Source organism: Neospora caninum, chromosome VIIa, assembly GCF_000208865.1.
Source record: "Neospora caninum Liverpool complete genome, chromosome VIIa".
Taxonomy (NCBI): domain Eukaryota; phylum Apicomplexa; class Conoidasida; order Eucoccidiorida; family Sarcocystidae; genus Neospora; species Neospora caninum.
The window spans coordinates 3802388-3940786 of NC_018393.1; the positions used below are offsets into that span (position 1 = coordinate 3802388).

Here is a 138399-nt window from a genome sequence, read left to right on the forward strand (position 1 = left end):
AAAAAGGGCCGGTAGTAGTAAGGGAACGTCACTGCAGCGCAGCAGCCACAACATAGCCGCAAACACGTCTGACAGTTTGAGGCCGGCACCAACTCGTAGCATCAAATATCGCCCAAACAAGAAACTGTATTTATCATGGAATGTCCCAAAACCATACCCAAAGACGATACGGCCGAAGAGGAGTCGACAATCCCTGTAATTCTCATGAATGCAACGGTGAACAGCGCGCTCTGCAAAGCATTGCTGCTTTCAAGCGACAGGGCTGATCACTAGTGAGGCATTTTTTCATAAAACAGTCTTGCTCTCCGTGCTTCACGAAATCTGCAATTATCTGGAACAAGCAGAGCTCACAGCTGCTATCGAGGACCATGAGCCAGTACAAGACCCTCAGACATGATATAACAACATGCTTCTACGGCCACTGTGAGATGATGCCGCTCGGTAAAGATATGCTCACCGGGCTGCGGACTACACTCGATTTAGCGAATCAATGAGGGAGTAGCGCGACAGGAGTGAATTTGTTGAAGTAGATTGCCATACCTGACATGCCTCCGCATCCGTACCGACAGTAAGCGTCCATGAAGCTTGAGGGTGGCCCTATAGGCGCCGGTGGCGGCCCGTTAGGGAGCATGGCAGGTGCGAATCCTGTTTGCTTAGGCTTTCCGAAGAGGCCTCCAGGTTTTGGCTCCAGTCGCCTCACACCTAAAAACTGGAGCGCTCCTTCCTCTTCTGAGGGTCCGCTTAGTTGCTCGCTCTCCTCTTGCGACGGCTGTGGAACACCAACTTTGACCAACGCTTTCATAATGGTACCATTTGAGTTATATAACACGGCGCGTTCGTCTCCGACGACAAAGGTGGACCCTCCGGCCAAGAAAATTGTCGTGGCTCCCATATTCTCCGGGCTATGTGAATTCAAATCGGCTCCAGAGCGTGAAATACCGGTAACCTGCAAAACCATCTCCGTCGTGTTTCGGCTAGAGTCCTCTCCCCACCGCAGCGCCAAAGTTCCCATGTTTTGGATCGCAAAAAGGGGTATGGTGTTAATATCCCAGATTGACACAAATGGATGAGGGCCAGTTTCGAGAGGTGTGAAAGCAGAGGGGGACTGAGGTGAAAGAACTTCTCCTTCACTTTCATAACCAGTCGAATTTAATAATTCTGACGAACGAGTGGAATCTCCATTCCGCACGAATCCGGAATTCTGGGCAGTCGTCCACTGGAAGCCAAGGAATGGAGATTGATAAACACCTGATCGCAAGTAGTCACAGGATGCAAAGGACACGAACTTGAGTCATCCAACGAGTGATGCCAGTTAACATCAATTAACAAAATGTGACACTATACGGCAGAGCTGGTCACTGGGCGCAACACGCCCTTGTGACCCACAAGCTTAGCTTCTACCGGCGCGCTGCAACGAATGAGAGATGGAAGAAATACACTACATATGCTTCATTATTAGGTTCTCTTGTATACTCTGTATGCTGAGCTCCAACAATAAACTACACTGCATCATCTGTGGCTGTTGCAAGAGCAACCAGCGCAGCGAGAAGTGTGGTGACGGTAGGGTGGAGCGCGTCACATTCAGCAGCGCAAGACACCGCTCGTTCCGTTGGCCTCCCAACTTCGGAAACACCTGACTCACAGCTCCAGATGGCGCAAGCAGTTAAGCAGCAGAAGCAGAGACTGGACAGAACGACGCAGGCGAGCATGGTAACCAGCAGCTTGGAGTTACTCTGTTCACTGTTTGCCTACAAACATAAAAGCACAAAGTCATCGTGAAACGATAAAAGAAAGAGCTACCGGAAGCCAGATATGCACGCCTTAACTTCAACTGAGAGGAGGCGCACAAGCCACAAATATCAGTGTCGGCAACGTTACAACAGGACGTTTTGTTGTTTCGGCAGTACCGCAAAAATGGTGCACTTGAGTGTTGGCACGCCGTTTTCTATATACCCGAAAGCTTCAGACCCCCAACGGTACAGCTGCACGAGAAAACGCTGCCCGTATGTATACCTGAATTTCCAGCTCATGGCCAGCGGGGGCCTCCAAGGGAAGACATCCCGGTGGGGAGGTACTACAACCCAGGGAATTGTGGGCTTCTCGGAGACAGACAGACTTCATCATGCCGTCCTCCGTCCGCACAGTCGAATCCGCCGGTTTCATAACTATTGGCATTCGAAGGAAAATACAGGTGGGACGAGAGGATGGACAAGTGTCAGTCTGTCGAAAGCCAAGGGTTGAGATGAAAAGTGGCGATCCCTGCCGCATCTACGTCCGAGCAGGAGCTCTTCGTGGATAAAGGTAAAAATCGAAGGAGAAATTCATGCACTGACCAGAGCAACTTCACACAGCGGCAGTCCCGTAGTGGCGCGCCGACCTTGACCAGCAACGAGCAATCTCAGCCGAGGAGCTTGGACGCGCTGACCGAGTCACGAAACTCTTTAGAACGCGGAACGTTTTCCTGTACACACATGAATGCTCCTTCTGCTACATAACGGCTAGGTGATAGGTAACCGAGACTGTTCTGGCCCGTGTCAAAAATTCACAGTTTTCTCATGTTGTTCTAAGCTTCACCACAGTCGGCAGAGAGCGCCTCAAGTCTGTCTCGATCCACCCCGGCTCTTGTATTGCCGCTGACTAGTCAGCCGACCTGACATTCCCTTGTGTGTATCTGGTTGCATCAGTTCGCACGCTTTTGTCGAATCACTCTGCCGACTCAGCTTCCATACTACTAGGCATGCATGCTTCCCTGTGTGGGCATATTCCGTCATGGTCGAAACGCAAAATGAATTGCGTTGTAATGTTTGTCTACGATGAAGGCAAACGCAGCCTCAGGCGAACAACGCCCCAATAGTTCCAGAGGCGACCGTGTATCTCCTAATCTTTAAAGCGTGGACCTGCTGTGGAAAAAGAAATATGCTGTCCAGGGGTTATATCAGTGTGGCGACGTTCGTTAAAAACCGAACTGCTCGTGAACAGGAAAGCTGAACCTAATACACGGGCGCCCGATATGTGTTCCTCTCTTCTGGCTGCAGCATTTACCACGTGAGGACAACAAAATATCTTACAGGATTCAGGGAAAAGCTTGTGACTCTTTACTTTTTGCACGACGCCACTTTTGCTCACCGTACGAATTCGGTACCCCCACCCGTTAGTTATGTTTGCTTGGAAGCTGAAGTCAAACAAACGTCGAATCAAACCGGTCGGCGGTGCTCAAGGGGCAGGTGACCTGATGTAGGAGGCAATGGTGAATGTTGATTGTGTTCGTCTTGTGACAAAAACAACAAGACTTGCTCTACCTGTGTGCAGTTATTACAACGCTGATCGTCTGTTCGGTAGTCTCCTTCCAGCGGCTAGTGTTTAAAGTATGACTAGTACTGTCTTCTATTATGGGCGCCTTTAAATGGTAGTGCTCCAACAGGTCCGCCGGCATCAAACTGGAAAACCACTGACGGGGAAGACACGTCTCACGCGCCGTTAAAATACTTGGAAGTATATCTGGCTTCCTCACGTGGTTTCTCCCGTCGTCGCCCTCAGAGGAAAAGACTTGCATCCTATGGATGCGTCCTTCAACCATTTACTAAGTTTTTAGCAGTTCAATACAGGGGTGTGCTGACTGGACGATTAGGTCAACCACAGCGTCCAACTGTGCGGGTTTTATTCACTCGCAGTCTATTGGCCTACAGCGTTCCCTGCCAAATGTCAGTCTTTAACGGCATCGTTTCGGTCATATAGCGGCGACCCCACTGCAACCGCTCCAACCACCGGAATTTTGACACGCAGACGTGCCATCGAATCTGTAGAAGCCATTTGTTTTAGGGTAGAACGCAACATCCGGTGCAGTGTTGTCGACACCCTATAGTTGTAAACGGGCGTGCACGCCATCTGACACACTTACTTCTCATCACTGTGCAGGTGGTTTTGATGAGACTTGTTTCAACCAACAGGTTTACAAATCGTCTGTTGCCATTTTTGCTCCGTTGTCACCAGTGATGTGTAGAAGGGGTTACTGCCTCGGTGCTGAAAGGTTTGTAACAGTTTGCAGGCTCAGTTCGGCGTTCAGCCGAAGTTCGAGCAAAACGAACGGCCTCAAATTAGGAGACCAAAGCTCTAAGTATTTTATCCTTTGTGCTTTGAAGCTGCCTTGTCCTTCGTCGTTTTCTTCGGTGTTGAAAAAACCGTAGTGTCAGCTTCAAATGACCTACAGGCCCCCAACTGGGGGGCCGCTGTCTGTGGGGCCAGTGTCCTGCGTTTTCCAGCGGCAACGGGGCTTTCTAACGCATGCGTTTAGTCTTCATGAGGTTAAAGAATGTGTCGTGACAGCACGAACCGTAATGACCTCTCGAACGTGCGGCGTACGGTTCCGCCTGCAGAATCGGACAACAATAGATAGGGCAAAACTCAATCAGGCCGCTGACACACGCCTGCCGCCTTGCGGCCTTAGGCCTCAGCCTGATAAATGTTCATGTGAGCGGGAGTTGTTCTTTTGGAGCATTTCGTTTTCCAGCTACTGTATCGGTCTTCCGGAAGACCTATGTGGCATTGGCCAGTGTGTATAACCTCGATTCAGCAGCCCGCCCCCCGTCCACCAACGATTGAGTTGTCTGGGGGTGGCGAGCTTGCCATATGTGAAACAGAAATGCTACTGTTTGCAAAGGCACTTAAAGGCTGCCCAGGAATATTCCAAAAGCGTTTTGGACACAAGTCTAGCCTTCAAAACGCTTCCCTGAATCCGTTTCCAAGGAGTTCTCCCACTACTTAAAACCGGGTAAACCCATACGTCTGTCACCATGCCGCCAGCACTTGCGCTAGAGGAGCAGTATGAAGACCTCCTCAAGCGATTCCAGATTATGGGTAAGTCGGCCATGCTCTGAGAAGCGGTGCGTCGTTTTTTCCTACAGAGCCGTAGGTCAGTCTGTGCTCATAGAAAATCCTGATGTGTTCGCGGTTATATGCCTGTCTCCCCCATGAACCTGGATGAGCGTCAGCAGCTGACCCAGAGTTTAAAGTTTCACCGATGATTCTATTTACACTTGCCCTTAGCCTATCGCCCTAACCCGCAGAATCCAAAATAGATGAAGCCCCTCTGGGATTGGGGCCAAAATGTGGCGTTGCGCCTCCTTTTCTTGTCGTTTAGAAGTACAAAAGATAGGAAACGGAACGCCGCTTGCGAGGTCATCTAGGGAAACAGCAGCACAGAGCATGCATACCAACGTAGTACAGTGTGTCTGAAAAGTATCGGCTGAACGGGAAACTGCACCCAGCGAGCTCGGCAGTTCATAAACACTGCGACGCTGGATCGTGTAGCTTGTGCAGTTATGGCTGGAAAAGGTGGGAGTTCTGTTTTTATGTTCCCTGCAATGACTTTCCACACAAAGCGGCTTTTCATCGCAATGAGTGTACCACCTCTGAGGCCACATGTTACTGAAGGTAGCAAGAGTAAGTGGAGTAGAAGCGGGCCGTGCATCTGGTTTTCGTGGAAGTTCAGGTGGCACAAAAGGGATCTCTCGTCTCAGCGGTTTTCCCCAAGCCATGGAGAATTTCTGTCACGCATATGATCTACTGTTGGTCGATTGCCTCCGCGCTCTCATTTCTTTGTTCCACCGTCACTTTCGTTGTCTCGCTATAAAGATTATATACATACCTGATGTACATTCGCTTGACACTAGTTCCTGTTTGTCGCACTTCTTCTATCGTACTCGTGAGTGTACCCCTTTTTCCCTGGCTGATCAGACGCTGAGAGGAAAACGACGTATGAGGCAGCGCACCACGCAATCAGATACAACCAGGGTCTTATGAAGCAGCTGAAAGACCAGAACCTTCAGATCAGGAATCAGCTTAAAGTGCTGAAAAAGAATAAAATCCTGACAGCGCCGGAACACTTGCAAAAAAAGGTACGCAGAGACTTCAGTTCCCCCATGGTGACCGCAGCACATAGAGTAGCCTCAGTTCACAAAAGCCATCAAAATATTCGAGTCAAGTTGTGACAATTCTGCTACCAGAATCTGACCAGCTGAGCAGCTGTCGTCTGTGTTTGAGCTGTGATACAAGCACAAGACACTAGGGTGTGTATCGAATTCGACTGCAGGGTTTATGCTTCTCTCATGTGGCATAGCGACGAATTCGATCTTCTGCATCTGCGTAGACGACGTTTGAGCTTCCGGCATGTCTAATGACCCGGAGATATGGCAGAGCAAAACCACTGGTCGGACTTAGTTTATCGCGGTTGTAGTGCTGATGGCTTTTGTATGGTCTTATTTGCAGATGGACGAAGTTTCGAAACTGCGCCTCCAGCTCGACCAAATGAAAAACCACAACGTGGGACAACGGCGGACTCTGGCCTCTTTGCAGGACAAGCTGCGAGGTAATCAAACAAGGACCAGGCTAACTAAAGATAGGTTATATTGTCCATTCTTATGTTTGAGATACTGTGAGGGTATGCCGTATGCGGCGCAGCGCATCCTCGGTGGAAAACAGCATCATTTATTCCTGGAGCATGTGTATTCCTGGTCAGCTAGCAGAAACCTATGGCATGTCTTGATCCGCAAGCATATGAACAAAACAGACGCAAGCACAGGTGGAAGCAACACGCGTGATTCTGCTTGTGGAATCGGCATCAGCTATTGCAAGCGTGGCAAACGAACCTAGACCTGAGCCGGCCAAAGCGGATGCTCTCTCGTGCTTCCGGTTCGATGCATGACATATGAATTGAGGAGCCCCTGGTTCATTATTTCCAGAGGCGGACCGTTGCATGCCGGATCTGGCCCCGACAGTGTAGCATTGTTTGTATTTTTTGCTTGCGTGGTCACCCCTACGGATGCATTAAACGGAGCACAGCACACCCAGCACCCAGCACGGGCCAACGCGGAAAACCTGCTGGTCCTACAATAAAGGATCCGCCGAACTTCAAGAAGGGAAACATTGCAGACAGCCAGACGGCGTTCCGAAGAGTCCGAAACTGTTTTACCCCCCCCCCCCCCTTGCATTACAAGCAACTGTTGGCTGCTTCCTTGCTTCTGTCTTTCCATAGAACTCGAGATCGCCGCTGAGCGTCCAAATACAGAGGCATCTCCTGAACTGAAGCAAATCCGGGTTATCGAGAACCGTTTGGATCAGGTGATACTTTCGGCCCGCGTCTCGTATGAAGCAAAAGCACGAGCGAACTGGGTTCTCGGTTTCAATTTCCCTTCAACCGTTTCCTCTACATTCGTTGCCCTCTGACACCTAGGCTTTCCCCGTGACGCGAACTCCCAACCTCGTGTGTAATTTCTGCGTGTGGGAGGCTTTGCTGTTGGCGTTATTATTCCTCTCCCAGGAGATCATGCAAGCATCCAGGAAAAGCAGGTGGCCGCCATTACATTAGGGACACTTCCCTTTTGCGCAGCGGTGTGGCTGGGGTTAGAAACGAATTGCTTGTGTACAGAATTTCTTGACGCATGCCATGTATGCTTCGTTTGCTTCAGGCGATGATCAAACTGAATGAGGCGCAGTCCATCAGGTCGACGTACGAGCAGATAGTCACGCGACTCAAGGACGAGCGTCTGGGCCTCGATCAACACCTTGCTCAGCTCGAAAAGACATTGAAGGTATGGGTGATACAAGCGATTAAGTTGAAACAGAACGTCTCTGGCAAAAAGGTGAGGTGCCTGGTGCTTGAGAAGCACGTGACAGAAAACACAGGAACCGGGAGAACGTGGCGTGGCTGTCTTTTCCGTGAAAGAGCAATGTTAGTACTAACTCACATACGCACTGGAAGAGCTTCCGACGGTGTGGCAATGAAGGAACGTGTGTGACGCAAGCGAATGGAGAAATTGGGGATTGACCACCAATGCAATGGATGCTTCCTGTGTTTGTTTGCCGTCACATTACTCCTCGTTCAAGAGAAATAGAAACATCCCCCCGGCCTCCGCACACATTTCGTTCGATATCTGTCATTGTGCGCTGCGGCACAGGAGAAAGACAACGATTACGAGGAACTCCTCGCTCTGTCGCATGATGCCACCCACGCGAGTGAGCTCGCACAGGTCAGTGACCTTTTCTCCCGTAAGGCCTCTAATGGCGTGAGAACCCGCCGCCCATGCAGACGCATCCCCAGAGCCAGTCTGATCCGATGCAGGATACCACTCCCGGATGCACAGATTTTCTCCCGTGTTTTCTTTCAATTCCGGCCATCAGGCTGAGTTGCACAGGGTCTCCCAGGCTATTGAGCAAGAGAGAGCGAACAGGGAACAAGAAGTGGAAGAGAAGAGAGCTCTGGTGCAGGCATGTGTGACAGCAAACCAAAAGTAAGAAAGCGTCCAGTTTAGTTCCCATATTGATGTCTTATTGTCCTTCAGTTTCACGGAAGGCATATAGCCGTTTAATATTTCTTCTTCCCCGTTTTGTAGAGCCACCTTCCCGCAAGAGACGCCTTTGCCCAAAATGACCAGTATATCCCGCTTCCAATTAAATATCCTTCGTTACACCTGTAACTTGTCTTTGAAAATATGCCGTCTCTAAGGTTTGCACTTCCTATCTCTTAATTGAGATGCGCGATTTTTTAGGGGTTCTGCGGATGGACCGTCGTGCTCGACGGGAATTCTCTCCGGCTTCAGTACAGTAGGCAGGCGTCCATTAGTCCGAATCATGTGCTCATGTGACCTATCCGTCTTCCAAAAGGCTTTCACGTTGTGTCATGTTGACTGAGATTCTCGTGGAATGCCTCTGACACAACATGCTGTATCGTAGGACAGAACGCTACGCGAAAAAGCTCTGCACTCTGCCCGTGTGTTTGCTGACGTGTGATGCAGGATAGCCGAAGAAGCTGTTACGACGAAACAGAAGGTCGAAGAAGATCGGATGAAGAGTAAGAGGAAATGAAACAACCGGATCCTCCTTAATTCTATAGCAGTGCTTTCACTGTACGCATCGATTCCTTGTGATTCATGTGCATTGTTTCTTATTTACGTCGCTCGGGGCCCGTGTGGAAAAGCGCTGTTACGTGGGTAGACCACAGTACTCTTCTCTGCCAGCAGATGGATGGCACACTGCAAACGAAGTGATCCACCATGCGCCTTGAAGCTCCACCTTCTGCGAAGAGTTCTTTCTCGCCCTCGAAAGTCCATCTCGATCTTCCTGGTGTGCTGACAATCACCTCGGAGCCAGTGAAGGTTACCCGTTACTTGTTTTTACACTGCCCATCGCCGCAAATTATAAATGGATCGATATTGCATTCAGGCAACCTTTCGGGAGAGAGAAATGCCTTTTGCCGTTTGACGTGGTACTGGAGCGTTGAAGGATCCATCGTGAATATGCAGATTCTAGGCGACTGACAATTGTTGTCTTCCTGATAAGCCATGGCTCAGGTGCACGAGTCGAACCCCACTGAGGGGGACGGCTGCCCAACGCTCGAGGATTACGAGAACGTTTTTCGCCGAATCAAGCAAGCAACGGGCGTTTCGGATGTCAACGAAGTGATCCAGAAGTTTCTGATGCAGGAAGAAACAAGAGAAAATTTGGTGTCTCTAGCCAAAGAAGTGAGCACATCTGGGTTTCTTGCAGCTGACCGATGCCATGCGATCGTCACCACCCTCGAACCACGACTCCAGCATCCTGCAGAATATCCAAATCAACTCCATGAGAATGTTTCGGCACGGCTTCTAATCTGTGCTGTCTTTCTGCCACAGACCACCACATTCTCCCGACCAAAATAATTATCTGTCTTGTTTTCCTGTCTTTCAGCATCAGGAGAAGATTCAGGCGCTACAGGAGAAGCGAATACGGACGCAGGCAGTAGTGAGGAATTCTAGCAGTGGATCTATCTCTAGGAGCCACCATAGGTCCTCCTCTTATTCAGTTGACAGATCTGCTTACGCGGAAATGCAACGCTTCCATTACCACGCCCCGTCCATGTACCAAACCCATAGCTGTTTCCATTCCAGCACAGGAACGCTGCCAAGGGTACACCGTGTTGCCGATGAACTCCGCTTGGGTAACGAAATCCTCTAAAACTATCGCTGCCGTCCCTTGCGGCAGGCAGCGGACCCGTCGGGGAAAGGGAATGGCTAACGAGTTGGCTATGAATCATTTCAACTGTAAGGAGAGTGGCTAATCGACGCTTTTCCAGTAAACCGACCTGCGCTCTTCTTGTGTGCATGTGTTTATGAGACGAGAGAGGGCGTAAGAGCTCCTGTGCTTGTCGGTGACCCGAGACACCTGACACGTTGAAGTCAAAGGACATCCGTAAATAAAAAAAAGCCTGCTACGACAAAGAAGATTAAAACGAAACGCCAAAGATAACTGTGAACCTGAAAGGTTGCTATCCCGCTTGTGGCCGTCAGCTGGAGGAGATGAAGCTTTCATCAGTTACAAAACAAAGCAAGTGGCCCGTCGTGGATGACTTGGAGATCTCCGCTTCTCAAGCAAATGCCAGGCATGAGAGAGCTCGCTCGAAGTACGAGAAGAATTGTCAGCTGCTTGTGGAACTTCAAGCCGGCGTGGAGCATCTTTATGAGAAACTGATGTCCACCACACAGACCAATGTGAGTCTTCTCCGGCATGAAACTCTCCGACATTATATGAAACGGCAGTTCTTTCTTTCACTCCCCGTACCTTCTGTACCCCCCAATGTCCTCCCTTTCACACCATGAAGTTCCGGCGCAAAGGCCTTTAAACAAAAGGGAAAACTCTTACCGTATTCTGCTCAAGGCCACACGGGGTTCCCAGCCAAAGTGGCGCATCTATGGGCAAATCTTCCCAATTTGTTGAGCAGTCGGGAATGCAGCACACAGCCCTGCGGATGGCAGACAGAGAGAGTCAATCTGGCAACAGTTGGAGAGCTCACTGGACGAAACGTCTAGCCATATGAGTGAATCCAAATGCCAATGCGCCGTGGGTGAAAAACCGTTTTTCTCCGGGGATGTTTCTGTCTCTTGCAGCCTCAACTCCGTCGCGAGGCGTCAGCAGTTCAGCCGAGCGTAGAGTGGATGGTGCAAGCCTCGCTCCAGAAGCTAGATTATCTCGTTAAACGGACAAAAGAAGTGAGTCTAGTGAAGACGTCCCATCTGTATCATAGAACTGGGGGAGGCAAAACCCTGTGAAGCCGGGAACAGGTGTCGATGCTCGTGGAAGGTAATTTGTGCAAGCAGGCACAAGAGGGAATTGGGGGTCAGTGGCGGTTCACGTACAACACAGCGCCATAACGATGAAATCACGTAACGTCAGAGTTGTTGAGTCGAAGAGGACGATAATCGCGCGGTGTCAGACTTGACATTCCAGAGAGGAAAAGATCCCACATTCCCATAATGTACACTAGATACCCGGTTACATTGCCCCATTGCCGGGAAACCGCCCACATGTTGTCCACTTCATTTCACTTACCCTCTTAATCGGCCCGTTTTCTCTGTTTTTCCTCCTGTTCTCCCATATCGGCTAGACACGCCCCTACGTGGTTCTTCAATAAACATCCCGACGTTGTACGAACTGTCGAGAGTATGCGAATTTACTCGCCACCGTAAAAATACGATATAGCATGGTTATGCCGAAGATTGAGAACTGAGGAGACACGCGTACGTTTGAAGCGAGTGCACCTGTCGGATGGACAGCGAAGAGTGCTGTTCGCCGCGTTTTCGGCGCCTTACCACTCTGCCGTTGATAATTTGCACTTGTGTTACCCGCACACAACATAGTTGCGTGTTTCCGCGTGGTTTTACCGTTCGTCATTAGGGTTTGAAGCGAGAACAGCAGCGTCTGCAAGAAGAGACAGAGAAACAGGCGGAGCAAGCGGCGGATCACGCTCGACAGGTCGACAGCCTTCTGTCTCCTGGACCAGTGCCGCTGGAGAAATCCAGCGCATGTCACGAGCCCGAAGCAACTCCTGGAAACGACGACCGCTCTCCTTCGGACTCCAGCATCCCCCAGATGGCTGAAGATGCTTGTGTCTGCCCGGTCTTCGATTATCTGCCACCGGCCTCTCCAGGCAGAGAAACTGGACTCGCGCGTAAGCGTACCATGGAGGAATCTGAGAAGTTCGAGTCCCCCTCGGAAACTCAGAGAGAGGCAAACGGCCAGTCGACAGTCCTCGCACACATCTCAGAAGTGCCCAGCTCTTCCGATGTCTCGTCTGGGCACGTAGCCGACTCCCCAGAGAGGTTCGACGGTCAGCAGACCAATGAGGCACAAAATGGATTGCGCGACGAGATGGGAGGCACCACAGAGGAGATCCAACGAGACGTAAATACAAGCGCCTTCGCTCCGTCCTTCCCCATCCGGGAAGAAGACGAAGGCAAACTGCTGTCGGACAAAGAAACTCTTGGAGACACGGAGTGGCAAGAACTTTCGGCAAAGCACGAAGACTGCAGCGAGCTCGAGGCCAGCACAGAAAAAGAGAACACCAGGGGTGACCGTGAGGACTTGCAGCGCAGAGATGACTCCTTTCGGCCGCATGGTGAAACCGGTATACAATCGGACCATGAAAGGGACAACTGGTGTCTGGGACACACTCCCGCTCCCGACCGAGCATCTCCGGTTCCAGCGGGTTTTGCCTTCTTCCCCTCCGAAGAAGCAGGCGCGATGCAACAGCCCAGCAGAGTCGAAAATCATGCAGCCCAACACACGTTTGAGCCTCGGCTGAACGAGGCACGGCCAGTCACAGATGGTGGCAAAATTGACGGGATTGAGAACGGTTCTGAAGAGGAGGCAATTGCAGGCGAGCACAACAGAGTGGCAGAAGAGCGGACCGAACCCGGTAGGCTTCCTGCGGAAGGGGTGCCCACAGAGGAAGTGCCAAGCCAAAGCAATGTCTCTTCAACGCCACCGGAAGAGAAGTGCGCAGAGGCACCTCGAGGTCCCGCGACACCTGAAAGCGACGACCCCCTCGGCTCAGAAACACCCTCTGGTCCACAAGGATCTGAAATCAACGTCGCCGAAGGGGACGACGGCGAAGCACTCGGTGCGTGTGTACCAGAGCAACCCGAACCAAATGGAGTAGGGGTGGCGGTCGTGTCTCCAGCTGAGCAAAGCCTCGCTCCCGAGTTACCTTCTGCTCAAACGGCGCAGTTGACGGCACGTGAAGCCGAGATGGTAGAGTCGCCATTAGGCGTTACGCTCGCCGTTGAACCCGCACGGAACCGAGAATCAGAGGGTAGGGACGCAGGCCATGCAGCTCGCGAAAGCGACAGCGACTCCGGAGGCTCCCCAGAGCCGCACCCGCAAGGGACAGGAAGGGCAGCTGAAGATGTCTGCAAGGAGGAACGTGCAGAAACCCACAGCATTCCGACGGGTGCCTCGCTGTCCCGCTTGTCCCGTCCTGCATTTTCGTCAAGCGATCCAGGCGCAGATGACCAGGATTCCTCTCAGCCGAAAGACCTGGGGCTCGATCTCGATTCACGCGCGAAACCCGCAGAACAGGAGAGCGCCGCTGACCTTGCTCTCGAGAGGTCAGACCGAACGCCCGAAAGTCGTGCAGGAAGGGCTGTCCCTGCCGAAGACACGCAGCTGGGCCCCTCCAACTCCGATCAACAGACGCCTGAGCCAGTTGGGAGCAGTGCAGAAAAGACTGTGCAGGAGCAGTCTTCACAGGAAAACGTCGGAGAGCCGGAAGAAACGTTGGCGTCTCTGCCTTTACAAGAGGCGCCCGAGACGGGATCGTCATCGCCTCCGAGAGCGACAGCCAGGCCAGTTGACGGAGAAGCAGCCGACGATGACGGGCGAGCAGTGCGTATCGCAGTGTCTCTCTGCGTTGCTTCCAGTTCAAAAGGAGCAGTAGGCGAGGGCGGGAACCACTGCGGCGACGAGGAGATAGACGCCGGCGAATCAGGACATCGAGCTGAGCACGTGCATTCTACTGTTAAGGCGGCCCTGGCGGAATCGACGGGCCAGGGCCCACCCTCTGGAGGTTCCGGTGATCCTACGTTCGGTGAAGCGCCCGGCAACTTGGATTCCCAAAGTGGCGGCGTGCTGGATGCTGAAGCGCAGCAGTTGAGCGCCACTTCGGGGCCCATAACTTTGTCTGCTGAAGTAGGGGGAGCACACGGAAACACTGAGAAATGTGGCGGAGACGGCAAGGTAGAAGGCCTTGATGAGGGCTGTTCAGGCTCACTGCCAGGCGAGAACGGTAGTTTGGAAACGCCTGAGGCAGACCGAGATCCGGCCACAGGGGGAAGTCCTGAACGAACTGCAGATGTAGACGCCACTGTCGAGCCGCAGGACTTGCTGCACAACAGACAAGCGAATGATCCGGGATCAACCGAATCAGAGGCTGTAGACGTAGTGTCGGAGGCCTCGGCTGAAACTTGTTGAATGAGTTTTGAGGAACGGGAGTGGCAGAAAAAGGGTCTACATACCTCTAAGTCCGGCGCCTCTAGTTCGGTGGTGTCGCCAGGACAGCGGTAGTGCACTCGGAGATTTCTGCAAGAAGCTGTTACCTCAGCGAAAGCTGGTGCCCAGGTTCCACACATGCTCCCTTATTCATCCAAGCCTGCCGCACAAGTCTGCGACACGAATAATGTCTCCTCAAAATTCGGAACCACGCACTGAACGAGCGCTGGGCTTGTTGGATATGACGCTTACCCCGAAGCCATATAGTTGTTGAAAAAGACGGAAGCATGGGGTGGCTGAACCTCACAATGTGGTTTCTAAGAGACGTCATGGTACACAGTGTGCGCGCCAAACGTTATGGTTACGAGAGTAAAATACGGCGAAGGTCCCAAATCGAGGTAGAACACAGCAGTTTCTTTGGAAGGAATTCTTCACGTGCAAATATTATTTTTTGACTGGCCCAGTATTCGAACGAGGAGAACAGGATTGCCATGGGCATGTTGGTCGCAAAGTAACTGAAATTATCCTACCTTTCGACGCGAATGGTGCTTCGGGGTTCTGACACATCATTCACAACTCGAGAGGCACTTCCCAAAACCACAGCTTCGTAATCTCAATGGTTCGCGATAGAACCGTAACACAGTGACATTTACACAGTTCAACCCGGTTTTATTTAACTCAGTTAATTGGTGTTAGGTCTCGTCACGGGTCACACGTCTCAATGACAGCGTGCCCCTTCGAAAACAGGTTGAAGGATTTGACACAGTTTCTTAGTCCTCTATGACGAAAAAAGGCAAAGTAGTCAAGGGACCCTACACGACTGGCAGGGAGTTCTTCTAGCGGCCGGGAAGATCACCCAGCTGAACAGTTAAGGCACTAATGCCATCCCTTTCGTATTACGGAATATTCCACGAGCCTCCCGAGAACCGTCGTGGAAGCATGGCCTAAACAGAACAATGAGCTTTGCTACACGAGACGGCGCGACGCAAACAGCTGTTACAAGCAGGATGTGAGTACTTGCCTTGGATCCCCGTCACCAAACGTGCAGTGACGCTTTAAATGGTGGCAAGTGTGACATCGTGCCTTGCAAAATTAGCATTCGCCTCGCCAGAGAAGAATTGCGACGACTCAACTCCTTGAAATACTGTTGCGCTCTCTTTCAGCACGCCCAGTAGTGTTGGATACCAGTTCTACAAGCTGTGTCGGTTGCGCCGAGGCTGAAAGTTACCGCGTCGTTTCATTTCTCCTCTAAACGCGTTTCTTCTCGCTGGTGATCGCCGCATTCTAACTCAACCGGGTAGCCTTCACAGGCGCGTCTGTATAGCGACCAGACTACATATATGGCGGGAAAGGATATTGCAGGGAACATCCCGTTGCACGCAGAGATCCTGCCACGAAAGCTTGCTTCTGACGGGTGCCTGCATCCTCCTCTCGTGAAGGGCGAGTGAAACCAACAATGACTTCTAGAATCCAGCGGGGTCGCCGCCCTCCGAGTCTGGGAAAAGTTCAGAGACACTCCGGTCGCACTTGACAGACTCGCCCCCAGCCTTCACTACAGATGCGCCATGGCGTCAGATAGCGCTATTCACAGCGTGAACAAAAGACCAAAAATCCCGACTACTTCAAGGCCGTGTTTCTAAAACCCAACCTGTTTTGGTTTTTCTGAGAAAGAGCAATTAGAAAATGCACCGCTTCACCCGTCAGCGCCGTCTCCCGGGCGTGTCTCCTCCCAGGGCACCTTTTCGCACACGCTGTGCAGACTGCATGTGCGTTTGACCGCCCGAAAATCCGAGCCATTCACGATATGATCTGAGAGGCCAGCTCGTGTTTGTTTTCGAGGGTGATCTGCGCGACTTTTCTGGTCATACACCGAGGTCCCGTCTTCTCATAGAGTCGCATCAAAAGCGTCCTCTCGTACGCAAGCCGCTTTGCCCCCGCGCAAGGTCGCTTGCAAGACGTGTGAGGGAGAGAAATGGGCTTTCTCATTCTCTGGGATGTTGAGGCAGGAAACCAGCAAAAAGCGCCGACATCTCCGACTGTTTTTGTCTCAAGAGTTTTCCCGAGCTTTCCGTTCTGTGTCCTCCGTCGACAATCCCCCCACTGCTCGGAGGACCGGCCTCGTTCCTCCTCTCGACTCAACCGTGCCTGTGCCTCCGTGTTTTCTACCCGCCGCAGTACGATTCCATGCAATTCTCTTTTTACACAGTGGATCTGCCTCGCCTCTTCCACAGCATTGTCTTTTCCGTTTCCTGTCTTCGTCTCGGACCGGGCCGCCGCAGGCTTCTGCCGTGACGATGCTACTGCCCTCCAGCGAGAACAAGGTCCACAGCTGCTGCACGTGAACACCGCACCTGTTTGTTCGCTTGCTAGCATGAGTCTCCCCATCGAAGTGTGAACCGCAACACATGTCTACGTGGAAAAGAGCCCATGGCAAAGTCCGTGGTTGCCGGTCTCCCATCGCGCCCCTGGGGCCAGCGTCGTCGCATGGCACTCCACCGCGGTGCTGGTGGCGCCACCATTGGGAGATTCCTTTTGGATGTAGACAGGCGCTGTCCCTTCTGCGAGTCCCTTCTTGCGGTCTGTGCCTCTTCCCGCATGCTCTTTGCTTGTTCTCCCCTCCACAGTGCACCTGTATCTGCCCACGTCTCTTCTCACGGGTCTGAAGGAATTCCCGTTCTCACCGAGCAAAGGGCCGTCCCAGACACACGTACCTATCCTGGTCCAATCGGAAATCGCCCCACGCAGAGGCGCACGACTTTCCCTTCTCGCGCTCCGCCCACTTTGCTCCCTGGACCCAGCCCGGGGCGTCCTGCAGACTTCCCAATGCAAACGCGTGGTTCTTTCGGCGCAGCTTCTCGATCGCCCGCTCCTCCCAGAAGCTGTTTCGAGGGGCTCACGGGGACCGCTCCTGCAACTCCCGCTCGCCCCCCCTTCTCCTTTTCTGGATTCCAAATTCGCTCCAAATGCGACGTCGCTGCGTTGCCGCCCTGGAAGCGATGGCTGCCGAAACACCGAGCCCGTTTGGGCCACATGGCTGCCACAGAGGGGAGCGAAGGGGGGGAATCCTCGGCCACTGTCGCGCCGGCGGCGGACATTCGGGGACTTCTTCTTCTTGCAAATGCTTCTCTCGTTCACAGGATTCAAAGCCTTCAGCGCAGCGGCCAGCTGCATCTCCGGAGATTGCCGGAGGTCCAGGCGCAACTCGAGGGGGGAAGGAAAAAGCACGCGGCGGGACCAGCACGGAACCTCGCGCCCCTCCAAGAGAGCTTGAAAGACGGCGACGGCACTGGCTGGGCGGCGCCTGACGAGCGACCGAGACAGCGCCTGACTCGCCGGAGCGGAGAGGTTCGAGGAGGCAACACACCGACGGTCACGAAGACTGAGGCGAGGTATCTTCACGAGACCGACGAGAGGGAAGCGTCTGCAGACGGACAGGCAGAAGGCGTAGTTCCCCACTCGTTAACTTCGTCTCCTGCGCCTACTTCTGCGTCGCCCTCTCCTTCTCCTTTCTTTGTAGTCCTTCGTCCAGGCAGGCCGGGTGGTGCCGAGACGCGCCACTCGCCGGTCCTCTTGCCAAACTTCCGTTCCCTTCTACAAGCTGCCTGCGTTCCAGCTTCTCTTTCGTCTCCCTCTGAGTCTCCACGGTATCCCTCGGCTGCGGGAGCAGTTCTCGTTGCGGGGCACTTGGCGGAGTATATCACAGAGGTTGTCCCCTTTCTTCCGGAGCTGGCGGCGTCGAGTAGGTCTTCTGTCAGTGACGATGAAGAAGGGGCTGTCGCCGCAAGTGTCCTGCGGGCGCTGTTGATTCAAGCGTCTGCCTTCCTCGGCCACTCGCCGTCGAGCTTCCACGCGCTGTCGGTCCTCATGGCCTTTTCCGCGCTCAGTCCGGCCCTCCCCTTTGAGTGTCAGCAAATGCCGTACCTTCTGGAGCAGGCACGGCATCAAAAACAACTACGAAAGCTCCAACCCGTCATCTCCCACCCGTCGGCGAAACGCCTGTTCGCCGAGCTCCTCCGCATTTGCTGCGACGCAAGACAGTCGGACCAAGTCGCCGCTCCTGCGGGCCCGGAGCGAGACGGAGAAGAGGCCGAAACGAACCGTCTGGCGCCTCCACAGCCCAACCAGAGCGGTCTCGCTCGGACGCTTTCGGCTTCTGAAGCCTTTTCCGTGTCGCCGGAGGCTCTGCGCCTTCCTCCGATAGACGACTCTGCCGTTCTTCCGCTGCTCGAGGCCTACTGGCGCTTGGAACTCCGCCGGCCTGATATCCTCACATCGCTCTTGAACTGTGTGGCTTTCGAACACCTTTGGATCGACGAGAGACAACTCGTGCGTCTCTGTTCGTGCCTCGCTTTCTACGAACGCCCGGGTCTTGATGCGGCGGTCGCTCTGGCGGCTCACCGGAACAAGACTCGTGAGGCGAGTCTGCGTGGCCCGCTGGGGAAAGCTGAGCGTGACGCCGTGTCCAGCGCGGCGGCTCTCAAAGGGGACACCACACTCTATGGAAACTTGGACGGAACGCAAGAGCAGCTGAGGGGCTACCTTGCCGCAGCAGTTCTTCGAATATTCGATTTGGCGGGGGTTCGGTTAGCGGAACGCTTCTCTTTCTTTTCGGACGATGATATCGGGGACCTCTGTCGAGCTCTGGTGCGGCTGAAGCGCAATCACGACAAGCTGCGTGAGCGTCAAGCGCGTCAGGGACCGGGGGATGGACGCGCGTTGCTCCAGCGAGAAAACGGAAAAGAAAGCGGGAAGCAGGAGCACGGCAGAGGAAACCGCAGAGACTCGTGGGACGCCGGTCGCAGACAAGCAAGCAAGGCCGGCCCTGTCGCGCATCTGCACGACTCCCCGTGCCTCCCGCAGTTGGAACCCTTCACAGTGTATTTCAACGTCTGGAAGAGGCCCCTGGGGATGGCGCTCCAACGCTGCCTGCCTTTGACACTCCACGACTTTCGTTACTGGAATCTGATTGATGTGGGGGAGATGCTCGCCGAGTTCCAGACTCGCGAAAAGGACTGCGTTGGAGGCGGACTAGCAAGCTGTGAGCGATCCGACATCGCTCTGGCCGCCGGGTCCCAGTCGGGAGACTTGCCGGAAGTGCCGGGGCGGTTCGGCTACGTCGCTGCGGCGTACCCGGAGGAGTTTCGAGAGCCGCAAGGAGAAATGGAGAGTGAAGACCTCGCTCAGCGAATCGCGAGCGAGGTTTGGAAGTTCTCCATCATGATGCGCTTCGGATACACTGGAAAGGCTTTGATGGTGAGCACCACCGACATGAGTGGTACCGAATGGTGGCCGTGAAATCCGTTATCGCCGCCAGTCCGAACGGGACGCGTCGAGTGGTTAGAGAAGGCAGTTTCGCAGCCACGGATTGGATGATACTTGGCCACAGAGCTCCTTTTCTGCGCGTTGGTGCGTCGTGGGCGAACCGCTCTCCCTGTAGCACTCCGTACGACTACCCGGGAGCTCGCCTCTGTTTGCCTATCTGCTTTTTGAAGGTGGGAAGCAGGCGGGAACTGCCTTGGTTTCCCAGTGTCCGCGTAGACCTTGCGAAGCTCTCAGTTCAGCTGGCAAGAGGAGCAGAGCTCCTCCAGGGGGGCTACGTCTCGGCGGTCATGTGTCGGAGGTGCGTCTCTTTAACGCATGTGTGCGCCTTCTCGTGCAGTAGGGTTGCAGCTGATTCTGTGTCTCTGGAACGTGCCTGGCAGGTTCTGCATAAGCTGGACGTTGGCGATCCCCGTACGCAAAAGAGTCTTCTGCGCCATGTGACGAAACTCTTCGGTTTCAGTTGGGCGGGGAACTTCTTTGCAGAACTCACTGTGGCAGCAGCAACTGCGGCCTATAAGGGTAAGGATACGAGGTTGATAACCGACGAGCAGAGGCGAGGACTCCCTCCTGGCATGCGGCCTTTCGACATGTCAGCGCCAGTGCAACTCGAGGCGCTGACGCCTCGATTAAACCGCCGCTGCGCCCAAAAGGCCGCGCGGGAACTCAGATCCGCCCCACGGGTGTAACACGCACAGCATACCGTCAACCCCAAACCGGGCTGGCCGGGGCTCGCTCGCTCTGGCAGTCCCAGATGTGCCATCCGTGGAGAGTTGGTCGCCATGTGTTTCTTCCTGGTGCGCTGCGCAAACGACCGCGTATGAACGAACTGCACGTGATCGTGACAGAGAGTGCCGTGACGTTTCGGAATGGCCACGCAACCCAGATGGAATGGGTGCCTCGGCATTTGTGCGCGGATTCTCCTTTGCCGCAGCTGGGCTTCCCGTGGAGCGTCAGAAGAAAGGAGTCCACGTTGCAGGTTGGCGGCTCTACAACAACCTGGCGCTTTACCTTCTCCGGCCGATAGGCGTCGCTGACGCGCCGCTCATGGAGAGTCACTTAAATTCTGCAGGAGACGATGTTAGTGGCGAGCCGATTAGCGCAGCGGCGGAGGCCGAGGAAGAGGTTGTGGAGGAGAGCGAAGCCGATGCCTTGAATTTGGAAGACGAGGAAGAAGCTCAAGGAAGTACGCGGAACGGAGTCTCGGTCGGGGCGCGGTATGAATCACGACCCGGCGCTCCCGCGAGAAGAAAGCGGCGGATGCGACGGCTCATCGACACAGTGTCCTCCCCGCTCCTCTGCTGTGAGATTGCCGCAGCGTTTGCGCGCCTTGGCGTGACGCAAGCATCCTTGCTGCATGCAATCGTGGAAAGAGCCGAGATAGAAGGACGCGGATGGATGCATCTGCAGCATCTTATTTCCCTAGCGCGGTAGGATTACCGGGGAAAGAATGGGAAAGACGCTATGCACTCTCCGGGATGCAGTTGCCACATGTGAAACCTTGAGAGCTACGCCAGTGAAACATGCTTCACGGGCATTAAGCGATTTTTGCAGATAGGCGTTTTATCATAGGCACATGGAACCGTGTAGCCCTAAACGGTGTGAAGAGAAATCTGCCCTCCTGGCTCTGCATGAGTGGGGGGGGAAACGAATCGTTTAACGATCACGTAGTCAGGAGTCGAGGACGGTCGAGCTTTGCGTGTCCGTGGGTTTCAGTATAAAGCTGCGGGGGGGGGGGGGGCTGTCGCACGGTGCGCGCTGCAAGTCGCTCGCTGAGTAAGGACGCGATTCACGTTTCGCCGGCTTCTCAGTAGAAATGGGCGACACTTCGGGTTGAATCGAAGCTCGGGCACATATAGGGCTGCTCACTGCCGGAGACACCGTGTGGAAAAGGAAGTTGAATTCATTTGCTGTTCCGGGTATACCTCAAAGGTTGGTTCCCACCCCGAGACGTGAACGTGGACCCTTCTCCTCACTGTGCCGTACCTGTTATTTGCCTGTTTCAGAGACATGCAGGAGGTGTCCGTACACTCAGAACGTCTGCTGGCTATGCTGCTGGACGCAGAGCGCCAAAAGGTCGAGCTACCCACTTGCAGTCCGGCGGCTCTGGCTCTCCTGCCTCTTCTCCTTGGCCGCATTCGCGGATGCCGACCAGTCCACATGCCAACTCTGTTGCGTCTGCATAAGCTTCTCCTGGACGAAACGTAAGTTCTGACAGACACCCGTTGCGTGCTAACGTGAGCTATCCCTGCTGGGCTGTAGCGGCTACACGGCCGTGTGTGCATCCTTGGGTATGTGCGCGGTTCAGTTGGGTCGCTGGAGGAGACGCATTGCATCAAGCAGAGCTGTACTCGAGAGTTTACGCAGAGCGGTGGAGGGTTGGGTCGGCCGGCGAGGCCTGACGAAGGGTCTACGAGGTTGTGCGGCTGGTCCTCGGCAACTACGGAGAAACTGTGGAGCTATTCTTCATGTTGTGGTAAATGGTGAACCCGAATACGTACGGGGTGGAGCAGGGACGACGTTACAGCGAGAAGCATTGGAGTGTGACATCACGTCCCCCGTCTCCGCAGATACCTCACATCGGCCTCTAACCACGCTGTTCATTGCAGCAGGCTGCACTTTTGTCGAAGGCTCCTTCCGTGTGTCCACAAAAGAAATACAGTATCTACGGTGTTCTATATTCTCCCGAGTCCCTTTTCTTCCCTTTGTCATGTCGTTTCTGACAGCAATCCTTTGCAGACGGCGCCTGACTTCTTCAGTGACAAGGATGTCGATTGGCACAAAACACTACAGGCGGCGGCTCAGTACATCGCTGCGGGCGACCGTGCGAACAGACCTAGTGAGGAGAGACCAGAAGAACGGGACCTCGGAGAGAACAAAGCGGTGGATTGCGAGGGTTCGCCTCCGCCCCAAACGGCCCTTCGGTCGCCGGCTGAGGTGCGTGGCGGTTTGAGTTCTTCAACACATGACTCGCGCACCGCCTGCTCCGGCTCTTCCTATGTGTCAGCCTGCTTTGTTTCTGCCGTGTCGCCTCTTCCGGCGCATTTTTCGGGTGAGAGCAAAACGGTTTTTGTACAGGGGGAAAAAGATGGAACAGCGGCAGCGGCGGAAGCTACCCGTGCAGCGCGTCGGAGGAATAACGTGGAAGCCTTGGTGGCAGATCCTATGTCGACAGTGGAGGAGAGAACAGGGGACGGAGGCAGTTGTCACGGTCGCCTGTCACCAAGAACTCTCTCGGAGCGTGGCAGGAGCGCACACGCGTCTCCCGATGCACGAACTTCGACAGCAGGTGTCTACGCGACCGCAAAGCAACACGAGAGGTGGAACATCTGCGCAGACGGTTCCATTCATTCTTCTGCATCGTTGTTTGAAACGGCTTCGATGCACAGCCCTCCCCCTGACTCTCACACAGAGCACGTCGACCCAGCAGCTGCGACGTCAGTGAAACACAGCGGAGACTCGAGAACGGCAGAGGCCACTCAGCTTCCGGAAGAAGGCAGACGACAGCTGACGCCGTCCGTTCTTCGTTTGGCTTTATTCTCCGTAGACGATCTGGTCGTGCTGTTGCGAGGACTGGAGCTTGCGCGATGCTGCAGCAGACCGTTGGCCACCCAGGCGCTGCGCGTTCTGGAGCGGAGAAAATCGGAAGTCACCGCCGGGCATCTTCCTGCTCTTCTCAGCGGCCTTGCCACCGTAGGCGGAGGTGGGGAGCATCCCCTTTTGGCGGCGCGAGGTCGTCCAGAGTCGGTTTCTATGGAGCAGGGCGCAAAGTCCAGACCTGAACTCGACGCAGGGAGAAGCCAGGGGTCGACACCTGCGTCCAGCATTCTGGAAGATCTTATCGAAACGGTAAGTGCACGCGGCGATCGGCCGGTTGGGTTCCGCCTGGCACCTGTCGCAATTGTCTGTGTCGTGTTTAGGTTCTCATGGGCCAGTAGCACCGCATGCCGTCTACAGCTCACACAGGCGAACGTCCGGATGACGAGGGGGGGGCTTTCATCCCGTGAAGTTCGCAGTTTTTACGTGTGGTCTGAAGCTGTGAGTAGCCGAGAATGGGCGTTATGGGAAAGGGACGCACTAGGAGGTCTCGGGTTGCAGTTTTGCACCGTGCACTGAATATCTGAAGTTGCATCTCGCCACGCCCCGGCACAAACGACTAGGCATCACAGTCTGGCCACGCCAGAAAGGGTCACGTCTCGTGCACGGAACCAGTTGTCCAGCAATCCGAACAGATATGGCGCTGGATGCCGAAGGCTTCACACTCATGTTTTCTGTTCTTTGCGGTCCCTTGCCTCTGGTCGAAGCACATTGGAGCTCTGAGCGACGAAGAGATCCCAACTTGCATCTGGGCAGCGTATGCTCTGGGCATCCCTGCGATTTCGTCTTCGCTCCGAAATGGAGTTGACGAACACAGGGTTAGCGCTGCGTCCAGCAGCAATGGTGAACACCGAGTGGACGCGGAGCGCCGACCTCGCGCGGGTGCGCTTGTGAAGCTTGTTCGTCGATTCCTCGGAGCATCGTTAAATGCGTCAGGCCCCCTCTTGCACTTGCTTCAGGTAAGGACAGTCCAAAGTGGCGGCTGGTCCCTCTATTCGAATCCTCAGAGCCCAAGACGCGTGGGTGGACGTTTCTGCAACTGTTTTGTATATTCCCTATGGATGTGAGGGTAAGGCGGAAGGCGCTGTTGAGGATGTTAAGTTCCTCTTGTCGTGGTGTGCGTCTGTACGGTTGGGCTGTGTGCTACGTGTTGTGTCTTTTCACCAGGTGGTGGGCGTGTGCTTTCGCCTAGATGCATTAAGGAACCCACATCTGCAGCAGCCGGAAGAACTTGGGCGTTTCGCCGAGCTTGTTGAGGGGAGTCCAATGATTCTGTCAGCAGGGAATCTAAGCGGTGCGAGTTCGTGTACAAGTTTTTCCGCGAGATATCTTGTGGCTCGGTCCGCACTCGCAAGTGCTGGGAGCCGCGAGATCGATGGGCGTCCAATAAGCGAACAGTTCCATGGGGCTGGTATACCAGGAGCGGCCGGTGGAGGGCGCAGACAAGGTGACGATGCAGGAGACTCCGCTGAGTCCTCCGCCACTTCTCTATCCGAGGCTACAAGGCTGCGAGCCCTAGCAACCCGAAAAGCGGCGACGGCGGCTCTAGAGGAAAAAGGAGTAAGCGGGTTTTTTCCTGAATACGACATTCATAGAATCTTTGGGGGACTTTTGCTCGTGGCTCTGCGTGCCTTCGCGTGATATGAAGGAGCGCCTAACTTTGAACAATTTTTGGTTCGTATTGTGTTTTATGTTCAGCTCGTATGCACCCACGATCTGCCTGTCTTCCCCTTCACCGTGGATATGGCGTTTAATCGGCCCCTTCTTCGCAGTGGAGCGCGAAACGCTGGAGACAATCAAAGGATCGAGAGGGAAGGAGTCACATTTGGTGGGGCACCGCGGTGGACACGGGACATGGTCAACTGCGAAGCCCACACGCACCCTCAGGAATCCCGAGCCGACGTGCGAGAAAATGGGAATCTCGCGTATCTCGCAAGACCACCAACTCGAAAAGAGGGAGACAGTGAATTCGAAGCCCCTGCACTTTTCACGGCGCCTTTTCCTAGATCGGCGCTCTCGCCTCCCAAACCAGTTTGGTCCCACACCTGGCGAGTCCCAGATGCAGGGTTTCAAGCACCCAGTGCAGCGACAGGACGGGCCGAGCATGTGTACCCCTGGTCTCCGACACGGGGATCCCCGGAGATTTGCTCAGGCAGTCGAGAATCCCCATTGGGGGCCGACATGGGCGATGTGAGCTCTGTCGCTGTTTTTGTCGTTGGCAGCCGTAGGTCACTTTGTCTCATTGATTTAAACCTCCTCCCGGCCGGTCAGATTGAAAGAGAAGTCCCTCCCCCACATGATGGCTCAAACACAAAGCCTCCTCAATATTGCCAAGGAGAGGACGCCTCGTTCACGCGCTGGGAACTTGATTTAGGCAACCAGTCAGCAGAGAGAGACGCTGTACTGCCAGCAACTCGTTCGGGGGTGGGATCACGCGAGCAGACGCTGGTGGAGAGCGAAGGAAAGGCGGTGACCAAGGAACTTAACAAACGAGTGACATTCGTTTCGAAGAGCGAACTGGAGCATTCAGGTTGGCGATTTGGGCCATATGAGCAGCTTCGGTAAGTTGGTCGACAAAGAAATGAAGTTCACGGGATAGTGGCTTATATGATGCCAGCGCTGCATGGGCACTGTGAGCGTAGAGCACGAGAAGCATGTACCAGCATTGGACTTGTAACCAGGGTCCCCCACATTCACATGTCCAGTCAGAGCGCCTCAACTCTATAAGGTTCTTGCTGGGAGGAGGGAGGGTCTGCGAGCTGTTCAGATTGTACACAGACGGACGGAGTGTCGCCCCAGCGTCACTGTGTAGTGCCGACGCTCTATTACCGCTTCTCCTAATTGGAGTCTGTGTTGACGGCTTCATGTCCCGTGGGACGTGCGGCAGGTTTTTTCTCGGAACTCCTCAACAACGTCCTAATGGGAACTCAGAGCCACTGTCCTTTTTGTCAAGTCACCCGTGCGGAACTAAACGTCTTTTGTTTCTTGTTAACTTGTCATCACTCCTGCTTCGGCATGTCGTATCGCTGGTGTGTACCCTTTTCTTTTCTGCAGCGACCGTGTTTTGAAGGACCTAGGCTGGCAGGTTTTCTATGTGTCTGCCGGATAGGAAGGGCGGTCGAACTTTCTGTCGCGCATCCTCGAAGCACCATAAATTAAGGTACCCCTTCCTGACGTACGCTTACGTCTCAGGTGGCAATCATTTAGTGATATAAGAGAAAGGAAAAACTGGCCGCACACTAGGAGCTGTCAGGGGAATCAAAGAGAGGGCTGTCAGGGGGAACAGTTTCCCTTCGGCGTCATATGTCTCTGCATCGGACGACTCTGTTCCAGCATGCTGAAAGCCCCACTAGGTTCTTTTGTTCCCCAATCATGGCCCTGTTCCAGAAGCGGGCGCCAAAGGCGTGTTTGCTGTCATGTGACCGGCGATTCGTTGTTGCGAGCAGCAAATGCCATGTTGAGTGATCTTCGTCCTGTACAAGCAGAACGTTCACGGGTTTCTACTACTTTGACGCAGGTGTTCCAGTGCTAGTTTGTGCTGTCGGAAGCGGTTGTTCTTTTGGATAGTCAACTTCGCTTCTTGCTGGCCTCAAATCGTGGGGAATGGATGCCTCAAGTGCATCCACGAGCAGAGCTCGGTTTGCCGTGTCCTTTCGTTGTCAGACAGGACACGCAGTGTAACAGATGGATGCAAAGGTTTACGTCTGATCCCTTCGCGATCAGGTTTACGACGGGCCCTTTGGTTGCCTACCGTTGTCCAGTTTGTTTTCACAACTTGCCACCGAAAGAGTTCTACGAAAACGGGTGCTCTGTCTGATACGGATGATCCTTGAGGTAACGAAGGCAGCATACGATTCCATATCGGCTGAGATTCAAGGAGGGACGAACATAGCATGATGGCAAAGAATTACCGGGCACATGGAACGTTTTTTTGAGAATACCGGTGAGAGAGTTTTAGTGGATATCGCTATGGACCGGAAGCCTCGTATACAATGTTCGGCACTGCATCATCACAGTAGACACGCTGTGACATTTCTGTGGGAACACCACGCCACCAGCATACTTACATATGTGGAGGAATGTGCTCGGTTTTCATCTCAGATTCGGAGATGGTGGCCGCCTCATGTTACGAGGATCATGCGCACACCGAGAGCACAGAGCAAAACAGTCAACGCCACGAGTTGCAAAGCTTTAGTCTTCTACATGGCATGTCGGTGCCGACCCGCACTCTTGTTTTTTTCAGCCGCACAGGAGGTTGCTGTCAGACCAGTGGGAATCTTGGTAAACACTGTGTGTGGATGTCTACATCCGCGCGGCATTGCCGTCTTGCATTTTCTGCCCAGTCATGGGAGAATAAAATCCCCTCCCTTTTCAGTCGAATTGTCGTCCATCCCAACCAGCTAACTTCTGCACGAACTGGGAGCGGATCTGTGGCCAACAAAGGCTAGTAAGCTGCTGCCTTCAGTCGAGTCAGGGTGGTCATGGTGGGCCACTTGTGACCTGAGCGGGCCCGCCCGGGATAGGCGAGCCACTTGGTTTGGACTTAGCCTGAACAGCGCAATGCATTGCGGGAAGGTTCTGAATGCCCGTGTTTTTCTTCCTGGTTTGTGTAGCCTCCATGAGGCGGTCCCACACTGCAGAGACTGTGCGGTGGAAATGGAGCGATTGTTGGAGCAGCAGACATCTACCAAACAAATGTTCAAACAATCCCGGATAGCAAGGATTTACGTTAAAGTGGAAGGCTCGTCCTACGAAGAAGCTGACTCGACGTGAGGTAGATGGTTCCGTAGAGGGGCATCTGTTACAATATTTGTTTCCTTCCGTTTGCGAAGTGACGTCGCATTTACACAAGGACTCTCGTCCGTGATACCGCAGTCACACAACAGCAGTATCCTTGCTGTGATACAGGTCGCTCAGCTGCTTCCCCGAGCCGTCATCGATCGGGTTGCACTTGTGAACGCCGTCGTGCCAGTCAAACAGAAAGTGCTTCTGGTCCACTGAGAAAGTGTATTGCCGGCGACAGGTCGTCCCAGTGGTACATATATGAGTGAAGGTTTGCTGCCTGCATCTTCAAGGCCACCAAAAATAGCCAGATTGCTGTTTTCTTCCTGTCCCTTGACACATGCCCCACCTTCGGTCGAGCAGGTGTCGGGTGAGCGGCGGGTTTGCGTAGAGCCTCATCAAGCTGTTGATATGCGCTGCGCTGAATCATCTTGGCAGTGGAGAAAAGGGAAGGACATGCCAGCAAGGAAACCAGATTCGAGAACGCGGAGCTGCGGGTTCAGCTGCAGTCTCTCTGATTAACTTGGCTCTGTAGTCTGGACATGGCACTTCGGGTGAAACACATCCCTCACTGTCGAAGCAGCCCCAGAAAGCAGAGAGGCGAGCGGAGAGTTACTTGCGTGTTCTGCAATCGCTGTATCAGTTCCATTTCTTCTTTCTCTAACTTTGCAACAAGAGCCTCCGTCCGCGCTCTGATCATCTCTTCTTGCGCGACCCGTGCCTCATAGTTTTCCTGAGTTTTTTGCATTTTCCTGAGCTACACAGAAGCATCCAGCGATACGGGCGTAGATTGTTTCCGTCATGAGTTTTGCGACGCCTTCTTGGTCGCGCGGCACGTCCTGGTGGGCGTTCTATGTGTCGTGTTCTAGGTTGCCTGGTTGCGCGCCTGAGATGGCGAGATCCGAGATCATGTAGTTGCCGTTCAATGCTCGTATTCCAGTACCCAACCGTGCACTGCTCCACTGGGACACCCCGCCTGTCATTCCATCGATTTCCGTTCTGCTTTTTGAAGTGCAGCGTGCAATAATTTGTAATGTTTCACACCGCCTGTGGCAGGGGTCCAGTGTCGCTCCCCCCCCCTTTTCCAAGTTGCGCGCCCTTCCCTATGCAGCCACAGGTGGGCTAATCTCAGGAATGCTTATCTCCCTTGCAATGCCTACTTGTTCTTCCTCGCGCTTTTTCCTGACCTCCTCCTGTTGACGCCGGATTGCCACTGATCTCTCGTGATTGTAACACCTCTCTTTGCTGTCTCTCAACCGCCGCTCCTCTGCTGCTTTAGCTTGCAATTGCTTTGCCCGTCTAGCATCGTCTCTGCAAATGACGTCACCCGTGTCCTGGACTCACTTTATCACCGGCCCACAATCGTAACACGTCATGAGATGCTACATCATCACGTTAGTCCACAAGCTTCTGACGGTGCCCAACTCAAATGCGTTCTTCCCTTTTCAATGACCGTGTGCTCACTTGCGTTGTTGCTCAGTTCTATGTCGCGCATTATCTCGCTTTTGTTGAGCCTGTTCGCGAAGAAGCAGGTTTTGAGTCTGTGCCTCTTTCATTCGTCTTACGCGCTCCCTTATCATCTGGCATGTCCAAAGCACATACACATGAAATGGTTCGGGACGGGTTTGCTGTGAGGAGCCCCATGAGCTGCACGTCATTCTTGGTGAGCGATAAGTCGCTATTGCCACTCCCTCCACAGTAGACGTCAGGTTCCAACTTCACTGTAACTCACAACCTTTTGGACGGAAATCACTATCCTAGATCTCCAACACTATTCACGTCCCTGTCCAAGGAGGAAACAGAAGGGCCCGTGGGCCTTTAGTGTCCAAGTTCTACTCATGGCATTTGTACCAATTTTAGAGTGGAATACGGCAGCATGTAAGTTTACCAGCATTTATTCTCGCCCTGCGGCCGACAGTCAGTCTCAATCTGCTCGTGTTCCACGTTTCAGCCGATGCCCATGGATCCCGTCCTTCAACGACTGGAACATTCAGAGGGATCCTTGTATCGCGCAAACAGCAGTATCTTTCCCTCGCTTCCGGTTGACAGCTACTGCTTTACCTCATCCCGTCCCTCCTGCCGCAGCTCCTGACGCTGTTTGATTTCCTGGAGCTCCTGAGCCTTCCGGCGCGTCTCCTCGATCTTCTTCCATGCTCTCGCTTCCTCTTGCTGTGACCACATTCGCGTCATAGGCCGCTGTCTCAGATATCGATAGTCCTCGAAGACCGGCACGCGGTTATGACCCATTCCGATGCGTCTATCAGAGCTGTCGCAAACTGATAGGTCACTGTGTAAGGTAGGCTACCCGGTATGAATTAATGATGACAGCTTTTTGTTGTCGTAGCGCACTACATAGGGAGTCATTTTTCGTGGAAGGCACCTCTGGGATGAGGTGGCACAGGAGGAGGAAAGGGCTCCGATGAAACGGTTAGAGAGTCTTTCCGTTAGATTCGCAATAGAAGCCTATCATTCATCTGTTGCTGCGGTTGATTGTATTGTATGAACTTATTTATAGGGCGTGATTTGTGACGTCCTGGTCGCTTTGCTGCCGCCTGTGATGCAGGCTATACCGATGCACAATATGCGGCCATGTTCACCTGGTTGGTAATCGCTATCTTGGTTCATACCAGCACTCTATATTTAAATGAATAAAATATTTGCAGCAACTTCTTCCCCTCTGGTTGACCGAACTGTCACCCAGAGCATTCGATATTATCGCAGTAACTCTACTAGTCGGATTTCTTCCGTCATGCAGTTGTTGACGGCTATTGGAACGCTGTCGTTTTTGCGGACCTAAGCGTCTCGCTATAGCTACTACCTTGTTCTACGGGTGGTTCGATTCTTGAGCAACGCTCGATGTGCCACCCAACCCCCTTTAACAATGTGGCTTCTCCTTTGGCACGATAGTAATCATGCGTCGCATCACGTGAATGCTGTCGGTCCATTAAGGAGGCCGTAAAGGCCAATCGTTACCTTAAGCAGAGCGATGCGGTTCGCGAGCAATTGGGCATCAAGCTCTGCCTGCTTTCTTGAGTCCTTTGCTGCGGCAAGGCTCAGTTTTACCGCCTCTGCCATCATTGAGGAAGGCGTCTACGAAGATAGAAGGGACCACCTTCGTGTTTCTCTTCAGTCCTTTCCTGTCCGGGGGCTACACACACATGCAATCGGATAACCACCCGTGAAGCTAATTGGCCAACGAAGGGAAACAGGCTGAAGACCCATTTGACGTGATCGGTGCGGATACATCAGGCAAGCGCTGTTTAAACCCCAAAGGTTTTTTTTGCAAGTTGGCGAGAGAAAACGAGCAGAAAATGCGGCTCAACAGAACCCACAGTGGAGCAGACACCGCATCTGTGTAATACTTTCAGTGCCAGCCCATTTGAAGCAACTGCTTTAACTTGCATTACGGATAATAACCACGGAGCCCATTTGAAGCAACTGCTTTAACTTGCATTACGGACAATAACCACGGGTAAGCAATGCACAATACTAAAATCCTGTGCAGAGCAGTATGAGACCGGTATTTCGGCTCCGGTGGGCTGGCTTCAGCACCGGCCTTTTGCTGCATCGTTTCGTGAGTCAGTCAGTTCGGAGGGAGTTTCTTTCAAGCAATGTCTCCTGGAGCAATAGCCTCCACAAGCTTCCGTCGTGCACAGATATCGATGGACAACAAAAATAGAGGCCCCGAAAGCAGAAACACCTCTTCCTGAGACGGCATATTGTCTCTTCCACACTTTTTGTTCCATCCCATAGTAGTCTGTGAAGTATGGTGACTTGTGTGGAGGACTCCAGGGCGATCATTCAATATATATGCTGTCAATCAGCTAAATAGTGGCGCTCCATCGATTCCATCGACGACTACGGGGCAGTCAGCTTTCGTCCAGTTCCGAAAGAGGAAGCTACATGGCCTTTGTCCCAGCGGGAGAACGTCAGTGAGTCTTCCTATGGCTTGTTCCGCCTGCATTGTTCTCAAGGTATAGGACAAATGGCACAAAACGCACCTCCTCCTTTTGAAGTTAAAGAGGGGTCGGCACGACACTTACTCGCGCACTACGAGCCTCAAAGAAGAAAACACAGTTGAGGCAGGTACAGGTTGACGACGCCCTCCTGTTACAACCGTTCGCGCTGAGTGGATTTAAAGCGAAGGCCGTTGAATATTGTGCAGTGTGACCCCTCAACGTCGCACCCGAAGAGAGATCAAACTGAAAGACGACCATCTACGATCGCTGGCCGGGAATCAGGCCATTTCGCAAATGGCGTGGTTTCTCGGAGGAGCCTGGTGAGGAACGTTGATATTCGCTCGAGGAAACCGGCAACAGTATCCAGCAGTGGCTACACGACTGAGTATCCAGAGACGAGGATGGCATATGTGATTCTGCAAAATCACGTTGGTTGATTTTTACGCTAACCTATGAAACACACGGTGGACTGGACTAAGTGGAGAGACGTGAGGCCTCCTCCGTACAGATACAACACATACGAGAGGTCGCCCGTTTGTGAGCATCATGTTGCAGTTTTGCTTTCTCGAATCACAGTTGCTTAGCCTGGAAACCTCGCAATGCCTGCAGCTGCAGCCCCGAGGTCCTTTACATGTTGGCTCAACAGCCCCGCTGGTGCTTGCCATCCCCACACGCTACCATGTGGGGCCAGCCGAAGATGGAGCAGCTTCGCCACTACTGCCTGTCCAGTTATTTAAAGTACTTCCAGCAATATAAGTGGCTCAGCGAGCCGATGCCACAACAGTCTCCTATGCCAGGAAACGGAATAGTTGAGCAAACGTAGTTGGAGAGAACCGCCTTTCTGCGGGCTGTCGCGTGACAACACACGAACCAGATGACACTTAAAGCCGAAATCTGAAGTTTCCGTATATGTAAAACCTTGCCTAGGGGAATTCGAGGTCGAATTGCCGTCCCAAATGACCCAAAAAAAATCAGGACGAAAACAAATTACCCTCTACTACCTGGGCAGAGACTCCACCACACGTAGGTGCAGAGGTGGTCACATACATACGAGCTGGGTGCTCCGTCAGAGCCCACTTCACTGCGGTGCGGTGCCATCAACGACCCCACATCTACACGCTGTGGAGAATGTGTTTGTTTTCAGCGTCAAAAAACACGCAACGCCAGATGAGAGGGCGTCACATTCCAGTTTCAGTTCTGAAGACTCATATTGTAAAGCAGCTAGTCAACCACTCAACCCAAGGATACACGAAAACAATAAAACATCAGGGAGTTGACCACAGTTTGTCATGCCGCATGCGCACAAATGCATAGGATAGTGCTTCAGGGGACACTATGAGACCTCTAAGTGCACCCACTCGCAAATGCATCGAATGCAGATACCATATCTTGAGTCTAGTTCACAACCTGTCTACGGCTTCTTCCGGTACACGGGACTTCTAAAGCCTTCAGCGGAAAAAGATCTGAATGTGAGTTTTGAGTTCACAACCTGTCTACGGCTTCTTCCGGTACACGGGACTTCTAAAGCCTTCAGCGGAAAAAGATCTGAATGTGAGTTTTGACGTAAATGTCTCACTGCTGCGTAGGCATTCCACAAGCAAGTGCCGCATCGGCTTCACTGTGGTGTGCATGGCGACGAATTGACTGCTTCGTAGCATCTTTTGGACAAAGCATGCAGATGCAGGTTTAATGCCAAACCAATCAAGGGCAATGCAACAAGAAAGAAAAAGTTCCCTTTCGGAGCGCCGCAGAAAGCTCTGTTGTCCTGTCTATGGAGAAGTATTCGTCGCCTGAAGAGACATGGCAAAATGATATCCTCCAGGGGGGTCACTGACACAACAGACTAGCTTGACTGCACACTGGCCTGCTGCATCCTCTGTCGGGCGTGTGATATTTTGTGTTGCAACCTACTGCCCCTCACACCCCGCCAATGTGATTTACACTGTACGCTCATGAATTATGAAGACAGTGGAATCTCACCTTTCTGATCTGAAGTGCCTTCTTTCATCATTCGAGTCTTTAGTTTGTAATCGGGTAGGTATCCCACGAAGGTACTGATGTTCATGGCTACCTTCCTCACTTTGGCGTGCACCACCATTGCCTTTGCTACGTCGACAACTGTTTCTCGCGTGATTTTGTAGCTTTCAAGTTGACTCCGCAGCGTCCCACGTGTTCTCGTATGAGCGAATGCGCCTATGTAATATTTCACAAAGACCATCAGCGTACAGAGTCGAAATTCACAGCTGTGTCTGTGTGTCGCGAAAACTCACACGTCTCACTGCCTAGCCAAGGAACTGTAAGGCAATCCAATACATTTGTCATGTGTAGGAACGGCAGATATTCATTTGTTAATCTGTCCCGGAAAAAGTAGGTTCCTTTGGTTGCTTGTGCAATGGACATGGAAGACAGATCTCAGGGTCAAGCATGAGTTGTTCGCATTCACACACCGATAGTGCCAGATCTTAGAAGGCCCTTCATTCGGCGGACAGAAAAACGAAAAGCGTGTGACACCTTGGTCGGCTGTGGTAGTGATCATCCTCTGCCGGCAATGTCGGCGAGCGACAGAGTTGATCGCTTTCGTTCTCACCTTGAGTACCCGCGATGATGGAGTCTCCAGGATATGCAAAGAACACATTGACATCTGGAACTGCACTGATTACATCACTTTGACGTGCCCCCCCGCCTTCTTCTTTCTTGAATTCCTGAGACAGATTAACGCATGAGGGCTCCAACACACAGTCTTTTCAACAAGCATCGGAAAATTTACCATGGTGCACCTCACGTTCTGAAATCCGTGCCGGCGGAGGCCTCACATTGTCGGCTCCGTCAATATCCGAGTTAATTGTCTTTTGTTCGGCTTCTTTTACCCTATCGCTAATCGTGCAATGTGGGTGGCCGTTGTGCTCACGGCTGTGGCAACAAGGGTCATCACAATCTCCTGCAGGGCTACTAAAGGCACCGTGCCCGTGTGACGTAGCAAAATGGCGGGTAGAAACAGCGGCAGTTGGCTTCTATTAATTCATCTGCATTGCAGTGGTATCGTCAATCCAAACTTGACTTTCTGATGGCAGAGCGGTGGGCAGGGCACGCCCTGATTACAATTTCTATGAGCGTCAATGGCCTAAACTTACGTAACTGCCGAACGCCCGCGTGACCGGGATACCGTCCCCTAACACCATCTCGCCATTAACCAAAGAGAATGTACCTCCCGCCGACTGCACTCGCGCTCTTTCGAATTTGGACTCGGCAGTGTGAGGATACGTCATGGGATAGATGCGTTTGCCAGACTTAATGAAAGCGCGCCCATGCCCTGCATGAACGTAACGGAGAACATCGAATTGTCACACCGTGTAATGCAACTCACTCGCCGTTTACGTTCAGGCATGTCAACGTGTTTTGCGGATCTATAGTACGGAAGCATGCGTGATTTATCCCTGTTTCGGTATAGTCAGAGACATCACGCAGAGACTACGGGCGGATCATTTTTGCTCTAACCTCTCTAGAAATCGAGAAAAGCCACATTTCTCGAAGAGCCGGAAAGTTCATTCTCCTCATACCCTCAAAGGGTTTCAATAAGCCTCCCTCTACTCGATCGTCGCGGGCAATCAAGGCACAAGCGAATTGGCAGCTCCATGTCAGTCGCTCGCACAGATCATCTGTATGGAGAACACTGCCTTACCCAGGCTAACAACGTGTATGAGATAGATGCCCCTCTGCGCTTCAGGGTCGCGCTTGAAATTTACTTTTACCGATGACAGCAATGGACCTCCTTCAGCCTCTGCCACCGTGATAAACTCTAGCGCGCCCTGCGGGATTATTTGCCTCCCGGCTGCCTCGACCACACCTGGGTTTTTTTGATATTCAATAAAAAGTAATAGAGCTTCAGGCGAACACAAGCAATACAACAGACATGAAAACGGGGAGATATCACGTATCCGGATTGGGATCAATTCAAGAGTTGAACCACTTCCCGATCCCTCCCATGTAGAGCAGGCTGGCACAGAGGAGCGCATGAGCCTTAGCACTTGCCTCGCAAATTCGCAGTTGTCAGGGAAATTGAATCGCCTCACGCGCAGCGGCACAGAAAATCCTCCGTACCAAGGACCTACACCTGAGGACTGACCTGACGATCCGCCGGACACATCTGCAGCTCTCAAGTCTCTATCCATTCTCGCGAATTGCGTCGAAATCTCATCTGCATTGACGTCTCTGATATCGTCTGATCATTTCAACGCCAGTACATAGAAACATCACATCCACTGCACGAAGTCCTGTGTCTGACGGACTCTCCCGGCCGCTTTCTCAACGTGATTCAGAAAGTATCAAAAGTTGGTTAGCGCTGCGATGGGGAGGGTGCACCCCCAACCCTAACAAACCTTCAACTCACTCAGATAGGTCGCCAAATGCTCCGCGAGCCACTTAGCAACATCGCTTCCTTGGTATCCGTCGAACAAAGCATGGAAACGAGTTTGTGGTCGCCCACGAAGCATTCCTTCGACAACCAACATCTGACAAAGAGCACGTACCAATGCATGACAAAGACAACCTCACTAGTGAGATTTCTAGCTCTGGTATTCCTTGTGAAGACGTCCAGTCGACTGGAAAACACTACAATGGCTAATGATCCGAGAATGGTGCCCTTGCTAAACTTGCATGTCCTCCTCACGTATCTATCGCAAACTGCCCTGGCCGTATTTGCTGAGTACTCAAGGACACTTGTCAGCATCTGCACGCCAGCTTATTCACCCACATCTTCGCTGTGGGGGCTCCCTTCGGTCGGTCTTTTGTTGCGGGAAGTGGCGCCTGCACATATTGCGCGCCCTTCCTCGATGCAAAGATGACGAATGAATTCTCCGCTTGTGTCCACGGCCATGAACTCATTCATCTGGGGATTATCAGATGGTGGGATGAAAACGGGACTGGTATCTGCATATTTCGCCTTTTTTACACCGAAAAGGCCCTGAAAGAAACACAGTAGCCTTGTTTCGAAGCGTTGAAAGAAATCACGGATCACCCGCATAGAGACGATCGTAGCCTCGTCCTCGCTTCCGGCCTGTCACAAGAAAAGTTCCCTCATGGCACACTGCCTGGTAGCAAAGCGACGTTTAAAATGAGAGAAAGGAGAAACCGCGTGTGCACAGCAGAACAGTCACCCTGCCATCCGCTTCCGATGTAATTTGCGTAAATTATTGCTTACTTCTGTACTCCCCTATAGACACAACGCAAACAAAAGTTCGGAACCATCGCAAATTATGCTAGTCGTAAGCTCGGGTAAACGAACTACACACAGAATTCCTCCCTCTGCTGCCTCGTTCGGTTTGCGTGATATTTCTGGCACAGCCACTAGCAGTTCGAATTCTGATCTAGAAACGGTGATGTAAAGCGTAGCAGCAAACGTGAGCCGAGCGGTAGGGGAAGCCAGCGGAGCTCGTCGAACAGCTGATAAGCGCTCGTTACACTCACTGTTCTTGCACTCTTCGAAGAGAAGCGGACAGAGACGGAAGTAACACAGCAGCACTTGAGCGGAACATTCGGATTTTAGAACGCCGGACACCCCAGGACCAGCGATTGGTGAACAACACTGAGTTTGTCCTAACCAGGAACTGATCGGACCGTGAGTTTATGTTCGCGGGCGCGATCACGGAAGCATCGACTGTTCTGCCCTGCGATTGTGTAAACATGTGTTACGTGGAGACTGGCTGGCTTCAACAAACATAGAGTATATTGACAACGGCATTGCGGCGTTGCTCAAGAAGCAGTGGAATATTTCTGTAGCTAGAAACGCTGCGATTCTTCATCCGCTGAGTTGCCCTCGAGTCTAACGATGCAGGATCCGCCACAAACTCCAGGACTGTGGAGACATCGTGATGCCCTGCTGCTGTGCGTCCGACGAAAGCAAGGTATAGGGAGGGCATCACGTCGTCGATACATATGCCACTATCTCCTATATCTTACTCTCTGATACAATTGACAGCAGATTGGCACGCAACGGCAAACCGATAGATAGCGGCGTTGCCTTGACGGGGTGACTGTACACTAGAAGAGAGGTTGAAATGCCCCCCAAAAGATGGAAACTCCGATCGGTTGTCGCCAATCTGACCTTCTTTCTCTCCTGTGGAGTGACACAGACAAAAACAAACAAGCAAGTGAGACATGTACGTAAGACGACAGGTTAGCCGTTTTCAAGCAACTCGGCTCAGAGAACGCCTCTCATGCTTGCCTACATAGGAAACACACGCCGCCACCGCTTCCCTGTGAAAATGAACTTACCAGCAACGTCCTGGCTTCAGAAAGAAGCAATGAGAAGACCAGAAGAAAGGCTGACGCCAAAACCGTTACGGGAGCCATGCTACCGGAAGCTGTTACACTGACAAATCACTAGTTCACGAAGGGGAGATGTATTGGCTGGTTCCCAACAACGCAGGCACTCACGAAAAAATCCAGAGAATGTAACATAACAGAGAGTGCTCATGTGCTCTCGGTTGCGTTCATACGCAATCAAAATCGCAACGGATGTGGCTAGCCAAAGAGTATCTTGCACACCAAAACAGAAACAGTGCATTGTCTTCGCTCTCCGCTGGCATCTTTGGCTGGTCTTTGTTGTGTCAGTTTGCGTCCGGAGCCCATTAATTGTATTTTACTGCAAGTAAACACAAACAAACTTGCTTCAAAGCGGAGACAAACTAATCATGCCTACGCCTGCCAGGTTGGTGGCCAGCGGAGACACGCGACACGCAGGAGATCTTGCCGACGCCAACTGATAACGTGGCAAAGCGACGCAGACACTGATGTACGCAGATATTTCAGCCGCAGTCAAGGGAGACACGTGATCAAAAAACTTTGCAGAGCAGTGCAGGCGAACACCTGGTCACAAAAGTGGTATGGACGCAACCTTCAAAATGCACATATTCACGTGCTTCTTCCTTGTTGTACGCGGCCATCCACACCTTATGAAGACACGAGGAAGACAACAGGGAGACATCCCGCTAGCCGTCAGCTCCGTGCGTCGGGTGAAGGCATTCGATTTGCTCGGCAGGCGGGGGAAAATGTTCCCCCAAACATTCGCTCTTGTCTCCATGGTATCGGAGTCTCATTGAGGTTAAACACCAGTGGGCCAACATCGAAGGGCAGACTGCTGATAGCGTTCTGCTGCGGTTATTGGAGGAAACCCGCTGTACTTGCCAAGACGCACCACCGGCAACAACTCACTTTCAACAGTCGGACTCTGTATGAAGTTCTAAACATCTGTGCTAGCATATTCCATCCTTGCCTGTGGCTTCACATATCCTGAAAGAAACATTTTTAATAGCTGTACCAAGAGCAAACAAATCCGCCAGTGAACCTCATCATACACCTCAGTCAGTCCAACGCTGCAGCCAGCGTGCCAAAGGATTCTCACAACTAGAACAACGAGAGAAATACTCTTCCCACAAGTGGACTGCAGCCGTCTAGCCGAACACTCAGTTCTTACAACCAGGGGGGCCTTGTACGCTTTTGAAAATTTCCTTCGTTATCGACTGCTGTCATTCAGCGGGCCACATCACGAGCTCAACGTGTTTTCCTTAGAAGCATAAATACGGCCGTACCGGTGTTTGTGTAGTACGGAAAAAGGAACGAAGGCCGTCAAAAATGCCCATTTTTAGACAGCGTCGTATTCACAAATGTGTCCGGGTTAGCGTGGTGTATTAGGACGCAACACATTCTGAATGGTTGTTTCCTTAGCAGAATCATGTACCACCCCTTCGACTCCGAAATCTGCTGATGACATTTGTGTTTCTGGTCCCACATTAAGCCACAAGGATCAATCAGAAAGCAGAAACAGCAGACCTCCGTACGTACAGGCAAGGTTCGATATTTCTGCTATGTGTTTCCACGTGACGGCTTGGCTGCAGCACCGAATGTCGGCGTAGGTTCTACTGCCATTCACCGAATCTGCGTATGTTTCTGGAACGACAAGAATTGCATGAGATACAGAGACGGTCTCTGGATAACACAAGGGGAGTGCCGCTGTGGACTCTGACTGGCTACCCGGGCTCCTCTTATTAGAGACGAAGAGGAAAGAATTGCAAGCTGTCGTGTAAACAGGGACTGACCCATGAGGTAAGTACTGTTGTCGGGAATCCTGCCGCCCCAAGGGAACGAGCGTGCTTCACGAACTATCTGAAAGGTATTTCGGACGAGTCGTCTTTGGTCCACACGAGATTGGGCGTTGTTTGTCTTGTCGAATTAATATTTGAAAGCAGATGCGCCCATTTGCTGCTGCAATTTCCTTGCGGTAGCTGCACGTCAAGGCGATTCACATCGTAACGTGGCCCTCATCAGACACGGGTCTGCAATGTCTTAATTCTGTTGTCCGAGGTTACTACGGTCCCTTTCTCTTGTTGGGGCGGGAAGGCTTCCCGACGGCGCAAATTGGAAGCAACTCGATCTGTCTAAAATAACGACGACAGCGCAGTACGCGCATTTCTGATGGTTCTGCCCGTGGAATTGTGCGACTTGGTTTTTACAAACGGCTGTCTATGCTTACCACATGCCCGGCCACGCCGAACCCGCAGCTTGAGAAGGAGAGAACCGGGCGCAACCATCAGTACGCGTGCTGGAAGTGTATACCATTAGGCTAGAGACGGTGGCAGCCGCACGAAAAGGGCATCTGCGCGTTTTGGCAAACTCTGCGGCCTAAAGACAAGCAGCCCGGCATTCGAGGTGTATTGGCACGGCTTCGGGGGGCGGCGGGCCGCTCGCAGCGCGTAGCTGTTGCCTGCGTTGTGTAACGACTTACCTATAGCTCTCAACAGCGTTCACGGTGGATCACGCTGCTCACGAAAAATTTCGTCTTTTTGTCTTCCTTGTTTCTGCACGACTTCTTCCAAAGAAGTACAGAGCATCACGATTCACAGTCTCTGTCTGATGTACCCCACCGTCCGCAACCGCGTGGTGGCGGCTGTTTAAGACTCTCACCGGGCCAGCCATTGCCGCTTGCTGGTCGCGCGCGTGTCCTCACAGATTTTCACGTGCTTGTGCTTTTTCGTTGGCGTGGTGAACATTGTTCGTTCGACGGAATGCATCTCGTCAGAAAACGAAAGCATTCGTTGTGCATTTAGCTTCCGTATCTGCTGTCTTTCCTATTCTGTGAATCAATTCCAAAGTTCTCTGCGGCCGCCGTTCCCGCCCTTCCCGCGATTCTAGAGATTCTCCGGCAGGACATCGTCTTTACTAGCAACTTTCGCGGTCCTATCTATGTATCCGCGGCTTCTCTATCGTTTTCCCTCCAGGTTTTATCTCTGCTTTGCCTTCTCTCGGTTGGAAGAGATAGTTTGTTTTTCGATATCTCTCCCTCATCCGAGGGTCAAGAAGCGTGCCCGTTTATCAGATAGCCCTGCCTGCTTTGTCGCGGGCAGCTAAATCCATCCAGGGACACTTGGGAGTTCGGACGTTGAACGATCCTTTTTTTTCATCTGCACGACGGACCTGAAGAAAAGAAGACAACCCATAGCATTTAGAGCCCCCCCCCCCCGTCCATGTGGTGCTGGATTCTTTGCTGCTGATTTCCAAGTTGTCTCTTCGAAGCCCAAAATGTCCCGTCAGGGTAGCCTGGCGGATCAGGAGAAGAAACGGTTGTCCTCAATGGAGGCTTACTGGAATGGGTCTGCGGGTGCTCCATTGCAGCTGCAACGGGGCGATGCGTTCGGCTATATTCCTAGCCGCCGAATCGTAGCTCACATAAACGGTCTTCCTGGCAATAGTGCATCCTCGCCTGGAACCTTTGTTGCAGCCCAACAAGAAACAGAGCAGAGAGCGCCATCCTGGCCCAATCCCTCTTCAACGAAGACTGCGTCCCGTGCAGACTCGCACCCCGAAATGGCTGAATCATCTCCATCGGAGACACAGAATTCGGCGGGTCAATCGCCGGGGCCACAGAGTCAGCTTGGCCACCCGCCCCAGCTAAACTCTGGCACCAGTGCAGTCAGCCAAGACCATACAAACGTGCCTTTTGCCTCGACGCCGACATTTCCAGGAAACTCACGCTCTGCTTCCACTGTCTCGGACCATTTCCAAGCGACGTCCAGTTTTGAGGGATCGCGAATTCCTTCCTTGTCCGGACACAGCATCGCGTCTCGCGTAGAACAACCGGCGGCTCCAGGGAAACAGAGACAGCAGCATCTGGGTCGTTCCCCGTCAGGCTTTAACACGGAGGATTCCAAGAAAAATTCGGAGCACAACGGTTTCCCTGATCGCCGGGCGAGTGGAACCGGGGATTTCGGTAGCCCTGGAGACGAGTCTGCAGCGTGGATGAACACATCGGGGAAGGCCAAGCGCGCGTCGGCAGATTGTGGACTTGAGTCAAACCTGGACTCGCAGGGAACTCTCCAAACAGATGGTTCCTCTCAGCATGTGCGTCCAGAAGTGAGTGGACGAGGTTCCCGCAAGGTAAGGAAATCACGTTTCGCACAACGTTTTGGTTGCGAGGCCTCGCCGCGTATTGCTTACTCCTGTCCTATCGTACCCGCCGCAATAGATATGACGGTGCCTGTTTGGTCAACGCTCTCTCTTGTGATCAACAGGAGCCTTGCCGCATTTTTGGTACGGCAGCGAATCTGACCGACTCCTCAGTAGCCCTCTGGCGCTCTAGTTTTTAAAGGAAAAACACGTTTCAGCCTGGATGCTGTTCCACAGTCCGAAGCCTTCGATGTTTCCTGCTCGCTCGTATACGTGCATGCCCTGAACTTGGCAGCCAGAAAAACGCTGCTGGGTGTTCTGTCTAGAGACTCAGCTTGTCCTGTGGAACGATGGTGGCAGGCTACTTGCGGAAGGAGTCGGTAAGGGAAGGAAGGGTACCGGAAACCGTTGTGAGGTGAACTGTTTCCACTACCAGGGAATGCGTATGTGTTTGCGTTCGCAGCCTACGTGCTTCGACTTGCTGTACAACGACGCCCTCGTGAGGCGAGCTCGAAAGCAAAGAGAGGAGGAGGCTCTCCGGTCCAAGTACGGCTCAGAATCCCGAAGGCGGCGAAAAAAACTCAGCTTCCTCGCACCAAATACAATGTAGCGATCGGTTGCGGCATAGAGGGAATTCCCCGTAAACGGCCAGCGCCCATGCGTCAAGTGATCAACTCTGATCTGCCGACTCGCGGCATCTGATTACTTTGAAAATTCAGGAGCAACGGCAACTGCTCCGCCCGCCTTTTTCGCAGAGTAGACGACGGAACCACATGCGTAGTCCAGCGTCGGAGAAAGGGCTTTAGGGCGTCGCTTGCACAGGACCAGTCCATTTTCTCTCCTGTCCAGACACATGATTTTTTCATCTCTGTTCTTCTGTGTCGGTGACAGACCTCGAAGCGGACAAAAGCAGACTCCCCAACAGTGGGAACAGCGATGGAGCCTGGTATGTTGGTTTCTCTGCACGGACGCTCCACCCCCGTTTCGGCAAGGCGTGTGGCAATACACCTGCCTTCTTGCCCACGCGTGTTGCCACGACGTAGATCCCCCCTCGTTGTTTGCGCGCACGTGCGCTTGTGTACTGGCTCCTTGCTCCCGTTCCTTCCCTTTTGAGTGTGCACCTTCTCGTTTTACAAAGGAGGGATTTCTTCCGTTTCCAACTGCGGTTCGCGTCGTAGACTGCTTGTTTTCGGAACACCTGTGCGGTCTCTCTTTTTCTCAGATGGTGAAGAGGCATCAAGAAAAAATCCAGACAAACGAGAACCTGAAGCGGAAGCTGGACATCAGGTGCGTTTTGAAGGACCACCACGTTTCCTAGCGTCGACCTGGTTCTTCGGTGGGCTGGGCAGCAGAGAGAACTATTGAAATTTCACTGGAGGGCGGGAAAAGCGTCGTTTTGCGCGAGGCGCTGACGCCTGGAATGCGTTATGGAACAAAAACTGGTTTTCAGGCACCCTTGTGTCGCTTCTTTCGTCTTATTTTTCTGTTCGACAGCAAGCTCGAGGACGAAAGACGAGAATGTACTTTCAAGCCGGTTACATGGAGCTCCCGGAAACCCCTCGCGCAACAGAAAGCTTGCCTCATCAAGATGAAACAACTCGCCGACAAACAAAGAGGTGAGGCAGAAATTCTGGTGCGTTTCGTGCCCCGGCGGCGACTGTGCAGATGTACGGACCCAAAGATTAGGTTCCTATACAGCGAACATGTTGCGCGACTCACTCGTGTATGGCTTAGGGTGTATGGTGCCAGAGTGCACGTAAGTACATACTCTTTTCAGTACTGCCTATATGCGCTTGGATCTGGATTTCTCTCTCCGTGGATTAGCGTTGTTTTCTTCACTTTTTAACCGTATTCCTGATATTGCCAAGTGATGCGAATAACGTAGAGAGGTAGAAGAGAAGAGAGAGGACTCCTGCCATCCCCAAGCGGCGAAGAGATAATTTACAGCCCCCACTCAGTCATGTCTTTCACGGGTCGTGGCCTCTTTTGTCAAACTCTGCTGTTTCTTGTGTTACCCTGCGTTGCTGTCTGTCGGCAGATCTGAAAAACGCCGTGTATGTGCTCCAGCAAGAAGAGCGAGAAATCGACGATCATATTGCGGTGAGCGAACACTTCTGTTCTTTTGGCACCGTCGTTTTGGTCCCGAATAGGTCTTCTGTCGTGTTTTTCCTCGATGACCCTCTGGACTCCCTGTGTCTCCCTCGCCTCCCTCGTTCCCCGGCTACCTCTTGTTTTTGCGTTCCATTGTTGTGGCTGCCATGAATTGTCTTGTTTCCCTTACAGAAGGAGCTTCAGGCAGACATTGCAGCTGCATATGAATCAGAAAACAATGAGGAGGTTCACAAGGTTTTGGACTTTTACCGCCATCTGCGAGCGGAGGAGACGTCTCGTTTACGGTCCCTGAAACTCGACCTCGTGTCTCAGGTCTCCAGGTACAAACTCGAGCACTTGCCGTTAAGCACTCTTCTACAAAGTGGACTGATTTGAAGGCCTGTCTTTGGAGATACCAGATTGTATAGGTCACTCCTGTAGTGACACGCGAGAATTCTCGCATGTTTCTGGGTCTATATAGGTGCGCGTACGCGAACGGGGAAGTGGAGTTTCAGGTATACTCGTGTTCCCGATATTTATGGATACGTCGCTGTTGGAGACCAGCTTGCGCTGACCTCTAGACAATGATCCACGTGTGCAAACGAACCCATGGGAGTGAAGGAGTTCACGTCTGTAGGGATCCGTACGCCTATTCGCTCATGCACACAAAGGATGCCTTTTCGAGAAGGGATTGTGAGCGTTTGTTTCCCTGAAACAGGACATCGCTTCAGTGCCCTTCGGTTCCTTTTTTTGTTCAGGCTGGAGCAGCAGTACAAGCGAACAGCCGCAACAGTCAACTTTGTTGAGGCGGACATCGCAGCGACTGTTGGGTTCGACTTGAAACTGGCAGATCAGCTGCATGAGGAAGTCAGGTAAACTCCAGGGCTCGCTTGCAAGCAGTGGCTTGGCCACCTGCATGTGGCGGCGTTTGTCCGGCGCGTGTCTCAACGGCATTTCGTTGAGGCGAGAGAACCATAAATCCGTCAAGTTACCTCATTCGTGTGTTCTCTTGTCTCTGTGAGCACCTGCCTGTATATATACACGTCGATCGAAATGCCGGCGCAGGGAGCAGAAATCTAGCGTGCGTTGGATTTCGTTCGCCTTCCCCCTTTTCCACGACTCTCTGATCCCGTACACCGGCTTGGCTTTCTTGTTGGTCTTTCGTGGTGTCTACCTGCAGGGAAGATATTGACGCGGCCAATTCGCTTCGGCTGGGAGCCCGCTTCCGCATGATTCTCGAGGCAGTCACCACGGGTCAGCCGCTGTTTCCTCAGAACGAGAAGGGCGTATCTCTTCCCTTCGATGCCGCCGACTCCGGCTACGACCGTCGCCAGCCTAGCAGCGCTGAACTCGCGAGATCCCTGTCGCGTCATCGTTACACGATCCGCGGAGACCACTTTTCCAGGCTTCAGCGCCAGCCGTCCCGGCCGACCTCTCTGGGCGCAAACGGCACGCCTCGCTTCTCCAGTCGCTCGTCTGCAGACGAAGAGCAGGAAGAAAGCCAACGGGGCGTGCTCTCCAACCACGCGCGGACGCCTGGATCGCGCTGGCCAGCTAACGGCGGCCGTCGCTCGACCTTTGGAGGCGACTATCTGCCTCATCGCTTCGTGGGCCCCACGCAGCAGAGCCTGCCTGCGCAGATGAGCCCGAGATTCCAGAGCTTCCAGGGGAACAGCCCCGCGCTCCGAGGCGTCTCAGGTGCGAATCCCAGCGCGGAACTGCGGAACAGCAGCCTCCCCGGCGCCTTCGTGGAAGCTGCGTCCAATGCGGCGGGGGACGTACACACGAACACCAGTCTTGGGTTGCATCACTGCGGATCGCCTCGCGGCGCGCTGGCGCCAATCAACCAGGCGGTCGGTCAGCTTCCCGCGTACACCGGGGCCCGGTCCTCGATGAAGGGTTTTCAGATGCCTGAAGGTTTTGGCGCCGGACTGGACAACGAAAGCGCGCTTGGCAGTTCGTCCGAAGGCGCCTCGCCTCGCGTGCTGACTTCGTGGCAGAAGGAAAAGGCGAAAAACGAACTCCGCCACCAGCTCGCTGCCCAGCACCGCGACCGTCAGAGGAGCTCACTCTCCACTTCACAGAATGGAAGCACCGATGCCGCACCGTTGGGCAGTGCCTTCTTCGACAAGGAAGAGCACGGGCGAATCGCTTCCGCCGGAGGCGCGACCCCGCGAAAGGTTCCGCAGCCCCCGCCCGCCGTCGGCCCGATGCGCAACACGTTCTCTGCTTTGCCTGGGTACCTCCCCTCGCAAAACCCGGTGGCGATGCAGCAGGCGCAGATGTCCCTGCCGATAGGGTCTACCCCTGCGGCCGTCGCGAGTCGGCAGTCGCAGCCGCTTGGCAACATGTCGCCTTCCCGATTCTCGAGCATGTGGCACGGCCAGCTGAATGAGTCGCAGGTCTCCGGAGCAGACGGCGTGACTCAGTCCGTGCCGGTGAACGGCGCTCCGAACTCTTTGCAGAACAGTGCAAGCGTGAACGCGATGAATGCCGTCGGAGCGAGGTATTTGAAGCCCATGGGGTTCGTGAACGGAGGGCACACCGGCAATAGGGGCGCGAACGCGGGAGGCGCAGTGATGGTCAATCGATCTGTGCAGCCTTTTCCACAGACCTTTGAGCGGGCCGCGGGCGGAGCGCAGCTGCAGCCTCCGACGATGGGAAGTGGAGCCTGTTATCCTCCAATGCCAACCAAGCCAATGGCGGGGACACCAGGATATCCGCTGTGGGCATCTCAAACTTCCGGCTCGGATCCCTCCAACAGCTACGTGTACCCGACGCTGGCAGAGATGCCCACGCCTACGCGGAGCTCGATGGGGCCCCAGGACAAGTCGGCGCCGATGAGCACCGAGCCAAACTACCCGATGTCTTTCCAAGGCATACCGGCCTCGCCGCAGGCGAACGGAGCGTTCGGGCCGCCTCCCAGCAATGTCCCGTACCAAGTGCCTTCCACGGGAACGCAATTCCCTCAAAAAGGCTTTCCCGTACACAGCGGACCGTTCCCTTCCCAGCCAGGCATGCAGCAGCCGCACCCGGGCCAGCAGACCCCCGCCGGAGCTCCCGCCCCAAATCTGCCTCGCCTTGCAGGAGGCGCTGTCCTCAAAATGGGAAGTAATGGGCACACACCTTTCGCGGATTTCGCTGCCACAGCCAAACAACTCCAAATGCGAGGCATGTCTGGCGTGCAGTGCTAAGAAAGCTCGTACACCTTTGCAAGGTCTGTATCCGAGCGTCCATACCCCCGTGTTGCAACGAGGGAGAGTGATAGCGAGGAACGGAAGACTGTTCCCAACACAAACCACCCCGGCACGCGAGCGCCGTCCGTGGCTGTCCGGCCGCTGCGCCGTCGCACAGGAGTGAGAGGCGTGTCATACAACCGGCAAAACTCCACTCGGCGACATCGAACGCGCCCAAGGAAACAAGGGCATCGCGAACCTCTCTGATATGAGAGGGCCGGGAAAAACAATTTCGATTTTTCCGCGGAGGTGTCTGGAATCAACACGCCTTTCGTCAGACGCGCGGGAGGTGCCTACCTAGCGACGAGTTTGGCTAGGTGATTTTCTACGGTGTACGCTCAGTCCCAACTGAGTTTCGCGCCTGCCGACCTACTGTCAGATTCCAAGGAGCTAGGCGGCGCCAAATATATACACGTCTGTATACACATGTGTAACTTTTTACACAGGCAAAGGTATACATATATACATCTCCCGACCGTTTAGAAAAATTTGGGACCGAAGTCATGCTGGATCGTGCACCACGGTGCTAAACCTACACATGTATGGATGTATGTCTTCACTGTTTTCCTTCGTACCGTGTCCACGGGTTTGTAAATGGGTAACTTCGTGTATGCTCGTGTGTGCGTAGACGGGAATTCCTGCCGTCGTACTTGTCCTTTTGAATGGCAAACACTTGAATCAGCTAAAGTCCCTGTCGTAGTGCTGCGATGTTGGGACGCTCGTCCGTTTTGTGCCTCAAAAAAACTTGGTTGTCCGTATCTCATAACTGGAGTATGTGAAGGGGAACGGGGAAGCAGGAGGCAGAGAGATTCGAGAAACTCACCAGAGAGCAGATGCAAGGGAGACTATCTCGGCAACCGTTTGATGCGTTCGTGTCCTTTCCTCGATGCCATTCTATGATGCTCGCGTGTTTGAGTCTCGCCTATTCCTTTCCCCTCTTCTCCCCGAACGACATTTATTCTGCCTTGACCGCCTTTCTCGGTGGACTTACGACTCTGGGTCGCGCGACTCGAGAGGTGACATGGCGACATTTCGATTTTTCCCCCCCTCTCTCCCTTGCTTTTTCTCGGCCGGATGTCCTCCCGCCGCAGCTGACTAGCCACAGCGCAAGCTAGGCGGGGCCGGGCGACAGGCAAGCGCTCGACCTGCTGTCTCGGCACAAGAGCGACGCAGCAGGAAGCAGAAAAAACGCCGAGTTTCCTCCGCTCGCGTATCCATGTGGCGTGTGTGTGTGTGCGCGCCCGTCTCAAGTCTAAAGGGTTTGCAACGGCAAGATGGCGAAAAACCAAGAAACTGTAGGGACAGTCGCCGTGAAAAGCCGTGTCTCCGGTGCGCAAATCCTTTTACCCGATTGCACGTTTCTGTTGACTCTTTCCAAAGTTCTTTCGGTGGCGGCTCGTGTGCGGTCGTTCCCTGGTGTCGAGTCTGAGAGGCCCTCGAACGTGACTCAGACACGATTAAGTTTTCTTTTGAAGACCACCACTGAGGCACAATCGAGCGCGTGCGCTTAGACTTCTCGTCTACGAATCTACCAACCACAAGCCTCGAACTCCCCTCTGCGCGTCACGGCATCTGCGCGCCCGCGCCAAAGAGTGGCAAGGGAAACCATGTTCGTCAGGTCTATCCACACACAGACGCCACACCGATACATTAAAAACGCATGCCTAAATGCCTGCCAAGTCAGCAAAAGACGAATTCCCCGGTAACCGGAAGCGGACCGTTGACGAAAAACTGGAAATCTGCGCGAGCTCCAAATCCCCGGGAAAAACCGTTTAGGGCTGATGTCTACTCCGCGTTTTCCACATTGTTCGGGAGACCCGCACACTCTTGCCAAGCTTCCAGAGTGTCTTGCGCCGCGGGAATGATGTCAGTCTGCATCCAGCCGTCGCCGGGCGGAGGCGCCTTGGCGGGCAGCATCGCGAGGAGAACGAGGCCGTTTTCCTTCGCCAGTTCCGCGGGATGCTCGCCTGTTCCCACAAACATCGACCGGCTGCCTGCCGCCGAGTCCGAGCTGAAGCTCTGCGATGCAACTGGACTGTCCAGAGTTCCCGTTCCATTCAGAACTCGGGAAACCTCGGCGGCGGAGCGAATTTCGTAGCGGCGCGAGACTTGAACGCCGAACTTGAGAAACAGGTTCCAAACGCGGTGCTGGAGAAACAAGAGACGAAAACACACACACACACTGGAGTCACCTCGCCAGGGGCGTTTCAGATTGTCACAGAGGCATTGAAAAAATGAACCTGAACGGCTTCTGCAAACGCAGGAAAGACACGAAGAGCTCGCAATCCCTTTCGGATTCTCCAGAGACACGCACCTGACGTACATCCTAACCGCATGCACGACCCTTGCGGAGACATAAGCAGAAACACACACACGCACTGATTTAAGGGTCGATGCACCCGCCTCTTTGTAAATTTGCATCGCTAAATATACATATATATATATATATATATTAGGGGCGTCTTCATATATCATCTCTACATATGCGCCTTCGCACTTGTGAGTTAGTAAGAGAAGTCCACCTATGCGGTCTTTTGGTGGGTGCGCAGCGCGGCGCGTGGTGGCAGACATATCTACGTCGTAACGATTTTTGATGTGTGCTTGGAAACCAAAAGTCTGTGGGCCAGATGCCTCACGCGAGTTCTGAGCCTTGAGCCCTCCTGAAAAAGGAAACGGAGAATTGCTCTCCCAGCGGATGCGCGGCCTCACGTACCTTACACGCCGCGTACAGCACGCAGTCTCGTCGATTGTCCGAGTCGATGCAGAAGAAGATGAACACTGAAAGGGTAACAATGGTGGACCACAGAAAACCTAGAGGAACTTAAAGAACTCAGGGTTCAGGTTTCACGATGCGACCAATCGTGAAACTCCACAGGTACAAAGGAGCCCCGAACGCATCTGCTGGATGGAGACGGGAAGAAGAGTGCAACCGGAAGTGTGTCACTGAGAAACAGAGTGGCAACGAAGAGAATGGAGAAAGCACGCGTCGACCTGCCGACAAAAAGCGAAGTGTGTACACGCAGTTTGCTGCTGTCAAAGGACAACAGAGAAAGGAGTCCCCACGGGAAAAGAAAATTGAAACTGACCGTCCTTGTCTTCGTAGCGAAGGAGGAAGTAGCGCGGGCGCCCGTCGGTCACGTGCTGCTGAAGTAACGCTGAAAAACGAACAGATTTCGCTTAAAAATGAGCAGTTCCAAAAACTCTGTCTGCCCTCTGAGTGCCCACGAAGGCACTACAAAAAAAGCAGGCTTTCCGTGGAGTGGAAGCCCGGGAAACTGTCCTTTTGCCTACTCGAGAAACATGGGTGGCCAGGCACCTGATTAGTCACTGAATGAACGCTTTTCACTCCAGGTGTGTATGGATGTAATACCGATACACTTTAGGCCACATCGTATCGCCACCATTTATCGATGCATACGCATCTTGGGATATACACCTCTACACATATATACACGCATATATAAATAGATGTGAATACAGCTGCATGCGTACACAGGAAATCCACGGACACTGGATGTTCCCTTCAGCGCGTGCAGCATATACACGTGGGAAGATGCCGCAAAATATACCCTCAACCTTTCTCAGCGAAGACAAGGTAGTTTTGTCTTGGAAGGTTTTGCCTAGAAACACGGGCTTCCGTCGTCTCTGGAAAAAAGAGACTACCCAGGGTGCGTGTCGGCGCGTCTCGGTTTTCCTTCCTTTCCGCCCACCTCCTGCCTCCTGGCGCCTCCCAGTGGTCTACCCACGGTCCCGTTTCCTGCCCTACCTGGCCATCTCGGTAGTCCTCGAGAACAAAACTGGCTGCTCCAAATCTTACCCGGAGTATCATGGATGCAGGGTAGGGCGAAAAGCGTGGAATCTTCGTCGTCAATGAACTGAAACACGAACAGAAAAGCGGTGGTGCGTGACGGTAACGTTGTTTGGAAAAGACCACGCCGACAGAAACACCTACGTTCGTCTAAATGCTTCCATCCGTCTCTACACGAGCATGTGTATATATCGAAGAGAGAGAGAAAGGCGAGAAGACAGAAAGAGGCAAAGCGGCCCCTGGAGAGGTCCGTCAAGGCAGAAAGGATGCATACGAGCACGTCGGTAGACAAGAGGACACATGACAAGTTCGACAAGCTGGCTAGGTGACAGGTAGAGCTGCCGCGCGAAAAACGAGGAGACTGGAGAGCAGAGAACAGACAAAAGTGAATTGAATCCATGTGAACGCCACGCGTCCGTGTTCATCGTCTGGACCAATACAACTGTGGTCCGTACGAAGGCCTGACGTACGATTTCAAGACAGGCGACTTCGCCCTTTCGGAACTCCTCGAGGCGCTCCTGAAAATCCACACAGAGAGATAGGAAATAGACAGATGGCCGGAACCCAAGCGAGAAAACGGGGCATAAACAGCTTGGTAAACAGAAACAGACAAACACGTAGAGGCACACAAATATCTGTATATATATCAGAATTTAGACAACTACTGATGTCTGTACATGAGAGTAAGCAGAGGTAGTGCGTTGAACAGGTAGCCGGCTGCTTAACTGGAACAAAGAGAGGTAGACGGATATCCACAAGGCAGACACATAGAAGCGTCTGTAGGGAAACCTAGGTATGCTCCGGGGAAGACACACTGACGGGAGATGCGGCAATGCAAACAAGACAGCGTGAGCGCTGCTATGGAACACCTCTCATCTGTTTGCGTTGTCTTGGAAGTGGAGATGAGAAGTAATGTCCGGTCCAAACACTCCGCGATTCGAGAGAAAAGAAATTCTCAGGCTGCCTTCTCAAGCTTACACTGAACGACTCATCGACTTCCAGAGGGATATCTGGCGGCACAGCTGTGAGTATGCACAAGCAACGCAGAAGGCGGAGAATGGATGTGTTGCTTTGGCAGGTCTGACAGGGCGCACGCTTGAGAGAGGCCGAGAGAAAGAAGACAGAACCGAGGCGAATGGAGCGCAGATGAAGAAGTCCTCAGTGGCGCTGAACCCCAAAACGGAAAGAACCATAAGGTCGTCTTCAGGCATAGCTGCACAGAGAGAGGCCAGCAGAGAGGAACGGAGCGCACCACGAGCGGGAAAGAAAAGGCAGAAATACAGCAAATGAGGAACTCCACGAAGCCCAGAAGGACAGAGAGAAGGGTTCTTGCTGCCAGAGACACCGCAGCAGAGAACCGCAGGGTGAAGAGGCAACGCCTCAGCGACAGAGAGCGAAAGAGACACAAAAGCGGCCGGAGCTGAAGAAAGGAAGAAGACAAGTCGAGGAAAATGTTTGAATCTCGAAACTTACGCGATCCTTCTGGATCAGTCTCAAGGGTGGACAAACGAGGCACTCGGATCTGCAGAAACAGAGTCGTCAAGAAATGAGAGGCTCAAGGCGAAAAATCAAAGTTACGAACCCAGGAAGAAAACGAGATGGAGACACCGGTGAAGAACAAGAAACAAAATGAGGATGGCAGCACAAGACCAACGCACGCTTTCCTCGGCGCAACAGTGCCAGCGAAGACGCTTTCCCTGCGACATCCTCCCTTCCTAGAAACTGAGCGGCGCCTCCAATTTTCTCTTTTAAGCCTACGTGATCTTCCGCGAGAAATGCGTCTTCGACGCGCGACCGCCGCACGTGCACGCGGCAGACCTGACGCTGAGCTCGCCGAAAGGCTTCCAGGTCCAGCAGCGCCTGACGAGAAGAGGAGGAAACGGGCCAAGTACAAAGTAAGAGTAAACAGCGGCCAGAAGCGCGCACCACGTGCAAGACAAAGCAAGGGAAACATACACCTGACATGGCAAGAAAAACACGAGAGAGAAGGACACAGAAACGAAGCAGCTACTAGCGAGACGACCACAGAGGCAGAACAGCGCACGGAGAGGCGCGTCGCGGCATCACATGGCCGTTCCTCGACAAGAAGCCGCTGGGCATGTTTTGAAATTGTAGAGGTGTATCCCTGTTTGCATGAGAAACCGACGGGTTTCACGGAGTGCAGAAGACAAGGGAAAAAAAGAGGGCGGGAGCGAGAAATATACCAGAAGGAAAGACGCAAGGGCGAGAGGAAGAGTGGACGAAAAGACAACAGAACTGTTCTCCGTGTGCTTGCACATTTCTCTGTCACGCCGTGACCGGTCACGAGGAAGCTAACGAGGGAAGTTCCAACAAGGTTGCGGCAGAAGCACAGAACCGCCGCGGCAAAGCAGTGGAAAAGGAAGACGCCGGAAAATCCTATGTGCACGGAAATCTAAGAGAATCACAACGAATCCACCGGCAAGAAGAGGTACGTTTCCAACGTGTTACCGGTTTGCCCGCGTAGTACTCTTTCACCGGACGCGAGAAACGAAGAGAACTGCGGAGAGACCACGCGGCAAAGTCGACAAAGGTTCTTCGGCACGGGGAGCAAACCGCGGCAGGCGTCCACGAGATGACTGCCCTGGGACAATCGTGAGAAAAGCGAAGCAGAAACATGCCTCATAAATACCAAAGGATACGCACGCATACACCCCACGCACACACACACGGACATATATATATATATATATATATATATATATGAATAAATTTGTAAATGTAAGCAGTGACACAGTTGAGAAAGGCACATTCTCTGTGTTCTTGCAGGACACGCTTCATCATCTCAGCCAGAAGAAACACAAAGACATCGTTCGCTTGCTGGACTGCGTGCGTGTCTGTCTATGGGGGAAATTGGGATGTGCCTGCAAGACCGTGCATGCGACTTGCTATCGAGACGGGCCTGGAGAGATGCGCACCTACAGGTGTGAACACAGTGAAGACAGAAACATATAGACATGCAGATAGACGAACAGGCACAGATAGCATCACCTTTACGTATGGGCACGTTCGGATTCAAGAAATATGAAAAAGAAGAGACCACGATACACAGATATATACGAGTATTTGCAGAGAGACGCAAATGGCGAATAGACACATGCAGGTGTATGGATTAACAGATGTGTCTCCACTTGTCTCGCAGTCCTCACTCCCTGCAGCTGAATCTTTCTCATCATATAAAAGGATGGGACTAAATCTCCGCAGAGGACCACTGCAGCGAGAGAACAGCCAAACGAATTCGCTCTTTGTCGGCGTGGAAGAGAAGCTCTTCTTCTAGTCTCCCCTCGGCGAAATCCCTTGTGGGGGCTTACCATTCAGGGGAATTCGATTCGACGTCGAGCCGAAGAAGAAAAATACGCGGAGAGTCCGGACAGGCGAGCTTTCCGAGGCGTTCAAATCGCGCATGTAGCGAACCTCCCTCAAACGGAAACGCTTCGACAAGAGAAAGCGAACCTAGCAACGAAAACAGCGAGGGAAAAGAGACCGCGTAAAAATAGGCGTCACAGGTTTTCAGTCGCGACACTCGGCGCCACCGTCTCTTCGCCAGAGCAAGAAGGCGTGAGAAAAGGGCGTGCGCGAATATCTGGAGAAAGAGCAATTGAGAGAAAGTGTTTTCAGGGTGTACACCCTGAGCACGAGCATAAACATGCACATCTTGGAAACAAACCGAACGGAGAGGAAGAGTCGGTCTCGACCTTTCATTTACCCTCTGAGAATCAAACGAAGGCGGCACTCGGAGGGACGATCTCCCGAGAGCCTATATGCTGTATCTGAATGTAACCGAAAATCAGCCGACGGTAAGAATACGAAAAGCCGCGCAAGACTTCTGCGCCAAAGTGCACGTTCTTGGTCGGCGAGTGGAGAGCCGCCGTCGACCTTGGTGGGTTCCTTGAAGGAAGAAGAATCGCAAAAGGGACGGAGCAAAAGAGAAGGAGCAAAAGACGGAAGCGAAACGAAAGAGGAGGGACCGGTTCCAGGCTGCGAGAAGACAGCGAAGAAAAGGAGATGGGTGAGAAAAGCCCACACGAAGGAAAGAAGGCACGAGTCGTGCGGAGAACGGCCATCGCCGGCAAAGTGTCCCTTACATGTTTTTTCATTGAAGGAAATTGCGACAAGCTCGTCGAGACAGGCGCTTGAGGCCAGCGTCGCGAGTTTCTCTTCTAGCGCCTCCTCCAGAACCACTCGAGGCGGTCTTTTCGTTGTGGAGCTTTGTCCTTGATCGGCCCGGTCTTCGTCGTCCTCTTCCCCGTGAGAACAGAAAATTGTATCTTTCACTTGCTCTTTTCGCTTCGGAAAGAAGTCTCCAGGACGCGCCGGCGTGGCTTCCCCGCCGTCAGCAGGCGCCGCGTGGTGTGAAGAACCGGACGAAGAGAAAGAAGAGGAACTGCCGCTCTGTGTGGAAGCTTTTGAAGCCTGGGAGGAGGGCGCAGGGCCAAAGCTCACCGGCTCCGCGAAAGAAACAGCGGGCGGATGGGGCCTCACCCTCTGTCGAGTTGTCCCCTCACTGGCAGGCGGCCCTGCGTCCAGAGACGCCCCCTTTGCCAGGGAAGGCGACTCGGGCTCCTGGTCCGACGGCGAAGGCATTCGGACACTCTCGAGGAAAAAGAGAAACGGGCAAAGGGGAAGGAAACAGGAAAAGAAAAGACGGATGGGCGAATATGTCTCTCTCTCTCTATATATATATATATATATGTCTGTAAGTGTATCTACACACGCATACGCATATGCATACACTTAGGCCCCGCAAGGAAGAAGCGGAGGGGAAGGAGCACGCGGTCAGACGCGCGGTTTTCCGTGCGGTCAGAAAGGCACTTTGGTTTCGCACTGGGTTTTTTCAGACAGAAGAAACGGACTTCGACGAGAGGTTGGCTCCCAACAATCCCGCACCTCGGCGCCACGTTCATGCTAGAAACGACGCCGCGAGTCACCAGCAGGTCGACGGGATCGGGAGAAGCGACGCGCCTCGAGCGCCATGGGAGCAACTGCGATCAGGCGATATGTCGCCGAGGCAAATGGCTATTTTGGAATGCCGCGAGAAAGAGAGTGGCCGCGGGCTCTCTGTGGACTGGATCTGCTTTACGGTCTTGCGATGGCGGTCAGAAGACACGCACAGACGCTGCAACGGAAGTGGAAAGCAGACCAGGCTTGGGAGCACACATGGTCCCTCCAGAGTAGGCCGGATACCTCGTAATTCTCCACAGACGGGGTTGCAGAGAACCCTGTCTGGAAGCGAGTCTGATACGTTTCTGGAAGCGAGAAGGACTCTCGGCCTGTCTTGGAGTCGCGGTGTCTCCTGACCTGACAGGCACATACGGGTTAGATGCCACAGCACCGGTGACGGGGGGCAGAACGGCAAAGAAACTCTATTACAAGTCCGCAAACGCTCCGAACAAAAGCGAGGAGCGAAAAGAGAGCAAACCGACTGGCAGACGTGCGCTTTTCTGGTATACCGGTACCGAGAACGGTGAAAAGAAAGGCAGAAACGAGAAAACCGACGTCAAGACGGAACCGGGAGGAGGAAATAGAGACCGCGGAACGGGGATTCGGCACAATCCGCGAAAATATTGCGCAGGAAGCACAGTTCCAGGAGATAAGAAAAGTCGGCTGGGCTCTCCAGCGCCAGGACATCTGTATGCTGGAAGCAGGGGGGAAGAAGCGGGAGACAAGGCCGAAATGCCTGGGAGGTCGTGGTGTAAAAAATTGTTAAGACGTGCTCCGCGGAAGGCGAGGAGAAAATCCCCCTTGTGGTGCTTTGAGATCCACAAATCCCCTGTTTATTTCAGGAACCAGGCATCTCACGCCTTTCGAAGGATCTTTGCCGCTCCCCCGGTCCTTCCATCGTTCCCCAAAACAAGGGGGAAAGCTCAGGTAGCGAGAGCCCGTGCACACTATCAGCTTCTTTTCGGTAAGGCGGCTGTGACGCCTTTGGTATCTCTCGCGTCGCCAACCCCACGGAGATCCTTTCAAGTTCACTTCGTATTGAACCCCTCTTGGACACTGCAAAGACTTTCGCTTCTCCGAGGACGAAAGAGGACAGGGAGAAACAAAGGGATGCCTAGAGTCCAGTGTCCGGTGGACAAGAAACAAGGCCAGCCGATTCCGAATGCCAAGGGGTTATACCTGCCGGTGGCTAAAATTCAGGCTTTTTCTGAGGAGCGTTCTAGCAAGAAGAAGCCTGTCAAATTAGAGGTGTGCTTACCTCTCGGGATAAACCAGGAAAGCTCAAGACAGCTCTCTCACCGACTGTACTCGCTACACTTGCACGGGTAGCTCCTACAAGCACGGCCGCCTGACCACATTCAGTCGGAAAGAGGGAAAGGACGGGAACCGAGCTCAATCTCAGATAGCGAAAATAAGGAAGGAAGTACTTTCCGTTCGAGTTCGCACCTGGCTGCGTGAAAGATGCCCCGTTGGCAACGGGAAAAACGATTTGAAGTGGGCCCCTGGAACCACGAGGGGCAAGCGCTTCGGTAGTCTCCGTGCGAGGAAATCGTCTTTTTCAGTCAGGCAGCCTAAAACCTGGTCCACGTAGGTTTCACAAAGCAGTTCCTTCTTGACAAATGCGTTTTCAAAGAGGTGTCCCTCGTGCGGACAAAAACCTAGGTGGTCGGAGTGTAGAGGCGCATCAGGGTTACGCACGGCCTGTCCCAGAAATGAACAACTGTATACCTTCGTTTCTCGTGAATACTGACAGAATTTCAAGTTAGCAAGACAAGAGAATCGCACTGAAACCCTCCATCGGAACCAGCGAAAAGCTTCGCACATGGCGTATGAGCAACGGCTCGCGTCGTCGTCGATGTGCGCCTCTCTTCCGGTGTTTGTTGCTCCCGATTTTATGCGGGTCTTTCAAAGTAATCGTGGCGGCGTCGCCTGTTGGTTTTCCTGGGAGCTGCAGCAAAATATTTGGTGCCGAGCAACAGAAACTAACACACGCAAACCGATGCATTAAGGGCGCGCACGGAATTGAACCATGAACCTGCCGATCTGCAGTCGGCCGCTCTACCATTGAGCTACACACCCTGGGATGCTGCTAACCATTCTGCAAAGCAGATAATGCGTTTGCGCTGCCAGAGGCACTGAAGACGACCGCGGCAAAAATGTGTGCCGAATTACAAAGGAACAGGTTGCCGTGTTCTGTGATGAGGTTTGCTGCAGTTGGAAAAAAGGCCATCCTTCGTCTCTCTCAACTCACACACAGTGCATCTCCCTAAATGGCTGTCCACTACATTGCAGACGGACCCGCGGTGTGTACAGAGAACCACAGGAGCTACCCACCAGTGCTACAGGATGCACAGGGACGATTGTTGCCCGACAAACCCGAAAATGCTGCGTGTTTCTGCCCTTGTCGGAATGATGGAACAGAAACATTCCCAAGTGTACATAGGGACCGTCGTGTCGATTCCGCAGTCCCCACGAAACAAACGTTGTTTCAGCAGTGCCGAGATCAGTCGTCTCTCCAGGTTTGGTTTGAGGCAAGGCAAAGCAATAGTTGGCGCACACGAAGGACACCGCCACTCATTGGCAAGTATATGGGCTTTCCGGCTGCGCCTGGCCTGGTTTTGTAATGGTCTATGTATACTTTTTAATGGTATACATTTCAGTCATGTCATTGTTGGTGCTATGTTGGGATTCTTTAATTGGAGTACCTGGAGCTTAACAACGATTCCGTCTTCCAGCTTCCAATTAAACTACATACTAAAATGAGCGCGTGTCAGCGTCGACTAGGTGGCTTGGACGTAGCCCGTCGAATCTTCTACCAGTGCTGAGAGAACGCTTTGGGCTCATGCCGAATTTTCAAATTAGAAGGATTTTGACAACGTTCTCACGAGATGACACGGCATGTTTTGAGAAGCGCGAGTGTGTAATTTTTAGCTCCGTGAGGTGGTTACGTATTTGCCAAGAAACTGTGTTAAAGCAAATGTAAAGGAGCATTATGTAAGATATTCTCGGAACCGTTTACAATTTCATATCTGCATTTGTCTAAGCACTCCGGGTAATGACCCCCGTTACTTTCTATCTCTGAATTTTACAACGGTCGTAAGGCAAGCCGCGGATAGCACGTCAGACAATGTTGGGAGTTCTCGTCCTCGGATTGTAACAGCACCTCCATGCCGGCTGTGTTTCAGCGATTCCGGAGAATATGTGAGTCGATTCATCTAGCTGTCATCTCCGGTCGACCGCGTACCACTCCACCAGTTGGTGTTTGCTGTAGGCGCCTGTGACCGCTGGTTAGATTTCCGCCACGTCCCATTCTTACGGCAACCGCCTACCGCAGAAGACCAATTCCAAAGTTTGCCGCATCGTTGTAGAGCGGGGCCGCCCCCAGAAGACGGCGAAAAAGCTGGTGAATCCAGGTCGGTACATTTCGTACAATGCCTCCACCCCCTGAACAGCCACCAGATTCGATGTGCTTCGAGTCTGAAGAGTTTCTTGTTTCACGGGGTTCATTCCCGGCCTCGAAGCGGTGGATGTCCTCTTGCAGCACGTGCTATGCTGAACAGATTTCATTGTTCAAGGAACGTCGCCTGCTGTTGGAAACTGACCACCTGCGGGGGCCCAGGAGACACAGTTCGTATGCAGTTTCGTAAGATGCGCTGGTGTCGTTCGGAGAGTCCGTCGAGTAGGGAGAGAGTGGATATGCGCCAGGGCGTGTGAGCTCCTCATCAAGCAGGCGTCTGCTCTGTCCGTGCCCGAGTCGAAAGAACGATGGGGGCAACGCGGCCAATTAAACCTGGCGTGGTGTGCGCGATTCCACTGCAAAGTTGGCGCAACTTGCAGCGGGCCGAGATACGCGCGTCGTCCTGAGTCTCGCGAGTTCTCACATTGGTCTGTGGCAAAGTGAGACAGCCAGATAAAGCAGCTTTTCGCGTATCCACTCTGGGGTCACTGTGCCTAGCGCACGTGCGTTCGCTTTACGGACTGATCTCGCGTGCACGCTGGACAGAGCCTGCGCCGCCGTGTGGATCCTTCCAGTTTTGACTGCTTTCTCTCTGATTCCGTCCGTTTTTTGAGACCAAGTCGCAAGCAGTCTCGCGTATGCCTCTTCCCAGACAACCCTTCGTTTCGATGTGCATCTCCAAGCTGCGCCTCAGCCAACAAAACGAGGAAGTAAAGTCTGTAACTGAGAGGCTTGTCGTCCAGTCGTGCGCCGCGATCGCGCGGAGTTTGAGCGCGGTGGTGTGCTGCCGCTGGTGTACAGTGGGAACAAGACACTGCTCGTTTCTTCGCGACCTTTTAAAAAATCCTCATGGGCCTCGTTTCTGTGTTCGTTTGCCGACTTTTGCGGATTCGCCTGGCCAGTTTGTCCTCTGAAGATCCTAGCTTCCGTGTGGATGTGCGCAAGCACCGGCAACCGTAGGGTGCTCTGCCGACGGACCGGCTTCCCGCTTGCGTCAAGTGACCGCAGCGGGCTTTTGGAGAGTTTCCCGGCAGGTATATCTTTCTTCTTTCCGTCCTTTTCTGTCATATTCCCGTAGCAACTCGCCCCGTGTTCCCCCTCCCAGGGTAGGTTTCTCATGCGTAAGTGGTCAGAAGCACGCGTATCCCCATAATTTCAGGGTCACAGCTTTCGTGTGCACTCGACCTGTCTCTTTTCTGCTGGGGTTTCTTGTCTTTCTGCCCCCTTCTGTTTTCTGTCCACCATTAGCTTTTTCGTTCTTCAGCCCCTTAGTCTTCTCTCCGGTTGCAGTTCTCTTTCGTGTTCCCCTTTTTAGTTCAATTTCTCCGGTTCCCTGCACTCTCCACAAAATGTGTGCTGGTCCGTGAAGTCCTGTTCCGGCCTTCTTCGTTCCTGGCTAGTCCACTCCGGCTCTCTCCTCGACCGACCCATGTTGTGTGTCCGTTCTTTCTTTCCTTCGACTTTTCCTCGCCACAGACTCGTCAACGTCTCAGGGGCCACACGCCGGCGTTGACAGCGCTCTCGCATCGTTTTTTCCTGCTTTTCTTTTCGCCCTCGCCATGTGTGTTCAACCGTCTCGGCTTCGCCGTCGCGGGCTCCTCGCTCTCTCTCTCCTTCTTTTGTCGTGCTGCACAGCAGTCGGCCCGCCCAAAGCTTCCGGTTTTTCGGTCCTCGCTCACGCGGCTGACTGGGGCTTCTTATCTTCGCCGTCGCTTGCTTCTTCGCCGTCGCTTGCTTCTTCGCCGTCGCTTGCTTCTTCGCCGTCGCTTGCTTCTTCGCCGTCTCTCTCTCGTCTGCTGGCAGGCAGCGGCGCTTCTTCCACGACGACGCACGCTCGAGTCTCCCTTGAGGACGTGGCCAAGTTTTATCGGAGAGACGGACAGTTGGTGGCGCTAGAGGGAAATCTAGTTCCAGGGAGCATTTTGTCGACGGGGTCTGCGACACTGGAGGTGTCTGTGCGTCTCACTGGCGTGGAGGCTCTGGCGGCCGTGGAAGCCCTTGCAGAGGGGCGAGAGGGATCGAAACTCGAGGATGTTCCGCAACAGATAGCCTCCCCTGCGTCCGCTGGAGCCTCGCCCGTCTCGTTCTCCCTTCGTATCGACGTCTTCGCGTCAGCGCCTCCCCTGGTGTTTGCCAAAGTGAACGACGCTTCTGCGGACTCCGCGACGCCTCGCCGACAACCCTCTGCAGCCCACGGGCCGTCAAGCGTCGCGACACCGGAAGTCCTAGACGCGTACGACGGCGCTTCGGTCTGCAGTTGGCTGGAGGGCTCTCCCCTGGACAACGCACCCCACATCTATTCGGCCTCTCTCCTCCTTCCCGTCTCCCTCAGTGCGTCTCCTCTCTTCTATGACGAAGCCGCTGTCTCTCTCCTGGACCCCTCGCGGGCCTGGAAAAGCAACGGACACCCCCAGCGCCCAGACCTCGCTCCCGACGCAAGGACGGACACAGGCGTTTCGGCGGAAGCCTCTTCAGGCGAGAAGCTGCGCACGACGATTGTGAAACGTCTCCGGCAAAAGCTGGAGGAAATTGAGAGACGGAGAGACGCCAACCGCGACGCAGCTTCTTCGAGGCTTCCCGGCGACCTCCCAGTTCTCGGCCCTGTGCGTCTTTCGCTGTGGGGGGGAGAGACTCGAGGGGCTGGGAACGCGGCAACTTCCAAGACTCTGGATCTCGCGATCACCCTACCGCATGCATCGAGAGGGGAACAGAGAGGGTTTGCAGGAAGCAGCTACGAGGAAGGCGGAGACGCGCTTCTCGCGGCTGTAGACCGCGCATTTGGTTCCGCGGCAGCTGCTGGTGCTTCCGCCCCTCAAAAAGTCCTCCTTCTGGTGTCTCTGCAGCCGCCCCCTCCCGCGGCTGTCGCGGCACCGGAATCCGCCGAGAACGGCTTCCCAGCGAAGGGAAATGGAGAGGCAGAGACAAAACCTGTGGACGCAAAAAACGGTTTGCCGAAGCCTTCAGCTGCGGCGCCCGCGTGTGCGCTGCTGAGCGCGAATCCGAATCTGTTGAAGACTGCAACCGCAACGGAAGCCGCCGTTGTCCCAACACGGGGGCGATTGTCGGGGGACAGCCAGGCGCCTTCGAACGAAGTATCCATACACCGCGCAGTCGGGGGAAACGAGTCCGGAGAAGCCAGCACAGTCGACGTGGTCCTTTCGCCAGACACAAACGGCATTTCTTTGATTCGCATCAACCTGGACTCAATGCAGAACGGAGGGGAGCCAGCGCAACGCGGCGTCCAGCGTCAAGGGAAGGGCGGTCAGACAGAAGAAATCGCAGAGAACGAGGAAGGCCGGAAGAAATCGGAGAGTCTCGGAACCGGGCTTCTCTTCGTCGAGCTTGACGACGCTTCTCCGGAAGAAATCCCACAAGTTTTAGTTTGTCAAAAGCCATACAAAAGCTGCACAGGTGGGTCTCGGTGGTTCCGCGGTCGACGCCGACTCGCTGCGGTGTGTAGTTGAACCGCGGCGCGCTGGGCAGCCACGGTTGTGTTCTGATCCACAAGCGCTCTCCACCTTCACCTCCTGTGTCAAATCGCCCCTTCATGTTTACGTCCCGGACGTGTCCCCCAATCGCGTTCGTCTTCCCTCTGGTTTCCTTCACTTGTCTTTCCATGCGTGGTTTTCTCGCCCTACGCCGGTGAGAGGAGTCTCAGATGTTTTGGGGTTCCTCCGCTTTGCAGCTGGTCTCGCGTAGGACGTCTTCGTCGTGTTTTTTCTTGTCTCTCCTGCGTGCCTTGCCGCTTCGCTGGACACCGTCGTCCTGGCCGCAACTGTGTCGGTCCCGACTTCGCTGTTTGCGGGCGTCTTCTCAGGGATTTCGAGTTTTCGTCTCGCGCCGTTCCTGGACAGGGGCTCCGTGCCAGGGGCCTACCGTGCGCCGCTGCTGCTCTACCAGGAAGAACGCGAGAGGGCCTTGTCGCCTTTCTCCTTTTTTCCGCAACTCCGCACGCACTGGCTACTGCCCCTCCTGCTTTTGCCGACTGCGGGCGCCTCTGGAAGCGAAGGCGAGACGGGCGAAGAAACGAGGCAGCGGGGGGAAGGCCACGCTCAAGGAGTCTCCGGCGTTACAGTGCTCCTCCTGTTCCCTCCAGCGATGAAAGGGAAGAAATGGAATTTCCGATTCGGCGTTCTTCGCCCTCGCCCCCTCACTGTCGGGTCGAAAGACACGCAGTCTGCTCGGGCCACCTCGACTCCTGTTTCTCCTGTGTCTCCTGTCTCCTCTAACTCGCCTGCGTCGCCCTCTTCCCCGAACCGTGTTTCGCCTCCCGCTCCCTCCCCTTCTTCTCCTTCTCCGGCTCCTCCGACTTTTTTGTGGCTGTTTTTGCTTCTCTTCATTTCGTCGGCGGCCATGCTGACGGCGGTCAAGCTGGTGCTGTACATGGATACCGCGCGTTTGTCTCGGCCCGCGAATGCGTTTCTGCCCTCGGTGTTTCCAGGCGATCTCGATGCCGGCGCGTCGCCTGCGGCCGGAGACAGCGCGGGGCTGGCCGCGAGCGACGCGCGCATCTGGCGGAGCCTCTCGCCGAGCCCCGCCGCGCGTGCGAGCGAGGCAGCCGCTGGAGAAGGGCGAAGCGCGCTCGCGTCCTTCGCTCCCCTCGCTCCCTTCGCCCTGGAGAAGTCGTTTCGAAGCCCCTTTGGAGGCGCGACGCAGGGGCGGAGCGAGGGACGCCGCCCGCTCTTGTTCCGGGAGGACGACGCGCGACAGGAGACAGGGGACCGGGCCGCGGCAAAAGGTGCGGGCCTGGTGCGTCTGCCGAGCTGGGAGAAGGCCTTCTCCTGCAAGGATGAGTCGCCGTTTCTCGAGCTGCAGGAAACGACGCAGAAAGGCTTCCGCCTTCTGTCGAGTGGGAAGGGCGGCCTCGCTGAGGCCCCGCCGCGGGCGTGGCACACGCGCGGCCAGAAGACGTCCGCGCACACACCGAGTTTGTGGCGAGAATCCCCCTGGGAGGTTTTTGCCTGGCCAGCCTTCCCCACTGCGGAGGCGCAGGGCGGAGCAGAGACAGCCCGCGAAGGTTTCGCCTTAGGAGCAGAAAGGGCGGGGCGAGACAGAGACAGCGGCGCAAGTGGGCCGCGGGAGACAGTCGCGACCGACGAAGCTGCGCTCTTCGACACCCTCTTCAGCTTCAAAGACGAAAAGGAGCGGAAAGCCGAAGAGAAAGAGATGGAGACCACGCGGACGGCCACCTCGAGAGAGAAAGACTCCACCCACCACAGTGGAGACGAGCCGAGCGAGTACGAAATCCGAGCGTTCCGCGCAGTCGGCGGTCCTTCGCAGGAACAGCCTTATACGCTTGCAGGCGTTTCTTTGACAGAAGAGGCGGACCCGTGTGTACGGGACGACCTCGCGCTGAGATGGAACTCTTCCACGTGTGTGTATATATTTAGATCCGTCATATGAGTATATATGCCTGTGGTAATGTGTGTGTACATAAACGGACTGCCCTCGCGAAGTCCGCGGACTTCGTTTGTGTCCAGGCAGATGCGTTTCTTGGTTCGACGGGCCCTCCAGCTGGACGTGGGCCCTCACTGGGCGGATGCTGGACGGTTCGTGGAAGAGCCGTGGAAAAAAAACTCTGGACACTCGCCAGCTGTCGCCTGTCTTCCTGGCTTCCACCCAGTCCGTGTTTCCGTCCTGTTTCCCTTGTGTTTCTCTGCTGTCTCGTGCACTCCCTTGCTCGTATCGCTGTGACCCCTGGGCGGTCCTCCGTTCGGTGGAAAAGGCGTCTGGCAAGCGTGGAGAGTACTTTGAATTTGTCTCTTGGTGTTTTCCTTTTTTGACTCCGTTTCTCGTGCAGATTTCCTTCGTTTCCGGATTTGACCCCGTCATTCGGCGACACCCCGGGAACCCCCTTCAGCTCCGACGCCTGCAGCTCGAGAGCAGACGGCGTTGCGTGGCCGTTCGATGAGAACTCAGATCCGTTTTTCTGTGCTTCTGAGGGCAGTAAGACTTCCGTGCCCGCGAGTCTCAGCTCTTCGATGGAGTCGCAAGGTGCGGGAGGCGATGAAGGAGAGGCGAAGAGAGGACGGAGCCGAAAGGCAGAGCGTGCAAGCGAGATGGACAGGGAAAGGTTCGAGCAGTGCGGAGAGGAGAGAGTGCGACTGATGCGTGAACCAGACGGAGAGGGAGCGAAGGCTCTGTGGGGAGCGGACGGGCCTGAGTGGAGAAAGAACTCGAGGAGAGGAGACGGCGACACAGGGCGAAGAGAGAGAGGAGTTGGAGAGGGAAGGGATAGAGCGCCTGACGAGGAAGGCCTCCCCTCTCGCAACTGGCGAAGAATCGTAGATCCACTCGGGGACTCGGGTAACGCGTACGAAGTGACGTATCGTGGAGACAGCGCCCTCGTCGAGGTGGCTACCACGACGGAAGGCGACGAAGCGGATGGGAGACAAGAGAGTCTGTTGTGTAAGTACAGCCCAGACGAGGAGTTCCGGTGAGAGGCGAAAAGGCGCGTCCAGAGGGGGGAGGATTGAAAGCCGAGAGGGACTCGGCAAGACGTGCCCACCCAGGGAACGCCAGGAAAAAAAAGAAGCAGTGAGAGAAGGTGGTGGATGGCCAAGACGAAGAGCTGCCGGGAGGGAGTGAAGAAGAATGTGGAGAGAGCGGGAACACACACAGCGTGAAACGTAGGTTAAAGAACTCTGTGTCGAGACGCGCGGGCTCTGAGGAACGCCAAGCAGGCCGCGTGCGCCACTAGTGACCCAGAGGAGGGACGCTCGCTAGCAGGTGAACCCTTTCAGACCTCGCGGTGTTTCGGCCCTTGACCCCGTTTTCCCTTGGATGTTTTCTTTTCAAAAGAGCGCTGACACGCAAACCCACATACCTTCCGTCTGCCACCGGCGTTCCGGTGTTTGCCTGCTGTCACACACGGGTCGTGTTCTCTGTTGTTGGGTTCGAGTCGCAAAAAAATGACCGTGGCTTTTTTCTTCTGCGTACACCGTCGATTTCCTTGAGCTGGAGTAATTGGTTTTTCTTCGCTTTGCCCCGGCGGCTGCCTCCGTTTGCGTCCTCCGCTCTCTGCCTCCCAAGCGGGGGAGGGCTTGACCGCCCAAATTCCGCGCGGAAAAAACATCGAGAAAGGGAAGAGAAACAAGCAGGGAAAGCGAACACAGAAATAACAGTCGCATGAGCGGCCGGCACGTACCCAAGAGGGGTGGACCGCACCCCGCCGGTTCTGGTTATAAACAGAGAAGGCTTCTGATACAGACTAGAGATGTAAAGGCAAGATTTTTCTCGAGGTAGAGCGACGAAGGCGGAAGGAGGCGACTCAGAAAAAAGACGCACTTGCATAAATAGGCAGGTGCACACACGGTAGCGAACTGCCCCACTGAGGAGTAGCCACACTTCGCTGCGAGGGCAGCGCTTTCTTTTGAAACTGGAAACTGTCTTGTTGCCTTTTGGCATCGAGATGCCAAGGATTTTTCTTTTCGATCGGAGAGAAGGAACTCCACGTATCCAGAAGCGCCCCTCTCCAAGCTCGTGTTTACAACGGGGGCTTCTCAAAGCAGCGAATCCTCAATCGTCGTTTGTGGCTTTTGACACGGCTTCGCGAATCTTCCTTGTGGCGTTTTCCTGCGTCTTCGCTGCAGTGGAGAAAAGAAGGAAGCAGAGAGAAGAAAACTCGTTGCTCGCACTCCTGTGTGTGGCGTAGGAGACCGCCACTTTGGTTTCTCCTTCTTTCCTCGACGTGCGTACTCGCGGCAAACGCTCCTCGCCCCCCCCTCCCCCCCCCCTCTTTCCTTCACCATGATTCTTTTCTTTGTTCGACGAGACGCGGGGAGAAGTGAGGCAGTGTAAGTTTCCTGGCGCTGGCAAACACGTGCGCGGGAGGAGGCTCGGAAATGCCGGGCTCGTCGTAGGCCTTTAAGCAACGTCCGGGTGGACCGCCTGGTGTCTAAAGCTGGAATTTGGCGTGTGAGCATCGAATCTGACGCTGTAAGGTGTGCATGTGTACGTGTGACGGTGAAGTTGGTAAGCGTGATACGGTGTAAATTCATTCCGTTTTGGGTGCGTTTTGTGTCCGTCCACGAAATGTACGCACGCCACACACCGGCACGGAGCGCGAATTCTGGTAAAAAGCCTGTTCGGTTCCTCGGCCGCTGCGACACATCGGCAAGAAAGAGAAACGGGCGGGAGCAAACCCTTTTCCGTGCCAGGTTTCCAGTCACGTTCTCTGCGAAAAAGCTTTGAACTTAAGAGACACCCCAGGCGCCGGACGGGCTGCCGGCTGCTTCGCGTTCCTTCCCTTCCCTGCCCGGAACATTTCCCCCTCTGTGTCACTTCCACTTCCAAGAAAGCCACTGGGCTCCTCTTTTAGATCGAAGGGAGAGAGAGACGGAACTGGAAACGTTTTCTGTCTCGCGAGGAACCCGTTTCTGCGGCCTTGCTGTGCCGGTGTATCTGCACATCGTCTATACAGCGACGTCCCTGATCTCCCTCCGCATTCACAGGCGGCTTCACCGCGAACTGAAGCGCGAAAACGGGCCAGTTCGCCAATTTCCTGTCTGTTGCACGAAAAGAAAGGTATCTGGTGCGAGAAAAACGCGTTTGCTGTCTACCTTCTCCCGTGCCTCTCAACGGTTGGGGCAAGGAAGATACGCTGACGCAAGCACGACCCGCCGAAACGTCGCTGCCGATTTTTCAACTGCATGCCACACGCTTTGTCCTCTCAGCAGAGACAAACGATGTATCCGCATATTCTGCCTTGTTTCACTTTCTCTCCTGGTTGGACTCTTTTTTGGCTGTTCTCCTGTCGGCTGGCGACGCATCCGAAGAAGCATTCTCTTGAATTCTGTCTCACCCACCTCGTCGCTTCCTGAGTTACGCTTCTGTCTTTTTTCCCTTCTGGCGACTTCCTTCGCGCCTGTCCGTGCTTTGCCTTGAAATTCGCTTTAAACCTTCTGCGCCGTCCTCTCGTGTCTTTTCCCTCCTCCGTTCGTTTCGGAAGATCGCTTCTTTTTTTCGAAAACCACGTCCCTCTTCTGGATGTAGACGCACTGCTTCGCATCTTTCAAAGTCGTTCGCACCGCGTCTCTTTCCGTCGCTCCACTCGAGTTTTCGGTCCTCGTCTCCAGTCCCGTTCCCGGCAAAAAATGTGATTTCTCTGTCCTGCAGTCTTTCTTTTGTCCAGTCGCGTCCCGACATTCCCGGAGTTTATTTGCACAACTTCCCCCTCCGCGTTTTCTTCGGTTTGGTCTCGTCCCTGCTTCGTTTAAACGCGTTCACGCAGTCTTCGTTTTCCCTCCGTTTTCCTGCGTGGGCGTGCGTTGTGTGTCGGCGATCCGCAAAAGCACGACTTTTCCTCACGAGCCTCCACGGCCGCTGCGTTTCTTTCTTCTTGTTTTCTTCCGTTTTGCTTCCCCTCTTCCTCCGTTTTGTTCACCTACCTGTCTCATCCCCCCCCCGTATATCGTCTCCGTTCCCCGCTCTGTCCTCCCTCGTCCGTCTTGGACACGTCTTCCTCCTCCGTCGTATTCCCTCGTCCTCCGGAATTCGTCCGTTTTCCGGTCCTTCGCCTCCACTCCCTCCGGTTTCCGGCGGTTGCGCATCTTTCTTCCCCGCTCTGTCCCCCGCGCCGCTTCTCCCGCATCAAAATGTACAACGGCGTGGGTCTCCAGACGGCGCGAGGTTCGGGGACGAATGGGTACATTCAAAGAAACTACTCGTTTCTGCGTCAGCGCCGCACGGACTTGGCGCGTCCGGGCGAAGCGCTGAAGCCGATTGTCGGGAAGAAGCCGAAGACGTCGCTGGAGCCGGACGCGAATCTTCTTCTCCACGATGAGAAGCGCAAGGTCGAGGTGAAGCTGGTGGAGGAGCGGGAGTTTCTGCTGGCCGAGGGCAAGAGTGAACAGCAAGTCGAGAAGATGATCAGGAGTTTGCGCAGCCGCATGATGAAGGACGTGGAAGTCGCCTTTCACGCGAGACAAGGTTCTCATGCCCAAGGCCTCTTTGGGACTTCCACTTTCGTCCCAGGGCGAGGCTACCGCACCAACGAGGGCCGGTCGACGGGACTCGGCAAGGGACAGGGAGAGACGTCTTCGCATGCAGTCGCCGCGCGGAAGCAGGAGAAGCTGCGAAGCGCCGCAGGCGCGCTGAACATTGACGAGTCGCGACACGAGATCGGGCTGGCCTTCGACTTCAAGAAGCAACAGGAACTGAAGGAGGCTAGACAGCGAGAGTGGGAAGAGCGGAAACGGAAGATGGTGGAGGAGCGCAGAGACTTCTTGCTCCAGGCGAGGAAGCAGCGAAAGGCGGAGAAGAAGAAGAGGCGGGAGTTCGAGAGAGAGGCGAAGAAAGGCCGAAAAGACAAAAAGAGGGGAAAAAACAGAGACAGCGACGAAGTCTCGTCCGACTCAAGCAGCAGCGACAGCAGCTCTTCTTCTTCCTCGTCTTCGTCTTCTTCGTCTTCGTCTTCTTCGTCTTCGTCTTCGTCGTCTTCGTCTGATGAGGAGCGGGAGAAGGCAGTCAAGAGGGAGATGAAGAAGGAGCGACAAAAAGGCGGAGAAGCAGAAGTCCGAGGGGGGGAGAGGGGTCGGCGAGGAGAGGAAATGCAAGACGTTTCGCGGGGTACAGAAGAAGGAAGAAAACACACGAGGAGAGACGAGGGCGACAGGGGAGAGAGAGGAAGGGGAGAACGCGAAAGAGAGCGCGGGGGAAGGGAAGAAGAGAGACACCAGCGGAGAGAGCGGGAGAGGAGAGAGGACGACGGAGACAGAGAACGGAGGAGAGAGGACGACGGAGACAGAGTACGGAGGAGAGAGGACGGCGGAGACAGAGTACGGAGGAGAGAGGACGACGGAGACAGAGTACGGAGGAGAGAGGACGACGGAGACAGAGAACGGAGGAGAGAGGACGACCGGAGAGGCAGGGCGAGGCGAGGGTCAGTCGTGTCGGAAGAACGCGAGGAAAGGTATTACGCTAAGCGGGAACGAGGGAGAGACGACCGAAGCGTCAAGCATGAGGAACGGAGAGAACGCGACGGATCGAAGAGAGGAGGGTTTGAGACGAGAGAAGAGCGCAGCAGGAGAGAGAGCGCGCACGAAGACGAGGCGGCCGATGACCGGCGCACCCCGGACCTGGCAGGCGAGAGAGAGAGAAGAAAGGAAGAGCGACACGGGCGACAAGAGCGACGCGCAAGTGCGAGGAGAGAGGACGCCGAGGAAGGAAAACCAGAAAGGAGACACGATCGCAGAGAGCGAGACCGAGATGAAGGGACAGCTCGCGTTCCGGTGAAGCGTGAACTCGAGGAGGAAGACGACCGAAGAAAACGAAGGAGAACCGAGAGAGAAGCGCACACGCGGAGAAAAGACCGGGACGAAGAAGAGCGTTTGTCCTCGGAACCGGCGACTCACAGTGGAGACGGGAATTGTGCGGATAGCGACAGGAGGGCCAGAGACGCGGAGGAACGAGGAAGGGAAGGACGAGGAGACAGGTCCAGCGGTAGACGGAACCGCGACGAAGATCGGAGAGACGAGAGAGAACGACACAGACGGGAAGACAGGAGCGAGGAAGAGTAAGCGGGACAGCAGGACGGAGAAAAAGAGCGGGTGGACAGGAAGAGACAACGGTTGCCCTTTTGCCTGGCCTGTGTGTACTGCGAAGTCGAGCTCTCCTTGTCTCTGCTGCGTTGTCAGGAACAACAAGTGCGTCTCCGTAGTAGTGTGCATGCGGTCGCTGTCTACTGCTCGGCGTGGTTTTCTTTCTCAGCACGTGAGGCAGCGTATATTGACGGGGTCGGCTGGGCCATTTGGTCCCGCGAAGAACAGAGATCCTTTTCCTCTCGTTCACATCCTCAGTTTCAGTTTTGTCTCCTCTGATTTCTCGATAACGCGCCATCGCTCTCATTCTGGGTGTCTGTGTGGCGCCGGATTCAAACTGTGAGAAGAGACCCGAGTTTCCTCATCTTCGCGGTCGTCATGGTCCGGCTTTTCCTCCCGTGTTCACTTAGAAACGATCAGAAGGTCCGGTTGACGTCTGTGCCTCCGAACGGTTGAAGGCGATTTGCCTCCCTAGCTGCGCAGAGAGCGCGGCGCTAAAGAGAGAGTCGAGGACTCGAGACAGACAGCCTACCTTCCTTTCAGAGAGCTATCCCGATGGGTTTCTGTGTCGCTGTGACCACTTCTCCCCCCCGTCATCAATACGCGCCTCTAGACGCCCTGTCACTCCGTTCCTTCCTTTTTTATTTATAGAACTGCATGCATAGATGGACAGAGAGCCTTGCAGCGTCCCCGCCATGTGCTGGTGTAACGGCTTCTCAACAAACAGGCGTTTCCGAAGGAAAAAACGAGGCAGCGCGCAGATGCGCGTGGAAGAGAGCCGGCTGGCGGTTCCAGCAATCACTTCCAGTCCGCTCTTCTCTCGGCTTCCACGCCTCGCCTTGCGTCTTTAGACCGAGCGGTGACGAGACAGACGCCGCACGGCTGGGCGAAGGCCCGTTCGTTTCGCCGCGCACAGCTGGGATGATTCCTTCTTTAAATCGAAGTGTCTGAAAATGGGAATCGAGACGGCCGAAAACCGCAACTGCGTATAAATACTATGGTTTTTGTGGGAGAACCGACACACACACTTTTTACGCACAGTGCAACCCTGGATTTTAGCAAGCCAAGTCGCGTTAGCTTTCAGCGTTTGCATCAACCAAAGGTTTGCTCGAGCTGTCTGTGTCTCTCTATCTGCTTCCTCTGGCGGAGATTCCTCAAACAGCTGTTTAGGAGGAGACCGGACGTTTTGCTGTGGAAAGAATGCCTCTACGCAAAGAGCCGCTGAACTTCAAACCCTAGACGCTTTTGAAAAAGGCGCCTTATCGACTGCGGCTCGTCGAACTGGCTAGGCCCTCGACCGGTCTCTTTCCTCGCTCCTTCGTGTGTCTATCCACACCGGGAATCAAAACGGTCTCTGCGCCCGTTCGCTGTTGCTCTTCTCTTCGCTGTCGCGCGCTGGTATCCCGCCTCGAGGCCAAGATGCATCTAGCGAAATGTGGGGCGCACGGGGTTCGTCCTCTGAGAGAAACGCGTCTGGGGAAACAGAAAAGGAGAATTTAGAGCTCAGATCTGGAGTTCAGAGTTCTCGACGCAATCCACCCTACCCTTCCGCGAGCAAAAGGCGAGACCGTCCATCTGATGTGGCCAGCGCATGGCTGTCTCGCAGAGCCGCATGCGCCACGGAGACACCGCGCGCGTGTGCGTCTCGCCTGCTTTTTCGTATTCCGCGCTTCGTTTTTTCTTCGGAGAAGAAACGAAGCAAAAGGAAGAAAAAGGAACCGAAAGGAGGAAAAAGACACCTCTCTGCTTCTGTGCCGCTTTGCCGCTCCAAACCTCTGGGGAGACAAGCACGTGGAGAACAGGACGGCGATTTGCCTCCTGTGTCTCCGTTCTCCGTGGTTTCCGATCTGAGCTGCCATGCGAGTTCTTGCTTCGGGGACGAGAAGACTCGTCCTCTCTCCTTTTCGCGCCTGTCGGGTTTCCCTCTTTTCTTTTTTCACGCTTTTCCTCTCCCTCTTCTGCCACTGTCGATCTCTTGCGGTCCGAGAGGCAACGACGCTGAAGCCCTCATGGACCTCACCGGCGCCGACAAATCCTGCTGGCCTTCACTCTCTCTCTTCCCTCTCTTCTTTCTCGAATAGCCTCCGTCTCTCTTTTCCCTCTCCGTCCCCCTGTGCCTCTTCCTCTGTCTCTTCCTGTGTCTCTTCGAGCTCTCTGTCGTTTCCTGTCTCCTTTTCTGACACTCTTCCTTCCTCCCTGCGGGTGTTTGCGTCTGTCTTTCCCTCGTCGTCTCCATCTTCTCTTTCTCTTGCCTCCCCGTTTTCCGGCCTCTCTCGCGATAAAAAATGGAACCTTCCCAAAGGCCAGCACTGCGCGCCCCTCGCCTCTCGCGGGCGTGGCCAGAACCCGCAGGATGGTGCAGTGGAGACGCTCGGAGGAAGGCGGGGGATCTCAGAGACGGAGAGAACACAAACGAATCCACGCGCAGCGTCTTTCTCTGGCAGCCTCACGTCCTCGCCCCGCTCCTGGATACGGTCACCTCTCCCTTCCTCTCCCAGGCACGCGCGTTTTTCGTCTTTTTTCTCTCTCTCCTCGTCTTTCTTGCCGGCGCCTCCCTCTCCTTCCTTTCCTTCGCCCTGTGGGGTCGCGCCTCGCCCGTCCGACGCTTCGACTGTCTCTGATTATTCCCCGTGTCCAAGTCTTTCGTTTGTCTCTCTGAATGAGAGCTACAAAAGACCGATGCTTTCGCGTCATGTCTCCAGCTCTCCGTCACCCTCTTCCGTACCACCTCCTTCGGGTCACCCTCCGTTTCCGTCTCCTTCGTCCAAATCTCTTCCGCTTTCAGTCGCCTTTCTTTCCCCAGCTGGACAGTTGAGAGCCTTTCCCCGCGGCCTTTGTCAGCCTTGTGGAAGCCGTCGTCAAGCGTCTGGACATTCTTCAGAACCAGGCGCATTTGCTGGCGTTCTACATCGAGTTCGAACAGCGCCTGACCCGCCTGTGGGCGCAGAGAGAAGCGCAGGAGACAGCGAGGTCGTCTGTCGAGGCCAAGAGGCATCTCTCTTTTCTTCCCCTTCTCAGCGAAGTTTCTCTCTCGTCGGACAGAAGCCGCGGGCCTCTCTGTCCCTCCTGGTGTCTCCTGTGCAGTCCGGTGCGGAAGCACATCCCCTAACATCTCCTGTGTCCACGCGTTCGTCTTTTTGTTCTTCTCTGTTTTCTTCCTGTTCGCCGCCTGAACTACCCGCCTCTTCATCTGAAATACCCTCTGCTTCATCTTCTCCGTCTTCATCTTCTTCGCCCTCGTCGGGCGCTGCCTTTTCTTCCCCGCGACGTTCTTTAGAAGACGGGAGGCGCGGGCACCAGTTTGCGCAGACTGGCCAAGAAGAGATCGTTTCTCTGCCGCCTGGAGAGCTGCCGACAGTGTCGTGGAAAGACGTGAAAAACACCGTGGAGGGCCCCCCCAAGCCGCCGCTGTTTGTAGGTCGCCTCTCTCTTCCCAAACCGGCCCAGATCGCGCCTCAACCCTCTGCATGCAGTCGCGTGTCTGCCTCTCCGTCCGCGTTTGTGTGGGTCTTTCTGTGCGTAACCTGAGTGCATATATATATCCCCCAGAACGATGTGAAAACGGAACCCCGGAGCACACGGATAGGCACAAACGCCAGCCCTATATATATATATATATATGTATATGTGACTCAAGTGATCAAGTTAGGGGTTTTTTCCATCTGATGCGGCGCTTTCTTTGCTTCACGCCTCCGTTATTCCTCCACAAAGCATGCCTGCATGCACCATTTCGCGCGCCCTGTCCTGAGCCTCGCGGAGTCTCTCTCCTGCCTTCGCCTTTCTTTCGGCACTGCCGGTGTATCTGTCCTGCGCTCCGCACCTCAGCGGAAGCCTCTCGAGTGCGCGTCGAGGCGCCAGTCGCGAACCGTCTTCCCTTGTGCGATTCGCGCCTGCCTCCGCGGTGTCCCCGCACTCTCTCACCGCCGCCCGTGGTTCTACGTTTCGTCGCTGCTGCGCGTTTGCGGCTTGTCAGGTGACGCCAGACGGCGGATTCGATCCAGATCGGCCCAAGCCGGAGGAACCGTTCGGGAACCTCGCCGCCCTCGACGCCGCGACTTCGCTTCTTCTTCAGCTGCCGCATTCCCTCCCGGACGACAGGCTGCGGCGACTGCAGCGGAGGAATCTTCAGCCGAGCGGATCTCGCCCGGACGAGGACGAGGGAGAAGGCGCGAAAGCCGAAGCGGGAGAGAGCTCGAGGGCGCCGGCGACTCAGAGCTCGGGCATGCAGGGACGCGAGCGCTGGGGCGAAGAACGAACCTTACCAGAAGACCTGACCGCTCTCGACATCCAGGAAGCTGAAGGGGGGGCGTGGGTGCGCGGCAAGTGGATGAGCGACGAAGAGATCGACCTGGCCATCGAAGCAGGAGAGCAACGAATCATGCCGCTCGTTGGTAAGAGAACGCTGCGCTGTCACTTCAGCCTAGGCAACGAACGGACGTTTGTGTCCGCCGTCCTCATACCTCAATCTCGTCAAGATACAGGAACCTACAGGTGGAAAGAGATTTCTCGAAGCATACATTCATATATGTATATATATATATATATATATGTGTATATATATGTGTATATGCTGCTTGCCTCTGGGTTGGGCCGCGTTTGTGTAGAGAAGGATGCATGCAGATTCCAGTGTTCATACACTCGAGAGCGCGTGGGCAGATGTATGAGCCGGCGTCCTGTCCGCTGGCGTAGGTCGCGTCTCTCTGTGGAAGGTTTGGCTGTCACTAAGCGGTTACCGGCGCGAGAGGAAACGAGGGAGAGATTGGCTGTTAAATCCACGCCTGCTGGTCTTTTTTTCAGCGGAGGTCCAAGCTGAAATAGAAGAGAGAGAGCGGAAACAGGAAGCACGCGAGAACGCAGAAGAGCACCCACACTTCACGGATGAAGAAATTGACCGGTACGCGAGGCAGGCCACCGTTTTTCGCTTTTCTGTCTCTTCCTGTCGCCACGCTGCGCTCTTCGCGGTGTCACGTCGCTTGTTTGGCGTCGAGTCTCACGACGGCACGTGAAAACAATTCCGAGCCGCTTTCCTCGAGGGAATTGCCTAGGTGACCTCGTTGCCTTCCTTCTTCTACTGTTGTCTGAGCAGCGTCGCGGCAACCGCAGACACGGACACAAGGCGGGGAGTGTCGACTTGCTCACAAGCCTCTAACGATTCAGCTTCATCTCTCCACGCGTTATGGTGCGCGGCGCGTGAACAAACTCCTGCCTCCAGTCGTGCCGTTGGAGACGCGCGCGTCATGGCGGCTATGCCGACACACATCTGATCTCTTTGGTTCGCACGTCTCCCTTGCAAAACCTCTTTATGCGTATAAGTCGATACACGTATATATTCTGTTTTCGTAGAACGATTAGAGATACCCACCCGCTTCCTTCTGCGTCTTCGCGCCCCATGCGTCTCCTGTCTCCGTGTCGGGACGAGCCTCTCTCGGGCCCTTTCCGTCTGCGCCTCGCTCTTGTCCCCGCAGAATGGACATCTTCGAGTTAAAAGACGAACTGCGCTTGCGAGGGTATCGAACCTCGGGGCCGCTCGAGACCGTGCGCCTTCGGTGAGGCAAATTTCAGAGACTGCAGAACTTGTGTCTCGCGCCGTCCCCTCTGAAACGAATTTCGCCACTTGAGTCCACGCCTGTCGACGTCATCTTTTCTCCCGACTTCCCAACCTTTTACGAAAGCAAGGAGGCGACCTCCCTAGCTTCACTTGGCTTGCCGGCCTTGTCCCCGAAGCGCCGAGCGGCGCATGAAAGCCGCAGGAGTCATCGCAGCCTGATTGTCTGACTCTGAGAAATCTGCAAATGTGCCCCCAGCACGGCCGTGTGACGCCAGTGCCTGTCTCGAAGAACGGATCCGCTAGATGCAAAACTCAGAGCGCTTTCTGTTCTGAGTTCTCGCTCGTTCGTTTTTCCTCCTCTTTTTGTCTGAAACTCCCAGCTTGTCGCGCGTTTCCTAGGTTTGATACCCCCGCCCCTTCGTTTGCCCAAGGGGGCGTGTCGCCTCGAGGAAAGCGCCCGTTCCCCTCCCAGGCATTTCCTCACTTTGCGGGCGTCCGCGCGCGGCCTCGTCTCTCTTGTCTTTGCGGCAGCGCTGCGCGTTTCACGTAGCCTGGAGTGGAGAGAGGCGACGTCTGCCGCTGTATGCAAAGGTCGTGCGCGGCTTTCTGTTGGCAGGCTGAAGCAGGCCGTGCGTGACGGGCCGCGCGTCTTCGAGGAAGGCACCCAAGACGAGTATCCTGACAACCCCCTCACCCAGTCGTTCATCGAGGACTCGCAGCGAGCTGCGCAAACCTATCAAGACGCAGTAAGGCGTGGATGCGCGAAGCAACGCAAAGACCTCGCACCCGCGACGGACAGGCGCGCAGCCAGGTGGCGCCGCAAACACCTGGGGGCGAAAAACGCAAGCAAAGGGGGAAGGCAAATGCAGCTCTGCTTTTTTATTCAGATTCGCGCGATCCGCCGAGCAAACGAGGGCCTACCGGAAGGACGGGAAAAACGCCCCTCCAGAAATATTATCTCAAAGCGATGCTCCGAGTGTCTGTACACACCTCACGCCGGTGCCCAGATGCAAGCGACCTCGACACCGGGGAAGACCAGCTTCTCCGTGTTTGCTTGTTTCCTCAGCTCGACGAGATCTCGAAGCCGGTTGAAAACCCCGCAGACCCCGCCCAAGTGATTCGCCGTTGGATCGCACGTACCGAGCTCTGTAACGCGGCTGAAGACCCTGTAAGGAAAGCCCAAAGGGTTTGGGCAAATCGCTGGCGTGTCCTCGCCACTGGGTGGCCGTATTCGATTCTCCCACGGTCTCTCGCGCCGTGGCGCTCTCTGATTGTGTTCTCCTGCTCGCCCGTTCCACCTTCCCTCGTTGGCGGTTGTCCCGACTGTGCGTTTGCACGGTGCTCTCGCCTTCTCTCTTCGGTCGTCCTTCCCTGCTCGGTTCCGTCTCCCTGCGACGTTGGCAAAGTTCCCGAGCTTCTCTCCTGTCTCTCCTTCCGTTCGGAGTGTTCACGTGCTGTTCCTCTTTGGCCGGCCCCGTGTGGGGACTTCACGCGCTCCACCGACTGCTGTCCGGCCCGCTGAGGAGACACCCAGCCGGCTCTCGGAGCTCGAAGCGCTCGCTGTCGCTTTCCCTTGAGAGATCCTTCCGTTTCGTGCGGTGTGTCTTTTGCCTTCCCCGCCTTCTCTTCCCGCGCCAGGTTTCGTACTTTCACCTGGACGCAGCCATGAGTGACCAACGAGTGTCGGCCGCCGACGTGGCACAAATCGAGGAGCGCATGGACGAGGAGGAACGCGAACTGACAGACGAGGAAAAGAGAGAACTCTTCGAACAGCAAAGACGTGCGTCGTGTTGTGACACTGACTCCGCACGCCTTCCTGACGAGCCTCTGCTTCCCAAATCTAAAACGTATAACTTTGGTACTCTGTCTGTACACGTATTTACAGAGCACTGATTAACAACTGGTCCCTTGGTCGACGAGTAGTCGGACTTACAAATACATATATTTATATAAGGAGAGATGTGCCTACATATATCTGTGTATGCATGCATGCGCCTGCACACAGATGTGACTGTGCGCAGAGTAAATTCGTGCAGTACCTTTCTATAGGTTCCTGCATGCATTTCGGTGCAACTACAGCGCGAAGACCACAGATATGCATAAGACGCTTGAACAGGGTATTGCCGCGGTTGCCCATGCTCGCGCCTCTGCACCAAAGAGACTGGGAAGTAGAGGGAGTCGCCACGAACGGCGTTGTCTTCAAATGCTCCGTCTGTTTTCTCTTTTCCGGGTTTTTCTCATTTGTGGCGGAGCAAGTCTCCTTTCTTTCGTCTTTAGGTCTCCCAGGCTCAACAGAGCCTGTCTCCCGAGGTGTCGCCCGGAGCGCGTTTGTTTCCCTCTCGGCTCTTTGGTTTTGCCAGGTGTCCTGTCTCTGCCGTTCGCGTCTTTGAAACACCTCGGATGTGTTTTCTCCTCACGTTTGTTCCTCAGATGACCTCATGGCGGAGACAGTGCCCAAGACTTTCCAGGCGCGCGACGACGACTGCATCGTTGCCGACGCGCCCTTGCAGCATGTGGAGAGCGAGTGGGACGTAAGCGTTTGTGCCGTCTCGATTTGTGCACGCACTGTTTAGTATCTCGGATCTGTGTGCTGCGCTCCTCGGGGTTCTTCCTCACCTGTCGCGAGAGCGCTGCCTTCGCGGCTCATCGGTGTCCGTCTTCCCATCCACCGCCTTCTCTTTGTCGTCTGTGGGGAACGCCCAAGTTTTTAGCTTCGAGGTCGGTTTTTCACCGGTCGACTCTTTTGGCAGGCCCACCCCAGAGAGGTCGGTGTCGCCTTTGCCCATCAGTTTGCTTGCTACGCCGCTCCCGGACCTCTCGTTCTTTGCCCTGACTGTCGACGTCTTCCGTGCTGCTCCGAGTCCGGGGACGCGTAAATCGCGGAACACTTCTCGTGCGTTTTAAGCTGGCGGCTCTTCCACATGCGCGTTTTAGGCTCGCCATTCCTTCTGTGCCGACATGTGGTGCATGCAAAGAACTGACACGGACTCTGCCGTGAAACAAAGCGGCACTGCAAACTGGCGCTTTGGCCTGCATGCGCGACTCTTGCAGCACCTCACCATGGAAGAACGGAAACGCATGTACCTCGAAGGCAATCCAAACGGGGTCGTCACCGAAACCGTCCAGGTAACTGCTCTCTTTTTTTCGTCGGCGTGCAAATTCTGGTGTCGAAGCCTTCGCGCGCAGCCCCCCCGTGGGCGAAACAGTCACGATATATATATATATATAATAGGGCGGTAGGTCCACAGAGAGGCGGCTGACGTGTGCGGAATCCGGTCGCTGGCGAGGACAAACCGAACCGGTTCGCGAGACGGAAATCGCCGACGAAGGTGTTGACTCGCCTCGCTGTTTGGGTCCAAGTCTGTCCTTCCATTTGCTGAAGCGCAGCTGTCTTTTCAACTCAGTCTCCTGCAGCGCAGTGTCTCCACCAGTGGAGGCGTGACTGCATTTTGTGCGGAACTATGTAGGTGAAAGTTTTTTCTGCTGGTCGCCTCGCTCAGGGGGATACCCGCAAACTTGCCGCTGCGTACACGGTCAACACTTCCCAGCGTGACTCTGGGGATGCGAACGGCGTTTTCCCGCGATGCTGAGCCCGGTTGACTTGTCGCCCGTGCCATCCTTTTTCGCGGAATAGCTCCCTGGCAGGGTCGTGCTCCTAGATATCTGGTCTCGAGCTCCACCGTCGCCTCCGTGTGTTGTTCTTTTCCGTCAGAGCCTGGCCGAAGCGTTCGCAGTGCCTGAGGATTTCATTGGCGACTTCCTCTGTCGCCAGGGCGTGCAGCCGCCGGTGCCGGTCGACGTGCCTCTCAAGGACCTGACGGATCCGGCAGCAGTGTGGAATCTGATCGAATATTTGCAGGTTCAAGACCCTGCTCAAATCCACAACATGTGAGCAGGAAATCCGAACGGGGCCACCAGAAAGGAGTGAAGGAGGAAAGGGCGAAGAAGCACGCGGTGCGGAGCTGTCTCATAGCTGTTTGTCACGTTTGGGGGCAGGGGGAGGGTGGGTGGAAACGCCTGTTGGCGGATTCGTGAGCTCCGCAAAAATCTAGTGCGCGTGAGAAGAAAAGAAAACAGGGGGAGAGGGAAGAATTCAGGTGTGCGGACGCACTCCGACCTCAAACTTTTCCCGCCCTAGAGATGCCGAACCGAGTACCGGGAATCTGTCCACATCGGTCTGGTTCAAGTCTCCAGCGCCGCAAATAGACGTGGAAGAGAACAGAAAGCAGTCCTGGCACCTTGTGTCTCCCGTTTCTTGTCACGAAGCCCTTGACGCCTTCGCTCTTTTTCCTCTGTTTCTTCCTGAAGGTATCCTCTGGACACGGTCGAACATATCGCCGGGGAATTTGGCTGCCCCGTCCAGTACATTTTCGATGCATGCGAGGCCCTCAAGATCAAGTAGGCGGGGGAAAACGGACTGCTACTGGCTAGGTTAGGTTAAGATATCCTTACCACGAATGCATATATATATGTATATATATATATATATAGGTGCCTAGCATGGACACCGTTTCGTGGGTTGCCATGCGCTTCTTTATTTCCCATGCACTCGAATCCCTCAAAACTCGATCCATTACAGAGACTTCGTAATGGTCAGTCTATGACACGAATTCCCAGGCAGGGTTAGTGGGTAGTACGGCCAATAGAAGCGGAGAGCCTCCTCGGTTTTGTCCTTTTCTCTGCTGTTTCCAAGCCTTGAGGGCCTGTGCATTAGGATTTGTCGGACTTCGACCGCATGCGTACGGTGGCGCGATCATCCGGATATTTTTGGTTTCCTTGGTTGTGCTTTCAGGCTTCCGTTTGGAGCGCAGTCTCGCTTGAATGTGGAGTGCTACGACGCTGTCACGGCATTAGTGGAGAAAATGCTTTTCCCCGGGAAGAAAGAGCCGGGAAATGTCGTACAAGAGGTTGTGGGTTGAGCGCCGCCTGCCTCCACGTACATTTCCGCACGAAACAAATCTCACAAAGAAAGGCTAACCGTTGTCTTCTAGCCACAGAACATATTCGGCCATCACCAGCTAATTCCCCTCAAAATAGGCAAACGAGGGACTGAGTGTTAGCACCCTTTGCTCGAAAAAGATGAAAGGTAGTAAAGGATTTCTTTGAGTAAAAGGAAATTTTCCATCCCACTCGTCACGCAGCCTCATACAATTGACTACCAGTGCCTCTACATATACGTATGTATAACTACGGACGTTCTTCCCAACTACGATGGTCCCGCTATCATCGGAGCGGTATTTTGTCTCCCCGATTTTGAAGAGTGGCTCAGGCGACGTTTCGGAAGGCCACCGCTTTCTCGTATCGGTATGCGCTCAACAAAAACCCGGTATTTTTCGACAACGTTCAGTCCTCTGTCATTTCTATGCTTGTCCATGCAAAAATGGGGGACCAGGAGGCCGTTCAGATATGTTGGCTGCTGCGGTCTCACACGACATGAACGATCCCTAAGCCGCACACACAGGGACAACACGCCATGTTTTTTCTGTCACAGTGACACAGACGTGAAGAAATGCGGGTGTCTCTGACGCGGTTTGCCCTTGGAACTGCGATTACCCCTGTAGACGTCTCGTATATAATCCTTGACTGGTCAGTAACCTGTAGACGGCTGTATGATGACGGCCCGAAGTCACAAAAAACCATGTCGGCTAATTATCGAACGTCAACTCCAAACTGTACTCCACGGTGTCCTGGAACACCAGCCAAAAGAGATTCCAGACAATCCAAGCGACTACTGTTTACCGCCGAGGATTTTGCAATTCGCGCGGCAGCGCTCTCAACCTGCAGGTGGAGCCGCATCGGTGGAGAAGCGTGTGTGTCGGGTCGATAAGGAAGGATAGAGTCCGTTGTGTTTTGTCTGAGGTCTCTGTTGCAAAACGCGGCTGAAACATATGTAACGTACGGTAAGCATACAGACATACATATTTGACACGCCTTTTCGATAGTCGCGAGTCCAAATGTTCACCACACAGCGTGCCCTCGGGTGTACGTACAGTGCAGGTGCAGAGTGTTTAGCGCCTCGCTCTTGCGATCACGCATCTGTTTCGTGCGTGAAGTGTGGTGAGGGAAGTGGGGGGAAAGAGGAAGGCTGTGGTTGATTACCTAAATCTTCAAAACGGACTGTCGCGACCCTGTGCCGAGCAAGCGGACACGACTCAGCATCTCTACATTCCCTCGACTGCGCACTCGCCCTTGAAGAAGGCGGCAGCACAAAACGGCACCAGGTAACAGTGCAGACGCAGGGCGGCGAGGGGCGGGGGGGCCGCAGCGGGAGACAGAACAATTCAGAGACAAGGTGCAAAGTGAATAAAAGACGAAGTCGTGTGTGAGTTTCTTCGCCGTCGGACCACCGAACGCCTAATGAGAACTCGACAACTCGAAAGACAATGAATCATCTGCGGTGCACAACAGAAAACAGAGTGCATTGCATCGATGCACGACCAACACAAATGCCTCCCCTGGCATGTCAACAGAGTGGCGTTTCGGGACGAAACAGTAACGGCCCTGCGCCAACAGCTGAAGAAAACACCGTCAGCTGCAGAAACAACACACAAGCCTTCGACACGAGAAAACGAGTCTCCGTCGCGGACAACAAGAAAGCGACGCCTGGCAAAAAAGCCACAGCAACGGCGTACATGATTTTCACTGACTGACGCGAGGGGACAAGGACCGAAGGCGCCCAAGCAGACAGACTTCCTGCCGTGCAATCTACGGCGCCAGGCTTTTCTGTGTGCAAAGGTCCATGCGCAGCCACCAGTCTGGTACTGGGCATCTCCATCCGTCTCCAGATCTCACGCCGGAGTAACCAAACACCCAGGAAAATCCCTTTTGTTGAAAGGCGGTGCAACAACCCGCGGCGGCCAGAAAGCGAGTGCACGGTTACCACCGCGGTCTCTGTGGTACAAAAATGAACGGGAGACGATCTGACACGGAAAGGAAGACGCAGAAGCCAACGTTCCGGCCGTCCTTCGCGTTTGTTATGCTTAATCCCTTCTGACCTGCCACCGACACACAGCAGTCTTTTCGACTTTATTCACTGTGTCGTGCATGCGGTCGTCCGCAATTTGAAAACGCCGCCGAAAGGACTTCTCGTCCCGGGACGACGCCCTTTTCTTCTCGGAGCCGCCTCGACGGACGAAACGCTCTTCCCTCATCGCACTCACACAGCGAATTCCAAAGAGAGCCGGAAACATGTCGCTTTATTCCCCGCCACAGCCGGCGGTGAGCACACGAAGAACGCACACGTGTGCTTCCCTTCATCGCGAATCACAGCACACTGTCGCGCCGAAGTGGAAAGGCGGAAATACAGCGAACGCGTTCGCGACACACACTCACAGAGGCACGCAGAGCCGGGCCGGTACAGGACGGACTAGAGGCACAGGAAGCTCCTGAGCTTGGAGCATGGTGATGCCTCTTAAGGTCGCATTCTCAAAAACGCAAACAATGGTGGTATCGGGAAGAGATAAACAAGACACACAATCCTCTACATGTCCCGAGACAAACGAAAACGCCGGCTCTTACCGGCACCAGCATTCTCTCCGCTACGCAAGGTGTGACTATAAAGAGCCGGCCGTGCTTCCCCACGGACGGTCATTACCCTTTCTCTCTCCCTTTGGTTACCACTGAAGGATCCTGACGCAGAATCGGCAAACGATTCCTCTTTGTTCTTTGTTTGGTTTGCCTTTATTCCTCACACCCCGTGACCCCCCCCCTGCTTTGGTAATTCGTGTCTACGTTCCTCTTTAACCTTCCATCTTCCTCCGTTTACCTCCATCGCCTTCCTTCCAACCAGCTTCTGTCTCCTTTCTTCCCATTCTAACGTTTCCTTTTCCTCGCTCTCTTTCTTTCCCTTTTTTCACCTATCCTCCTGTGAGACGGCCACCACGACACTGTCGTGCTGTCGCCACGTTCGCGCCTTGCCTTGAATTTTTTCTCGCTTCCTTCCTCCCTGTCTCACACATGTAACCTAACCGTCTGCCCCTAACCTGCGTACACTCCTTGACTCAGAGCCCGTCTCGACTACTTTTGTCGCTCCAGTCGCTCCGTCTTCCCTCAGTCGCCCTGCGCGCGGGCGCGCGGTCGTTCCCGCGTGACCCCCTCTCTCCTCTCCCTAGTCGAGGTCATCGAAGGCATCTCCGGCGGCCAGTGCCTCTGCCTCGTCGACGAAGTAGCCTCGGTCCAAAAACAACTCCTCTTTGGGCTGCCCCGCGCCCCAGGCGCCTCCCGTCGCATCTACTCCCCAGGCGTAGTCCGCTCCCCCGCCCCACACGAGCTCCGTCCCTGGGGCGCTCGCTGCAACCTGGAACGGAGTCGCTACTACCGCGGCCGGAGGGAGGTCTCGCACGGGTTTCTGCTGGTCAGAATCCCTCGCCGGAGGAACCGACGGCTCGGTGGCGATCGGGCGCGGCGAGGGCTGTGAACCTTTGCTGTCAGCTTCTGTTCGCACCGCGCGCTTCTCCGGTTTCGGGCGTCGACTGCGCTTGGGTGCATGCACGCGTGCTTCCTCTTTGCCTCGGGCCACCGACGACGTCGAATGGGGCTTCCCGCTCTCTGGAGCCCGTCGGCCACTCTTCTCTGGGCTCTGCCTGGAGTCCTTCTCTCCGCCAGTGCTGTGCGCCGCGGAGGCGTTGCCGTCGGCAGAAGAGTTGCACTCCGACATCTCGGCGCTGTTCAGGAGCGACGGGCCGAAGGACAAGGCGGTTTTGATCCCTGCAGCGGAGGCTTTCAGAGAGAGGTCGAACAGCGTCGGGTTCCGGCGTTTCGCCTTCTCAATGTTGCCGTGGATGCGCTGCGCGAGGTCAAAGAGCGACTGGAAAAACTGGAGCGTCTCGGGCGCCTCGCCGAGCTTCGCCTTCCCGTGCTCCTCCGAGTCCTGCTGTCCCGCGACGCACGCATACGCGTACTCCACCGGGATTTCTGCGGGTTCTACAAAGTCGCACAGCGCCGAGGTGTCGAGCGAAGCCTGGAGCAGAAAGCGCCCCCCCTTGTTGTTCGCCAAGGCGGCTTCGATGGCGTGCACACTCGACGGCTTGCCGCGCCCAGTCCCGAAGTTCCTGTTTGGATGGAAGAGAAAGTGGTCAAAAACCGAGAGGAGTTGCAGGACGATTGACGGAGCGTTCAGGAGCACCACGCCCTCGCACCGCGACGGGACGAAGAACAGACTCCGCAAATTCTGCCAGTGCGGCGAATTGACGAACGCCAGCAACGCCGACTCGGGCTGCTTGTGCAATTTCGCGACGGCCGAGGGTCCCAACGAGGCCTTGATGAAGGAGTTGATCGGGGCCAAGTCGATGACCAGCAGAAATCGAGGAGACGCCGCCGTCCCCTGAGCTCACACACAAAAAACGAGCAATTTCATGCACGACCCCACGCAAAGCCGACGGACTCCTGCTTTTCAAAGCCCCAAACCTCGGCGCCGGTGTGTGGTGTGAGCGCCGCGTCTTCGAATCCCACGGCAAGCGTCCACCCGACAGGCTGGTTTCTGTTCACCTCGCCGTTTCACCCTCGCAGGCCTCCCCTTGTGTTTCCGAGGAGACCAGCTGTTCCTACGACGCCGCCACGCCCATCCGCTTCCCTTGTTTCCGCGGCCGTCGCTGCACACCCCAAACCCGTCTGCTTTTTCGCGCGTCCCGCCCCCCGTCTCCTCTCCCTGCTTCGGCCGCCTTCCTGCGGAGCGCCGACCTGTAGCAGAGCTTGGTGGAGAAGAAAGCCGTCGATGAGGAGATCTTTCTGAATTGTGTACGGCTCCGCAGTGGCTGCAGTCGAGATCGTTCGGTAAATGACGAGGGAGCTTCGCTTCGAGTAGCCGTGAAGGAAAGTAGGATAGAGGCTCTGGTGGCGCTCGAAACCGTCCTCAACGTGCCGGAGGTCTTCCTCCGAAAACCGGAGCATTGGAAGCAGCCTAGAAGGGTCTTGCGGAGCCGTCTCGTTTGGCGCGGACGGGGAGCGCGGAGATATTTCTGAAACAAGGAGAGACACGCACGAGAAATGAGATGAGACGAGAGGGACGTGAGACGCAGCGGCGGCTCGGGGCGACGCGCCCGACAGACACACACGACAGGGAACCGCTATTTTGCTGCATTCTTTTCGAGAAACACGAGACAACGGAAAAAAAGAGCAAAACAACGGGTTCACGTCCGCTTTCTTCCGTCTCACACACGATGCGTTGCCACCGACACTCAATTACAAAAAGCAGGCGCTCTGGCGTCCACCTACAAAAATCATCAGCACACATTCCGCGCTCCACGTGCCGTCCTCCGGGGATTTTTTTTCGCCCCCCCCCCCCCCCCCCCTGCTTCTGTTTACGATGTAAGACATCCTCGTGTGTACATACAGCAGACCTATATCCGCTACTACGCATGTGTGTGCGGCAAGGCCACATCGACACATGCCTGGCACCGGAGGGCGACACCTCATTCACTCGTCCGCGCACCTGAGGAAATGACAGCGACACGTACCTTTTTTCGGAGGCGCAGCTGCGGAAGTTTGAAGAACATGCCAAGGGGTTCCAGAATGCTCTCGCGGGGAAGTGAACGTAGAGAGACACAGAACGACAGCCACGAAGAGAACCGAAACTTTGCTTTTCAGACTCCAGGAAGAAAGCCATCTCGACCCACAGCCGTCTGTTTTGCTAGAAAGAGCCGATCCCCGGCAACTGGAATCCCGGCTGTCCCTGGCAGGCGCAGCTCCAGAGAGCGCGGCCGGAGGGCGCATCCCTCGCCTTCCTCGCTGGGCCTCGTCATCCATCGCTACGTCTTTACGCTAAAAAGGGACGAAAGTGACGGTCAATGCCGGTTCGCAGATCCACCCAAGAAACGCAGAGAAGGCCCCGCTCGGGGCACAGAAGGGTGGCGAAACCGGATGCAGCAACGAGACCGAGACGAAGGGGAACAGCAAGAGGAACCGCGAAGGAATGTGGAAGACACCACACCGAAAGGAAGGGGATACGCCGGGGAAATACTGAAAAAGACAGCAGAAGGAACCGAAATCCAGGGTGCAGAAACCTGGAAGGAGGAAACGGAGAAGACTGGAGAGGCGCAACAGGAAGAAACACACTGTACACCAGGAACCACTGTTCTCGCGCCGTGGAACGCAGTCGCGAAGACAATCGGAGCGTTTGAAGTGAACCAGGCTCAAAAATGATGGGTCTTGCTCATCCACACGCACCGACACCGGGGGGGGGGGGGGGGGGGGGGGGGGGGACGGACGGGCACTAGAACCTCCCGGGGCACGTGTCCCACCAAAAATATCGTTAGGCGGCAGAACTTACGGAGAAGAAAGAAGCTCGATGGGTCAAGAGGCAACGTTACACTCTCAAAAAAAAAGGAGCTTGGTTCCCAAGCCAGGAGAGAATCCGCGATATATGCCGGCGCCGCTGAGAGCTCTCGCTCTCGTCGCCCGTTTCACGACTCCCTGGGGATCAGTTCACCCCCCAGGGCGCCTAGAGAAGTCTTCAGGTGAACCACGAACACAACAGAAAAGTAAAAAACGCCAGCTGCATCCTAACGGCTAGAGAAAGAAACCGGAGGGTTTCTCGTCGGCCAAGTTCGGGGATGAACCCCCCCCCCAAAAAAAAACTGATTTCAGGTTCCCAAATTCGGAGGATATCTGCCGCTACGGCGCCTCGCCTTTACGTGGCAAAGAAAACAACGCGCTCCAGGAATGCATCGAGATCGAAACTGGCACATGTGGCGTCGAAAACAAATTGTGGACGAAAATAAGGCAGTGCTCTGCTAAACAGGCAGAAGAGCCACGCAGAAGGTGCGAGAGCCTCGCTCGGGCATGTTGTTCAGTGTCCTGGCCCAGACAAGCGAGAAACCACACTAAAGAAGAGCAAACACAGAAGGAACATGGAGAGGGGATGGAAAAAGGCAAAACGCAGTGGAAAGTGCGAAAACATCATCAGGCAAGTCGCAGAAGACATCCTCGTTTCTCCGCGCCACTCTGTTCCCGGTCAAGTATCCGCAGAAAGAGACGCCTGGCTGCAGGTGAGGACTGTCGCATGCGCTCTTTGATTTCACTCCCTGCTCGACCATTTCCTCCGTTCCCAGACGCGGAAAAGCTGGGGATTAAAAACTTGCGTGGATTTGCCTGGGGCGCAGCACACCAAGGGATACACAGGAGCATTACCGAGGCAAAAAGATCCCCGTCTTGCCATGCCACATGGTGTGTTGGATTCCGGAGCGACCCCCGTGGGACACCGCCGACGAGACGAAAACCTTGGAGAAAAAAAGCGCGCGTGCACGCGGCGGAAGATCTATGTGACGTGCGTCAGCCCGGAGATGTGTGCGTCAGCCCGGAGATGTGTGCGTCAGCGAAGATGCAACACGTCCAAGGGGCTTTCCAAAATTCCTCGTGTGCTTGTCGAGAAATCAGTGTCCCTCTGCTCTGTCGCGCACTGCGACACACAATTCAACTGCAGCAAACACCGGCAACTTGTTTTGTTCCTCCGTGGGATGGGCTTTCATTCCGCGCCAAAATTTAAATGCTGGTTTTCAACAGCCTATCGGGGGTTGGCCAGACACTGTCTTCCGGTGTGTCAACGGAACTTGCCCAAGTTTTCCACTTGATTTAAACTGTGTCCCGGAAGTTCCGCCCCCTCAGATGGGCTGCTCGGGTGGTCCCAGCAAACATACTGCAGCGGGGTCTTAAGGCATATACAACGAAATTTACATCGTCCTTTACTGTGCGCCGGACATACAGCCCGGCAAGGAAGCCGATGAGAGTAATCCGGGAACTTTAGGAGCAGAACACTCTCGCGGATCCACACAGGGGTTGCCTAAAGGAAACCCTCTGCGAATTTACATCGTTTCCTCAGCAAGATGTGGTTAAGGATGGTGGTAGGAAGTAGGAGTGCTGAGGGCAGGACGGGCTGGGGAGGGCGTCGTCTGGTGCAGGTTTTCAGTCACTGCATCATCCCCCCCAATGTTGTACCATTTTGACGAGCCTCGCCCTCTGCAAACTCGTATCATGTGTGTATTCAACCAAGTGAATAGTTCAAACACCTGTAGTCAGCAGGAAACCTGGTTCCAGCAGAAAGCCATGCTCAATCCCCAGAACGCGTTCCCGACGGTAATGCCTGTTTGCCGGGACCACGGGTGGGTGTGTGACGCCTGAATCCCTTGTAGTAGGAGCAAGGCTGCAGTCTAGGGTGAGAACTTTTCCACGAAGAGGACACCACATTCCCCGTCTAACGGGACGGATCACAAGTTCTTTTAGTGCCCGCTGATAGCGGTGTTTCATGCCGGCCTGGTCGCCAGCGGCCGAGGAACATCGCAGTCGCGCCTTCGCGTCCCTTCATCTGCGCCGGCTCCCACTTGGACGTAGAGCTGTTGATGGTGTCTGCATGCCCACCTAGCCAAGTGAATAGTACCTGTGAGCCAGGCAGGAACAGCTAAATGAAACGAGCGGGCGAGGCAAGGGTGACCCGCTGGTCACCCTTACGCGAATCAGACACACGCCGATGTCGCCTTACGATGCCCCCAAATGTTCCACGGACGTCGTGCGTCTCCAGTGTGTCACTGTGAAGGCGCGCGATCAACTTTTGGGGCTTCGCAACATCGCCAGATGAAACTGGACTCGAGCACACAAACTGCGGGGCCGGAAAGCATTAGGAAGCCAGTGGCTGCCCGTTGGGAGTAGTGCGGGTTATAAGACCAACGAAGAGCGGTACTGTGGAGCCGCTCGGTCGAGAAACGACGCCATGGAAGAGCACTGCGATTGACTGGCGTTTTCGCAGACTGGGTTTGGGCTACAGTCAGATTGATAACTGCGGTCATATCATCGTTCGGCTGTCGTTCTTGTCTACAGCACATCGTGCAGAGGCAGCACGTTTTCCTAAGAAAGCTTTTTGCGTCGATGTACGATGTTCGCCGCCGCTCGCTTGTCCTCGGGACGTGTAAAAGCGCAGCGCGTCGTTCTTTCCTGCCAGAACCATATCGAGCAAGGCTGCTCAACAGTTTGCCCCCGCAGCCCAGTGTAACGCATACACACGGTCACCGACAGCAGACACCTTTACAATCGAGGGGAGAGAGGGGACGCCCACGGGATCGCTGGAACTGAGAAACCGAGGCCTCTGTGATGTACCTCTGAGTACGTCTTCCCCAAACAGACCACCGTTGTCTCTGTTCATGCAGAGCGCACTACTCTCATCCTTCCTTCACGACAACGACGAACCGAAAAAAGTGTTTCCTCGTCCACAGCGGCTCCAAATATCTCCGTCCTCTCCACTACATAGGCGGCGTGGACAAAAGAAAAACTTTGACGCCAGTGTGATCCCTGTTCCAGAGGTTTATTTCGTCGTCGGGATGAAGACATCCGTGAACATCATACGAGCAGGGCGCATGAGAGCATTCTTGTTGTCTTGTCTGAAAGAAGCGGAAAAAGGAGACACAGCATACCACGCCTAGCTAAAACGGTCCCCAACGCTTTACATGGAAGACAATGGTAGCGTAATTGGAGTGTTCAGCTGCGCCAGAGGGCATGCGGATTCGGTCTACTAAGGCTACAAAACACAACTTATAAGGGTGAAGGATGCTCGGAGCTTCGTCTCCCGGGCTTCCGCATTTCCGCCGGGGAAAATCGCATAGCACTGAACCACCTGATGTCGCCGTTCCCACGCTGGCCTTTCCTCCAAGCATGAGGAATTGGTGGACGGTGATTCCTCACTGACGGCCTACAAGCTAGTGCCTCACCTGCTGTCTATCCCACTCCGCGCTTTATCGTCGGCAGCGATCTCGACTCGACATACAAACACAGAATTAACTAGCCATCTGACTGGGGAGGGGTTTCTCACCTGTCGATGTAGTCGCCCCAGTTGCCGGACAAGTTGTTCGCAGTGAAACCCAAAGAAAAGGCGCGATATGGCTGAAGATAAAAACCAACAACGATGGCGGCGCGGCGTCACATGCCCCCACTAATGTCCAGGAGAGTTTTCACGGTCGAGGTAGTGGCAACCCTGCTAGACAACGTCTCTGTTCCACGGAAGTTTGTCTTTTGCGTTTCCGCGCATGACGTTCACCGGGACTTCAAAAATATTTTCATGGGTAAATGGTGACACGAGTTGCTTGGCGGCAGCGCGGGTCGCATCCTTTGTCATTTCGTGGAAGCCCAAAAACCTTCACGGAAAACGCGACTGGTCTTCCACGCACGTGTCAGCTGTTCGTCGCCCCGGAGCTTTTTTCGCTCTCTCTGACGTGGCTCTCGGCTCTCTCTGTGTCGCACGAGTTTCCCAACAGCTACCGCTCCGTTCGTCCCCATCGTGTTGTTCATTTGCCGTTCCTGCGTATCGCTGTTGTACTCCCGTTCCCCATAACCTATATTTTCCTCCGTTGTATCCTCGTGATTGTGCCTGGCGTCTCCCGCCAACGACTCCTTAGTTTCTTGCAGTTGGCCGTCGCTCTTTCCCCTCTTCCTTCTTTTTCGGAGTTGTGCCTCAACAACATTCATGCTCAGGTAGTAGGACAACCTGGGAGACTCCTCCAGCCGTCTGCACTCGCCAGCCCTTTTCGTTGTCCCCATCTGAACCCTCCTTTCTTGCTTGCTGTGTTCCACTCGCCCCACCGTTTCACCCTGCTTTCTCGCCTCTCCTCTCATTCACACAGTCTGCCTGCAAGCGCCACACCGTCTCATTCCACCCCTGCTTTCTGTCCTTTCTCTGTTTCCACTGTCTTTCGTTTTCCCCTCCGGAGTTCTCTCCTTCTGATTCGTTCCACGGCCTTCCTTCTGCTCTCGTCCTTCGCTGCGCCTGCTCCAGTCCTTTTCTTGTCCCTTTAGTTTTACCTTCGGGGTAGCCTACCTGTTCGTGGTCCGGGATTGGGAATGTCTTCGTGTCTGGGTTGTCCTTGCCATAGGGCATTGCATTGAAGTTCCACATGAGCGAAGGCGGAATGCCGTTCTGTCCACTTTTTCCGAAGCAGCCATGAGCATCGGATGCACCGTGGCCCGCCTTCGCATGCGCCCCATGAGTCCCCTCGCGTTCGGTCCCTTCCGTGCAGTCGCTGCCATGCTCTCCACAACCGTCCGAGAGTCCGTGACTCAAAGAGCGCACAAGAATGTCAAAGTTCCTCGACAAGGTGGCTTCTCTCAAGGCCTCTTCCCACGTTGTCTCCAGATCCTTCATGTGCTCGGCATGGCGCTGAAGACGCGCCTCTTGTTGCTCCGACTCACTCTCCCAGAAGCCCTCAGATGCATGCAACTGCGCCGCCTGGAGCTCCAGCAGCGAGGTGACGTCCTGAAACGCGCGCGGGGTCAGACTCAGGAAAACACGCTCCAAGTGCACCCGCAACCAGACCGCCCCAACTGCGCGAAGCTTTCTGCGTAAAAATCAAGAGTTTTCGGTCCCCTCTTTAGCAGGCACATTGCCAGGTCCGTACACCCGTCTTTTTTTGCTTGTGGGATTTAAAATTCCGTCCAAGCTCGTGTACGTACAGGAAGCCGTTGGCGGGTAACGGGGCTTGAACAAAGCAACTTGCAGAGACGCAGCGATACCACCGAATTGGCGAACGGAAAGAAAGGAACTCTGGACAGGCGATGAAACGGCTACGAGAACCATGATGAGAAAGGACGGAACAAACGGCGCCGCAGGCAACTGGAGAGTCTACCCACAGACCCCCAGGGGAACGACGAGCCGAGACAAGAAGGCGAAGTCGAAATCGGCCTTGCTGGTGAACGCAAGTGCAGTGCAGGGAAACTCAAAGCGCCAAACGCCATCAGACGCCTCTACGCATGCACAGGCCTCAGAGGTCGTGAGCGAAGGAAGCACGAGGGGAAGGGGAAGGGAAACGTACCACGAGGCGCTGATACATGTCGTTGAACTGCTTCGTGATCGCCATGTGAGTGGCCATGAATGACGCAAAAGCGACGAATTGCTGAAGAGGAAGCGGACAGCGCAGGAGAGAATTTCGAGAGTGGCACGGACAGGGGAGACTGTTGCGAGAACACGCAGCTGCCGACTTGGCGACGTTCACCGAGCCGCAGACCCAACGATAGAGCGGAGAAGACCGTAGGACAGCCACCGGGACAGACGGCGCGTATGGGAAAAAAGAAAACCGAGAGACGAGAACACGTTGGGAAGCTGCGTGAATGGCGCCCCTTTCCTCATCTCTATCTCGGGAGTTCTGTGTCGTCTTTTCTCGGCGCGCCTTCTCTACCGCTCTCGTTCCACCTGGTTTTTTTTCTCGCCTCATCCCCGTTGGCGTTCCCGTCTCGCCCTGCGGCCTCTCACCAGTCTCAGTTCGGGGTTGTGCTTCACGACGAAGGCGGTGACCGGCCGATACACGGCGAGCGCTGCGTTCTTAATCGTGAGAGCACAGTCTCCAAGAACTTTTTCCAGGTAGGGTCGCATGCCCCGGATGAAGAGAACAAAGTAGTTGAACGTGGCATGTTCGCCGTAGTACGCGTGGTCCGGAAGCGTCGGCCCGAAGCGGTGTTCACGGGCGACGCGCCAACCCGGCTTCGCGGCGCCTCCACTGAAGAACCGTTTCTGCGCAGACCGGGCGAGCGTCGGGTGCACGCCCCCAAATACGCTCCGCCACTGCTGCGTAGGCAGCTGCGAACCGAACAGGAGGCGTCCAAGCGGCTGCAAAAGCGAAAAAAGAGACAGCGGAGAACGCGGCGACATAGGGGCGGTGTCTAGGGGCGCTGACCTCGAGTGCTCGTCCTCGGAATGTCTACAAGAGACCACACCAGAATATCCGGCCACCTATATCCCCCACATATACCGGGGAAGTGCGCTATATATATATATATATATTTATATACGTATATATATGTATATGCACATATGTGTATATTTGTATATATGGAGTGGGGACCTACCATTTCGAAAACTGTCTTGTTCTGGCTGAACGCGTCTGTCGCAGGAGACTCGAGGGACACGCAACGATAGGCAAATCGCTCTCTGCAAACAGACAGAAGAAACGGGTGTTCTTGCACGTGCAGAAAAACGCGTGGGCCAGGTGGCCCGATCCTCCCCGTGCAGCTGTGTACGGGCCGTGCTGTTTGGGACCGAGGCATGCGGCAAGCCGCTTCAAGAACGTGCAAGTGAAGTTCTCCACGAAATGCGGATAGCCATATGCGTGTCTGAATGCAGACGGTAGATGCAGGGACGACCGATGAATATTTAGAGGAGAGAGGGACTGAGAAGCGGGCAGAGAACCGCGAAACATGTCCATATAGGCGAGGAACCGCAAACAAAGCGCCATCGAGTTGCGCGGGTCCCGCCGCTTACCGCTGCAGAAAGGCACGATCGTCGCCGCAAGAAAGCTTGCGAAAGCAAACTGCAGACTGTCTCTAGAAAAAGAAAGCAAGGACGAAGCTGGACGCCGTGGGACGGCAGGCGTGGCACGCAGGTGAAAAAAAAACCTCGAGTGTGGTCGTGCACCTCGTAACGAAAAAAGTAGGCAGACGCTCTCTCCCTTTGGCGCATGCACGCAGAGGACGGATGAAATGCAATCGCGGAGAGGAAAAGGGGAGAAAGGTGGAAATGACACCGGCGAAAAACACTGAGAAAAAAGCTTAGAGACCCACGCAGCGGACCGCGTCGGTGTCAAAAGAGGGGAGTGGAAAAAGGAAAGGGACCAGACGAAAAACGTGTCCCTCTCTTTCCACGAGATGCGGGACTGGCTCAGACAAAGTAGAAAAGAAAAGAGTGCGGAATACAAGAGATTTCGGCTCTCGCACTACACTCGCCTCACTCGGTCGATTTTCGCAACGGAGACACAACAGAGAACAGCGGCCACAGCGTCGGCAGAGTCTCCTCCTCTGGCCGCTGTCCCTCTCGGCCTTTAATCGACATCTTCTCCAGGGCTTTCGGACGGGTGTGTGCAGTTGCGTATGCACTGTCTTACTGAATGAACCGGCTTTCCCAGCAGCCTTTTCGTGTACAACGGAGGAATGTACAGTTTTGTCAGGACTTTGTTCCTCGACAAGTACGCACAAAAATGTGGAAGGTGTTGTGACGCCTCTATGCAACCCCAAAGCTTCAAAAGTAGGTTCCTCTGTCCATGGGACCGGCGTGTTTCTTCCCGGTGCGCATAGGAGAGCGATGTGTGTGTCCATTTTTTGTGATTGGTGAAGACAACCAAAATAGACACGAGAAAGCCAAGACTAACTCGCTTGAGCAGTGTCTCGCCTTTTTTCTCTTCTTCGTTACCTCGAGTCCGCTCTTAGGCGCGCATGCAGAATTCAGGCAGAACGCAATTATATTCCTGTGGCTGATCCTATTACCCAGTAAAAGCAATAGCGAACGCAAGGTGCAATCATCGTGGATTAGGAACAAATATCCATGTTGGAGGCAAACGAAAATGGTAACTACTGTCAACGACTGAGTTGGGCATGCTTTCTGACACAGCTATCAAACCTCGCCCAGCAATATTCCGATACCTGCATTACGCGAGAAAAGCAGCCAATTGCGGCGTCCTACTTGAGACGAATTGTGGTTTCTTTTTCCGCTGTATCAGTCGACAGACCAGCGTTTCGGTTGAAATGTGAAAAAAGCATATGTGGGTACGGGTTTCGCACATGCCCTGTTGTGACATCACATCCGTAATGATCGTGTGTGCCGCACACGGGCAGACATGCGAGTGTGCGTTTGCAGATGACAGGTACATCGCCCAAGCGTCCTCTCAAACTTGAACATCAGAAGCCGCGCTTCTATGCCCCACTCCTCCACTCAACCCCCCTCTGCCTCTGCTACAGTCGCATGTATATAAAGATTTTTACATATATACATATACGTATACCAATGCAGAATCGGTACCTAGAAAATTGTCGGCTTAGGCGAAGAGCGGAGCCTTCTGTTTGCACGCTATGATGGGGGCCCAATGGTGAGTAAGTCAAGCAGCGGTAGCTCCGTGCCGCATGTATTCACAGAACGGTAATTCCGCGCATCATTCTAGTCGGCTTATCACGAATCGCTGTCTGTCATTGGCGAAAGTGCACACGCGAATACACTTCCCAGTTCACGTTTTACATACTTGCTTTGTTAGAGACTGCCTGCATTTGCTGCAACATGACAGATTTTTAATTTTTTCCGTAGGGTAGGTTTCGTTGGCCACCCGCAATAAGGATGTACTTACTTGGCGTGGCACAGCTCGAAAGAAGTTTCAAAATGCTCTTGATTTTCAGAACTATAACGGGGGGACACTAAACAACGCACTACACAATGATAGGTTTTCTGAATATGTAGCGGGCTGGGCCGAGATTACAAAGGCCACCGTCTATGGATAACTGCGTTCAGGGTTGTCAGGCGGACCGAGGTGGTAGCACGAAACTTTTGACAGTTCTGTCTCCACCTGAAATATGCCTACTGGTCCTCTCGTGTAAACAGATGGCTTTACAAGACAGGCGAGGTACAGATCCGGGAATGCAGTAACGGTTGTTCTGAGGACGTCGGAGCGTGGCGTTTTCTGAGACATTCGCAATATACGCCGTTTCCAGGACTTCTTTCCGTGTCTGGGAAAGCGCATTAGGATGTTCTGTGCGAACGTGGGATGGCGCAGATATGCAAGAAATATTATCAACTGGAAATACATCCGAACGGCTCAAAACAGGTTCCTGGTAGCCGTACCGTACACGCTGAGTTCTTTATCCGTCTCTTTTCCTCCGTGCCCGAATTATTTTTCGAGATGCAGTGAGCTATTGTGCACTGTTATAAAATTGAATTCGAATCATCCCCGGTTATTGCACAGCGACACGAGAATCGGAAGTTCAAGGCCCTACACTGCAGCTGTCGTCTCCAACTGGTGGTGTAATTGTATCGGACCCTGGTCACTTATTCAGAGGGGGCACTGCACAGGATTGTTTTGTCTTTCGTTGTGATCCACGCAGCACTCGCCGTCAGCTTGCAGCACGAATACGGTCACTCACAGGTGTAGACGAGTTGTTCGACTTCAAGTGCACGTCTGGAAAACGGAACGCAGCTTTTCCACATCTATCACATGCAGAGATGCCTTACCACTCAAAGAGCGGGGGGCCAAGTTCGCCTGTTCTGTAGGCAGCCGTATGGACTGCAAGCGTGGTAGGAGCGAAAGAGAGGAGGCACATCAAACTGTGTGCTCCAGCGTGAATGAAGTGGCTGTTTTACCCAGATGGCGGAACACTTCTCAGCCCAATGGCCGCTGTATGATACAGCTCCACTACCGTTCTTGACACCCCAAAGGTCCACATCGCCATGTGGAGTTTACCCCTTGCTTAACGCCCCATTCAGATAATTCTGCCCAGCTACGCCTTGTTGATGCAGCTGCTCTTTTCCAGTTTCTCCCGCAGCTCAAATGTACTGGCTCTTTTGAGGAAGAGCCCTAAATGGCCGTCTGCTCGTGGCTACTTCATCGGTGAGGTGTGCCTAGGAACTGCTAGGAGAGTGAATAGTGGCTGGTGGTGAAAACATATATATGCAGACTGACGCAACAACCACGCTGACAAGACAATGATTCTCCGGAGGCGAGAGATCCTGTTCTGTGTCGTGCAAAGGACTGGCTCGATGATCCTTCAGCGTCCTGTCTCGAGATCCAACCAACACAAAAAAGAGAATCTGCACTGTTTATGTCACTAGAGACAACAACTAACAACAAGATCCACCCAATCATACAAGATCCAGTGTCAGCCTGCATCTACAGGGACGTCAGCGCGGCATGCACACAGAACCGCAGCTACGGCCGGGTGAGCTCGACCGAACACTCTGCACGAGAATGCCCATTTCTGGAGAGAGGCCTTTTCCTGTAAGGGTTTGAGGCAGCTCAGCTGAAGAGAGGTTGCAATGGGCATGCAATATGTGTGTTTGGTAGGAGAACACAGAACGCCCACATGCACGGATGCAGGCGACCCCGCGGGTCAGGACTGCCTACAAAACCGTATTGACAAAACGAGTCGGCAGTATCTTATTGGAGAGGCTTCCTTCAGCGATTGCAAATCTCAGGATAGCTAGCAATCGATAATGGTCTCCCACGGATACGGGGCCGGCACCCTGCACGAGCGTCCAATTGAGCTCGACATAGCTCCGCCAGCGCACCTGGTTGGAAGTCTTTCCTACGGCAATCGCGAGAGCATCACCCTGGTTCACAAAAATCTACATTTCTGCCGCTTTGGAGAAACACTTAGCAGTCAATCTTTCCACGGAAAACCGTCCCGCCGCTTTTCTCGACGCGCGATGTAGACGAAATCAACTGGCTCGGGCTCCACTGCATGCGTTTTCTGTATGCATGATTTTTCCGACGCGGCCCCGGGGACTCTATTTTCCAGAAGTTAGCATCGGCGAGATACTTTCGTATTTTCGTTTGGAGTCAGGAGAGCGTCTCGGCTGAACTCTTCGTTTACAGGCAGTGAATGCCAAACGGAGGGACTTCCAGTCGGAGATGGCCCGCCAGGCACTGGCCCGACAGTTCACGCCAGCAGCGGGGGCTTCCCGTGAGGACACCACGCGGTCCGCGCTCGTCAAGAGCTGAGGAACAGCGGAACATCACGAAATGCTCGTTTTGGTTTGACTTTCCCATCTTTTCTGTGTTTTCTCGAATATCTGGCGCTTCAGCTGGGCCCAAGAGAGTATGCCATTCCTTCCTGTTCTTCAGACCTCGTTGTCAATCTGGGAGCAACAGCAAAGCTCGGTTCACCCCGCCTCGCCTGGACGGGAGCCTTATTAACGAGGACATCTCGCCCGAAAGGCAGCCGTATTGTATTGCCGACATTCCAATTAGGAGATCGACTGATCTTTTTTCACGTGCGTGCACGCGCCTACGGAGTCCTTTTTTCGGGGTTCTGTGTGGTACCACTGGTCCATTGTATCGTTGTCGAAGGTGTCGCCGAGGTTCCACGAGCTCTGGAGGACTCTCACAAGGAACTCGGAACTGGTATATGTGACACGACGCGGTTGTCGTGTCGGCAAGGAAGCGCCACTGTGTTCTGGACTTCTTGCAAGGCCGGGCGAACTGTGTTGCGGCAATTGGGATTCCTTAAGGAGCGCGTACCCCCCGCCGCCAACGGCGTTTGATACCGCTACTGTCAGAGCCAACCCGCTTGATCAAGACACTCGACAGCGTCAACAATGAATTCCCAGGTTTCGGACCTGGGTACGCCGAATGGGGTGGCCGGGAGTATGCCGCGACCCTCGGCAAATTCCGGGCATCGGCGCCTGCATCCTGTTGGCAAGAGTCGCCACGTCCGCATTGAAGAAATGCATCGTGGCGACTGGCTGAAGTTGGAGAAAGTCACGTATAAAGATGCGTCTGGATCCCGGGAGCTTATCTGGGAGCGCTTCGTCCGCGTCACGCCGCTGCATGCAGACCATACCCAGGTTACACAGGTCCCAACAGTCTCAGAGGCAACGTCTCCAGTGGGGGCCCTACCCAAAGACGAGGTTGACACAAACGTTGAAACGACTCCGTGCGCTCAGTCCAAGTCCTCGACTGCCTGTTCACAGGATTCACCGGAAGTTGCCAGTGAAGAACTGAACTCCCACAATGAAACGAGTATCTCCCGGCCCGCCCAGGAGATCCGCGGCGACGTCTTACCAGAGCAGAAGGCCTCAAGAGGGACAGATAGCAAAGACGCACGGAGAGACGGGGTGGGACCGTCCAGTGCAGATGGCAGGTTCGAGAGCACGAGCGACGTTCCCCAGGAAAATGTAGAGGCTGACAGCGTCGCAGTTGTGGCCATAGCTCGTGGGGGCCGAAACTGCATGAATCAAGATGAGCCGAGCATTATTCTCGTCAAGCAGTATCGGTAAGCGGAGTTTCCACATAGCCCTTTGACACCTTGGGCCCTCACTACCAGTATCCGCCCCTACAGTCGTACTGGGCATTTACGCAAAAACTCTCGCGGGCTTTTCCGAGACGGGTTCATGTACACATGTACACCTGTCGGTTTTTACATGCTTTCTGAGCCGAAGGGCGAGAGGCTGAGGGTTGCGAGGCAACCCTTCTCTAACGGATGCTGCGCCAGCAGACCTGCGTGTGTGCGTGAGAAAGTGGTCCGTGTGCGTCGAGCCGTGACTAGCCAGCGGGGAGTTTGCGTTGATTGTATTCGCATACCACCGGGATAGCAGCGCTCTCTCTGATAGCGACCCCGCGAAAGGAGCTTTCCTTCTGCTCTTTCATGATTCGGGTTTGCATAACCATCGCTTCTTCAATTCACGGACGCCCACGGAGATTCGTGCTGCTCGATACCTCCCAGGCCTGCAGTGGATGCCGTCACGGTAGAACTTCCTGGCGGACTCGTGGACAAGGGAGAGGACGTCGGAACGGCGGCGGTGCGAGAGCTGAGAGAAGAGACAGGTAAAGACCAGGCGGCAACGAGAGTGGACGGGGAAGGAACCTCTCGGCTTCGTGTCGTTTTGTCAGAGTGCGGAAGTGAGTTTTCAGAGCCACTGCGTCATAAAGTTTAACTCGCGCGCGCTTTGGAATTGCGGGGTTTCACCCAGCGCTGGAGAGAACGCCGCAAATGAGCAGCGACAGGGAGGAACGCTGTCTGTGTTTTGACTACGGCTCAGGTTTCGTAGGCGAGGTCGTATCCGTCGGGCCCAAGGTGACGCAGAGCACGCTCGGGAGAGAAGAACTCCACCTCGTCACTATCCTGGTGAGCTGCAAGAGCGTTAGAAGGCTTTCTTCACTGGCGACAGCCTCGCCTCGTGGCCTCTAAAGCGCGAGGGCGAGATGGGGCGAACAGTGCGAACGTAGCGGTGCTCACGTCTGCATGTCTACCTTGGCCGAGCGTGAGGACTGACTCGATGGCGGTTTCCTCGCCGTCGCCTGGCGTCGACTCCCTCGTGCGGCGTGTTTGGTCCCAACGTGATTTCGCCCCTCGGGCAGAAATGTGGGAAGGGAAAACTGCAGTCGTCCTCGCGGGGTTAGACTTCTGTCGAACATCTCTCCTGCGCGACGGCCGCTGGTGCAGCAGGTCAGGAGATGTTATGAGCGTTGTTCGCAGGTGGATCTAGAAGCCTCCGACAACGTGACTCCTCGACAGCAGTTGGATACGGAAGAGGATATCGAGGTTGTCATCATTCCTCTCCGAAATCTTTTGCAGGCAAGTTGATCATGCTCTCCGCTACTCACACATCCGACGGGGAGCGATGCGAATTCCCTAGAGCAAAGACCCAGCCACAGCTAGCTATACTGTTTGCTTGGTCCTCCCCGCGGGGTTCTGCGGCGAGGCCGTTGTGGTTTTTCTTTCTCCGTCTGGCTAGTGTGTTGCATGTGCGTCACTCGAAGCGACGGGGTGTAGGCTCTTTTTGCCTACGGCCTTTCATAAGTCGTTCGTTCACTGTCGCCAGTTGCGTTTTGAAGTGGTCCAAATGAAGGCGCGCTGGTCAGACGAAGGGAGAATTTACATGCACGACTAAAATGCGGCAACACGCTGAGCAATGCAACTTGCATCCGACTGGGGCACTGTTGTCATGTTTTTCTTTCTCAGGAGCTGAACCGTTTTGCAAGCGAGGGATATACGATCTTTGACAGTCTTTACAGTAAGTCGGGAATCCTGTCGGGCACATGACCCTTGCTGTTGAACCACTATGGGGAGAATGCCTGCGTCTCTCACTAGAATTTGCCAGTTGGGCAACTAGGGGAATTCGGATGAGGATGGTTTTTCTACTGACAGACCGGGAATTGATCAGTCCGTGCATGCTCATGCTCGCTGCACACGGAAGGCGGTAACTATGTTCCTGATTCAAAGCCTATTTTCGGCGCAATATTGGACCCTCTCGGGTACTCTCAGAGGCCGTGTGAATAACTTTCACAGGAGTGGGCTTCCCACTTTTGAATACCTGATTCCCAACCGGCGTTTCTCCAAGAATCAGACGGGATTCGTTGTCGCTGCATAAACTAGCCCGCATGGTTGATTCTGCTCAGGATTCCTCGCCGTGGAGCTTGTCCTGTGGCACTTTTGTCCGAGGAGGCGTAACAGTACGTATTCAACAATAAACTTTTCATTCGGGATAGTCTATCAAAGCATTCATACACGACATAGTGGCGTCTGACAAAGGTGCAACTACCCAAGTTTTGCCTGGGCTTTGGCATGTTTCTGCTGCGTGGTCAGGTTTCGCGTATGGCCTGCATATCAACTTCCAGGGGGGCGCACTGAAGAGTATTTTGCCCCACTCTACGCAGATACCCTAGAGGGACCAGTCGACAAGGGGCGCGAAGCTAAGCTCGCTGGTTGCCTCGGCTGGCTCGACCCACGAATGCAGGAAAGTGATAAACGTCACCGACGGATGTGTGGATGTGTAAGGCGCGGATCACTGCATCCTGTTGAAGCATGTGTTCGGGTGCCGCAGATGCCGTACAAGAGTCCAGAGTTCGATGTATTGTACCATATGATTTGTGTCGCATTTGGCTTCAACAACAAATTGGGGCTGCGACCGTGTGATCTGTGTGCCGTGAGCTGTACATGATGCACGGCTGTTGAGTGTCGCTGTATGGTCTCATTCTTGAGAATGTCTCGCTCTCGAGCAGAACGATGCTCGAGGGTTGTCTGTCTGCGGCCACTTGGCTGTTTTCGTACATTATTTGTTTGCCGAGAAAAGCTCTGCCATGTCGGCTGCGTGACGCGCTTGAAAGCCAGAGGCGCTGGAAAGTTTCCGCCTGTAGAACTTCAGTATCCTCAGTGTTCCGTTCCTTCGCTTGTCGATTACAGTGCAAGAAGAAAAACGAACCCGACGGATCCGCCTGGTAATCTTTTTCACAGTCAAGGAAAGCACCACGTGCAATTTGACGGCGGAAAGTTGCTCGCCTTCACGCGGAGCTTTCAGCTGCGAGCGTGGTTTTCCGAGCGGAGTGTGATAGAGCAGATGGCTGCCGGCATTGAGTGTGAAGAATGAACATGTACAAATTAATCATCGTTAAACCAGAAATAGTGACGTACGCGCCCTGCCACAACCACGGCGGTTCAAGGTCTACGTCGAACTGCAATGCATACCACCCACAGGTGTATGCTACCGCTTCAACCCGGCTGGGCGTTTGTCTGGGGCTGGGTCATTCACTTTGTATCCAACACGGAAAACGGCGTGGCAGCGAAATGTTCAGCTTCAGCCCTGAGCATGAGAACTACTTCGTGGCGACACAGCTCCTCGCTTGTTCACGTTAACGGCCACAACAGAGCTCCTGGTCCCAGCCATACTGCCAAAATGCCAAAAGACCCCGATAGTCCACTACTCGAATGTATCACTCTGTAGGCAATTATCAGCAAACGAAAAGCGTGCGCTAGTATTTCTATGCGGTAGTGATGATTCACTTCTTTCGACAGTTCGACCGTATTACACACCTCGTCGTTGGTCACTGCCCTGTCCCGTCTCCGTTTTGTTTCCCGGAAATAATGCATGCTGCTTTCTCGATCAGAGATCATGGAGTTATTTCCCCTTCTGGACGATCGCGGATATTTTAACATCTATCTCGTTCGTCGCATTGGAGTAGCTTTTATGGCAGAAGCTCAGCAAGCCTGTGTTCTTGAAATTCGCGGGGTGGACAGTTTGACTCCAATGCCGAGTCTGCTTTGCTTTCTATGAGAACGGCCACAGACGGGAAGACGGCTAGTTGTGTGCTGCGCTCCAGCGTGCCTGTTTTCGTTAGCCAGCTACGTACAGTTGCGAGCCTTTTGCTAGGTGTAGGGCTGGTGAGGTTAGCTGGCTATCTATAAACCTGACTGTTAAGCGCTTCCGCCAGAATTCCCCGACTGGGTTTCATTGAGGCTCCACAGCGTCAGAGCATCCTCACCGACGTGGAACAGTTTGCCGTTCTGACGCTTCCTCAGGACGCGTGGCCTCCACGGAAGGTCTGCACGCTGGAGTCATACGACGGTCGTACAGAGCCCCATTACGTCCGCAAATCACAGTTTCAGCAAATCATTACAGCGAATACACAGAGACATTATAGTACCTAGGATACTGGTGATGACTCCAGTTATGAGACACAGACAAACCAAGTTCATTATGATTGCTGTACACCACTACCCCACTCGACTGCTTAAGAAAGATTGTCAGCTATGTATGGACGGAATAGTCCAGTGAAAAAAAAAAACACTGAAGCCCCGTGCTTCCAGGGACCGAGGAAGAACAACGCGGCTTCCGTCGTTGATCGTCACACTTTGACTCCAAATTTCCCACAAGCTATGGAACAAATTGAGCTTCTCGGGGACATTCTTCACAGATAAGTGTGTTCAAACGGTTTGAATCGCGTCAAGTTAGCGCCCTGAACTACAAGTCTGAACATTCCTGGTTTGCAGGTGCGACCGGTTCCAAAAGCGAGAAAGAGGCACAATGGGTAGACAGTTAGAGCACGTCGTCCCAATTCCCGGTTAGATTCTTTGACAACTCCCAACACTTTTTTCTGCAACATTCTGAAGCGCACGGTCGTTGTCTGGATGAGTAGTGCTTCGGTAGGACTGAGGGTTTCCACAGCCAGGAGAACACTCCGTGCTTTCGATATCCGTTCTTATCTGTACTTCATACTTTTGAGTGGCTGAAGAGCGAGAGGACTGATAGTTGTTCCGGGCAAGATCACTTCACAGGCACACTCGAGCGTTAGCTTTCCGTGGTTCCTCGTAACCGAGGCGCTCTGCCTGGAAGGGCTTTCACGGCGGGAGGCTGGGTTGTCTCCGTGGAGCGTGGTGTTTTCCCTCTTTAGTCCTCGTTTGTGAGTAGCCGCGCGGATGTAGTCACTTACGAGAGGCTGTTGTTTATGTCACGCTGGCTAGGGGCATCAAGGCACACTTTTTGTCAATTCCCACAGAGCAATTTTTAGCGTGTCGGTCGCAGCAGGTCAAAGTATCTGGTCCCGACCTGGCCGGATGCATTTCGGCCGCGGGAAAAAAGCCGCAACATGCCAGAACGTGCAGGACGGGCCTCTGTTACCAGCAAAACCCTGAAAGGAAGAGAACCACATTTTGCACCTTGCAAGTTGGGGGGGCCACACGGGTTGTGCACCGGCTCTGCTGGCGAGATGTTTGCACTGGAGCCGGCAGCGCGCTGCGTACCGTTCCAGGCGCCGAGTCGCGCCAGCTGATCGGCCCCCTCTCGCTCCCCTGGTGTCAACACCGGCGGCGGCCGTGTCGTCGTTTTAAGAGGTACCGGTGGAGTCTCCTGGGAGTCACTTGGAAACGGTTTTCGTATCTTCATTTTCCCGTTTTCTGGTTGTGCTTAGGTTCCCTGTCGCTTTCCTCGGACCCGACAGACTTCTTCACGTGGGGGGGGGGGGGGTCAGCCGGGGTACATACCCGTGTAGTCGGCATATGCAGCCAGGGGGTCTCCACGTTCCAAGTATTCCGCCACAGCCCTATTTGCGGACCATTCTTCACAGTGAAAGTGAGGTGCCGAACGCATTTTTCCTCAAACGGGCTTACACCTGCCATTGGAAGTTTCTTCCACCTTCGGACTGCCGTTTGCGCGGACCGTCGTTTGCTAGGAGTCAAGCACCGCTCTGTCTCCCAGGTCTGCTGTTAGCAACGGAGGCCGTTGTGAAGGAGTGCTCGGCTCGCCTGCTCCGTGCCCGTAGTCTCGTGTGAAGCGCGACCGCCACCAGTTCTCGGCGATTGGGGGTGGGGACGTAAATACATGTTAATTCGGCTGTTTTCCGCTTCTCTTTTCAAAAATATAGCTGTGTCGAACAGGGTATCTCTGCAAAAAACGATGGCAGGTGCTCGGCGGGTACCCACCGGCTCGCGCGCCGCCAGCGCGCGACGGCTGATGCTTGCGGCCGCCTTCGCCATTTTTGCGCTCACTTGGCAAACTAGGGGTGTGGAAGCCGGTACCTCTTCTTCTGGGAGCACTCCGGCGCCAGGAGGAAAACTCGATAAGGTACTGCCGAGTCGAAAACCAGGGAAGGGGGAGGGCGGCGCTGGGCTGGCAGGGAGCGCATTAAATCGATGCACTGGGACGAACCGGCACTTACAGTCCTCACAGGTCCCGATCTCACTCCACCTTGCTGCGTTCGACTGCAGACTCAAGTGTAGTTCTTCAGGACCAGGGCAGAATTCTACACTTGCCCACTTCGCCGTAGGCGCGAACCCTCCTTTCACACAGGGGGAAATCTTGCCGGCATCGGCTGTCGGAGCGAACCACCAGCCACGTGATGCAGCCAACAGTGTGGCCGGAAGACAGAACGGGTCTCCTCAGGTGTTCTACTCGTCGCTTGCTCGTCACTGGCTCTAATGGGGTCATATAGAGTGCTCTTGTGCTCGCGACTGAGGGCTCGTGTTTTCTCCATTCAGCCGTAGCCGGCCACAGCAACGGACAGTTTTGGTCTAGAGCTTTGTTTTGGTGGAAGTTGTCGTGCACTCATACAAATCGTCCTACGCTTTGGTTAGTCTCTGAGCTGGAGTGCATTGCCGGATTCACGTTTTTCCGCGTGGTTTCCGTCTTTCTCTCCGTGTGCAGCCTGCCAGCATCAGCCGCGACGCGCGCGAGCAGCTCGATCAAGCGGAAGTATTGGCGATGTACATGCACCATCGGCACATCACCCCTGTCCACTTCCTTACCGTTCTCCTAGAGGTTCAAGGCGACTACAGTAAGCACCTAAACCCCAAACTTCGGTTGCGGGGACATGCGTTCTTACTTTTTCGGTGGGTCCCCAGGCGCTCCAGCCTAATCCGAGCCTCCTCCACACCGAAGATTGTGCTTCTTCCAAAACCTGAGAACACAGACCAATGAACTGTCGTGTACGGGGCATGCGGTTCTTCTTTAGGTATCACAAAGTCACTTCAGGAGTGTGGTGGAAACCTCTACGAACTCAAGAAGGCGTTGAGCAACGTTCTTATTAAGCTCCCCACCTCGTCGGTGAGTCACGGCTGCAGCATCACAGCATTGCGACCCAGCAGGAAAGACGCGACCTTCTCTCCGTAGTTTCTCACGGTTGACGTTGATATGTTCTCGTAGCGTCAGCAACAAGTAGGCTAGACCCGCAGCGAGGGTTCACCGCGAAGAGCACCCTTCTGTGCGCCCCTTGAACTCCAGCTTGGAGTGACCAAAATTCAAGCAAACGGTGGCATTGTCTGTGGCGGCATCTGATTCAGGAGGTCTACATTGTCGACGAGGTGGAATCCACGGCTCAGCTCAAGCGCGTGGCGCTCCGCGCTCTGAATATCGCGCAGAAGGATAAGAAGCAGACGATCGGAATGGAGCATCTAATTCTGTCACTCTTTGAGGAAAGGAACCTACGGACGATGTTGGAGCAAGTTGGGTGCAATGTCAAGGTTTTCCTGGAGTCAGTCTGATTGCTGTCACACAGAGAATATTCCCGGTTCCTCTCACGCGACGTCGTTTACATAACACGGGGGGGTGGTAACACCCGTTCGGCACTTTCTGGCGGACTCACTCCTCAGCCGATAATGAAGTAGCTGTAGATTTGGAGGGATCGTCATTGCAATTTTGTGCAAGATTTGGGGGATCTCAACACAAAGACAGCGTACAAGTCTCCGAGCCAGCATGAGACTCCGACCCACTTCTGCGTGCGCTTGCAGGCATTCAACTGCCATGTACGAGACCAAATTCAAGGAAGATGTCGCCAACCGCTCAAAAAAGAAGCAGGGGAGCACAAGCGCGTCGAGCACTAGTGAATCGACGCCCGAAAACTCCGACGAGGAGTTCGTCAAAAGCTTCGGTGTGGACATGACACAGCTGGCAGCGGATGGTAAACTGGAACCTGTAGTCGGCCGCAACAAAGAGATTAAAGAAGTCATCACGGTGAGGCACTGTCAAACTGAAGAAACGTTCAGTTCGTATTCCCTCGAACGCTGCGCTAGCGGGAAGCGGGACGGGCACGAAAGCTCACAAACTTCATGGTAAGCAGTGACACAACGCCTTGCTGTTCTGTAACATGTGGTGACAGGTCCTCAGCCGAAAGGGGAAGGGGAACCCCTGCCTCATAGGCGAGCCCGGTGTCGGCAAGACCGCTGTAGTCGAGGGTCTGGCTCAACGTCTAATCGAGGTAAGGGGAACCAAGTGAAACGTTTTCGCCTTCGACTTTAGTGTCTTTCCTTCCCCAGAAGCCTATGTCCTTTCGGATCCTGCAACTTATGTTAGTGTTCCTGCTTTTCGCCGCTGTGCAGGGCATGGTCCCCAAGTCCCTGGAAAACAAGATCCTGTTCGCTGTCGACCTGGGTGCGCTGATCGCTGGCGCGACCTATCGTGGCGAATTCGAGAAGCGCATGAAAGCACTGCTCCGATATGTAAGCCGTGGAGTCACAGAGCAGCAAGTCCTCTCGAGAGGATGGTTATGGCAGATCAATTAAATATGGAGGCAACGAGACTCGGGGCTCGCGTGTTTCTGCAGGCCTCAGAGGAGTGCGTGAGGGCCTTAATCTGAAAAATCGGGTTCTACCGTTTGAACACTCGCTCCATTATTTGTCAGGCGGTCGGCCAGGAAGGCCGTGTCATTTTGTTCATCGACGAGATTCACATGCTCATGGGCGCTGGAAAGAGCGACGGCACAGTCGACGCTGCCAATTTGTTGAAACCTCCAATGGCTAGAGGTGAAATCAGGTGAGCTGCGGTTGGGCTGCCTCGTATGAAGTGTGCTGAACAGACTGGCGAGAATGCGGGCAATGAACGGGGGACAAGGCCGGTAACACATGCAAAACCGATGGCGCCTTTCCGCGATGTAGTCGCGTCAAGGTCAATGACGCAGTATCCAGTCACTGCATGGTGCGTGTACAGCGCTGCAGAGCGGCAGGTGTCTCTTCTAGTTTAAATACGTCTAGGAGAGCACACTGCGTCCCCTTTCTCCGGCAACTCCCATCTGCACACACGTCGAGGTCCAGGGTGCTCAGGGCCGACGGTGAAGCAACAGCGTTCGTTCCTTGCCGCGTCTGAAGCGTATGCGTCACCCGGATTAGCGTTTTTGTGCCTTTGTGCTAGGTGCCCCACTCCTGTGTGCTGTGTTTTGATGAAGACTTGTGGGAGCGACAACTCAGGAGGAGTACAAGATCATTGAGCGGGACGCGGCGATGGAGCGCCGCCTGAAACCGATCTTGGTTGAGGAACCTACAACCGACCGAGCAATCTACATCCTGAGAAAACTGAAGGAAAAGTTCGAGCGCCATCACGAGATGACGATCTCTGATGAGGCCATCGTCTCTGCGGTTATGCTTTCGCACAAATACATCAAAAACAGGAAGCTCCCCGACAAAGCAATCGACTTGGTGAGCGACGATTCTTTGGTGCCAAAGAGAGAAGAGCTCCTGTTGCATTTGCTCAAAACATAGAGACGACAGTTCAGCCGTCAACTTCCCCGAGCCCACGCGGGCAGCACGTTCACACAGGGACGAATGTCTGATGAGATGCTGGGCTCAGGCTCCTGCAAGCATCTCTCCAGCGGTTGTTACAGCTGAACTATGCCAAGCCTGGTGCACATGAACTACCTAGCATCAGCAAAAGCCCCAAAGCGGACCAAAATGTGTGTGTGCTTTGACATGTCTTCGCGCAGCTGGATGAAGCGGCCGCAACAAAACGCGTGAAATGGGACTTGAGGACCGTGGACGATGACGAAATGGCATCGGAGAAAAAACAAAAAGAGAAGCTCGAGGAGGAACACCGTAAAGTTGAAGAACAAGATAAGAAACGAATTGAAGGACAACACGTACGTAGTGTATTTCTCTTCGCGCTTTGCATCACAGAAGGTGGTAGACTCGAAACACAGCATAACCACTGCAAGCAGAGAGCGCTTTAATCCATCGGTATGGAGGGCTGATCAATCCACCAAAGAGGTGGAAACACGAAATCACTTGTCTGTTGCTGTTTCGTTTCATGAACGCTTCTGTAGAAGTGGTACCGTCTCTGCAGTGTCCGCGGCGGTATAGGGGCATTCCCGGCAAGGACATTCACGGCTGAGCTGTTCATTTGCGCCCGGCAAGCATCGTAAAGCGAACAAAGCGTGCCGGTACCAGGTCATGGGCTGTAGAAAAGGTTTCGGCGGATGTCTTCAGGTGGAGTGTTCTTTGCTGTCTGTTCTACTATATCTTGTCAGCATGGTGCTGGGACCGAAGAGGAGTTGAAGTTGCTAGAGAAGGAAATCGAACAGGAGGCCCTTGAAGAAGAGCAGGAGTTAGTTCTCACTGCCGACGACGTGGCTGTGGTCATCAGCTCCTGGACAGGCATTCCGGTTGCCAAGCTGACTGATGATGAAAAGGGCAAGATCCTGCGCCTCTCCGACTTGCTCCACTCGGTAAGAATGACTCCGCGAAGAGGTGGCACGTTTCTGGTCCTCCAGGCAGGGCGTGGAAATGTCTGTCTCAAAACGATCCTAGGCTGCTATGTTACTCCGGGAGTCATAGGCAGACTGACTGCTTGAGGATGTCTCTTCGGGTACCGTAAGACTTCTTCTCTGGGCACAGCATCACGTTCAAGGGGTCTCCTGGTATGCAGGAAGAGACTCCACTGATGCCCAGTAGACCCAGATAGAGTAGGTCAATGCGGTGCATGCGCACTGTAGTAGCTTCGCGAGCATGATCCCAGTACTAGCTATCTTCTGCATGCCTTCTCTTCAGAGAGTAATCGGTCAAGAGGACGCCGTGAAAGCTGTGGCGGACGCCATGGTGCGAGCGCGAGCTGGGCTGAGCCGTGAGGGCATGCCCGTCGGCTCGTTTCTTTTCCTCGGTCCCACCGGTGAGCCCTCGACCACTTCCGGGACGGCATTGTTCAGGAATACTTTGCTGGTAGTACTGCAGCGCCACCCGGCCTCAGCAGAACCTCGCTGTCGCCTTTTTAGGTAGTGTGGAGACGAAACAGATTGGCTTCATCAGAGTTCGCGATGGTCAGCACTCCCATGATGGGCATTGTATCGGATGCCTGGTGCCCCCCTGCGTCTGCGTTCCAGGTGTCGGAAAAACAGAGCTGGCGAAAGCGCTGGCCGCTGAAATGTTCCACTCCGAGAAAAACCTTATTAGAATAGACATGAGCGAGTTCAGCGAAGCGCACAGCGTTTCGCGCTTGATTGGAAGTCCTCCTGGCTACGTAGGCCACGAGGCTGGAGGGCAGCTCACTGAGGCGGTGCGTCGCAGGCCCCACAGCGTCGTCCTCTTCGACGAGATAGAAAAAGGACACCAGCAGATTCTCAACATTATGCTCCAGGTGAGAAACCTGCATGTGGTAATTGCTTCGCTCGTCTCAATTGTCAGCTCGATTCTGCACGTTTGGCAAACCTTTCCCCCGGACATTCGAGCGCCGGGAAGCTTCTGCGAAAAGCTGCTTGTCAGACCGGCAGGCAGCATCGTCGACGCAGCCTCGTGCTTGCCTGCTTCCCACATTTCTTCCGTTTGAAGGTTCACGCCGTGTGTACTATTTGGTATACATTCGTCTACGTACTATACAGCCTTTGTTTATTCGATTTATATTAGACCCAAGTGACCGGGTACGGTCAGTCGCTCACGCTTGCTCTCGGGCGCGACCAGCGGTCGTCCGTAGCACGAAGAAACTCCACTGGACCCGGTTTCCTTGGCTTTTTTCAGATGCTGGATGAAGGGCGACTGACAGATGGTAAAGGGCTGTTGGTAGACTTCACAAACTGCGTCATCATTCTGACTTCAAATGTCGGAGCCCAGTACATCATCTCGGCATACGAACAGGGCGAAAAGGATTCTCGGAGTGCACTGGCAACCTTCGATCCCAAAAGTGGAAGTCTGGAGCAATTCGCAGAAGCTACCAAGGCTGCTCAAGTGGCAGCGGAAAGCGATGACGCAGCATCAGCGAAGACAGACAAGAAGGGAGCTGTCCTTGACAAGAACAAGAAGTCTGGCAATTGGAAAAAGGAAGCACGAAGGAAGATCTTGTCTGAGATCGCAGGATCAGGCCTCCTGAAACCGGAAGTTGTAAACCGTTTTTCGGGTGTCATTGTAAGTGCAGGCCTGCGAGAATCTCGAGACCACTATGCAGCAAAGAGAGCAGTACAAGTCTCGTGCCGTCCATACTGATGACGGGTCGCTGAGGATCTCGAAAATGAAAACCTCAGTTGGGACGCTCATTCGCTTCAGGGAAGAAAGCGGAGTTTACTCAGGTGCACAGCTCTTCTTAATTCGTGAGGCTGACGAAACATCTTACCGATTTTGGGAGGACAGCAGACCGTCTGTGTGCATGAGAAATCAGCATTATCCTCTCCATTTCTTGGGTGTTTTTCGTGCAGATCTTCGAGCCGATGAAGCCGTCAGACGTCAGAAAGATCTTATCCATCCAATCCAAGGATCTGAAGGAGGCGCTAGCGCGAAAAGGCATTGAGCTCGTCATCGATGGCTCTGCAGAGGAGTTCATCGTGCAAAGGAGTTACACTCACAAGTTCGGTGCACGCCCTCTCAAAAGGTAACAAATTGGAACTTGCCGTGCAACACATGGCAATCTGTTTTTGTTGCCAGTCCCTCTGAGCAATCTAATTGCCATCCGTTTTATTCCAAAAAGTGTCTGCTGTGTGAAACAAACGGTTTCAATGTTCGTCCGGCCAGTATTTGCGTGTTTTGAGTCTTGCGATTGCCGTAATCTGCGTGCATTTTCATGTGTTTTTACTGTTCAGATTTGTCGACAATCAAATCGGTGCAAAAATGGCTCCGTGGATTCTCAGCGGCTACCTCCAGCCGGGCATGAGAGTTACAGTTGTTGCCTCGAAAAGGAACAAAAACACACTGGAAGCCCATGTAAGTCAACACAGGAAGCTTGCCTTAGCCCACATACAAGATGTACCATTCAGGTAGGTCGATGTCTACTGCCCTAAGCAACGTTTGTTTTATCTGTTTCTCATGCCGTCATGGCTTTTAAGTTGCGACGGCAGAGGGGCCGTTATACCGAGTCTTATGGCGTTGGCGTGCGGGAACGCTCAACAAGAGCTGTTCAAACTAGTACAGGACCGTGAACTTGGTCCGTGGGATCCTCTGTTGCTCTGCTTGCAAACTGCTCGTAGGTCTGCAAGGTAGTAATGGGCAAGTGTGACAGGACAACGAGGAAGGCCCGTGTTCTAGCATCTGTTGCGAAGAAAGATGACAGCAGCCCTGATGATCCCGGTCGATAGCCAGCTTTCCCAAGTGGTCCCCGAGCTCCAGGCACTAGGATTAGCAGGTGTGTGAGGAGTGTGTTTGAATTTGCGACACAAACCACTCCGGGCGTTACCGGGGCCTCTTTAGAGCTGTACAACCATGATTTGTGGTGCCGTAGGCTGTGGGAACTCGTGCTGCCTCCACGGGAGGCATGCACAGGGATTTTGAATATCACAACCTCTCCTGGCTAGGATTGCATCTAAAAGAAAGGGCGGGTTGGGGCGGGTTCCGGACGGCGCATTTCAGTTGAAGCGGTTCGCTTGTTTTTGTGGTACAACCGTGGCGACATACTCGGCGATTGTCAGCCTTCGTGAAGAGCGTGACACAGTAATTTGAATCTACATGGTTTTCGATTAGGAAAGTCTGCCATGTTCTGGCCATGGATTTGGAACAGAGTTGGAAGAACGGTCCCCCCGCTGTGGTACAGTATGTACTAAGAGGTGTGCTCGCCTGAAACTGGTGTTTCTGTTTCCCGATTCGTGGGGGCTTTCAAATAAAGTACCTGCGATGGTTGCAGCTGGAACGGTATAAGTATTTATTTAAGCGGTAGATGCACACTGTCGGACTATGTCGGCTGAGATGTCCTGCAGTCACCAGATTCAGTTTTTGATACTTCCTTGGAATGGGGCGACACCACCGCGTCCGCCTTGCTAAAGGCATGCAATGTTGGCAGCCTTTGACACGTGTTTTTTTGCGACGCTGAGGCTGCTTCGAACACCAACATCTTCGCTTTCGCAAAACGTGCACATACCTGGAAACCGATAGTGAACTAAACACCCTTGTGCGAAGGATCAACCTCGTGGATGCATAGTCGCGCCAATCAAACAGCAAGCGCCCGCCCTCAGCTCGCGATGTCGAGTTGCTTTGCAGCGTCCCCTATCAGCGTTCCACAGTCTGTTCCAACACTCATCCAGCAGAGGTATTTGCGCCCCGAATGATACCTGCTTGATGTGGTCTCTAGTTGACGCCGACGGGGATGATGTTCCCCCGCACACTCCAGCACGCAACACAGGCTCCTCTGCATCCTCAACGGACCCCTGTGGTACTGCCATGTACTCCAGATTCTGTCGCTTTGTCATGAATTCCTTCATACCGCAGTGAATTCAGAAGAAACATGAATCGTCACAGCATACCCTCGAAACGCTGTTAGCAGTACCTCTGCGTGTGCCGCCAATCCATTCTCCCTCATCAGTCCAATTTGGGCTTTTCCTGCTGGATGCAATCCCGAATTGCTCTGATGCATATTCCAACGAGTAGAGACTGTAGTCAGTTTCGTATTCTACAAAATACCAAGACGAGTGGTTGCTCGGAGACCTGCAGTCGAGATGCAGCAGCTGTTTAGGGTAGCCCTGATGCTAATCGCGAAGCTTCTCTTAAGGAATTCTTGTATCTCGGTGGTTCGATGAAAGCTTGGGCGTTTCACTACGTGTCAGTCCTCCAGGGCAAAACGGAATGTTCAAATGCAAATCGCTCCTAGGCACAAATAGTCTGCAGTGGGGTTGCCGATGTGAAAGTTTTTGGAAGACTAGCAGCGGTGAGGGTGCCGACATTGTCCTAGTTGGCGCACTTGACATTGGTACGGTTGGGATTGCTGCCGGACAATTTGTCGGATCGTGAGCACAGTGTTCTGTACCTTGTGGGCTGCCAGGCATTAGCTGGTGTGTGCGAGAAAAAATGTTTCGACATGTGCCGCTTTAATCCCGTAGAGTACCTTTCCACCTCGCGCCTCCGGCCGTCGGCAGCGATATTCGAAGCGCTCTTGGCGCAGAATAGTTGTTCCTTAAGACAGCAGAAACGATAAATTAGTAACCATGGAAGACTTGCCCAGAGGACGGAGTGCACAACCACAATCCCAGCTATACATGCACACGAATTCCTCGCACGAATTGTTTCACTACACTGCTGGGTTTTCACGCTGTCAACACCCAGACAACATACGGCATTGCAAGAATGACCGAATAGAAAGAGGCATCCGCCGTCACGACAGTTGTTGCTTAATCGTGCTAAGAAGGGGGAGCAAGCGAGGAGCGAGGGAAAATCCTTTACACGTGTCCCAATTCAAGCAGTGAGACGCCGTTATTATTCTGTATCTACGAATGAGTGCAATTGAGGAACTGCAACATAGAGACGGGGCGAAACCATGAACGCAAGCGCCTCCCACGTTGTCAACAAATATTCGCGCGGTACGAACTGTACGCCCCGAACGATCACTGGGCAACCGCCCGGTCGTGTGGCATCCCGAGACGCACCTCCAAGCCTACGCATTGAAACAGGCGACAGCTGAAGACGAACCATTACCGCGCATTCCCTCGATGTTCCCGCGATGAAAATTAGCTGGTAGACTACGTCCGCAGCACAATCACAAGGTACACACCACATACGAAGCAGCTCGTGTTGATTGTGACCTAGATTCATCATAGGTGAGGTCACACACCCCACACGATATCCCTATGTTCCCCAACATTGGGTTTAACATTTCCACAGAAGACAGTTTGAGACGAGGTCGACCGCCTTCACACAGCTCAGTGGCTCCACGACAGCGGGCCGCTGGTGTGCGTATGCACTCGACCGTGAACCTGTATCACAAACGTGCTATCTCGGTGGCACACAAGGGCCTAGAAATACCTAGTGTACGAGTATGGACATAAACGAGGGCGCAGCCACCGGAATAGGGGGCCGAAAATGCTCCCCAGGAAACGAATGTCAATTCTTGGCGTGCTGACGCCAAAAACGGTCGAAAAAACCAGAAGGGCCAGAAACGGGACCTAAATGGAATCAACGGCAGCCACGTGTGCCTCTTTCGACCCGAACAGAACGCTTCGTCCACCTTTCGGGGAAGAGAGACTCTACGCTGGAAAAAACGCATCCAAAACAAAGATATCCGACACGGAATAACTGGTCCCATAGGGACCCCACACACGAAAGACACCATGAAGCCGCTTCAGAGCACGAAGCGTAGGCCGTCACTTTACAACATGATTACGTTTCCCGATTGTACACAGGTTGGCCTCGTCTCTCTCAGCTCTTAATGGGAGCGGCTTCATCCGGTTTCCTCGTCGGACGGTCCATGTTGCCTTCACACTAGAACAAGGACTCATCCACGCTGCGCAACGCCCCATCTACGGCTCATTTGTAACACTGAATGGGGATTCTTCTGGATGTGTGCCTCCCCGTCTGGGCGACCTGTTCTGTTGTCTATGCGTGACAAAACGTTGGAGGAGAAGCAGTAATTCCTGCTGTTGCTGTTTCTGAAAGTGGGCGTGTATGTCCTTGGACAACACAAGGAGCTGCTGGACGTGAAGATCCAACAGTTCCAGTAGTAATCGTTGCTGCAGATTAGGAGGACTTTGACTGGGTAGCCTGGTACTTTCTAAGCAGGGGGAGAGGATCGATAGAAACTGGAACACCTGCTGCTGGTGTGTTGCCTTCTTCACATGCTCGAGGTGCCACTGCAAAACCTGCTGGAGTAGCGATAGCGAGGCAACTGCCTGAAGCCCCACTTTGACGCGAGGAGCTTCCTCTCGCGAGCCTCCCTCCGCATCTTCAGGGGAGTGGTTGTTTGCTGCAACAAAGAATGAAGGGGCCACGGTGGAGGACAAATCCTGAAGCATGAGCCGAACCGCATTTTTATAGAGCTCTAGCGTCTGCCCTGAAGCTCTCCTAGTCACCGCGGCACCGTGCACCCTCCCGAGCGTTGTCGCGTCGACTGAGGGAATGGCACTTTGTTCGGCACACCTTGGAGCCACGCCATGCCGGTTGAGCGTAGCTAGCATATCATCCACAGTGCTTTCTCGAAGCAGCGCATCTGCGGGAGCAGCCGACAGTTCCCGTGAGCCGCGCGGGAGGCGTTCGGCTGGCGATAAGATTAACGAAGAGCCCGTAGCAGATGATGACGTCGACATCGCTGAAGAGCAGGATGCGACGAAAGACGGCGCCCCTACGGCACCCGACGCCCGGTCAAATGTCCCGGAAGAGTTCAGCAAGAAGGAAGGTGACCCAGGCCCAGGGATCAAACCCGTAGTAGGACCGGCGCCCGCTAGGGGGCCATGTGCCTTTGCATGTTTGCGGAAGTCCACAGCATGCAGATATGCCTGGTAGCAGTCCTCGTAGAACTTATCGTAGAAGTACTTCCGGTTTCCCTTCCAGTATACGGCCCACCGTCGCTTCGTGTTATCGCGGGAGACTCCGCGAACAACAGGGTAAAATCTGTGGCTTCGAAGGAGGACCTTTTTGCTCATCGCACCCTCGGATACGCTGTAGAAGGGGGCACTGCTTGCACTTGCCCCGCCGCCTCCCCCGCCAGAGCCGGGATTGCGACTCCGTTCGTGCTTGCCTCCGGTCGCGGTACATGAGTCACTAGCTTGCTCGTCAGCAGTAGCAATTCCCACACCCAATGCGGAGGCGGGGGAAGGCAACTGAGGAAGTGGCAACTCTTGATCTTCCTCCTCCGCGAAGAGGGGAGCCAACGAGAGGCTTCCACCTTCAGCCTCTTCGGTGGGAATGCAGGGACCGTCTGTGAGAACGGTATCAGCATGCGCCAATGATACTGATGAAGATGAACTTTGGCCGTCGTTGTTACTCTCTTCGTTGTCTGTTTGGCAGTCCGAAGCACGCCTACACAGTTGTTCCTGCAACTGTGCCCACACTGCATCTGTATCAGCGTGGACTCCTGACCAGCTCCGTTTTCTCAGCTTTCCATCGCCTTGTTCGCTTTCGTCGGCGCTGATGACTAACTGCTTGCGCTCGTGTTTTCGGTGCCTCTCGTACGTCCCTGTTGCACGAGTCCTTTGTGCAAGAGGCCTCAGATCGACATCCAGTGTCGTTGTGTCATTCGCCCCGATCAGAGGGACACCATTTGCATTTGTTTCAGCCACGTTATTTTCAATAAAAACAGCCTTTGCAGCGGTGGCATGACTATCAGTGGCACTGCGTGAATTATGCGACTGGGCCCTATCATTATGGGTGCAGCAGCCAGATGTAACGCTCGTCGAGTCCTCCTTACTTGAGTCACCTGCCGCCCACTGAGTTGCACCCGTATTTCCATCGCTGATATCCCCACCTCCGTACACGTCATACAGGCTAGGCGTGACGGCTTTCACTGGGTCTTCTGTGGGGGTAGCGATGGTGAACAGGAGTCCTGAGGTCTTTTCTCTTCCGCTTGACGATGCAGCGATGCCTTCTTGGCGATTCTTGCCGTTTTTTTCTCCGCTCGCTGCCTTCTCGAGGATTTCTTCAGGTAAGTCTTCTTTCCGAGTGTCACTCGGCTCCGCTCCCGCCTGTGGAGCACCCAAGGAGTCGCACCCAAGTGCCGCTATTGTCGGGCAGTCGCTCGTTCGGACCGCTTCGTCAGCTGCTTCAAGAGAAGCGACTCTACTTGTTGCGCATGTACTCCGGGTGACGCGATCAGACATTTCACTGCACCGTACATGCTTGCTGTCTGGCGGCAGCCAGTCCGAAACGACGGAATCGACTGTCGAGGCGCAGACATCTCTGGGGACGGTGTTCGGACGAGTTGCGATCTCCCACGTCTGATTGCGCCGCACAAATTGTCCTGAGTTTGCCGTCTTGTGACGCACGACAGGCGTGTCGTCCACACCACTTCCCATTTTTATCACGTCGCCAGTGCCCTTCTTTAAAATAAACGGTCGGAAAAGCCTGGCATTCTCTCGGTTCAAGTGGCGCACGCGTCGCTTGCGCGGATTTCCTCCACTCCTGGTGGTGTCAAAGACAAGCATGTTATGGCTAGATCGCGCTCGCTTTTTCTCCTCCGTCCGCTCATGAGAATGCAGAACGCTGTGGTGGTCGAGCGTCTGTTCAGACGAGAGATCGCCGACCGCTGGGAGCGGCGACGCCGCAAAAGACGAGGATGTCTCCTCTGAAACCGCCAAATTGTCAGTGACTGGTTCTGTCATCCTTCCGAAGGAAAGAGCACATGCTGAAAAACGTCGCAGCACCTGAGTGCCAAATCTCCTCAACAGCAGTTGTGTAAGTTAAAACCGTCACACATAATGACACCGCGGCCTGGCCACCCACGCAACACTACGACTCGAAGCTGTTTTGTCTTTATGAGGGGGGCAACAGTCCAAAAAGTGATTATGGCGCAGTTTGTGGAGTCAACGCCGGCGTAGATCCGCGTCTTCGCAGCAGCCCCAAAATGGTGCTACCTGTTTGGCCGCCCCCTACGGCAGTGCTCGCACACTATGACAACAACGCTGCAGGTACACTCAGGCCACGCTGCCAGATGGTAGAACCACTGTGAAAAATGAAAGACGCTGGAGAAAATGAAAAAGATGGAGGCAATTCGTCCCTTCACCCAGTCCAGCAGATCGAAGGTGGGGAGGAGTGGTCTGGCACGCGGCAGGTGCCCTGCGACTCCGTGTCATACGCAGCTCTGGGGGGACGCGGGCGTCCTGGTGCCATCAGACTAGCTGCAGCCTTGCAAGTCTCGACGACCACGCGAGCTCTATGCCTGCGAAGTTGCCACGCGCGGAGTCCACCCTGTCTTACCGCCACATAAAGGCCCGACTAACAGTACAAGCTTGTAATTTTCGTTTGTCACTCGCAAATCTGGAATTCGATCCACTCGGGACCGAGTGATGTACCCCCAACCTGGAAATTGCCAGCCGGGCGTGGGGCGCAGACGCGGGGCCACAACACAAACTTAGTGGCGGTTCCGGTCTGCCTTGCGCAGTGGAGCACCGGGACTCTTCTTCCAAATACAAAGAAGACTCATTCGGAGCTGCTTCTTCACATTCATAGGGAAGAAACACAATCCCAACAAGATTAAGGCCCTTGTTTTGGATACGGGGGCGGCACGCACAACTGTTAACGACAGGGCAAGCGCGGCTACGCCGTGGCCGCGTATTCGGCCAAGGTGTTTGTGATGCAGGACCGGAGTCCCCAGACTGCTGATTCGGCCGCCTTGATACTGACGTGGGCTTTTTGATACAGCCTGCGAACTAACCAAAGCGACATGAAACAATTTCAGCGATACACGTTACAAACACATATCCCCATGAAAAGCACCGTACCTGGCCACCCAGGATAGCCATATATTAAGACGCGTCCAGGCTCCGCATGAGGAACCTGCGACACAAGGGACTCCGTCTGCCGCAGGCGCTCCGTCGCCACTCACGCAGGGGAAAAATCGACCGTCAAGGCGCCAGCTGGCAAAAACAGCAACGAAAAGCTGCAGGTCTATGGGAGGATGCTTTGAATGTACTGCAACCGCGGTAATGATATGAATGTCCTCCTTGGTGGATAGCATAAAACAGTGATCTGTAACGCATCCCTTTTCCGGAACGGGAGCGGACACCGGATACGGTTGGGCGGGGAGTGGGGGGAGGGGGAGAGGGGAAGTCGAGGAGCAGTCGCGCGGAACGGAAAAGTGCCGAGGGCACGGAATTTTCTGAGGGGAGCCACTCACAGCAGGCATTGCCTGCGCTTAGTCACCCCGCGAAAGTCGGAACTTGCGGCCGGCGTCAAGCTGCTCCTTGATTGCAGCGTACCACCACAGTGGAAGGGTGACCAACCCTGGATCGGGTGGTTTTGCCCTGTACAACGAAGAATCGCTGATCCGGAACAAGTTCGACGGTGTGGGGAGCGCGTCACTCTGTGCCCCGAGTACAACCACTCTCATCATTCACTGTGGAAGAGACGATCTCTCCCACATGTGAAACCCTGTTCCATTACGTCAGCTGCGAGGCTTTATCCAATAGAGACTCCATACGGAGGAGATTCCTATCCACATATTGGACCCAATCCTCTCGGAACAGGAAGGGACCTTCTTCACGCACCACAATCAGAGCTACCAGATACAGGTGCAGTATCCTAAGATTGACCTATTTTCTTGCCTGTTTTCAGCGGTGGCAGAGGTGTACAGGGACCGCGTACCCAAGGGGCAGGTACGGCAAGCGGGCTCTTCATCATTCTCGCAGTCAACGCAGAAATATAGTTACAGGCGGGACACATACAATTTAAAAAAGCATTTTTTGTTGCGAAGACAAGGAAACGGGCGTAGGATGTGGGTGGCTCCGTATTACGTGTCGTCTTTGATAGGCCCCAACGGCGGCGGGAAACGAAAATGGTACGGTGGCCATCGAATTCTCTGCTCCGTTTGTCTGTTCGTTGGTAACGCTATCAGTGCCGCAGAAGGTCTGGCTTCCCACCGAAAATAGGTTTGTCGGAGAATACGTTTTTAGCTGATTCTATACACAGGGAGCGTCTCCCTGTGCTGCCCAACGGGAGCATTTTGAGCTAGGGGTGCTGTCCAACCGAGGTTGCATTGTTTACTGACCAGGCAATTAGACACCCGCTCTTGATCACTTGATTGCCATTGAACCTTTACCGGAACACTCCGGAAATAGTGATCTAGTGAATCAGAAAGCATGCCATCGCAACCATTTCATTTGCGTAGAACTACAGTGTACGTTATTGTTGATCCTGGTAGATTACCCAGTAGTACGTAGCGACGCATTTGCCTCCTCTGTCATGCCTCAAAGCCTTTTTCGGTTTACTCCCCTATGAGCTCATCCGCGTGTGAGGGTTTCTGATGGTTAGCGACTACACGGCACGAGAAAAAAGAACGACGTACAGCACAGCCTTTCTCTGCTTAAGCGACGCCGGCATTCCCAAGGGCGTGCCAGGGAGGTATTTGCCATCTCTGTTTTGTGTTCGTGGGTCGTGGGTGCGCCACCTGTCCCACGAACGAGGTCATTCACCACGGAACGAACGTCGAGCTAAAACACGGGGTTTCAAAACAGAAGGCATGGCCCCATATGAGCAACTACCCATTCATGCCTAACGCAGGACAGTGGCGTCAGTGAGAGCATTCCGCTACATCCAGAAATATTGACGGAACTTGCGCTCCTCAGCCACTTTCTGTTTATACAGTTCCTAGTTTGCAGATGGTTCCGGCGTGCGAATGCATCTCATGTTGGCTCATTTTCTTTTAAACTTTGGTTATGACGGCGTACAGCAATACCAAAGTCAACAATTCTCTGCAATGTATCAATAGACCCTGCTACTGGATCGCAGAAATGCAGTGGCCAACAATGAAATAGTGGAGCGAGTCCGCAACACACGCAGTTGACGCTGGCAGCAAAGAAAGAAGTTAGGTGAAACGATGCGTTGCTGAGGATCGAATAGACAATGGTGGAGCACCAGAGTAATGCCGCTCACTCTACCGTCATCTGTGTCTCACTGGACATCACAGCACAAAAAATTGCATGTGGATCTACAAGGTAAAAGAACCTGGCCTCAAAATAACTTCAAAAACGGAGCGCTAGGATGAAAGTCCACTGCGACAGTTAGTCCGTATGTCTACCGGCGTCCCACCTATGCGCATCAGATTAACTGCGAGCGCCAACGAGCGCAGGACATAGCCGGTGCATTGATAGTAAAAGTGTCTTGACCCGGCCGAAAAAGGTAGTGTTTTTCTTCAGCGACCCATTTTGCAGTATATTTTGCAAAAAAAAAAAAAACAAGAGTAACAGCCGAGTAGAAGAAGTTGGAAATGAACGGAAAGGAAACTGGTGATCCACCCCTTGCCTGCAGTAGCGCTTCCTGCTAATTTTTTTGCCGGTGTTGCGGATGGGAGCAATAGATCCTGAACATCGAACAGGTATGGCAAGACAAACGAAAGAAAGTTTCCTCTAGTAGAATGTACCATGTCAGGGATCACAGACCACAAATACACCGTCCTCCAGCACCGTTCTTCGCAAAGAAGTACCAAGTGGACGACTATTCACCGTGCTAGGCGGTGCACACCGACAACATGTTACAAAATATGCTAAGAATACACTCTCTGGCACCTGTCAAAAGCTAACTTGTCCCACCGGAGTATCATAAACATCATACACCCAAGCGTGCCATTCGGAACAACACATTTTTCTTGTTCTTTGGTGCGCGGTTGTGACTGACGGTGTTTCGAGGGCGGTCGCCGCTGAGCCGGCGCTGTGTTCCGCACTGCAGCAGGCCATGCATGCGTCAAACCGAAAACTGCGGCGGCACTTCGTTGTGCGAAACGGGATCTCCCCGAAAATCACAAGGCATGGCGCCTCTAGCCGCAGTCGGACTTCCAGTCTGTCAAATGTTTTACTAGTTCCCTCGGTAGACAGTTTCTCTTGATCTTGTCCAATTGTACACACCAGTTCGGCTGCGGAAATGAGCGCATGCAGCCAGCTTCTTCGACTTCGTATGTCTTTGGGATCAGCTTTAGTCGAGCAGCACTAGTCGGACTCTGTCTCTCAGTGATGTTGATGGGACTTCCGCCTTGTTTTCCGGGTGAATGCTCCCGTCCTGTGCAACGTGCTACCACTTGAGTGCGGTGATCCTCCGGCCAGTGTCCTGTAATGTGACGCAGGCGCATTCTGTGTAATTAGCGACTTCAATTTTTGCTCTACGGTATACGAAGTCAGGCCAATTTTCTCTCAAAATGGAAACTGAAATCAAGCTTATCTCATCGTGCTGCCGACCAGGCTTTTCATCCCTCGGAAACGCTAAGGCGCTCTCTACGACCGAATGCCCTCATGTCTCGGCGAGGAATGATGATTGTGATCTGCCTGAGAGGCTCCAGAGTCAGTGCGCCGAGGCACTCATCTGGGCATTGTTTGAACAACCACGGCATCTCGCTGGTCTTCTTCGAGAGACAATGAACAAATCTTCGGACTCGGACACCCATGAGGCTTTCGGGCCGGTTGCTGGCAGGCCGCGTCGTACAAACTGCGTGGATACGGACGCGAAGCCATCTGAGGCAGAGAATGCACCCCGAACGAGAGCCGAGACTATCTGTTGCATAGAACACTCTCTCATAGCGGAAGAGATGCCGAGTGTGAGGAAGTCGGAGAAGTGCGTTTCCACCGATGCGTGTTTGCTTCAGCCGACTAAAAACTTATGTGAGGGTTCACCACTGGCGGCACCCTCGGTGCGCCTACGAGAGAATCCTTGTCGAGGTAGTGAGGGGGACAGTTGTAACTCGGACCCGCCGTGCTCTTCATGCGCGTTTAGTCTCAAGCGCTCTGTTCTTCGGCTCCGCACGGCCGCGGAGATGCGGCTACAAAGAGTCGATGAGCACTCAGACCGCCTTGCGGACAACATAGCGGACGCATACAGCAAACTCTGTGGACTCGCTGCAGACCTGGACGACTTGGCAAATGCGCTGAAGCAGGATGTCACTGAGAGTGTTACGTGCGACTCGAGAGGCGAATTTTCTTCTTCAAAAGAAGTGCATCGACGCGGGCAGGCGCTGAGTGTCGATTGCGGCAAGCACGCAAATCCAGAGCACGAAAACGAGGCGAGAAGCGTAGTTCCCGCAAAACGATTGTCGGAAGAGAGTGAAGACCCACCACCAGGATTGGCGGCGGTCAGCAGCAGTCTCTTGGCCAGCGCCGAGCCAAACGGGCCACTTGTTGAAGACGATGCCACTCCAGACAGCGCTCGTGATGTCTGTACAGCTGGCCATGGCGGGGTCAGCCGCCAAGAGGAAGTCTGGTGGGATAACACATCTGCAAGCGTCGGTCGTGAAAGGCATCGCCAAGGTGATCGCGGCTGTGACGAAGGTACGACTTTGGCTCGGTTATTCTTTGTCTGCTGTTCGAAATACTGTGCGGCATGTAGTCAAGTCGTGCTTCCATGTTCCTCACGCACTGATCGCTTCACCGATGACACAGAGCGGGTCGCGAATGTGACATGGACGTACAATCCCACAGACGTTTGACACCATATACAGATTATCCTCAAAAGATGCCGGTTTTGATGTGGCCTGTCCGAATAGTTCTATCACCAGGAAAAGCGCGAGTGTCCAGGAACCTGCAAAAGTGCCGGCTTTTCCACTGTAGTCGGGCGGAGCATTTTGGTTTTTTCACAAGGAAACGTGTGATTCTATGTGACTGTCTTCCGGTGAATATCTGCAGCTCCGTCATCGACGCGTGATGCATTTCATGCTCTTTTGTCTGCGCCGATCATTCCTCGAGCTGCGCGGCGCCCTCGGTGGTGGCGCGGAGAGATACAAAGCGAGCACCATTTCGAGTCATGCCTGAGACGGAATGAAGGATATGACGCCAAGCCCAGCACACGTCTGGACTCGCCAGCTGGCTGCAATCGCGAGGAGAAGACCGACGACGAAGGCGTACGCTTTGGCGACGGGCGAGAATGCGACCCGTACTGCATGCATAGCGAGGATTTTTTTTCCCTCACAGATGTGATATCCCCGTTCATTCGAGGGTCTGCTTCGCGGAGCGTCCACGAACACACTCGTGCGTCCGATCTCCCATCTTCAGCTAGTGTGCCAATGACTCATCATGCCGCGCTTATGCAGAGGCCGACAAGCGAAGACTCCCAAGCAGCGAAAAGCTCAAGTGCCATCGATGGGGACGCCGAGCGTGGACACACAAAGGAGGAGGCGGTGCGGTTGGAAACGGACGAGGGAGAACATCTCTGTAGCTTGTTAAACGGTGGCGGAGGCATAACGCGTTGGTGTTCGTTCGCGTCTAGAAAGGTTGGCGATTTCAAGCCGTTCCTTCGTCGGGAGGGGCCCTCTCTGGTGTCACCTCGGGAGTGTCAGGCGTCACTCCCAGTCGGTGGCATGCATGTTGCAGACGGCCGACAGCCGGCGAGAATACTGCCGTTCAGTGTCCCAGACGAGGCCCCGTGGGTCGCGGCTGTTAACACTTCGTATGCAGCTGGGATCCCTTCGCTGATGCTCCCTCAAATCGTCCGAGGTCGCTCCGACCCTACCCGCCATCGACCGGCTGAGCTGCACGGCGCCAGCCGAGCGACGAGTCTTGGGCCATCCCGCGGCGCGGGCTTCCCATGTCAAAGAGACGAGACAGTGTGTGCAGGAATCGACTCACAGCCGGACCTTCAGCATGAGGACGGTCGTGGGGGTCAGCTCGCCGACGCATTGCACGGACGAGATCCGTTTGACCAGGCGTGGGTACCGCACAGCTGTTCCGAGGAAAAGAATCGGCATGCTGGACAAAACCCAGACGGACACAACTCGTTGGCGGGAGGCCCAGCGGCAGAGCTTGAAACAAAAGCGAGCGCCTTGAAAGGAAGAGGATCACCGGTTGGCTCCACGACGATGGGGGCGACGATGGCTTTTCCACATGTGAAAGGCGTGACTTACAATAGGATGAAGAAGTACTGGATCGCTCAGTGGATAGAGAATGGCCAGTCGAAGGTGAAGTATTTCTCAACCTTCAAGTACGGCGACGAAGCTGCGCATGACCTCGCCGTTGAGTGGCGGTAAGCAGAGGATCGGTGCCCGCTTTTAGCTGCGAACGTTTCCGTCAGACAGTACGCGCTATCTGTGGGTGCCTGCAAATTCATCTCAAGCGTACTTTTCGGGTCCTGGATCTGAGCGTCGTAAGGCCCGAAGGAATGCGCCATGTTACGCGGCCCCGTGGTGTGGATCTGCTTTTCTACGTTTCTTGTCTCCACCCGAGGCTAATGCTCGTGAGGAACGCATGCTGAGCAACAACCGAAATGTTACTCGGTGTCGTGCAGGTGCCTTTCAGGCCGGTGGTATGCCGAGTTCGCCACGTAACGTGCACTGCATAAGGGCAGTCGCCGACGAGGGTCCGGTCCGATCATAGTCATGAAATGAGAAAGCAGTTGATGTATCGTCCGAGCCATTTGCGGGTTGTTTCTCGTTCTTGCTCTTACTTAACTTGGAGCCGTCGCGGTGACTCACGTCACTAAGCTGTGTGTTTGAGTGTGAATGTCTTTTTTCAGCATGAAGCACGCGGGACGTGGTTCCTCCACCGACGACCGCTTTTCACAACGAAGCAACGAAATCGGCAGAACGGTCGATGCTCGCGGGCTGGCACACGACGGCTCAGAGCCTCGCTCGTGCGCTGTGAGAGAAGGCCGGAATCCAGGTGCTGCGGGGACCCTTGGACAGGGTCAGCATCCCGCAGAAGAGGACAGCATTTGTTCACGACGCACAAAGTGCGCTGGTGGCCCACCGACCGTTCGCAGAAGAGGATCGGGTCGCGGACCTTGGGTAACACGTGCAGGGAACGTTGGGGCGACTGCTCCAGGCGAGAGACCAGAGGACGCGAGAAGAAACGGGGGACCGCCCACAGGTCGTCAGCTTCCACCTCATCGGAGCAACGGTAAACGGGGAACAGTCGGTGCATCTCACGGGATGCTGAAGGCAGGAGAAGCGGGATGAGTCGTGTCACCTAAAGTCTTCCTGTGTGCTCTATGCTGAGCAACGCTGTGCACTTCACAAGACGCAACATATGAGAAGGGAAATCGACAGAGTGGATTCACGGTCTTGCATCTGCACGATATGCATGTGAGCCGTTTGGCGTATTGTTTTTCCACCGTCCATCAGGCATTGTGGGCGTTTCGTTCTCGCGCACGGGCAATGCATGGCTCGCGTACATCAAGAACCGCGTAACCAAGACGCAGCTCAATCGCTACTTCAAGGTGAACGTCTACGGATTCAGATTGGCGAAGAAGAAGGCAATAGAGGCGCGCTTGGAGTTGGAAGAACGAATGCGCAACAGCAATCAGTCTGGTTGGGACGCGTTTAGCGACCGGAAATCGTGTAAGTGGCTTTGGGGTGGGGAACCACGGTTGGACTCCGGCGTGTGCGGTCAGCAGCGTGCAGATGGGCGCATGAGGGCAGTACCCACCGATCACATGGAGGCGCACCATTTGAATACGCAGGCTATAGGGTGATCGACTTCCTGAAAGTGCGTTAGTTAGGGAACAGAGGCGCCCGACTGTCGTGTTTGTTCCGCTCTCCGCTTGTGTTTGCAGTGGCGGTTGGCGTGTACTATGAAGATAAAAACGATTCTTGGGTTGCATGCTGCCGGGATCCCCGAACAGGAGAAGGCATCTACAAGTTCTTTCCTGTGTCGGAATGTCCGGGCGGCGACTTAGAAGCGCGTGCGAAAGCTATTGATGCCCGCATGGATATGGATGACGTGCTTGGGGCGGACGACGAGCAGTCCCTGACCCAGCTAACTGGAGAGGTTGCTCGGCGGAAACGGAAGCGGAAGATGGAGGACGAAGGGAGGGTGCTGCATGACGAGACTGGCGTGGCCGAACTGTTGAGCAAAGAAAATTATGAAGGGACGCGCGATAACGCTGGAGGGTCGGAGACCGACGTTGGAACACAGGCCATATGCCCGACAGAGAGGGAGCGAAGTGCAACGAAGTCGTCAGGAACTACTCACGTGGGAGGGGAGCAGAGAACGGCTGCGGATGAAAGTGACGACACGCGTCTGACTGGTGTCATCTTGGGCGCTGGAGACCACGTAGATCCATGCCGGGATTTCGTTCGAATCGAACGAAGCTGCGCAGGGGGGAACGGTGGCACAGAGTTTAGACATGTCCATGAAAGTGGCGCCCATGAAACCATTGACCCGGTAAATGCGGCGGCTGACGGCAATTCTTGTCTGTCAGGAGATGTAGAGGTGAGTCCCAAAGAGAATCATCAAGAGGAAGAACTCCTCGATGAAGAGGGAGATGACGGAGATTCTCTTACACAGATACACGCTGTCGAGGAACCATCATCAGGGCGTCAAGCAGACAAGACAAGGCAAAGACCAACGCAGCACGCACGGGGCCTCCCGACAGCAAACCTGCGGGCGACGTCGTTGGACCCCTCACCTTAACGGAATGTGGTGCTACCACGAACGCGAAGCCCGAGGTATGAAGACGTGTTCTAGTGTGAAGAGTCCCCTCAAGTTAGCCGCGCAGCTGTGGAATGAATGCCACAGCTAGCCCTTTACGTGGCTTCGGTTGGTCTCTCCACTTCAAACGTCGAACTGCTCTGCTTCGAACTAGAGAAGCAAGAGGTGCGGAAATGAACTGAGAAGACCAAGAAAAGCTCTTAACATTTGGGTCAAGTATGCTTTCGCCATTAAGAGCCGTGCTGGGGGCACAAACCGTTAAATTTGGTTTTGTAGGTGGAGACCCGCTGGAGACAGATGTCAGGAGCGCGGCCGAGGGTCGCATTCAGTATAAATGATCTCGGGGATCCGGCGATGGCATCTGTCGTGCGGGAAAGCTCTCATTGGCAACAGCCATTGCCGTGCGAAGTTGGAGACGAGGGATTTGATCGCGAGGCACCTGCAACACAGAACAGCTGAAGCGGCACACAGGGCTTGCTAATGAGCGGCTGCTATCCGAGCGTCAGGAACAAGCAGTCCGGCTGAGAACAAGGCGCCAAAAATCCAGTAACCCGGCTTTCTGTTGCACCTTCACTTCTCACAGATCCCGTCGGGCACAGCGTTGTAATTTTTAGTCTGTTGACTGTAAAAGAAGATAATGACACCCCAGCGAAACGTCGGCGGTCGGTCCAGGATCGAGAAATATTGCTGAACAACAACAGCATGGTGGTATATTGGATCAGGAAGGGCCCAAAGAGAAATGCCAGGCAAACACGAAGCGCCTTCGGATAAGCGTTACGAGAGTGCCAGTGCCGGGCACACGACGTACAGGCAGTTCTGGCTTTTCGACCGCTTTCGATTGGCGGTGGTAACTGCGTGACATGTCACAGTGTCCGATCTGTGCCGTACGCGACGGACACGCATCACGCGTCCCCCATTTGCCCATGGATGAATCGAAGTGTCGTCACCATGAGTCTTCGCTTGATACTGTGGGTCTTGTGGCAGTAGGCAGTCCCGGGCTCATGACTTTGCCTGCAGTCGCATTCGCTATGGACCATTCTTTGCTGGTAGTCGCATTTGTCAGTGCCTTAACTGGGTGAAGATTCAGACACCCGTGCTTTTAACTCCGTTGGGCCACCGACCAGTTTTTGAAGTGGTGAAGCACGCTTGCGGCTTTGTCAACAGAACTTGCGAGCGACTACCCCTGCATGCGGTAGGTTGGCTAGCTCTGTACGTGGCTTTAGTTAACACCAGCGATGCCGACACAGATGCAAGTTGCCTGTAAACGATAGTAAGAGACTCGCAGAAACGGAACAGATGCTGCATATTTTAGAGAGGTTGCCGCGAGCTGGATCGACTGTTCGGTTCTTTGAATATGAGTTGCTTACAACGGTTCGGTTTTGCAGCGTGCGTTGCGCAGAAGCAGGGTACTTCTACTTGACGCCCTCTCTAATCCAGGTTCGTCAAAGTTGGAACAGGAAGGCGGCAATAGGGTGCCCGGTAGTTTTGCCCTTCTTCCTCACGTGTGGCAAGCACCAGGTATGGTCGGACAGAAACATCTTCCGAAACGAAGCAGCACTTCCATCCTTTGCTGCCTGATGGACTGCCATTTTTCAGCATCTGGATATACCACTAGGAACCCGTCAGGTGCCCACAAAACTATCAAGAAGTGTAAAAAGGTTTCTGCAACACCTGTTTTAGTGGCTGGTAGGAGGCAAAACCAGTCTTGCTTTCTTGACTCCGCGCGAGAGGTAATACAGGCAGCAGTTGGAAGCGCGATCTTTTGCGTCAGAGTGAAGATAGCCGATCAACTCCCACGCTCGGAGATAATCACCTGAGCAGAGGTTTGAGTCGCAGCATAGGAAACGGATGTCTAAACGCCTCCCTCAAAGATACTAAATTGAATTCCCATAATATCTACAGCCTCTAGTGGTTGTTTGGGGCAGTTGTATTCAGACGTCCCGTGTGGGTCGACAGCAGCGACTTCAGCGAACGAGGAAACGTGCATTGTATTCCCCGTTGTGTTACAGCGTCAACAAAGTCTCCTCCGAACGTACCAGAGACGGAAAGGGAAGCATCTTTTTTGGCAAAAAGGGTAATTAACGCCTCTGCACATACGACGAAAGTACTACCACATCGCAGCTGCGTTGCTACAATCGCTACCTATCTTTTTGGTAGGTGCGTGCGTTCGTCCCAACGGTTTCCGTACTACCAGCGCTGCGGAACAGCACGAAAAGCACAGGCGCACAAATCTAAGCAGTGTTGGTGATCAGGCAGATCGATAGACTGTGAGTAGCGGAGATAGGACAGAGGCAAGCCAAAACGACACCGAGCAAGAAAACTGAGACTTCCTCGGTTGTCTAACGTTGTTCAGACCTGGGGCAGAGGAGATGGGATCGTCTAAGTCGCAGCTTCGTCGTCATGATTTTTTTGTTGACTTTGAGGAAAATGGCCACCAAATTACTTTAGGCTTGAGGATGTTTGTATGTTACACGCGCCTGCTGCGCCGCGATTAACTGCAAGAGCATTCCGTTAATCAGATTACCGCCAGGCCGCTAACACCTGAGAGTTCCGGATATTTGGGAAAGAGACGTCCTGCTCGGTGTAGTTGGTGTCTTGCTTTCATTTGTGTTCACGGGCGATATCTCTCGAGAACTACTGGCTCCTTGGTTCCTGCCGCGAGACAAATCCTCCACCCTTTGTCGCCCTGAAATGGCAGACAATACCTCTTCGTCGACTCCGACGTTGCTGTCATCGTCGGGCTGCTCTGCTGTTAGCGGCACCTACAAAGGCATGAGCCCAGATCCCGCCGAGAAAACAACCGGTCCTACTCTCGGTTACGGGGCTACCTGCCATTTTACGGCTCCAGCTGCCTCGCTCGATCTGCCGACTGACTGGACCTTAAATGAACGACAGCTTTGCGAGGTCGAGTTGATAGTGAGCGGCGCAATGGCGCCGCTCAATGGTTTTATGGACGAACGATCTTATCGTAGGTGAGACCCTCATGTTTCAGTAGTAGTTGACGAGAGTCTTTACTGACTCCAGAAGACAAGAGATGCTTGTTCTGTGCCCCTTCCCCCACATACCGTAATTGGCTGTGACATCGCTACTGTTGTTGAAGGTGAGGAAGGGGTGACACTCTGTGCGTTTTCAAACAGTGCTCACGAAACCCACGTTTAAGCGGGAATACAACATCTAGTGTTTGGGGTTTCATGAACTGATGGAGGAAGCGGCCGCCGACATGGATGGGCCTTATCCTATCGGCAATGCAGTGCAATGATGGTAAAACAACTAACGATTTGAAACAAACAATATTCGAGAGCATCGTAACTAGTGTAGTATCGCGAAAAGAAATTGGTTACATTCGACGCCATGGTCCGTTAGTCACCTGGGTCATTGTGGAAATCGCACGGGGCTTGTGATGTGTGCTGTGCTCTTAGCGTCTGCACGGAAATGAGGCTTCCAACAGGAGAAATTTTCCCCATTCCGATTGTTCTTGCCATTCCAAAGAGCGCCAGCAAGCCCAACGTGCACTGGTTGCAGCAGCACTCGGAATGTGACAAAGATTCGTCCGACTGCCCTGCAGCCCAAGGCGCCGTGATCAAATTGCGAAACAATGTGAGGGTTGATGACTATTTCTTTGCATAGTTTGCCATATCATTGCTCAGTGTGAAGCAAGCAGCGGGGATCAGGCATTCCGTACGACATCTGAGCAGGAAAATGAGAGGAACTCTTTCTGCTACGTAACAACAGTCGCCAGTTGGTGAGGCAAGCTCCGCGTTCCATAGGGGGGAGATTGCTCGTCATTTGCTCCTAGGCGACACACTGATGGCTGCACAGCCCTGGATGAGACTAGCTTTTTTCGACACTGCCAGATGTATTGCGTTGCTTGGCTTTATTCAGGTCGGGACGGTGATTGCGGAGCTGAAAGTTGCTTCTGTTTTTGAACCTAATCTGCAGTGGGAACAAGAGCTGGTGTTGGGCACGACGGACACGAATCACCCTTACGTAGAATATATGAACACCAACTACAAAGACTGTGTGTACGTTGGTGGTGACCTTGTTCCAAAAGCGCCTATCGAGCATTTTGACTACGAACGATATAGGCTTTCTCCTGCCCACGCCAAGGCAGAGATCAAGAAAAGAAACTGGGAAGCCGTAGTAGGATTTCAAACAAGGAATCCCATGCACCGGTCTCATTACGAGTTAACCAAGTTTGCACTGGCGAAAGTTCAGGCAGAACTATCGAAACAACCCCACCTTCTGCTCACGCCAGCCGTTGGGCCTACGCAACCAGGAGACGTCCCGTATCCTGTGAGGGTGCGTTGTTACGAAAAAATTCTAAAATATTATGGAGAGGATGAGGTGATGATGGCGCTGATCCCCATTCCCATGAGGATGGCTGGGCCACGAGAGTGTGTATGGCATGCTCTCATCCGGAAGAATTTTGGATGCACGCACTTCATCGTAGGCCGTGACCATGCTGGCCCGAGCACGCTCACAAAAGATGGGTAAGCGCCACGTGAAGCCACGTGAATGTTTCAAGTACGCACGTTTAACAAGTGCGTATACTGCACCGTCGGGAAGGTTGTAGGATAGTATCAGCGAGCGAGGCTGGGGAACAAGTTGGGCTGAGAGCTCGGGTGTATACGTGAGGTCCGTGAGCAAATTATCATAGCATGCTGCAACACACTATCTCTGTATGTGCCCTGGGCTGGATGTGTCAGCATGGTTCGCTCTCAAACACGACAGTCATACTGACCGTCGAGTTTGTGTCACTTTATCTCATATCATCTCCACGCTCTAACGAGGCCGTCCGATGATTCCGAAGAAAATTGCCATGTATCTGTCAGTGAGCGCGAGCTGTGGATCGTACTGGTGCCCCTTATATTTACGGAGGATCGTAATTTCTGTGCACAGGCCGTTGCGCTCTAACAACTCTTCATTGCTGCACTAATCCACCAGTTGATCTTTGTCCATGTGGGATACAGAAAAAAATTCTACGACCCGTACGAGGCGCACAGACTACTGGCAACCGTTGCGGCAGATTTGGGAATTGTTCCGGTTTTTGGTACGTTGGATGTATTGGCTCTCCATCGCGAATGAACATTAAGACGATAATGTACGCATCCCCACCTCTCGATCTGTCTCCTGTACCTCACATTTGACAGTTCTGCTGGCAGCAGATTTTGCTTCCGGTTATTCCCGTTATTTAGGAGACTGTCGGCCTGATGTACCTCATTGGTATGGAGTCCACGGGTTAACAAATAATTTATGCGATTTGTTTGGTGTCCAACATGCTCGCCGTCGAAGCCGCACAGCCTGTTTCAGCTGGCGGATATGTGTCCTCCACAAAACGTGTTTCTGGGTGCAAATCACGTGCTCTCAGGCCACGAGATGGTTTACCTTGGGGAAGGGAAAGGCTACTGTTCGGCTAATGCAGTCACGGAAGAGGAAAAAGGTTTCATGAAGACCATATCGGGAACACAATTGCGGCGGTTGTTAGAGGAGAGGAAAAACATCCCCACCTGGTTTTCTTTCCCCGAAGTGGTGGATGAACTCAGAAAATTTTACAAGCCAAACTACCAACGAGGGCTCTGCATCTATTTCACGGGACTTCCCTGCTCAGGTGAGAAGCTCCCTCCATTCTGTACCACCTCGCCTCGTCCTTGCACAGTCAAGCATGAGGCCTTGGTTACCGGCGGTACGCCAGCACGTCACTGGCGATTTCACTTTCCTTTCCCTGGCATATCGCCTAGGCTCATACAGTTTGGCGTACAAGTTCCCGGCGTTGTGACGTATCGAAGGTTAGGGGGACGTAATACTTTAAGACAACATAGTGTAGCTTTCGGAGCAAGAGGTGCAGAGTTGCCCCAGGCCTCTTTTGCGGGTACAGCGACGTGAGTGCGAGAGACGTTGATGCTCTGATTTGGCCAGATTTCCCCTTTTTGGAGCCACGTTCACAGGTAAATTTGAGATGAGTTCCTCTCGCTAACGATTACTTGATTTCCCTTCGAACATGAAAAGCGGTAGTGTGACACATCGTGGAACTTTCCAGGAAAGAGCACCTTGGCGCAGGCTCTGGAAGCCGTGCTCTCGGAGAGAGAAGAAGAGACAAGACGTATAACTCTTTTGGACGCGGACGTCGTCCGCCAGCATCTCTCCAGAGGATTAGGCTTCTCAAGGGAAGACAGGAGGTAAGGCATTCTTTTTCCTACTTTCTGTTTAAGTCATCGTCGCTTGAGATGAGTTCCTACGCTCACACCTCAAATCACAGACACGGTGACTCTTCATGTAGGCACGGATCATCCGCCTTCCCGAGGGAGATGTTATGCATTTTCTTCGTCTCATGGCACCGTGTCTACCTCCGGCGCAGCGTGCGCCAGCACCGCCTTTCAGCTACTAGGATCTAAGTCTACCCTCGGCTGTCGAAGTCATGGTACACTGGGCATTCAGCTGTCGTTGACTGGAAGAAATAAACAATCTCATAGAACAGCCTTGCGTCGTGCAGACACGATGTGTTACACGAGAAGCTTCGTAACTCTCAGCACATTCACCTAGTATTCTAGCTAGTGCTTATCTAATTCCAGTTTTGTATCGAATTACTGCAGTCAACCCGGGTCTGCCAGTGGAGCGACTGTCAACTGCACTACTTATCTGCATGTCTCTTTGTCTCAGTACAAACGTGCGGCGAATAGGCTACATTGCCTCCGAAATCGCGAAACATGGAGGAATATGTCTGGTGGCGAACATTGCGCCTTACGCTGTAGACCGGGATTTCAATCGGAATCTAATCACATCAACAGGTGGCCAGTACATAGAGGTCTACGTCAGCACTCCTTTGAGTGTCTGCGAGCAAAGAGATGTAAAAGAATTGTACAAGAAGGCACGGCAAGGAATTATTAAACAGTTTACGGGAATATCCGACCCGTATGAACCTCCGAGGAATGCAGAAGTTGTGATTGATTCTAGCTCAAACCTGAAGGAGAAAATAGGCATGATAGTGAAGTTTCTCACCGAGAAAGAATTTGTTCTTCCTAGGGGTATGCCAGCATGAGAGCGGTGATTATAAAAAGAATGCATACGCCTTCACGGTAGACGCAACGAATTTTGTTCTTTCCTCATGCTGAAGTTGGTTATGACGACAGTTGAACAACCGGCGAGTCAAACAAGGGAACACAATTTCGTTCCCGTCAGAGTATTGTGACTCGTCCAAGTCGAACCTTATACGCAATCGATATGGAGATCAGAAAAGTCCGAGCGGGAGAAGGTGGTTGCATGAGCAGTGTGACACCGCAGGCGTCCTAGCTCTCAGGGGTGATCGATTGAACCTGTTTCCGTTTTGTGTGCCTATCAGCCTGCATCTCCATCTGGGGTACACTTGCAACTGACTGTGGGAATTGGCGTCTTTGCGTCACTTTAACAATCTGACGATCCACGTCAGAGGCGTCGCCTGCCGGACTTTCAACCTGCTTGCCATCTGCTTGTCTCACTTCGAGTCTCTATACCGTCTACCGAGTGCTGCGGATGGATGTTGCATTTCGATGTAACTAGACTGTGCCAGACGCACAGGAAGGGTGTCTTCTGACAGCCGACGAGAATCAATGTAAAAACTGAACCACGATCCGAGATCGTGATTGAAGGCACATACTGCAACAGCGCTGAACCCGGTTCTTGTGGTGTCGCGCACATCCGTCATAGGCGTCTCCGGTGTTCATAGCATTGCCCTGACTGGTCAGGCCTATTCGGTAGAGAGCCCTGCCACAGCATATCCAAAAAGAAAGCAGCCCCTTACGACCGTAGTGAGCGCTGTCCACAGTAGTAGAACACGCTTTCTAGCTACACTGAGGTTATTTTGTGCGACAGCGCGCAAGAAGCCGAGAGACGGCACAACAACTGTTGCCATGAACGGGCACACTGTGTCACCGGTGTCCGGTCAATGGTATTTGCCATACTGATGCAATAGTGACCCAATTTACGGCCATAATGCTAATAAGCAAGAAAACATTGGTATAACGTCAAAGTGGAGTCCTGGCGGCTCCACTGGGGAACGCCTTCCTCGGCACATGTGGGGAAGAGCCTGTGCGTTCGAGGTCCATGGCATATTTCGATTGAGGACGCCCCACTTGGTTCAGAGCCTTGGACAATACATCTGTGAAAAGTCTCTTTCAGCTGTTACGCACCGGTTGTGTAGTTGTTGTCTGGGGACTGCGAGACGGAGGGGGAGGGGGGGCCAGGCAAGAGGCGTTACGCGAATTTGTAGGGACCCGAACTCTTGCGCTTGCGCGACCCCAATCGTGCCTCAGAATGGTAAGAAGAAATATTTTTCGTACATCCAGAGCTACGGACCGCTGCACTGAGCACAAACGCGGTGATGCTGGTTCTGCGTGTCTTCGCGTGGTGCGTAGCTGCTGGCTGGCTGGAAACCGTCCTCGTCTTGACAGCTTGGAGATTGACTTCCGTTTGAGCCTGACAAACTATCGGACAGCATTTCAATCCTCTTGCTCGGGACATGTGCGTTGAAGCTTAAAGGGGGACTTAGCCTCGACTTTTTTTTCGTGTGCTCTCGCCGTTTGCTTCGAGCACCGTGACGCCTTCCCCTAAACAAGAGAGAAGAAACTGAGTCTTGACACGCGTGGGCTAAGTTCATTGCAATTTTTGTTTCCGAGACGCGGGTTAGACTGCTGTTTCAATAATTTAGTGTGTATCTGTAACGCTTGTTGGGTCTGTGGAAAGACATGCAAAAGAGTCT

General features: G+C 54.0%; 16 protein-coding genes and 1 non-coding gene across 17 annotated transcripts in view; 10 read left to right on the top strand and 7 right to left on the bottom strand.

Moving 5' to 3' along the window:
• NCLIV_023680 (conserved hypothetical protein) overlaps positions 1-1012 on the bottom strand; it is a gene marked incomplete at both ends in the record, with an annotated part of 13302 nt that extends 12290 nt beyond the window's left edge. The window contains 2 exons of the mRNA XM_003882563.1: positions 1-31; positions 541-1012. The exon at positions 1-31 is cut by the window's left edge and continues 161 nt beyond it. Coding sequence (XP_003882612.1) covers positions 1-31; positions 541-1012 — 503 coding nt within the window. The remainder of the gene's footprint in view (positions 32-540) is intronic.
• A 3778-nt stretch (positions 1013-4790) lies between these two features.
• On the top strand, positions 4791-14277 carry NCLIV_023690 (conserved hypothetical protein; the record flags this gene model as incomplete). The annotated part of the gene is made up of 12 exons (XM_003882564.1): positions 4791-4854; positions 5734-5894; positions 6265-6364; positions 7031-7116; positions 7464-7637; positions 7953-8024; positions 8176-8285; positions 8790-8845; positions 9334-9515; positions 10320-10520; positions 10917-11018; positions 11704-14277. The coding sequence occupies 12 exons, from the start codon at positions 4791-4793 to the stop codon at positions 14275-14277; spliced, it is 3882 nt and encodes a 1293-aa protein (XP_003882613.1).
• A 3048-nt stretch (positions 14278-17325) lies between these two features.
• On the top strand, positions 17326-24730 carry NCLIV_023700 (conserved hypothetical protein; the record flags this gene model as incomplete). Its single annotated transcript, XM_003882565.1, has 8 exons — positions 17326-19548; positions 19998-20136; positions 20549-21044; positions 21621-21818; positions 22341-22666; positions 23162-23463; positions 23919-24170; positions 24632-24730. 8 exons carry the CDS (start codon positions 17326-17328, stop codon positions 24728-24730), a joined length of 4035 nt encoding a protein of 1344 aa, XP_003882614.1.
• An 8923-nt stretch (positions 24731-33653) lies between these two features.
• On the bottom strand, positions 33654-36837 carry NCLIV_023710 (uncharacterized protein; the record flags this gene model as incomplete). The annotated part of the gene is made up of 7 exons (XM_003882566.1): positions 33654-33742; positions 33933-34145; positions 34540-34654; positions 35084-35239; positions 35696-36171; positions 36340-36460; positions 36703-36837. The coding sequence occupies 7 exons, from the start codon at positions 36835-36837 to the stop codon at positions 33654-33656; spliced, it is 1305 nt and encodes a 434-aa protein (XP_003882615.1).
• A 4688-nt stretch (positions 36838-41525) lies between these two features.
• On the top strand, positions 41526-47674 carry NCLIV_023730 (conserved hypothetical protein; the record flags this gene model as incomplete). The annotated part of the gene is made up of 8 exons (XM_003882567.1): positions 41526-42380; positions 42853-42888; positions 43612-43676; positions 43884-44005; positions 44428-44489; positions 44673-44821; positions 45239-45352; positions 45661-47674. The coding sequence occupies 8 exons, from the start codon at positions 41526-41528 to the stop codon at positions 47672-47674; spliced, it is 3417 nt and encodes a 1138-aa protein (XP_003882616.1).
• A 1827-nt stretch (positions 47675-49501) lies between these two features.
• NCLIV_023740 (conserved hypothetical protein) lies at positions 49502-56126 on the bottom strand (the record flags this gene model as incomplete). The annotated part of the gene is made up of 11 exons (XM_003882568.1): positions 49502-49864; positions 50430-50494; positions 50803-50871; positions 51534-51591; positions 51995-52042; positions 52503-52546; positions 52998-53046; positions 53283-53384; positions 53994-54126; positions 54854-54995; positions 55628-56126. The coding sequence occupies 11 exons, from the start codon at positions 56124-56126 to the stop codon at positions 49502-49504; spliced, it is 1572 nt and encodes a 523-aa protein (XP_003882617.1).
• A 2364-nt stretch (positions 56127-58490) lies between these two features.
• Positions 58491-58562, bottom strand: NCLIV_t080007. Its single transcript has one exon. It is a non-coding gene; the product is annotated as a tRNA-Cys (tRNA).
• Positions 58563-61499: 2937 nt separating this feature from the next.
• NCLIV_023750 (conserved hypothetical protein) lies at positions 61500-66380 on the top strand (the record flags this gene model as incomplete). Its single annotated transcript, XM_003882569.1, has 3 exons — positions 61500-63351; positions 63758-65177; positions 65741-66380. The coding sequence occupies 3 exons, from the start codon at positions 61500-61502 to the stop codon at positions 66378-66380; spliced, it is 3912 nt and encodes a 1303-aa protein (XP_003882618.1).
• A 3156-nt stretch (positions 66381-69536) lies between these two features.
• On the top strand, positions 69537-71459 carry NCLIV_023760 (conserved hypothetical protein; the record flags this gene model as incomplete). Its single annotated transcript, XM_003882570.1, has 1 exon — positions 69537-71459. The coding sequence occupies one exon, from the start codon at positions 69537-69539 to the stop codon at positions 71457-71459; it is 1923 nt and encodes a 640-aa protein (XP_003882619.1).
• Positions 71460-74159: 2700 nt separating this feature from the next.
• Positions 74160-81947, top strand: NCLIV_023770 (hypothetical protein; the record flags this gene model as incomplete). Its single annotated transcript, XM_003882571.1, has 12 exons — positions 74160-74894; positions 75454-75871; positions 76278-76374; positions 76946-77026; positions 77645-77774; positions 78095-78196; positions 78667-78808; positions 79459-79559; positions 80080-80154; positions 80741-80916; positions 81337-81426; positions 81821-81947. The coding sequence occupies 12 exons, from the start codon at positions 74160-74162 to the stop codon at positions 81945-81947; spliced, it is 2274 nt and encodes a 757-aa protein (XP_003882620.1).
• A 3188-nt stretch (positions 81948-85135) lies between these two features.
• NCLIV_023780 (conserved hypothetical protein) lies at positions 85136-86916 on the bottom strand (the record flags this gene model as incomplete). Its single annotated transcript, XM_003882572.1, has 2 exons — positions 85136-86350; positions 86707-86916. The coding sequence occupies 2 exons, from the start codon at positions 86914-86916 to the stop codon at positions 85136-85138; spliced, it is 1425 nt and encodes a 474-aa protein (XP_003882621.1).
• A 4399-nt stretch (positions 86917-91315) lies between these two features.
• On the bottom strand, positions 91316-94845 carry NCLIV_023790 (conserved hypothetical protein; the record flags this gene model as incomplete). Its single annotated transcript, XM_003882573.1, has 6 exons — positions 91316-91391; positions 91820-91890; positions 92822-93256; positions 93813-93893; positions 94250-94603; positions 94843-94845. The coding sequence occupies 6 exons, from the start codon at positions 94843-94845 to the stop codon at positions 91316-91318; spliced, it is 1020 nt and encodes a 339-aa protein (XP_003882622.1).
• A 5218-nt stretch (positions 94846-100063) lies between these two features.
• On the top strand, positions 100064-102051 carry NCLIV_0238 (hydrolase, NUDIX family domain containing protein; the record flags this gene model as incomplete). Its single annotated transcript, XM_003882574.1, has 4 exons — positions 100064-100740; positions 101191-101291; positions 101438-101592; positions 101944-102051. The coding sequence occupies 4 exons, from the start codon at positions 100064-100066 to the stop codon at positions 102049-102051; spliced, it is 1041 nt and encodes a 346-aa protein (XP_003882623.1).
• A 4585-nt stretch (positions 102052-106636) lies between these two features.
• Positions 106637-113993, top strand: NCLIV_023810 (ATP-dependent chaperone ClpB, related; the record flags this gene model as incomplete). The annotated part of the gene is made up of 17 exons (XM_003882575.1): positions 106637-106804; positions 107384-107513; positions 107691-107782; positions 108019-108209; positions 108466-108688; positions 108834-108932; positions 109054-109173; positions 109356-109486; positions 109896-110145; positions 110430-110582; positions 110970-111167; positions 111490-111607; positions 111819-112072; positions 112450-112833; positions 113121-113293; positions 113502-113622; positions 113886-113993. The coding sequence occupies 17 exons, from the start codon at positions 106637-106639 to the stop codon at positions 113991-113993; spliced, it is 2913 nt and encodes a 970-aa protein (XP_003882624.1).
• A 2800-nt stretch (positions 113994-116793) lies between these two features.
• On the bottom strand, positions 116794-119930 carry NCLIV_023820 (uncharacterized protein; the record flags this gene model as incomplete). The annotated part of the gene is made up of 3 exons (XM_003882576.1): positions 116794-116869; positions 117754-118531; positions 119021-119930. 3 exons carry the CDS (start codon positions 119928-119930, stop codon positions 116794-116796), a joined length of 1764 nt encoding a protein of 587 aa, XP_003882625.1.
• A 5135-nt stretch (positions 119931-125065) lies between these two features.
• On the top strand, positions 125066-129650 carry NCLIV_023830 (uncharacterized protein; the record flags this gene model as incomplete). Its single annotated transcript, XM_003882577.1, has 5 exons — positions 125066-125576; positions 125931-127263; positions 127753-127922; positions 128360-128575; positions 128791-129650. The coding sequence occupies 5 exons, from the start codon at positions 125066-125068 to the stop codon at positions 129648-129650; spliced, it is 3090 nt and encodes a 1029-aa protein (XP_003882626.1).
• Positions 129651-132359: 2709 nt separating this feature from the next.
• Positions 132360-136704, top strand: NCLIV_023840 (putative bifunctional SAT/APS kinase 2, related; the record flags this gene model as incomplete). Its single annotated transcript, XM_003882578.1, has 7 exons — positions 132360-132640; positions 133088-133265; positions 133551-134158; positions 134639-134718; positions 135037-135276; positions 135706-135844; positions 136326-136704. The coding sequence occupies 7 exons, from the start codon at positions 132360-132362 to the stop codon at positions 136702-136704; spliced, it is 1905 nt and encodes a 634-aa protein (XP_003882627.1).
• Between the last annotated feature and the right edge of the window lie 1695 nt (positions 136705-138399).